The sequence below is a fragment of the Eulemur rufifrons genome, chromosome 17, assembly GCF_041146395.1.
Source record: "Eulemur rufifrons isolate Redbay chromosome 17, OSU_ERuf_1, whole genome shotgun sequence".
In the NCBI taxonomy this organism is placed as follows: Eukaryota; Metazoa; Chordata; class Mammalia; order Primates; family Lemuridae; genus Eulemur; species Eulemur rufifrons.
In genome coordinates, this window is record NC_090999.1 from 35,944,756 (window position 1) to 36,047,238 (window position 102,483).

Sequence of the window (102,483 nt, forward strand, 5' to 3'; positions counted from 1 at the left end):
AACAAAACTTCTGTGTATATAGGGGCTAGGAATGAACCCTGGGCTTCTAAACAGTGAATGAATAACCACCCTTGAAGGACAGAACTGGTTTAAGACGTTTAGAAACCTACAACATGAAAACAGCAATAACAGCAGCAGCTAACACTAACTTGAGGGAAAATAACAATTGTTTTTAATGGATTAACTATGAATAGTGGCCATAATCATGTAATCGCTGAATTCTTACATAACCCAAATAACAATTTAATTCTGCTGGAAGAATGGGGGATGTAGGGTGAGGAGGGAGGGAGGAAAGAGGACTAGGTCCTCTTCCACTCTGTGAGCAGACAGCAGAGAATGCCTGGAGTGAAATAACTGAGAAGTAGCAACGCAGCACGTTAAAAGACAAACATAAAAATAAGCAGCCCAAATTGACGACAGTGGTTTCCTCTGAAGAGTGGGGAATGTGGGAAGGGAGGCAGAAGACCACTGCTTTTCATAACAAAACCTGTGGAACTGTTTGAGGCCTTAAACTATTTGTATTGATAAAACTTTTTTAAAAGGAGAGGGAAGAAGGAGAGTTGAGATAATAAATTAGTAAACTATTGCAATAATCCAGGAACTACTGAACTCTGGTAGAAAGGATGGAAATGGGGGAAAAGTAAGAGAACTGAAAGGAGTTTCTTAGGAAACATGGGAAAGGCAGGTGCCTGAATGTGGAGGAGAGATATTGGGATGGGTGAAATCTCAAGCCAGTTTACTGGGAGAATAGGATGTACTTAGAGAAAACTAAACTAACGTTATGCACATATTGTCAACCTCATACAATTAGCATATTATTATATACTGTGTTGTTTTCTAATTATACAACTAGAATTTAGCACATTATTTGTACAAAGCTATAATTTTCATGAACATGCTTCATTATTTTAATTATACTATAAACTCCTTGGCTTTATACCACTTTTGAATGCCCACTTGGTTCCACATAGCTAGGGATATAGTAGATTTTCTATAAACAATCCATGGTTAATTAATTGATGGCTTTGGCAAAAATGCAGGCTTTAATGTTGATAGCAGATAAGTGAGAAGAAATCCACATCTATAAATTCCAAAGTTACTTTATTTATAAGTACCTCATGTATGTTACTTTATAAAGAAGTATTATAACACCTATATAGTATTTTCTGTGTTCCAGACACTATTTTTAAGTGCTTTACATACTTTAACGGATTCATTCCTTACCCTGACGCCATAAGGATAGGTACTACCATAATCCTCATTTCACAGATGAGGAAAGCAAGGCACAAGGAGGTTAAGTAATTTGTTCGAGGTTACACAGCAAATAAGTTGCAGAGTCAGGATTCAAACCCAGGCAATCTGGCTCCAGAATCTGCACTCAAATATACACAGCATATGTTCTTACGAGCATGGTATGATGCTACTATGTAATATCAGTAATTAGCACATCACATCATCATGGACATGGTGGTTCAGAGAGAATGTGAAAAGTATTACAGAAGAGAAAGGTCATTATGAATGGAAATGATGAAGCAAGAATTTCCTAAGGAGAGAGAACACGAGCAGGTAGAAGGTCAGTTTGTTATAAGTCAATTTATCAAATGATCAATTTGCAAAGTGACATGTTTGCTGAAATTTGTCAGAAAATTCACTTGCATCTGTGTCACTTCAGAGACATCACACAGCCAGGAGCAGAAAGGGACAGAGGTATCGAAACTGTGAGATTGATAGTCAAAATTGACAGTCATTTGACATGTCTAACACATCCCGAGCTATAGTGCTATAGTAAAGCTTTAAGGAAACTAAAATATGGGGAAAGTCTCCAGTAATGCAATAAATTGTTGATTCAGCAAATGGATCATTTCTGGAATTGATTTTTGGCAAACTGGCTTGTGCCAGATTCACTGTCAATGAAGTGATTTTTTGCTGCGTGGACCTGCTCCAACATCTAGAACTGGAACCCAGTGATCTTGAATCTTTTTTTGTACTGCAATGTGTAGCAAGGAACACATTTTATAGCCTAACTACACACACACACATACACCCCCCCCACACACACTAAAGATTCACACTATCCTTACTTCAGGCAATACACTTTAATAGTTTCTATTGTATTTCTTTTTCTTTTTTAAAAAATATTGTTTCAAAAAAAATAAAAAATTAAAAAAAAATACTGTTTCAACCCAATAACACAGTTTCCTATGGTTCAATTGGCTATGACCCACAGTTTAGAAAACCTTATAACAGAAAACTTGTTTAACCTTTATTATATAGTAGAAGGCTAATATTCCTACTGTTTGGGAGAAAATAATGGTTATAATTCCAACTTGGTGTTCTGGGATACAATTCTCCATTGCTGCTCTCAATTTTGCCATGGGACTTCGGGGAGATCTTGCAGCTCTAACTCTCTGGTGTGGCTGCCGTGGCCTGAAGGATTGTCAAGAAATGGATTAAGGATCTGGGAGGGACATAGGTGATTGGATCCCAAAATACCTCACTAATTGTCCCCTTCCTTTTCTACCTGTTTCACTCTGTACTGCTAGACCATGCTATCTGCCACCCATAGGCTCTTTTCCTTGCTCCACTATTAAACCAAACACCATCTTAAGCTTTTCACTTCCTCTCCTGTCCTGGAATCAAACCACAATCCTATGAGGTTTCTTAAAAGTTTTCTGCTATATTTGCCCTACCCCTTTTCTTTTCCCCTTGCACCCTGGATGAAAAGACAGAAATGCACATTGATTCTTGTGGTGGATTTTCAAGTGCAGTAAAGTTGATTCATCATTGTTTCAAGAAAAACCAGACTTGGGTTGTATTCACTGGACTTTCAGGTCATCTGGCTAAAACCATTTTGTGATGTAATTTCTAATTTAGTGCCATGTAAGTATCAGAGGAAAAATGATTTAAAAATATGCCAAGTGCTATTGTATAATATCTCTTCATTTCACCGTGCGTTTTAACAAATTGGATACTGATTATACTTCAAGTGTAAAATGCTGAGGGCCTATTCTGCCCTTTTGAGTTCAATTAAATTTTTAATTACTTGGTAAAGGGAGGCACATCGGGAAGGAGAGGTGACATTTCACCAAGGACTTTTCTAAAGTTAAGAGTTGAAGAACAATGAGATTTTTATCTGCTACTGTTCACTGATGATGAAACAATGCTCATTTTGAGCTCATTTTGTTTACATATTTTTCAGTTTTGACCATGTCCAGTGGACTCGTATCAGCTCTATTAGATGCTAATAGCAAAGATTAGCATCAAAGACGAAGAGTAAGTAAAAAAATCCCTTGTCTGTTTTCAGGTATTCACAATTTCTGGGATTATATCCTTTGCAGCTGGAGCTTTCCACATTGGAGTCAGCCCAAAATTTAATTTAGGGAGAAAGTTTGATTAACATTCCTTTGGTTACGAGAGCTTTATAAAGCAAAGTGTTTTCTTGGCACCTTTGTTAGATTTTTTTTTTTTCTTTCTTATCCATGCAAGTATTTTTAGAAGAAAGAGCTGAACTTTGAAACAACCTTACTGAGAAGGTGAATGTAAACTACTCAGTTTGCAAAGCTGAGAAAATAAAAGTGGAACTATTGTATCAGTATTTGAGCATCCTGAATGTCTACTACGCATATTGGATAATTCTAGTGAAATGGGTAAGAATCTGTGTTTGAAACTCCAGTCCCAGGTGAGGGTGTAATGCTGATGAGGGGAGATGGTAGGCGTAGTCCTTGTTTGAGTGACTCAGCATTATTCAAAGAAATTCACTTTTGCCACTGACTAACCTCAGAGAACTGCTGGGAAATTTTGTGCTACTGCTCAAAACAGGGCTGGCTGGGGCCTGCGAATGATTGCCACACTGTTGCTACTCAAAAGACCTTCAACTTCATGGTACCTCATAGGCACTTGATAAATAGTTGTTGACTGGTTAAGTCATGCTTGACTGTTACACAAAGAATACATTAATTCTTCCTGGGAGCAGCAATGAATAGTGGGAAGAATACTGAATTTAGAGTTAGAAGCCTATTCTGCCGATTTGCCAGCTAAGTGATTTGGGACAAGATAAAAAAAAAAAAAAAATCTTTCTAAGGCTCTGTTTCCAAGTCTGTGAAATGGGAAGAACCTGGAAGAAGGGATGTGAGAGAATTAAATGGGGTGACAGTGTGCCAAATGCCTGACACACAGGGCCCTCAGCAAACATTGGTAAAATTGAGTCCTAAATTACTCATTCTCAGGGAAGAGTTTGTCCCTAATTTTAGTCTTTCCACCAATAATTTTGTTCTCTGGCTTATCTAGTAGTCCTCCCTTCAAAAGTAATCAACTCATTGGGGCAAAGTACAGATGCAAGCAATAATAAAAGGAATATTAAATATTGAGATGACAATGAAAAGAATTAAAATTTTCTTTGAGATATTAATAAGCTCACAGAGCCCCCCAGGCTCCTGGGTGTACACTGCTAAGGGAAGCAGTGAATCCACTAATAACTTCCCAGGTAAGGCAACTGCAGATTTTCACAGAGAACCCTACTGATTATAATTTTATGCCATCCTCTTAGCAAGAATGGCCTCTTGACAGCACCTAAGCTAACATCATGATCACCTTTGATTAGATTAGCATGAAAAGTATGACAGGTGTTGAGATAGTTCCCTTCAAATAAAATAAAAACAGCATCCAAGGAAAAAGGAAGGGATACAAGTGAAGAGGCCAAAATTCCGCAGGGTTAGAAGGGACCACTCTAGACAGACACTCAGGCTTTCAGGAGACTGACAGCTCCTGCATGTGACAGCCCAGACAGTTTGGGAGCTGCCTCTTCCCTTCTGTCAGACCAGATGATGAACAGCAACTGACACATGAATAGGAAGGGCTGGGCCAGGGCCTGAAACGGCTGAGCGGGGCAGCGATCCCAGCCCGCAAGCCTGCGAAGCAGTTGGAGAATAGAAAAATGCAAATCTCCTGGGTCTCCTCAGCCATCAGTTCAGAATCTAAGTACCAATATGTAGTTGGCTGTCTCAGGGAGGTAAAGAATTACTTTTAGAAAAAGATGGCCATTTAAAAATCAGTTTAGAATGGTTCTTATATTTCAGGAGCTTTTTATTTCAAATGACATTCCTATATAATTTCATCCCCGAATATTTTAATACTTGAGAAATGTTTTAAACACCTAAATCTTCCTTGAATTAGCTCCCACTCATTTTGTCAATATCCTATTTCTAAAGGAGGAGGTGAATCTTTGAAACAAAATTGTGAGAACCTCAAAAGTGATTTAAAATAACATGAAAAACTGATTTCCATGGTCTTACTATGCTGAGTCCAATGTTTCTTTCCCTTAAAATGAGATGGCATTCCAATGTTTTCATGTACTCATGACCTATAACACAATACTTGTGGATTTTACACTTATCTATTTAATAAATAAAGAAGACAGTTTTGTGATTTTCCCAGCATTTGGAGCACTTGTCAAAAAAAAAAAAAAAAAAAAAGCCATTCTTAGTTTAGTTTGCCTCTCTCAGACTGGGACAGGATACCACTCGCTTTGAGGTCCCCAAGATTGAGGAGAGTAAGTGCTTCTGCCTAAGCTTCCCCATATTGTCATGTTCTGCTAGAGCTTGGTCCCGTGGATTTGCTGCCCACTAAATCATCTGAAGCAACAGATGTATCCTGCAATTGCCAATAAATATTTGTGAAAGGGGAGGCTCTCTACAGAGATTTCCTGTGTTTTAGAGCCGTTGCTGCGATGATACTTTTACTTTTTCATCTTAGAAATTATTTTTCTTTGTAATTTAATTAGATCTGGGAGTCCACGATAGGTGTCCTCTTAGAATATGCAGGGCATTATTACACTAAGTCAAAAAACCAAGATTACTTCTCCCATCTCATGAAATGTATTTTTTTTTTTTTCAGTTTGTTTTTTGAACTTGGCACCTCATGTCTTCTTGACTGACCTTTTACTTCAGCCCTGGCTGAGTTTCGTGCAGGGGCTCTCTGTGACCTGACAGCACCTCGCTCCAGATCCACCTCGTTCTCTTTCACTTGTGCCCAGGTAAGGGGTGCCTGTGGGAAGCCCTTCAGCTTTCGCACAGGCGCAAAGCTTGAAATGTGGAAGGGTAACACCTTCTGGTACAACGCTTGACCAATGAGGACAGGAGCTGGTGGGTGAATGCTCCCCTACCCTCTCTCCTTCCTCAGGTGTGAAGTTGTGAAGCGCACTCCACATAGCGCCTGAGACGGCCCTTGAGGGATAGAGCCCCAACTCCCCACAATGGTGGAAACCTGCTGGATAAGGCTCCCTTGGCCTGGGTGTCCCTCTCTCCCACTCCTGTTACCCTGTCCCAGGCTCTGCTTTCTAGGGGTGCAGATTAAACTCCTACCCATCGTAACTGTTTCTTCTTGTCTTTAGCAACACTAGACATTATCCATCTTTTTAACTGATGTCAATCAGATAGGAAATAAATCTGTCTTTTAATTTGTGATTATTAATAAGTTAAACTTAAAACACACTTTTAAAAAGCAGCAAGTAAGCCACAATCAGGAATCAGTTATTTCTCCTAAAATTAAAACCTTAGGAAAACACTTCGTAGCCTCTTTTTTTTTCCTGGATGAAAACATTACCTTCTGATTTTCACACGGTAGACAATAGCAAGAAAACAACATAACCAGAAGTCATTTCCTACTTTCTTATAGCTCTTGAAATGTTAAGGCAGGACCAGGAAATGATGGGTATTATTTGAATATGTCTGTCTATATGTGACAGACTTTCATAAACTGGTAGAGCTGGACCAGATGTTAAGTGTCACCCGGTTAAGTATCCTAACTAGAAAATGGAGACAGTAAGGCCCAGTGAAGAGAAGTGGCTGAGGGTCTCGCCCCACATGGCACAGACAGTGGGATCCCCAGCCTGGGACCCCTGACTCTTGCTTTGGTGCTTTTCCTGCTAAATCGTGCTGTCCTTTCTTCAGAAACTGACCATTTGGATTTTCTAAAACATCCGTACTCCTGGTGTCTGGTAAGATCCCATGTACTACTAAAACATAATAAGATGAAAAATGTTATATTTCTCCATAAAGACATCACAAAGAACTATTTTTAAGGGAAAATATGCAGACAGGTTACGTCTTTGTAAGAAACTTTGTAATGGTGAGCTCCTGAAAGAGCTTTCTAAAGTGTCCAAAACTGCAACTTATTACTAGAATACTGAGATCCTGGTTCAAAGGTGACATAAAATATGAGGTCAACACAAATATCTAAAATAAACAAAACAATCCCTCAAACTGAAATGAACAGGAAAAAAAGAAAAAAACAATAAAGAATAAACAAAACAAAACCAAAAGTTGATAATGCAAAATTAAGACCAATAGATGAAGGATGTCAAAGATCTTAAATTTTCTAGAAGCCTATACCTACCAGCAAAAGGGAGTGTGGAGATCTGTATCTCACAAGACTATATACCAGAGTTAACTTTGCCTCTTTGGCTCTGCTAGAGATTTACCTTTTCATCCGTATAGTTTTTATTTATTATGATAAAACTCTATGTAAAATAATGAAAGTTAAAAGTCATTGAAGGTGTTGCATATATTTAGGACAAGTGAGTTTTAAATACATGATTTTTATTCCTATTATGGTTAATGAACCTATAACTGTAGAGTTTGTTTTAGCCATTATATTATTTCAGCCTAGGGAAGAGCTAGTATTTGTAGGGCACCTACCAAGTCCTATGCACTTTAGATAATTTCAACTTTATTTATTGATATCTACTGTCCTCCTTTGAGTTCCTCCAAAAGCCGACCTTGAGATGGGATTCGAGTCCAAACAGTTGATTCGGGAGGTGAAGGAAATACTGCCAGTGGGGCACAGCAGTGAGACGGGGACGGCAGCCAATGAAGGTGTATTTCCAAGCTGGCTACCACTGCGGGTGATTGGAACTTGATTATACTGGAAAAAAAAATCTAGAAACCATTGTAGAACACACCCCTGAGTTATTTCACGCAAAGGGCAAGAAAGCTGGTATGTTGGTCAATGTTTAACAACCAGCTCTGGGAGCTGCTGGGAGAGCTCTCATGTGTAGCATTTGCCAATTTCTGTGTTGTCAATTCTCCCACCATGGCCAATTTCAAGCTACCAAAGTGGCATCACTGAACTTAGTCTCGGGAAGAGGTGTGCACTCTGGGCTCTCGTAAGTTGAGGCAAGTCCCCATCTGCAACTCCCGTCATTGGCTAAGGGCTGCTCAGGACCAGGGGTAGGACCCACCCCCAGCCTGCCATAAGTCACCAAAGCAAGCTTCAGAGGCCAGAGAGATAGAGGTGCCACTATGGCAATCTGGCTTGTGTGCACCAAAGTAATGGTCAGGGTGAGAGGAAAAGGGTGAGACTCCAACAGTGACTATGACATCCCCATATTAATGAAGACTGAAGTGTGTACAGCTTGCCAAAAGTCATGTAGTCCTGGAAGAGCTGAGATTCAAACCCAGACCTGCCTGATAGCAAAGCCCTCTTGTCTGGGTGTCAGGCTGCTTTTCCTATAGCAAGTTGTACATCTCGCAATGCATTAGTGAGCAAAGAAATTTATATTGTATTACTTAGGGTAGATTAAACTGCTCTAACAAATAGATCTAAACATGTAATGGCTCAAGACAATGGATTTTTATTCCTGCGAAGGAATTCAAGTTGCCTAGAGAGGCTTTCCTCCATCCAGTCATTCAGGGACCCTTTTATTCTGTTGCTCTGCCATCTCCTGAGCCATTGTAGTCTCTGTATCCAGCTGTGCCATCTCTTGAAAGCCATAGCTCGCATTCTGTTGCTGAGAACCATTATAGGCATGGCCATACCTAGCTGCAAGGCAGGCTGGAAAACATAGGCCCTGGCTAGGCAGTTGCTTCCCAGCTACAGCTGCATGGTAACCAGTGGAGAGAGGGATTTTGGTGGGCAGCTAACTATCTCTACCACAACCTCCTATAAACCATTTAGGCTAGGATATTATTTTCCTTTTTTTATATAATGAATTTTAAGATCTATAATAATTCAAAGGTAAATTTTCATTCCTGGTCTACAAAGAGTTTTCAAATACGAGATTTGAAACAGCAAGCTTGGTACTGCGGGTTAAAAAAAAAACAAAACACTGAGTGTAGTATCTCTTTCCCCATTCAAAGGGGTGTATCGGTGAAGACCTTCATATTAATAGCAAAATTTTCACTTGAATAGTTTAAGGCATTAGAGAATAAAAGCTGCATTGAGACAAGAACTCAGATCTCATAAGTATCTTTGTTCACTAAGAAAATAATAACAGCTAATCAAAGAAAAACAACCAAGATATTTGACACATATTAGTAATGATGGATACACACTGTAGCTTTGAGGTTAAAAGAATGGGCTGTGGGTCCAGGGTATCTAAGTTCAGATTCTGTTTCCACTGCTTCCTAGTTGAATAGCCTTGGTTAAGTTACTTAGCCTCTCTGTGCTCCAGTGTCTTCATCTGTAAACTAGAGATGATGACAGGGACTACCTCATAGGGTTATTGTGTAGATTAAACAAGTCAGTACACATGAAGCATTTATCACTGCATTGGCACATAGTAAATGTTCAATTAATGTGTATAATTATATTTACTAGTAATTTTTTGAACACCTTTTGTTCCCTACAAACTTCCAGGATCCTCTTCCCACAACCTGTCAGATTGGTCTTGTGTGTCACAGATGGTACACACACTTAGAGACATTCCTTTCTTTTGATGGGCTTCTATCCAAATGTTTGGTGCTTTTTGATTGTATGACCCCAGCACCACCTTGACCCCAGGCTCTTCTCAGGGTTCCACCTCCTGCCTCACTTTGCTAACAATCCCTTCTTCCCTGCAGAGGCCCCTGAAGTGCAGTTTTAAGGCCTGAGTTTACCACCCTCACCTTTCTTAACCTTTCCTGAGGCTTTCTTGCAAAACGTTCTGCTTCTTTTCTGCCATTCTCTTTTTCTGCTTTTCTGATTCCCACTTTCCCAGGTCTCTCTACCCTCTAGTTACCCCCAGTAAGAGACAGTTAGAATATATAGAGAAATAAATTCTCACTCTTTTCTAAAGTGAATGCACAATTAAATTCACAAATGAAGCCGTTTCATTTCAAGGAAAGGGAACTGTCTGTTAAGGAGAGAATGTTTGTGATTAAAGGTCAAATGCTAAGAACTCTTAGACAGTTGGTATTTTGTAACCACCTAAATCAACTGTTTACTGAGCATCTACTATGTGCAAGGTACTGAGCTAAGGACCCTGGGGAGGAAAGGATGATGCAGAGGGAATGGTCCCCCCAACAGAGTCTCATAGCAGGTGGAAAATGTGCACATAGGCACAAGTGTCTCTAATGTAAGGTGGGCTTTGTAAGTTCCCAGAGGAAAAGGACACTGTCTCATTCTCTCTACTCCCAGCACTTAGAACAGGGCCTGCCCCTTAGCAGGTGCTTAGCAGTACCTCTCCTAGACCTGGGCAGAAGGAGACCGCTTTTGGCTCTGCATTTTAGAATGGCACAAATTTGGAAAAAAATGAATTGACTAAAAAACACACCGCTGCCCTGGTTACTTAGATCTGTTGTGCAGTGGTGGCTCATGATAACCCACAACCATAAACATCTCCTCTGGTGACCTGTACCATTCAGCCCCAGGGAAACACTGCTTCACGCTCCTTGCCCTGGGGCCTTCAAAAGTTGAGAAGTTTTGTGGATGTTGATCCTGCTGCTGATGTTGGAGAACAACATTGCTTTGGAGGCAGGGAGGCTCTTACTGGTAGAAGCACGTAGTAGGAGAAGAGACAAATGCACTAACTTATCAAATCTGTCACCTTAGATAACAGAAATGCAATGGATTCCTGAATAACAACATATCGTGTCCTGGTCATCTGCATGTCCATGTTCTTGCTTCCTTTTGTGTCTCACTTTGTGGGTCCTGAACTACTAACTTATACAAGCAATATTCACATCATTTGTACACAAATGCTAAGGAATGATTTGTAATATTAAGCAATATGTATGACTTAGATTTATATTTATGCAGATTTAGGTAAAATGTGAAGTGTGTTGCTATTCCATATGTTGGAAACTATATAAATATTGAATACTAGAATTGCAAATGCTTTTAAAGAAATATTTGGTAACATTTAATCAAATTTTCAAGTTTTAAAATTTAGGCTTATTTAAATAATTTTTATTTAACATTTTGATATTCATCAAATTTGCATTTTAATAAAAGATCATTGGATTGCTTCAAGTGATCAAACACAAATTATGTGAAAATCTTAATTGTAATAACATAAGTAGTATTTTGTTGAAATAAAAGCTAGAAAATTAATTTCATAAAAATTATTTACGAATTATGTAATATATTTATTCCACATCCAAACATTATCAGCCCATCAATGGAACACCTAGATATGTGCGATTAAATACAATTGTCTTTGATATTTTGTCATGTCAGTCATATTAAAGCCATAACTGTACATATAGTATTCAGTTTTGTCTTTATGAAAGTATACTTATCAAGGTAGGGGCCTAGAACATATTTTATTTACTGTTGGCTTATATTTTAACTTTTAAATAATTTAAAATGTTGTATGGGGCCTCTATCTGTATTCTCACTCTGGCCCTGAAACTATTAAGAATGGGCTTGGCCCAGGGGTTGGCGGTGTGAGGGTTTTGGGAGTGAAGTGGATTTAAGGAAGTGTTTTCAGGAGAATAAGGATCACATGGGTGATTCGCATGGGTGAACCCATGGAGGAAAGAGAGCATGACATGTTCCTGACCAGAGGAACAGATATTTGTAGCTGGAGCCCAGGCCTCTGGGCAGGATGAACTATGGTAAGAACTGAACAATTGATAGTAGAAAATAGAGGGAGGTGATAGACTGGGGTTCTATGAGGGTAGGAGTTATGTCTGTTTTGATCTCTTTAGGGTATTCCTGAGTCCTGCATAGTATCCAGCACATAGGAGGTAATACACTTAATGTTTGTTGAGTGAATCAAAGAATTTGGGTTCTATACTCTATGCAATGTGAAACCATTAAAGAGTTTAAGGAGAGAGGACAGAATCAGAACTGCAGTTGAAAAAGGGAACTCTGACAATGGTGGCTAAAATATATTTGAAAGAGTAGCTACTAGAGATAAAAAGACTAATTTACTTAGTTATGTTACTACAGTCATTCATTGCTTAACGACAGGGATGTGTTCTGAGAAATGCATTATTAGGCAATTTTGTTGTGCAAACATCATAGAGTGCACTTACACAAACCCAGATGTTATCACCTACTGCATACCTAGGCTATATGGTACAGCCTATTGCTCCTAGGCTACAAACTTGTATAGCATGTTACTGCACTGAATACTGTGGGCAATTGTAACACAGTGGTAAGTATTTATGTATCTAAACACATCTAAACATCAAAAAGGTACAGTAAAAATACGGTATTATAATCTTATGGGACCACCATCGTATAAGCAGTCTGTCGTTGACAGAAATATCATTATGTGGTGTGTGACTGTAATTTATATCCATTATGTTTCTTCTCTATTTCTTGAACATATACAACATTTCCTGTATATATATATATGTATGTATGTTTTATATGGTTGGTTGTATATGTTGTATATGGTTGGTTGTATATGTTGTATATGGTTGGTTGTATATGTTGTATATGGTTGGTTCTTATACACCAATCTGACCTAATCAGGCATTTAACATTCCATAAAACTTGTAGGTCTTAGATACTATAGTTCTACAGCTGTGCAGTCCAATATACTAGCCACTAGCTACATGTGGCTTTTGAGCACTTGAAATATGGCTGGTCCGAATTAAGACGTTCTGCAAGTGTAAAATACACACAAGATTTCAAAGATCTAATTTTATAAAAGGTCAAATATCTCATTAATAATATTTTATATATTGATTGGTTACACATGGAAATAACATTTTATTTTTATTTTATTTTATTTTATTTTTTTGAGACAGAGTCTCACTCTGTTGCCCAGGCTAGAGTGAGTGCCGTGGCGTCAGCCTAGCTCACAGCAACCTCAAACTCCTGAGCTCAAGCGATCCTCCTGTCTCAGCCTCCCGAGTAGCTGGGACTACAGGCATGTGCCACCATGCCCGGCTAATTTTTTCTATATATATTTTTAGCTGTCCATATAATTTCTTTCTATTTTTAGTAGAGGTGGGGTCTTGCTCTTGCTCAGGCTGGTCTCGAACTCCTGAGCTCAAACGATCCACCCACCTCGGCCTCCCAGAGTGCTAGGATTGCAGGCGTGAGCCACCGCGCCCGGCCGGAAATAACATTTTAGATACATTATGTAAAATAAAATATATTACTGAAATTAATTTCACCTGTTTTTCAATATGGCTGCAAGAGAATTTAAAATCATATATGTGACTTGCATTGTATTTTGTTTGACAGCATTTTGTAGAGGCCAATTTTGTAGTAGTGTTTAGAAGCTCTGGCCCCAAAACAATGCAAATCAATCGCAAAGTGAAGATGCAAATGTTGCAAAAGATGCAGAAGTAAATAAAACCAAGGGAGGTTGTATTGAACTGCTCAGGTCACAAGCAAAGCCTTGCCAATGCAGAATTCAGCAGAGTTGGACCAGTGAATCACAAAGGAAGGGAATACCAACAAGGACTCTAATCCAAAGAAAGTAACCGAATATTACAGGAGGACCTTGGGAAAATGTATGAACTCTTCAAATATTTTCTGCAAAAATGATAGCCACAAAAGTCAAATGAAAAAAGAATATCTCAGCATGCATCAAAAAAATAGTACCCAACATGGCTCATTCAAAGAATTCAAAGAATCAGTGCAGGGTTGTAAAGTGAGCAGAGTTTTGCTAACTGTGAAATATATGAAATTTAATAAATTATAGTTTTATACTTAAATATAAAATCCCAATTCATTTTTCATTATTTACAAAATTTAGTTTCTAATTTTAAGTACATGCAAATACATGCAAAATATTTAGATGGTTTCTTAATAAAGAGGAATCATATGTAAAGATATATTAAATATTTTACTTTAACTTAAAACATAAATAATAACGGGGTTTTGTCTGGGTTGGTTTGGGTTTTTTGGCCAATATATTTGGCTGTTAGGCCTTAGTCTTTAGGGTGTGGGGCCACTGTTCAAGAGTTCTACTATGTCTTGCGCATTTTCTACAATTTTCAGTTTTAGTTTCTTTAAAGCAAAGTGGTAGATACTTACAAAGTAAATTCTTCTAGATTTGAATGTTTTCTTCCCAGTCTTTTATTATACAACTAATTTGACAGAGATTTTTTTCAGTGCCTCGCCTTCATTCATTCGTTCAAGCATTTAACTTCATTTTCATTGGATCACCTTTCTTTTTGCTCTCACATACTCACGTTTTATTAATTTAATAATCAAGTTGAATACGTTTTAACTAAATTCCACAAGGACAGTTATAATAGGTGTAATCAGGTTTGGGAACAAGTACAATGGTTACTCATGGGTCTCATAACCCACCTTGTGGGAACATAAGCACGCAGGTGCACACCAGCCGCTGGCCTGCGCGTTTATTGTGCTGTGGCATCCCTGTGCATGTTGCATACCACACCGACACTGGCTGGTATCTGTTACTGGATGAGTCAGCTAAATGGAGGCTGGTTAAGAAACTTTCTACTACAATGTCACCTACGGTGCCCTTCTACGGGGCCAATTATCCCATGGATGACAGGGTTTTCTGATTTAGAACATCTGGCAAGATCCAGGAAGTAGGTTGTGTGGAAAGAGCACAGAGAAACTAAGTTGTGGCCCCATGCTCTCCTGCAAGTATTCTACAGTAAATATTTATAAGCCTGACAGAACACTAGCTTTTGCCCTGTTCTCTCAAGGTTACATTCTTACTCTTTTATATCTATCTAAGACACAGATCTCACAAACAGAGCCAGGAACATGTGAACATATTCATATACTAACGGATCTGAAATTCTATCAGTTTGCCTGATAAATATAAATATTTGCAGATGGAAATATTTTGCTTATTCATTTTTGTGGAAATGAAAAACAACAAACAATATCCCCAGAGAAGGAGAAAAGTTCTTGCATGTGCACAATAGGTGCTTAATAAATATATGATGAATGACGTACAGGCTGAAATATTTCTGCCAGTGCATATTGTCTTTTCATTCTAATGCCCTGATATTTATGCACAATTAGGAAATGCTCAGTGTCAAACTGGATCTTGCATATGAATGGGGTGTAGGAGCTGAGGTGTGACATAGGGATTCCCAGGAGCACTATATGGAAGCAGTGATCTGTAAAGGACTAGCATAAAGGTTACTGAAACTGTCATGAAATTGCCTGAGTGAAATCACTGCAAGGTTTATGTCCCAGTGAGGACATAAGAGCTTGGAAATAGTAACTGCAGTTTTCAGTCTAGAAGCAACCTTGGAAGGAACACAAGTCTCCTGTATGTCACTAGAAGAAATCACATTAAGACAGTTCAGCATCTACAGTAGCTTGATATTTGACACATGCCTGCATGCAGTAATATAAAGCAGGATCCAGCAGCACCCAAACCAGGGCTAAAGTCTTAATCATGCTTGAGACTCAGAAACTTGGGTAGCAATCCCATAAATGCTGCTCAACGGAGACTTTATATTAATATAATTTATGCAGAGGGAGACCACCCTTTTCGGTCAAGCATGTCCTCTGATTATTTTTCTCTCTTAAAAAAAATCAGTGTGTCCATATGCAGATGCATAATGATATCCTGCATATTGACACAAAAGATGAAAGGAAAAATGGCTGAATGCACCAGAAAAGACCAGCACTTAGGTTCCTTGGTAGTGGTAGTGGTGGATGGAGGAAGTCAGGGAATTGCAGCTAGTTGGATAGTGTTGCATTTGGTTCCTGTCTCACTTTGATCCCTAGTTTCTATCACTACAGAGTCAAAAGTAAACGTTTTGCTGGAATCTCCTTTTTGCTCTGCTACTCTGCCCAAATTTCAAAATTGGAACAATTTGAAAGACTAAAAACTTCCACTTACTTTTCTTACTTACAGGCACCTGAATCCGTGTGTGCAAATTTAAAGGTTTTTAGATTTAAATAGGAACAAGGAAAGATTATCCCTTTCAATTTAGGATTTGGTGGGTGTGGCAATCCAGAGAGACCTGGGAAATAACTACTGTTTGGTTTGGATGATACATTTGACTACCATTAAAAGAGCATATAATTATAGCCTAAATGTAGAGTTAAATTGTCAAGATTTATGTAAACTTTCAAAATGTGTTTCAGCAGTATGCAAAACATTGAACTAATATATTAATAAAATGAAGACCTTTTTTTTAAAAAAAAAATCCCACTGATAAAACCTTGCTCTTCAGTTAACATACTATCTGGGAAGGGGCGCTCTCAGTTTACCTATATTCAAGAAGTCAAAGGAATTACTCTGCAGATAGTAAGGCTTTTGTCCAAATATACGAAGACTGACAAGACAGCTCTCTCTTTTCTCTGTGTGAGAATCCGCCTCCCGCCCCATGTCTTAATCAATGTTTCACAAAATAAATTTAGAGACGCTGCTTCTGGGTTCCGGGAGATTTTCCATCTAAACAAACCGGTTAGAGGAAAAGAAGGAAGGGGAGAAATAAACACAACACAGAAGCTCTACTCAGTTGGAGAAAAGGTCGAAAATCATTAACATGTAAATGTTGCTTTTTCCACCCCAAAGCACCTTCTCGCGGAGACTCCAGGGGCTGGGAGTTCTGAACGCCGCGTTGGACAACCCGGGCCCGCAGGGGTAACGGTGGAGGGAACCCGGCCAGTTGCCCGACCCTGCCGGGAAGAGGGACGTGCAGCAAGAGGCATCGGATTCGGGGAGGGCCACGACCTGGCCGAGGATGACAGTATCGAGCACTTCCTGGCAGAGCGCTGGTCTCCTCCCCAAACGTGCTCTATGCAGTCCTGTACACGGACGCCCTTCTCAAAGACAGCAGAAGCAAAATTAAAAATCGCCAGGGACACTCCCCGCCCCTCCCCCCGCCAACCGTTTCTCTCTAGCCGTGGGGGGAGGAGATGGGGGGAGTCCCAAATCTGCGGCTTCAGAATGTGAATTCAATAAGGTATTACGGAAAACTCTGAAGTCTTGCTATTTGTAGCACGAGGGGTGGGGGTGGGACAAAAGAGAAGGAATGGTTCCTTTTTAAAAGAAAACAAAAACAAAACTTTATCTTTCAGGTCCGCTCAACGTCTGCTGAACGTTGGCTTTCTTTCGCTTTGCAGCAGGCGGCAGTCCCGGGCGCCACCTGCGCGTCCGGTGCGGAGCGGGTGGGGGTGGGAGGTTGGTCCGCGTCCGGGTCCCCCGATGCCCACTGCAGAGGGCAGTGCGAATGACAGACTGTAAACCGTCTTGCCTGCGTCCCCTTAAAGCACCACAAACCCAACTTCCAACTAATCATTTCTTTGGGAAGCTGCAACTCCTGTTGGGAGAGCTCCCGCCGAGTCGAGGCGAGACCGCCGCGGAAAGGAAGCGGCACGATGCTGCCGCCGAGGCTCCTCCTTTCGCCGGTGCGACCGGGACTACCTGGCGGCGCCGCGGGTGCAGCGCGCAGAGTGCGGAACGCCCCTGCGCCGGCCACCTCCGAGCCCACCTCGGGTGCCCGCGCGCGGGCAGAGCGCACAGTGCACTCCCTCCCACCTGCGGCCGCCGCCCCCGCCGGCCCGCCCTCCACCTCTGCCTCCGCCTCCGCCGCGGGCCGGACCCCGCGCGCCCGCCCGTCGGTCCAGGCCGGGCGCCCGGCGGGCCGCGCTCACGCTGTTGGCGCAGGAGGCCTACGCCGGCGGCGCAGCGCCCGCCCCCTGCACTCTCCCCGCCCCCTCCCTCCCTCGCTGGGGCCGAGCGAATGTAGCCCGCGAGAGAAAATGGCGGCGGCGGCGGGGAATCGCGCCTCGTCGTCGGGATTCCCGGGCGCCCGGGCTGCGAGCCCCGAGGCAGGCGGCGGCGGAGGGGCCCTCAAGGCGAGCAGCGCGCCCGCAGCGGCCGCCGGGCTGCTGCGGGAGGCGGGCAGCGGGGGCCGCGATCGGGCGGACTGGCGGCGGCGGCAGCTGCGCAAAGTGCGGAGTGTGGAGCTGGACCAGCTGCCCGAGCCGCCGCTCTTCCTCGCCGCCTCGCCGCCGTCCTCCTCTACTTCCCCGTCACCGGAGCCCGCGGACGCGGCGGCGGGCGGGAGCGGTTTCCAGCCTGTGGCGGTGCCGCTGCCCCACGGAGCTGCGAGCCGCGGCGGCGCCCACCCTACCGAGCCAGTGGCCGTGCGGGACAGCGGCGCCTCGAGTCCCGCAGGGGCCGAGCCCGGGGAGAAGCGGGCGCCCGCCGCCGATCCGACTCCTGCAGCGGCCCCCTCCGGGTGAGCAGCGCGGCCGGGGGCGCGGCGGGGACTTGTGGGGCGGGCAGAGGGCAATGAATGAACCCCAGGCGCCGAGCGGGGCATCCCGCGGCTCGGCGCAGCGAGGCTACGCGCCACTCGCCGGGACCCGCGCCCCTGTGCACCCCTCGGCCCCTCCAGAGTCGGGCGGCGCCCCGGACCCAGCCTGGGGTACTGGACAGGGACGTGCCGGAGAGTTTGTTATTGTTTGCAGACATGTGACAGGCGTGCGAGCGGCGCTGCGGGGACCCACTGCGAAAAGATGTGGGGGCCCAGGCTGGCTTTGTGGGGCTCCCGGAATCGGGGCTCTCGGAGGAGCCCGGGGCCCGGCCGAGGGGGCGGGGCACCGCCCAGCAGCGGCGCCCCGAGACGGGTGTCCCCGGGGTGGGGACGCTGGGGGACGAGGCCCGAGCTGGTGGCGGGCGGTGGTCGGAAAAGGGGCGGGGTAGAGGACACCGAGGGTCGAGGAGAAAGCAGCAGTCCCCGCAGCCGTGACAGGCAGAGCCCCTCAGCACGTCGGGGGCTCGAGCCCCTAGGCAGGTACCGGGCCGGGGCACAGACGGCGCGCCCCCAGCGCTGGCCGCAGGGCTCCGGGTGGACGTCTCGGTAACGCCTGTCAAAGCCGTGCAGCCAGGGCTGCAAACTCGCGGGGGCTTGCAGTCTTCTAGGACGTGCGGTTTTTCTAATTGCGTCCCCCAAGGGGCTCCGAGTGTTCTTGGGAATGAGAACTGCACCACTAAGATTTGAGTGACTTCTGTTTGGAGTTTGAATTTGGCCTTTGAAGTTTGCATTTGGCGGAGTGGTGTAAGAGCCAGGACCGGATGTGTCAGCCATTCAGTTCCAAAGCAGTGGCGACTGCTCCCCGCAGTCCCTCCGGCGTGGCTCCGGACCGCGGCGCCGGTGCGGTGTTCCTGCGCGGTGCAGCTGCGCGGGCCGCCAGCCGAATTCCAGGGCCACGGTGCGGTGGGCCCGGGCTCAGATACGACTTCCTGGTGCATGTGAAGTACAGTATGTGTAAGGTAATTTAGACCGGCAAGCGGTTCATTGACCTCGCCCTTTTTTGGCTTCTGGAAATTTTTATATTAAAGGAAATTCTTCTAAGTGTGAGAGCCATAATTCCTGTTTTTTAAAAAAATGCGACTAATGTATGCAAAGCACAAAGTCTTGATGGGTATTTTGAGTTGCTGGAAATGTTTTTGTTATAGTCACTCGTTACCCTGTAGAATTCCCTGACCTTTATTATAGGAATAAAGTGTGTCTTATTGTGAGACGAATTTGACAGTAGGAGTCCTTGATTATCTAAAGCGATTTGTCACTTTTTTGTGCACTTGATTATTTGTTTAAAATCATGACCCGTTTATTATTTAGAAGTTACCCCTCCCCCTAAAAAAACCCTAAAGCTTGTGCTTCTGCACCGAACCATGGCAATATTGAGACGAAAGGAGATTTCTGACTGTTAACAGTTTTCTGTGTGCACTTGCACATGTAACTTAGTCTTACAAGAGTTAAGCTCCTCTGCAGTTTCCTGTTTCTGTGTAGATTGGATTGAAATTTAACTAGAATAATTCTTTGAAGGCAATTGTTAGTACAAATGAACTCTAGATAAAATTTTTTAATCCTAAATTTAAGAAATTAATTTTATCTACTCTTATTAAGATGTAACTTTTTGGATGCAATAAATAATTGGCAAACCTAAGCATTCTAGTCATCTTAATGAGCTGTGAATATAGTATAAAAACAACCACTGTAAAAAGAATATGTATAATGAAAGTTGTTTAATTTTTTGTCATCTGTTGACAAAAAATAAGAGGACTAAGATAGAGGCAGATAGAATTCAGGGACTGAGTAAGCCATGCTTAATATTTGCGTTTTATAACCTAGTTTTTTTTGCCCCCTTTGCTTAAGGGGTGGATTATAATTGCACAGTATGTGAAATAATGGACTAATTAGCATAATCTTTTTTAAAAAATTAATTTTATTAGCCAGAATGGTGTTGGTTCATTCCAAATGTTATACGTAAAGATTTCATTTATAGTAAAATGTTGATTTCTTATCCTTTTGAATTACAATGGGGTTTTTTCCAGTTTCTTTGACAGTGGGGTTGAAATTCATTTCAATCTGTTAGTGTAAAAGTTTGATTATGGGGAAAAGGTTTGTATTGTTTTTGCATTTTGTGTTGCATGTTATGATACTTGATTATTTACCATTTAAATTAAAATCTTTGAGAAAATTGATTATAAGCAGTTCAATAAATTCCAAGTTGACCTTTACATTTTACTTTTTTGACAAGAGTTAATTCATATTTCCAAAAGAAAAATCTAACACTGATTTTTGAAATATTTTTATGTGCCAGTAGTAGTAGAGGTCTGAAGACCCCTTGTATCTAAAGACCTGGGTTTTTTTTTTTAAGAGAATTCTATGATTTTTGATTTTAGAATTTTTTTTTCAATTTCTGATCTTTGGTTGTAAAAAGTGTAGAGAACACACTTGTGAGGTGTAAGTTAATATAAGTAATATGCATATTAAAATAGGAGTTTTTGTATGTCCCTCTTCTTTAGGGTATAGCCGAAATGAGTGAAAGTTTTGTGCCTGTAAGTGGCGCCCAAGGGTTTGGAATTTTTCCTTACATTATAGAATTAAGGGCTTTTTCTTCCTATTTACTGTCTTTGAAGAAAAATTACAGTGTTACTCTCCATTGAACAGGCTATTGTAAGTTTGGTAGATATAATTACTCGATCCTATTTTTGTAACTTAAAAAAACCAAACTATCAATTTGCTGGCCCCATGAAAGAACAAGATATGCTGTACTTGTTAATGTTAGTTTTTGTTTAAAACTAAAGATATTTCATAGGCTGCTTTTATATCCTCATATAGCCCTCAGATTTCACTTCCTTTTAGAGGCTGTTAGGCTACAAATATAATTTAGTGACCTTTTACTAGAGAGGAGATAAAAGAACATAATTACCTAAAAGTAAGTCTTTTAAAAAATTAAGTTGGTGATTTTATAAGACAACAGAGGTGGTCGCATAAGTTAGTAGTCCATGAATTTGTAAATTTTGTGGTTATGAATTGTCTCCAAGTTCCATTTTAAATCAGGTAAGAAAATTAATGCATTCTTCAAAGATTAACCTTATTAAATATAATTCTGGAAGAGAAATATCAGAGCTAGAATTGTTGCCAACTTTTGTTTTCTTTTCATATCTGATTTTGGCAAGGGTGACTGGTTAACCAACATTCCTTAATATATGATTTCCAATACACTATAATAACTCCATTTTGTTAGATACGAAAAACAGGAAGTAGCCCTGTTCATTGATATTCTTTCATATCTTCTATAGCACCTCAAGCATAATATGTTGCATGTTTGATAAATGGTCACTGACTTGTCAACTTGAAAATTTTAAAATGTGCAAGGGGTGTTCTTTTGCTTTCAACAAGAGAAAACAAAACAAAACGAAACAAAAAACAGCTACAGCTTGCCTAGGCTGAGTCTGCTAATCAGTCCTTGACACTGGCTGTGTGCATTCCAAAGGAAGAAATGATGGGGTGGCAAGATTGTTAATGGGGAATGGATTGTCCTGAGGAAAAATATGGGGCACTGAGAAGTGCTCTGAGTTAGAAAGCACCACTTTGGCTCTTTGCATCCCATTCATCTTCCTGAGTTGAGGAGTATCTCTTGGTACAGAAAGCAATGGGAAAACATCGTGGAAAGTAATAGTCTCTGGAGGCTGCATATGAATTGCATGTATATTGCACCTCTAACCTTAAAACGCTTTGCTTATATCAGATATACCAAGTATATTCCTTAGGCTTGCTTGTTTTCCTTAGTCCTGGCCTCTTTTTATATCCTAAGTCAAAAGTTAGAGCAACTTAAAAATGTAAATGGGTGGAATATTAATGTGAGGAAATGTGCACTATTAGGAATAACCCAAAATTGTCTTTAATAAGAAATAATTTTAAGAACATTTTTAATCATGAAAGAAATAATCAGGACTGAAATTAAAATAAATGGTTCTTTGCAAAGCAGTAAGATTAGTCAGGTGCTCTTTTCAGATTGCAAAAATATGAGGATTTTACTTGTGGCTTAAAATATGTTCATTGAGCATATAGATATACTTAAATACCTTTTGTATAGTCGCCTTCCTTGCCTTCTATGTGTCAGGCAAGTTATATATATATTCTCATTTAATCATCACTGCAGCCTTCTAAGGTGTTGTAATTCCTGTTTGTGGGAGATGATAACTCGTCTGAGATGGTAAAGCCCCATGATCACACAACTAGAAGACAGACCTAGGACTCAACCCCAAGTTAGCCTGACTCCACGGTCCATTTCTTTCTACTATTCTATGCTTCTTCCATTTTCTTTTTCACTTTAACAGTCTAAGTAATTGATAGTTTTTAAGGAGGAAGTTGTTCTGCAGGAGTTCTAGTATGCTGCTGGCTAGGTCTCTATGCAGTGCTATGTTTGTCTAATGATGTGTATATAATACATATCTTTCTGTAACCTGGCCTTGTACATGTGATGCAGGGAAACTGTTTTTAGATCACCTTATCATGTCAGGCAGAGAAGATAAATGATTAGTTTTTAATATTTTTAGATTTATTGATTTGTGGTGTATTAAATCGTAATTGAAAGGAGATTAAAAAAAACTGGAATTAACATTACTCAACTTAATCATCACACAAGAAGAGAAACTTAGACAATATGGCTGGACCCTGCCCCTTGTTACTGTTTTAGATTTCAGTCATGCAGTATTTATGAACCCCTGCATGATGGTCTGGTGGTAAAGAAAAATCTCTGCACAGCCTCTGTTTCTGTGGGTAGATTGTAGTATGAACGTGTTCCACAATACCATGTTAAGTGCTGTAAGAGAGATGGAAACACAGAGGGACACCCAGATTACAACTAGTGCTCTCAGTCTCCTCTGCAACACTCCACACTATTCCTGTGATGAATCCGGCGATACCTCCTTAACTTTCTGAGGAATTAATTCACCTTCCAGGTTAGTAGTTACGAGTGGTAGGTTTGTCCTACCTTCTGCTTTTACATTTGGCCTGCTAGTTGTTGCCCCTTTTCTTTGGTTTCTTTCCCTTCTCTTGGGACACATACATGCTGTAGTTTTGGGTCACAATAATGGAAAAAGGAATCTGGATAGGCATTAGTTTCAAACTATTTCTGCCTACAGTCTTAAGAGGAATATGTACAGAACTGCAAGTTCAGGCGTGATTTTTTTTTTTTTTTCTTACAAGAGAAAATTAAAATGAGGGTATGGGGAGCAAGAAATTCAATATCTGCCAATACTAGTTCTAAAATTCAGTCTTTATTATTAGTAACAGCAACTCTGCTAGTTAAGAAAACAACGTAGGGAAATGTAAAATAGGCTCTAGGGCGTAAGATGATCAAGAAGATAGCCTTGTCTTTATTTACTCTATGGCATGTCACAGTTGATTTAGGTATGTTTGGAATGGAAGGGAGTTTTATATCGTTAGTGATTGAGTCCTTAGGAATACCAGGCCGATTAGTTTGATTAAGATGTTGTAGGATGCCAAAGAGAATTGTTAAAACTCACCAAGTGTATATTTCTGAAAGTATACATCTGTCACCTGAGCATTATTATTGAGACCATCAGACATCTTGAAGCCTGAAGGAAGGAAGTCTGTGGAGCCACATGGTATAGCTTACACAGCACTGTAGTTAATCACATTAACTAAGTTTATAAAGTGTAGGCACAATGATGGTGGGTGTATGTGTAGTGAGGAGAGAGTAGATACTGGACTGTAAGTGGAAGCTCTGCTCTTGACAAATAAATGTTATCATTGCCCTTCCTTCCATTCTGTCCTTCCATCACACAGGGTCTTGCTATGTTGCCTAGGCTGGATTCGAACTCCTGGGCACAAGTGATACTCCTGCTTCAGCCTCCCGAGTAGCTGGGACTGCAGGTGCTCACCACTGTGCCCAGCTTTACTTTTCTTTATTGCCTAAACAATCATTTAAGTGATATGCCATCAAATAATCTTCAGACTGGCCTTATAGCATTCTGAATACTAAATACCAGTTGTTAACAGATTAGGAATTTTATCTCATTCTTTGTACCATCTCCCAGCAGCTAGACCAGTGTCTGACACCCATAAATATTAGGTGCCCAGGAATGTTACCATGACTTAGTTTTCCTAAAGTGGTTATTTTTAAATTAGTGTATCAGAGGAGTACAATAACTTACTGTAGCATTGTTTTAATCATGATCTAGCTAAATGCAAGTTTTGAAGGCAAGAACTGCTCATCAGTTTTTATACATTTCTTGGTACTTAGTAGCAGTAATTGGTATTTAACAAGCATTGATAATGTTGACCAATTTTATATAATGTAAAACTTATATAATGTAAAACCCCAAGATCCTCAGGGTTGTCCTAGGCCTTTTCTCATTCTGTCTCCTCCTCCCCGACTCCAGTCTCATTAATGCCCTTAGATCAGTTACTGGCCATTCACAAATGATTACAGAATTTCTTTTCCTAGCCATGACCTCTCCTAAACTCCAGACCTGTACCTGACTACATGACACTTCCACGTTCAGATGTCTAAAACTAAATTCATGATCTTCCCTAAACCTTTTCCTAACGTGTTCCCTGCTTGTTAAATAGCAGAACAGAACCTAGGAGTCATCCTTGACACCTATTCCTCTCACCTCCTCAGATTCAGTCCATCCTCAGTGCTGGCCATCTGACCTGTCACCACACCCCAAGTCCAGGTGCACATCCCCCCTCATTTACACTAACAGGGTCCCTGCCTCAATTGCTCCGCGTGCCCTACTTTCTCCCTTCCAATCTGCAGTCCATACTGTGCGGTCAGAGCGATCATTTCAGAATGTAAATCTGATCATAACTTCCTCCCTCCAGAAAAGTAAGCAAAATTAAATTAAATTTTAAAACTTTCAAGTGCTTGCTACTTGGATAAAGACCAGAGAATCCTTAACATGCCTTACCAGGTCTTTGCCTGTTCGGGCCCCTGCCTGCCTCTCCAGGCCGGTCTCAGCTCACACTTGCCCTTGTCGTCTGCAGGATTGCCTCCTTCAGTTTCCTCAAACTCAGCTCACTGCCTCCTGCCATAGAGCTTTTGTGTGCTCTCTCTGCCAGGAACCTCTTTCTCTAGTCCCCACATCAGCTCCTCATTGTTGAGATCTTAATTCGTTGACACTTCCGCAGGGAAGCCTTCCTCAGGGAAGATTGGCTTTGTAGCAGTGTCCCTACTGTCAGTGTTGTGATTTTACGTCTGCTATTTCATTTGATGAGTGAGTGGCCTTCTTCAGAAGACCATAAGACTGAGTGGGCAGGGTCTGTGGCTGGGTAGGGACCCAGCACCTAGCAAAATGCCTGGCACAGAGTAGATACTCACTTGGTTAATATTTGTATAGTAAATGAATGAGAGGAATAATGGCATGGCATGTTCAAACTAGTGGGTCATCTGTTCTTCCCCTTTGGTCAGACATAGTTTAGGACCTAGCCAAGATGGGGTTAAATGGCAAAATATTTAGACTATTGGTGTCTCCAAATTGTAGGTTTGCAATAGACTCATTGGGAGATACCTGGACTTGTAGACACACTTCGTGCCTTGAGTGAAGTAGGATGGCTTAATGTATAGAGCAAATATCTATACTGCATGATAATTTTATAGGTAAGAAGAGTTTGCTATGTGTACATAATTCTTAAGTACTTACTAAGGAGTTGAAAGTGTATGTATATATGAATAGACATATAAAGGTGTCATGCATTAATATAATTATTCCTGTTTTTCAACTTCTCAGAATGTTATCTCAATTTAAGATACTACTTTTAGGATTCTTGTCTTGATAACCTTAGTTCATCCAAAACTCATTTTATCGTAATTCACCTTGGGATAGATAGAGATTCCCATTTGCATTAAAGGAAAGATTTGCTAGGCAAGTTCTACCTGAGATTGCAGGAGCCAAGAACCCATGTAACAGAAAACGTTTTAAAGTTTACCAGTGGTAACTAAACCCAGTAGCCTCCCTTATCTAGAACATGGTTTAGCACTAAGAAGTAAAAAAAAAAAAAAAAAAAAAATGCTCTGAGCAGCCAAAGGACTTGTAACAATATCTGTGCTTTGAAGTTCTTTGATTTTTACACTTAGAAGAGTTCCAAGAGCATTAGCTCAGGATCGACACTTAAGATGCTCTTGCAGTCTGGTTCACTTGGTGTTGCTAACTTGGAGCAGTTAGGGGGGATGGCAGCGTGAGTCCTGCAAGATGCAGGTTACCTGAAGGCAGCAGTGTTGGCAGACCTGGCAGCGAGATAGGAGAGGGAGAAGAGGACGTTGAAACATTGCAATTGGGAGCCACCTGGTGTTGGTACAATTAGTTCTACCTAGGTAACCTCTACAATTAAAATTTATTGAATCACAGCACTATTGAACATTACTTTCCCAGCATCAACTTCCTGATTTGTAAAATGAGTGTTACCAAGACTATACATGATTGTTTTTATTTATAAGGATGACTCTGTCTCATTATTAAGAAATTGTCATGTTATTATATACTCAGTGAATTAAAGTTAGAAAGCTTGTAATATATATCAAGGAAAATTTTTATCGAAGATAGTTGTAGAAAGTATTTTGATCCTTGAAGTGGTAAACCTCTAAATTATCTGGAAGATGTATTTTGTAGCCTTGATGATACTGAATAAATAAGACCTGCTTTAGAGTTACATAAAATTGGATGCTGCACATTAGAAATGTCTTGTGGATTGTCTGTGTGGGAAAGTCTTTTTGTTTTATTTATTGGCCTGAGTTAATTTTATACCCTGCAATTTCTTTAAAATACCAGATAATCACCACCACCGGTATATACTAACCTGTTTCCTGTTCGGTTGTGAGGAGTCAGACACTAAGTCCCAGTTTTGTAGCATTGACCAAGTTATTTAATTACTGCAAGGTTTTTGGTTTAATGAGATAGTTACTTGCAAAAGCATTCTTAATGTCTACATGTTCTAAAGGCGATACTCATGTTTTGAAACAGGCATTTCACAGTTTATTCTTTGTTTTTTTCTCAAAAAAAATATCATTATCAGTTGGCTATGTGTGTTATTTATTTTCTGGATTTCTATTGTGACTCTTAAATTCTTTTTGGATAATAAGCCAGATTATTTTCATGAAACCTTAGATTTTAAAAAAGATAAAATATATTAATGTAGATACTAATATTCCTGAAAAAGTTTTAGTGTTTAATCTTATGTATTTTGAATTTTGAAAAATATGTTTCAAGCATTCCAGTACACTGGCACCTCTATGCTGTTAGACTGCATTGTTACAAGGTCCTAATGGTATTTCTGGGATTCAGAATTTATAAGATTTAACTTTATTAATAAAATGATTGGTCTTTTTGAAACAACAGAACTATTTTTTTTAAATTTTATCTCTGTCATTTAACAACCAGGACCATACTGTGCATGCTGCTATACAGTCTGCTTTTTTCCTTAACAGTATTTCATTATCTTGGTGAACAAACAGCTATCTTTTTAATGACTGCATAGTATTCCATCAAGTGGATGTCTTATTAACCAATGTTCTATTTGTAGACATTTACATTGTTTGCATTTTGGTTGTTGTATTAAGCTTCAGTGACTACCCTGGTACATGCATTTTCATGTAGTTGTGCATTTAGTTCTGTAAAATAAATATTCGGAAGGGAAATTGCTGAGTCAGAGAGCATGCATATTTTAAAATTTGATCACATAGCTAAATTTCCCTGTAAAATATTATGCCAGTTTACATTTACCTCACAGTATATGAGAGTGCCCATTGCCCACATTCTTGCCAGCATTGTGTGTCATCGGTCTTCCATTTTTGCCAGTCTGGTAGATGAAAGATGGTTTCTCATTTTAATTTTAAATTCTTAGCTTTTTAGCATCCTTGTGCATCTTATATTAGTTGGCAATTCCATACTTCTTTTGTGTATTTCTTTTCACACGTGGAAGAGCACTGTTTATTTTTTTCTTATTGATTTATATGCACTCTTTGTATATAAGAAATAAGCTGTGACACTTGTTGCAATTGTTCTCCTCTGCTTTTGTGTCATGAATTAAGACTTTGATTATGGTATTTTTCCATTAAGAAGTTTTACGTTGTGCTTTCCAATTTTAATTCTTTCTCTTAGGACTTCTGTGTTTAGGTCATATAGAAAGGCCTTCCAGAGAGGCAATGCTGGGTAGTGATTAAGAAAACCAGAGAGTTTCCCCACTGTCAAGCAGTCTTAGAAGTTACTTAACTTTTTTATACTCCGGTTTCTTTGACTGTAAAATGAAGATGATAGTAGTGTCTACTTCAGAGTTGTTGTGAAGGCTACAAGGATTCATGTTTGTATAGCTCTTAAAACATTGTTTGGTAAATTGTGAACACCATGGAAGAATAGCTATTGTTATTCCTTACTGCAAAATTTCTAACAGTATTTTTATGGGTTTTTAAAAATACTTTCGTCTCGATCCATTTGAAGTTTAAGGAGTGACTTATGGCTCTAACTTTATTTTCTTCAAATGGTTGACTAGGTGTTCCAGCACTATTTATTGACTAAAAATACTTTTCCTTTTTTCCTGAATTAATTCTAAAGCACATTTATTTTAGATCTTTTTCTTGCTTCAAAGTTCTATGTTCCTAAATAACCAAGTTTTATAGAAAGATTAAAGGGAAGCCAGTTGTTGACCAGAAACAAAAGTACATGTATTAGCTTCTGTGACGGAATCCTGCATGCAACTGTCTCTGGGCTAATGCCTCTAAGAGGGACAGCTCTGCCAGGCACTGCAGCTGTGATGTGTCCAAACTGAACCCCTGTCCTTCTGCCTCTTCCTCCTTGCACTCAGCTCTCCTTGTTGTTCTGGGTGCCCATCTGGGTGAACACTGTCACCATTTCCCTAATTGCTCTGCTCTTACTCCTCCAACTTTCTCACCTCCAGCTTCCAATCTGTGTCCAGTTTTGTTGTTGCCTCTCTCCTGCTAGCCTTAGAATCTGCCCACCCTTCTCCACTGCCATGGCTGCTAACCCAGGGTCAGGCCATGTCAGTCTTTTCTCCATCCTGAGAATGAAGTCCAGATTCCTTAATGTGGCTCGGAAGCTCCTGGCCATCAGGCTCTGCCCACCTTTCGGCAGCCCCTTCCAGAGCCCCCTGGTCTAGACATTTGGTATCACACTCATATCTTTATTCCTCCAGCCGACCCTTTCTCAATGTGCCGAATGCTCTTTCCTCTATCTAGAATGCTCATTTTGTCTCCTCTGTGAGATTTTTAAAATGTTTTTATTCCCTTTGCAATAAAGAATTATTGGTATTGCACTAAAAATATATGTGGCTATTTGTAGAAGTCAGTACTATACTGTGAATTCTGCATTCTTAAAGTTTCTCAATATTTGAGTTAGATTTGCCACTTTTAAGCAAAGTTTTTTCTCTGTCATTGCACATGTAGTCATATCTCTCTGACCAACAATGTTTACAAAGAGGTGTTTGTAAAGCATACTTTATTATCAAGTAAATCAAATTTTCTTACTAATTTGTGTTAAAATTTCAGAGGTGTAATCTCAAGGGGAAAAATTTGGTGCCAGGCCACATGTTGCTGTCTTTGAGAATAATCCAAGCCATCATGGCATGGGCACCACAGGTTTATGTTAGCTACAAGGCCTCCATGGACAAAGTCCCAGCAAGCTGACAGGTTGTAGGTAAACACACACATCAGATGTGGGGTCACTCAGATCCCTTTTTGTCTGGCCTATGGGTGTTGTTTCTCAAGAAATGAAAGAGCAGAGTAAGCATGCCTGGGTGAGTATCTTGTTGGCAGTCTTGCTGTCACTCCTGACAAATGTCATGCCTTCAGGAAACACTCCCAGTGACTGCTGTGAGCCAGGCACCAAGATGCTGGGGACCCAGCAGGGAGGAAATCTCCATCCTGCAGCCACTTAGTCTGTGGAGGAATTTAGCTGTCATCAAAGGTGGTGCGGGCCTCAGTCAGCTGGGCATGGGGAAGGTGTATGGGGGCAGGGAGGGGAGATTTGTGGGAACCGAGAGGTGGAGCACTGCATCCAAAAAAACATGGAGCAGTGAAACAGGTGAAAGGACCCTGCAACCTTGCCGGGAGGTGTTGTGGCCTAGGAGTGGGTGAAGGACCCATAAGCCTGGAAATCAGCAGTTGTAGGACCATGTGGAGAGTTGCAGGTATAGCTCAGGTTGCTCCATCTGGATGGAGATGGTATAGACCAGGCTCAGGGACCCAGCTGGGGACAGAGAGAGAACCAGGCAGAGCCTTGTATTGCTCCCACTGGCCAATCCTTAGATCTCAGTGCTTAGAACAAAATAAAAAGCCTTTGTAGTTAGATAGGTAACCACAGTGCACTAGGAAGTGGGTCAGGAGGCCCAAAGAAGTAGTTACATCAGAGCTGGCAAGACAGTCTGAGGCCCCACGTCTGGGAGCCATGGGTCTTGCCCTTCCAGTAGGTCCCCATAGCTTCAGAGGTTCACAGATTGGGAAGTGTTCTCATGCAAAACAAATTCCATCCACCTTGGTCCTTAAACTTGGCTTTGTAACTGCATGTTTCCAATTTCAGAGACAGCACAGTGTAGTGACTAATAGGAGTCAAACCTGTTAGCTACTTAGTACCATTGGACTCTAGGGAAGTCACTTCTCTGAACCTTGAATTTCTCATCTCTTAAATGGGTTTAGTGCTGGTAATTAGATGAGATAATGAAGCACGATTCTTGACCCAGAAAACTATTGTTAATATTAACTGTGGATAGTACTACTGCAAGGAACTATGAAAACTCACTACTTAAACCTTTAACCATACAGAAGAGGAAGAGGTTAAGAGACTTACTCAAGGTTGCCATGCTACTTACCATTAGTTTAGCAAAGGCAGCGTGTGTAAATTATGCATCATCTTGATAACAATTCATTTTTCCCTATTATTTTGAAATGATTTACTAGAAAAATAGAAAACTGCATCTTTCAAAATTCTGTGATGTGGAATAAAGCATCTCATCAGTCATAGATAGATCAGGGTTCTCATCTCTTTGTGACCTAAGGCAGGTCTCCTGGGTCTTGTTTCTCATCTGTGAAAAGAAGAGTTTGGCTTCCATAATCTCTTAGCTCTCTTCAAGCTCTAGCAACTTGCCAAAAATTTAACTTGAAAATTATTTCCTGTGACTAAATTTAGCTGTAATTATTGAAACAACAATTAGTTTTTTGAACTTAATACACTGTTGGAATCTTACACGTGGGTACTAACTATCCAGAGATACACAGATGAAGGGCAAGAAAGGCTCAGAACAAAAAGAAATCAAATTTGTTAAACAACATTAAGTGATGAGAAAAATATTTTTTAAAAGCTTATAACTACACTGGAGAAAAATTAGCACAAAGTAACTAGCATGTTTGTGTTTAGCAAATACTGCCTATTTAGGGACTAGTTTTGAAAATAACTTTAAATCTAGTTTTTGGTAACTTTACTGTTAAAAGCTACCTTTTTCCTCTCAACTTTGTTTAAAGAAAGGACATTCACCAAGGATAACCTCTGATAAGCACAGCAATCCTTTGACTTTCTTCCTGTGTTTGTAAAGACCTTTTCATAAATACACATATGTACACATCCTTTTTTTTTAGTTGAAATTATAAAAAGGCATTGCTCAGTGACATTTAGTTACATATTTTCTTAATTGTGAAAATTCGTGTTTATTTATATTTTGGGGATTCTTTTCACATAATTTGGACAGAGTTGGCACATAGTGGAAAATGTAAATTTTTCTGTGAATCCTTTTATTTTTCTTACTAATCTAGTAAGTTGGGGCTCAAGTTCTAGAAAATTATGACTTTTAAGTAGATTTGAAAGAAGACTGTTCGACTGATCTAATCATTGTGATTGCACCAACTTGAAGCATATTCACACAAATGTTCTTGCCCATTGCTGTTTTCATACACAGAACTGAAGCTGCCCATAATTCATTGCTGAGCACACGAACGTTCAGCAGTAATTACTTTTTCTCTTATATTCCTGGTAGTGCAGAATACCTGCCCTTTCCTGCTTCCGTCACAACCTATGCAGTTCCCTTGTTCTTATTGTTGTGATCGATCAGTTACGCTGTTATTCGTTTGGGGCACATACTATTCTATGCACGTGTTTCCAGATGAGGCCGTGGTAAGGAATAAAGTGTTTCTGAATTTTGGTCACTTTAGCACCATTCTCTAGCTCAGTGGTCCCCAACCTTTTTGGTACCAGGGACCGTTTTCATGGAAGACAATTTTTCCACGTATTGGGGCACAAGGTGGGGAGATGGTTTCCGGATGATTCAAGTGCATTACATTTATTGTGTGCTTTATTTCTATTATTATTACATTGTAATCTATAATGAAATAATTATACAACTCACCATAGGTTGAGGACCCCTGCTTTAGCTGTTGTGACTATTTTTGATAATTGGTTATAGGTTTTGTCACCAATAAATAAGGCAGCTAGACTGTCACCTGCACAATGCAAACTGAAATCATCCTGCAGTTTTATAAGTGGATAGTAGAACATTCTCTCCACTGCAAGAGGATTTGCTAGGAGAGTTTTAAATACTGCCAAAGACACATGAGAACAAAGCCTTCCCTTTTTGGGCTCAGGTCCATAAAGGCAGTTTTGGCATTAAAGAGAAAAAGTTTATGCTCAAGAACTCCTTGCTTTCTCTTCTCCTTCTTACTCCTTGGGCCAAGTTTTGGTGATAAGATATAAAACCATTAGTGTCTAAAGTCAGCTTATCTCTGAATCCAGCAACTTGCTAAAGAAAAGTGTTCAGAATTACACTGTGTAATGTAATGCTTTATTCTTGGCGAATGTTCCCCCAAAACACTGAATGTCACAGATTTTAATTACTAAAAACAAATTAGTAGAAATTTCTTATCCAAGTAGAGAAAATGGTTGGCCACACCCTGAGCCAAAATGAAAATTTTTCCAAGTTCTGTCTCTATTTCTTTTTTCTCTCTCCCTTTTCTCTCGCTTAAACACATACACACACCACCTCCCCCCAGCACCCACACATGTACAGGTCTTGCTGAGGTCCCGCCTTTTCACTCCATGCCGCCAAGTTGTCCTGGGACTTGATGTTCCAGGATCTTGGGTGAGCCAAGCCACTTACACTGAATTCAGTGCTGTAGCAAGGCTGCTATTGTGCCGGCGTACTCACACTTTTTCCTGTAAATTCCTCAGTGCTTTATTAAAAATAAATCTCATTTTATAAATCATTTATTGAACATTGATAGGGCTTGCATTTGTAATCAAATGTTACCCAGCTGCTTCACACTTTGGATTACCTATACTATACCTATACTCCTGGGCTGACTGACTGTCCTCATCCTATTGGGTTACCTCTGCCCCCGCTCTATCATTTTGTGTGTATTTAGGGCACAAGAGCTAAATTTTATGTTGGCCAAAGAATTTTTAAATTTGTCACAAAATTTAGCCCAAAGACATAAAAAATTTTATGCTGTCCATTACTGATTTTTTTTAATACCTAATCTAGGATTGATTTTTTTTTTAATGTACTATGGGATATTGCCTACATTAAAGCATTGGTAACAGCACTTACAAGTTTTGTAAAAAGTTTCTGCTTAGGGAATATAATATATTTAAAATGTAGATTCATTCTTTCCCATATGCTTAGGTAGCCATGTGTGTCAATATTTTCAGATACAATATTCTCTAAATCATTAAACTATCCTGGGAATGTCATCGTTTTGGCATTCCAGCTCTGTCTTCCACAACTCTTTTACCCATGAAAATGGGTTTAAAATTTTGGGTTTTTTAGAATGATGTGTTTGAATTTGAAGTTCAGAGACTGCAGTCAGTGCTGAGACCTGAGAACCATTGCCGACTGTGCTCCAGGATTTTGTGTGTCACCTGCAGTTCCCACCTGAGGCATCAGGAATGGGATGGAGAGCAGGAAGAGGGAAGGAAGCTGGACTCAATCCCTGGGATCAGTGAAATACAAAACCTACTGGAGCTTCTTTCTAGGTTAGTAGACTCTGAGAGAGGAAGATAGACCACAAAAGACCTTTTTTAATTCCTAATTTCTAATTAATGTTTTCCTGTTTGTTCATTTTGTAATTCAATGTTAATCAGACCAGCTGTCAGGCAGGCATTTAGTTTGCTGTTTCAAAAATTGATAGCAGGTTAACTTCTGCATTTATTAAGTGATGTTCAGAATCATGGACTGTTTCTTTTAGAGCTTCAAATATTACAAAAACCTTTTGAACATTCTAGTTTATTTCAAGATGTTTATGATTGCTTATGGGGGATTAATGCAAAAAATAGAAACAGCCAAATTCCATGATAATTCTTTGACCTCTCAAGAGTCAAGCAGCCCTGCTTTATGTGAAGATGAGACAATGTAGGTATTATAATTCTTTGAGAACCAAAATTATTCTGATACTAAACTCCAGTTTCCTTCACTGTTTCTGTTAAAATGAAAAGCCTAATCAAATTGCAGTTAAGCATCCCTTGTGGACATATTTGATTTCCTCTTTCCCCTTTTAGCTATCAGACAGGGATTGCCAGCTGTCTTTAGTAGGAAGATATTTAACCTGCTGTCTGACTCTTGTTGTGGTAGACTAAGTGTAGCATTGGCTCAGGCTTGTGAGACCTGTCCCCATTACTGTCTTACCACTTCTGCAGGATTTTGAATAAAGTTACTTCAACCTTTGAGTTTGACTGTCCTCGTCTGCAAAATAGAAATGATACCTTTCCTACTTATAGAATTTGGAAAGAGCAAATGAGATGATGGATATGAAATCAGGAGTATTAAAATAAAATACTAGGACTTATGATCACAGCACTTTAGAATTCAAAAGGACAACGTCTTGATTCCAAGTAACAGAGGTGGTATTGAGAGGTTCAGACATTGTCAGTGGGGAGATTTCCTCCTTCGGTGCAGTGCTCGGTCTGTGACCAAGTCTAGTTCATCCTAGTTCATTGTCATTTTCCTACTGTACTTGGGTTGTTTGGAAGAGCAGTGATAGTTAACTTCCTCTGTGCTTGGTACACTGGATGCATTCCGCAGATTATCTCATTTAAGCCTTACACCATCCTTGTGAAGTAAGTGCAATTTTGATTCCCTTCTTACAAATGAGAAGCATCTGAGAGGTGAGGTATCTTGCTTGGCAAGGCGGCCACACAGCTAGTGGGCAGTGGAGCCTGAACGTGTCCCCAGCAGTTTGACTCCAAGCCTTCTCTCTTAACCTTTATAATTACCTTTTATGCATGTTTTTCTTTTTAAATCAGGAGATAAGTTTGAGTTACATCAGAGCACAAAGTTTCATTATCTTGTCTTGGAAATTATTCATTTGTTTGTCTTTGCTTTTGTCCATTCTTCACATAGTATATAATGAGGTCAAGTCATATCTAATGTTGACTTTATCTGTTTAGGCCTTCCAAAAATCAGAAAGCATCAGTGAGACATTTTAACAGTTTTGGTTATGTGAAGTTCTTATAAAATATGGCAAATTATAAACAGCAATAAATTTAGACTTCAGTGTTTTTACCGTACCAGAAAGGAAACAAATCTCCAGGCTAGCAATAGGGTTGAACTTCGTTAATGCATATGTTCTTTCCAGCAAAATTGGAGATACCCTTGGTGCAAAATCGGAGATACGCTTGGTGTGCATGTGCATTAAAAGTGATAATGGTTAACACTTTTGGAGTGCTTTACAGAGTGCTTGCCCAGACTTTGCCTCACATGGGTGTCATTTCCGTTTCACAGTTAGTGGGAACACGCGGGTAAGTGAGGTGGCCTTCCCAGCCTTGCAAAGTAGTAACAGGGAGAGTGAAAACTCCTTACCCAACACTGTGTATTCCACACACACTCCCTTCTCTCCCCCTTCTCAGCTCACACCTGAGTATACTTGTCATACTCCCAGGGAGCTTTCCTGAGTACTTTAGGCATTTTGAAATTTATTTCTTTGCAACTAGACATAGCTGTTAGATCTCTTTACAAATGGGGGGTGGGTGGTGGTTAGTTTTTATTTCCAGTGATTTTAAATTTAAGCTCATTTCAGATTTCAGCATTCTTTTAATTGATGTGTTTTAATTGTTGGTAATGCCTATTTATTAATTTGAGTAAAGAAAATAATATCTACCAGCCAGCATCTAGTATTAATTTGTGCCTAAATGGACTTCAGTTCATTAATTCTCTTATTGATGTTTGTTCTCTACTAGTGAAATAAGTTAACAAATGTCTGCCTATCAAGTATGGAGCCTTTATTTTGTGTTCGATGCACTTTCCGTGATAATTAAAAGAGCTTAGTGGCTCTGAGACAGTGCAGTAATCTGCCTGACCCCTGTGCCTTCCCAACAAAGGAGATTATCTTTTAGTTTATAGAAAGGTAAAACTGAAATCTCCTTCAAGGCAAGATAAATATCTTTGCACTTAGCTGTGTCTTTGACACTCCATTATTTTGTTTTCTTCAATAATAATAGTTTGCTGTGCCATAAATCTTTTATATTAATATGAGCTGCTTATGGAAACTTATACTATCACTTCAACTCAATATGTATTTATTGACATACTTTACTATGTGTACACTACTGTGCAAGGAATTGAGACTGAGATATGCCCAGGTAAACACTGGAGTTGAGAGGGAAGGAGAGTTTAATTCCTGTGTTCTCTAGCTAGTTATTGGTCACTTGTAGCCAGTTTCATGAGAAACTCTTGGAAAAAACTGAGGTTCTACCTGGATTTGACAGTATTCATGTGTATGCCAAATATGAGGACAGCTTAATGAATGCTGCCTAATAATCATGCTTTTAGGGTACAAATGATGTAGGCGATGAAGAAAAAAGACAATGAAAGAAATACTGTTGTGCTTAAGAAACCTCTTTTAATTAAAATATGAGTTGATACTCCCCCAAAATATAAAGGACGATTCAGCATGAGACTCTTGAAAATGATTTTATTATGTATACTTTGTTTACATACAGCTTTTAAGAAATTAACTTGTGCAAAGTAAGATATGCTTTATTTTATATCTTACTGCATTAATAGTAATCCACCTTCAGGATTGAAGCTTTATGGCCTCTGATGTTTCTCTCTAATGATCTTTGGTCAGTTGAACCGTAGGTTGCTCAGAATCTGGCACAAGAGCTGAGGATTGAGAAATTAATGGATAGTTCCTGTGGGCAATCTTAATTCCTTGGTAAGTAGGCCCAGGCTCAACCTTTGAAAGGGTAGCGGGGAATTTTAGCTCAGATTCCTCCCTGAGGAGTGCCAGTATTTCCTGGAAGAGAGCAGAGAGGATCCTGTGGAAGAGCTCGAGACGCTGCAGAATGGGAGACACAGGCAAGGCTGGGAAGAGGACTTTTTCCAGGGAGCAGATGGTCAGCAGGAGCAGTGCCACTGGGCGAGGGCTGCAGGGGGCATCAGCTGCTCTCCAGACAAAGCAGTTTGATGGAGTGGTGGGAGTGGGAAAGAAGTGACCGTACTCCAGTGAGGCATGAAAGGGGGTGCAGGAGCACAGGCTGCTCTGGAGAAACCTGGGGGAGGAGAGACATGGGAGAGAAGTGGAAGCCAGAGGGTTGCAGAGACAGAGCAGTTGGGGTTTGGTTGTTTTTTAAGACAGGAAGAGGGGGAAATGTTGACAGGTTGAAGAGATGGACCAAAGAGAGGAGGGTGTTTTATTTGAAGTTTTATTTGTTGTTCAGATATTGAGCATGCTTTTCTGAAACACTGACGTTTCCCAAGGAGGAGGAGGCTTAGAGGTGGTTGACTGATGGTTAATAGGAAGTCAGTCTGTGATGAAGAGCTTACCATGGTTTATGAAGTAGGAAGTCTGTAGATATAAGTCTCCCCTTTGTTTAAATTATTGTAGCTCGTGGTATGACAAAACATTCATTCACTGAACAGATTTATTAAGAATCGGCTGTGTGCAAGCGCTAGGAATATAGCAGTGATGAAACACAAAAATTTCTGCTCTCGTAAAGATCACGTTCTAACAAAAACATGGTTGTAAGTGTGCCGAGAACCTATTACATGATTTCTATGTGAGTTTCTCTGCCCTCTTCCTAGCTGTTGCTTTTAGATACCTCACAGAAACACTATCCCTCTCCACGTTTTAGCTTGGTCAGCATGTGTACCTGACGGGTGGCCAGCCAGATTTTGCCGTTGAAGGGATAGGTGTGGTAACGCACATGGGGAGGTAGTCCAGGACTACTTTCTTGGCATTAATAAAATATCAAAGTTTTAAAATGATTAGTTTTTATAAAAATAATTTAGGACTATTCAGAAATACTCCTATAGCTATTACTTATTCTCTTGCATACGGATGGGCTTTCTTGGATGGAAGGTGGTAGGGGTGTGGCTGACACTTTGGCGCTTGTGCAGTTTATCTTTCCTCTGCCTCAGGTAGAGAATGGCTTGAGGCAGATGCATAGCTACTTGGCGTGCTAGTCCCTAAACAGCTTTTTGGCTAGTTGTTGTGGTACTCCCTGAAGAGTTTTTTGAAATTTTGCCATATCTTGTGTATTTGAATGTCATATTGTGATGGCAGGGTTGTTGAGAACAGCGGCTTCAGCTTACTGTTGAGCATTTTGGCCATCCATTCAGCAAACTTCTTTCGAAGGACTGAAGAGGCAAAGGGACCCAGGAGTATCCTCTGCAGCTGGCTGTGCTAGTAATGCTTACTCAGAACAATGAATAAAACTGATTCAAGTCTTACGGTTTACCATAATTCATTTCAGTTTTATGTTTTAGCTCTGTTTGTATTTTTAACATAAAACCATCACAGGGCACCCATCTCACAAATCTTGGGATAAAATTGACACTCTAGAAAACAGATGCTCTATTTTTCATGCTTATGCTGTGGTTTCAAGTGCATCCTGCCAGCTGTATCCCCCCCACCCAGGCAAGGAGAATCCAGATTTGAGGAACCTGGATTCAGGGTCGCAGCACTGCCCCTTCATGGACAACATCTGCCCATAGACCCCTAAGCTCATTTCCCGATAGGATGCAGCTCATAGCTTCTGCCTCTCTCCTCCCAGGCATAAAATCTTTGGGGTTTTCTTCAAGGCATTTTATTCCTACTAGCCACAGAAAAATCAACAGCCATTAGCAAAATTACAGACATGGGTAAGTTCTAAAGTTATGGGATAGCTTGTTTTCAGTGAAATATAAATGAATCTCATGGTTCTTAGCTTTCTTTTACTGACCTTCTCTTAGTGTTTTCCTGGGGTTGAAATCCTTTTTCCCCAAGAGCAGTGTTGGAGCTCTCTCTCTTTGCACAGTGCCCCTAGGACTAATGGAGGGCACTTGGCCTACACAAAGCTCTCAGTGAAGCTTGTTTACATCTTAGGGATCTTTCTGCTATGGGGGCTCATACTGGAAAGACATTGCTTCCTCACAGCTTGCCACGTACAAATACTGGGCATTTGGGAGTCAGTACTGCAGGAATAAAGTAAGACAAAGGCCTTCCTGCAAGTAAAACACAGTGCAAGGGGAAAGAGCAGTCTATTCCTTTATTCAGCACGTCTGTTGCCTACCTCCCTGTGCCAAGCTTTCTGCTAGAGCAGGAGACATAAGTTGAGACCCATTTCTGTCCTCAAGGGTCTCACAGTCAAGTGTGGGAAACATCAGTAAGAGGCCATTATAACAGTGTTATTTGCTGAATGAGGACTGAGTGAAGATGTCTTCACACTGAGTTATAGGGGCTGTGGCCAGTGGGGGAGGCTGAAGGGACAGTTTCTCCAAGGAAGGGGGTGACCCTAGAGCTTGAATAATGAGGTGGAACCTATAGGATATTGAGACTAAGGTATGTACTTAACGAAAACTAGATAAATTTGGGGGTTTATTTTTATTTTTTGCTTCTTCTGTATGCTAGGTACACTCACATTTTATTAGCTGTCAGCCTTGTTTTCATTTTTTAATTTAAAAGTTTTGAGGTTAATTTTGGTCCAGTAACAGCCAGAATGATAATCAATTGAATACAGTTACTCTAATTAAAAAGAATATGCATATGCATGCTTATGAAAAAGAATTGCTGTCATGTTTTAAAACAGGAATAATATATTAAATAATTTCTATATTACAAGTACAGTTCTTTGTCCCATTTCCATTCAGATTGTTCTTTTATATCTGAAAGCATTAAAGTTAAAAAAATGGTATGATGAATGTCTTTAGAAGCATATACCAGGCAAAGTCATAAGTCAAAACCTGCCAGTTCAAAGTAAATGCAATTACTTGGTTTTACTAAATTGTAGCTTGTGCTGTAGTGAAAAGAAATTGGCATATTTATGAACAACTCCAGGATCCCATTGAAATGAGGAAGACATTATTTAGGAAGGCAGACAGTAATGATTCAGACTATATTTAGGACAGGATGTTGGAGTTAATGTGCCTTCTCTTTCAAGTGATTAGTGGGCAGATGACATCTTTGATATTAATAGTTGCCTCAGTTACATTTTTAGGGAAAGAGTGCCACCTACCGAATAAAGATTTTTTTCTTCCATCCCATTCAGTTCCTAGAATCTTCTGTTTCACTTTGAATCCTTAGTGTCTCCAACTGTGCTACAGTTAACTTCCATAAATAGATAGCTTTTGCCAGACAGTGATCCCATCTTCCAATGGATTCACAAGGGTACCTTGGATTTTTAGAGGGAGTATGTTCCTCTAAAATCAGATATAGAAATAAAACCTAAACATAAGCATGATTCAGCACTTGGCAAGTCTCAGAACCTTCTCATCACGTTAATGTACGTACTGGCCCAGAAGTTTTTTTGTTTGTTTTAGGCTGAGTACACAGATATTCAGTGAGTAGGAATAGATGAACAAATGGCTAGGAAGAAATGAACTATTCTAAAAAATAAGTGAAGGGGACATTGGTCATGATCTACTGAAGAGATCTGATTCTCCTAGGGTATAATGTTAGTACAAAGATCATTTGATCACAACTTGGCAGTAAGTCACTGGAGGGATTCCTGAGGTCAAGTTGCAAATCCAAAAACCTACTTTAGAGTAATCTATATGGTGCTTTTTTGGTAATTCCTGACAGAATGTAGTATCTCATCAGTGAAAGGTTGAGAACATGAACACCAGCAAACACTCAGTATCAGAATTAAAGGACATTATTTAAGAATTTTACGGTCATTATTTTTAGTATATTGGAACGTTTTTGATGTTGTGGCTTAATTTATTGCTAGACATCAGTCATCTCCAGCTTTTTCACTTGTTGATTGGATTGTGGAAGTAGAAAGTGATCTTTAAGGGAGGTGGACTGTATGCTTAATTGATTTATGTTAATACGTATACAGATGAATCATACAATCTGTGAGGGATGAGATTGTATTAAGATCCTGAAGTGAAAAACAAAAATACATAGATATTTGAATTCTTTCCACATAAAACATTTATGCTAAGCTAAATAAGTTAAATTTGTGTCCTAAACACCAGACGTTAACCAAAGGTGAGTCAGCTTTTTTTATGTTCAGGTTATAAATTACAGCAGGTCCTCAGATAACATGGTTTCATTCAACACCATTTTGTTGATCAGGGCCACTGTCTGTGTGGAGTTTGCGCATCCCCCCCCATCCCCCGCCCCGGTCTCTGTGGGTTCTCTCCAGGCACTCTGGTTTCCGCCCACATTCCAGAGACGTGCCTGTTAGGTTCATTGGTGTGTCTGCATGGTCCCAGTCTGAGGGAGTGGGGGTGTGAGTGCGCCCTGTGATGGAATGGTGTCCTGGTCAGGGCTGGTTGCTGACTTGCACCCTTACCTGCAAGGTGCCAGGATAGTCTCTGGCCACCCCTGACCCTGAACTGGAATAGTTGGATGAATGATTATCTTACTTGTTAACCTTTTTTAAGTGTATGTATAGCTCACATTTATTTTAATAATGTTTAATAGTAGAAGTGTTTGGGGTCTTTAGAAGTTTGGTGATGTTTTTGTGACCAGAAATATGCCATGGAACTTAACTCTTATTTATATCAATTAGCCTAGGGTCAAATTGGTTTCGATATATTTCCTTTCGCTTAAAGTTGTGGTTTCGAAGAACCTATAGACGACATTAAGTGAGGACTTATTGTGTAACTTGCCATTGACATCTACTCCTGTCACTTAAATAGTAATAACTGCTGGTCAGCAAGTAAGCACGTATTCTCTGAAAACATTATAGCTTTTAATAATACAAAGGCAAAACTATTTCAGCAGTAATTGTGCTTTCAGATTAGCACTCAGAAAACTAGTTTGACCCTTAGAGTTGTGTCCCAGCTTTTTTCCTTTAAAAAAAAAAGCAAACCATAACTTCTGTAATTTGAGACAGATTAAACATTTCTGATATTATTAGTACATACAGTATGTATGTCTGCAGATTCTTGTAGCTGCCACATAGATGGTGACGATACCTTTAGAAAGGATCTCCACATTTGAAGGGATCCCCACATTTGAAAACCTTGGGAGCCACTGGATTATAGGAATGGCAAGAATATTTCACACACACAAAAAAAATGTTGGGAGGTACTCTTCAGATTTAACAATTAAAGGGAGTTTGTGGTTCCTATTGAGCTTTATATTTTCTGGTGGTGTGTCTACTGGTAGGAACATAGCGTTGTGGTAATAAACGAATCATAATGTTCATCCTGAACAGCCCTAGGCTCTGTAGTCTGGTCTGATTTTGTAGGTCCATGAGTTCTAAAAAGGTTGTCAATTATTTCAGAGCCTGTCACTGGTTAATGGCATAACCAGGACTTGACTACGAATTTCCAGACTCCCGAATCCTGTTATTTTCCTTTGGTTCCATGAAGCCTCCCACAGTATAGCGTAGTAGTTCAGTGGTACGTGTTTATTTTTAAGGAAATATGTGAAGCATAAAGAAAAATATAGAGGGAGTATATTACAGAATAGTATAGTGAACAGTCATAAAACCTTCACCATGTTTGCTGCAGTTGGGTGTGTATTGTTTTTAAAGAAATTAATATTAATAAAACAAGTGAAGCCTCCTTTGTCTTCTGGCTGGACTCTCTTCCCTCCCTCCTTTCCCCCAGAAGCAGCCTTGTACAGCAGTCTTCACATTCCAGATGTCTCCTGTCAACTTTATTACCTTCTGAAACCAGAAAAAGTAGTTTTATTTTGCTAATTTCATCTGTTTTTCAAATAACGTATTGTTAAAAGAAATTATGAAGCAGCATAGTGGAGGAAGGAGGAGGACAGGGCTTTGAAGCCAGAGAGACCTGGTTTTGAAACCCAGAGTTCCCGCTTACTATGGAAAGTTAATCAAGTTCCTTAATCTTTCTGTAAGAGCTTCTTTACACAATGAAGATGACGAGTCTTACCTTGTAGCCTTGGTGGCTACATAGATGGACAGTACTTAGCATAGTACATAGACCAGAGGAGGTGCTCCATGGCAGCTTTACTGATAATAATAGTAGCAGTAGTAATTATATTTATCGTGTGCTTACCACGTATTTGGTGCTGTTGTAAGTGCTTTATCCATGTTCATTCATTTTAAAACTGAGGTGAGAACTATATGTGAAGGACTTGGAACAGGGCATGGCACATAGATGGTGAGTCGTGACTATTAGCTATTAACTATCATCCCCATTTTACAGAAGAAATTAATGGGAGGAAATCTGGGAAATTAACTTTCTTGTAAGTACTTTACATATATGAGGGCTGTCTGGAAAGTATCCAGCCATTGTTAATATAACCAGAACGGTTTACGTGACATCCATGTAACCTGGCAGCCAAGGAGAAAGGACTGTAATCCACATGCATGAACAATGATGACTTCACTGTACTAGTCAGTGGGGCGATGGACACCTTGAGTGAGCATGTGTACTGTGTGGCCGTCGCATTCAAAATGACTGAGCAAGTAGAGCAACTAATCTGTATCAGATTTCGTGTTAAGCTTGAACATTCCTCTGCAGAAACTATTCGAGTGATTGAGAAGGCTTTTGGGGACGATGCAATGAGTGCAGTGTAAATAAAAGTGTGGCACAAACGCTTCAAAGATGGTCAAGAATCTGTTGAAAGGGATCCACATTCTGAAAGGCCTGCAACAAAGACACCTGAGAATGTTGAACATGTATGGGTTAGGTTAAGAGATGCTGGGAGGATTGTGTGAGGTCCCAGGGTGCCTACTCTGAAGGAGACTGAGGTGTCATTGTCCTATGTACAGTGTTTCTTTTATTTTGTGTCATCTTCAACAAATGTCTCTATTTTTCATATTACATGGGTGGATACTTTCTGGATAGCCCTTGTATATTAACACTGGTAATACTGATAGCCACTTAATATGGTAGCTACTATTATCCTCATTTTATAGTGAGTTAAGAAATTGAAGCACAGAGAGGATAAGTAACTTTGGCCAAGGTCACATAGCTTGTAAGTGTTCAGACCTTGGATTTAACCCAGACAATCAGTGCTTCAGAGATCATGCTCCTGATCACGGTACCATCCTTCTTGGTTATGTATGTGGTATGACTTCTTACCTTCTCTGCCCTATCCTAGGAACATACCTTTCAGATTGTGTAATATTTGTTGACTAAGAAGCCCTTCTGGTTTTATTTGTAGATACTACCCAACTTTCTTCATGTGACCCCAGCCTGTTAAAATGGAGTCACTTTGATGGAAGCTACCCAGATTTACTGGTTTGGGTGGCTATTCCCCCCACCTCCCAGTTTTTCGTGAAGTCCCCAGTGTGGGTCTTACTTGTGCTGCTGAATGGTTTTGGTCAGTTGCCTATAGCTTTCTATGGACAACATTGCTTCCACAGCCATTGGCATCACCACCTTCAGCCATGTTGGTCTCGTGGCCTCTGCTAGGCGCTGGTGCTGCTCCCGCTCTGCCCTGCGTTACCCACCAGTCACTGCCAGCACCACCCCCATCCGTGCTGAGAACACACAGTGTTCCTGCTATGCAGAGCTCCAGGGTCTGCTGCAATGACATGAGAACCATTCCCTGGGCCCCTTTATTTTATTTCATGTTCTGGGGCTTTCTTGTAGCCATATAGGGATTTTTAGAGAAAATAGTATATCGGGGTTCTTTTGTTCATGGTTTCTTTGTCTTCACCCCAGACCTAAGACCTTGGCATAGAGTAAGTGGACTCGGCCAGGGGCAAATCTTTGTAACAGACTCTGGCCTCTGCTAGTGGTTGGATTGGGCCGGGCTTGAATGTCCGATGGCCACTTCCCTCAGGATTGGTTCACACCAGAAGACTTTACCCGTCTGGTTGTGAAATAATCTTTTTCCTCCATATTTTTCATTTTGAATTCTTGGAGCCACAGTGACACTAAAGATATGCTGAATTTTGTAATAACTTAAGAAAAATTATATTGAGACATAAGACAGCCAGTGTTCCTTTCTTCTCTGGATTTTTCTTCATGGAAGTACTGACTTCCTAGAGCCAGAGGTCTATAGCGATGACTCAGTACAGATTTATTGCAGTGTATTCCAAGGGCCACTGCTCTGTCAGGGGACTCTGCTGTGAGGGACTTCCATGCCAAATAAGCATGAGGAGTGCTACATACTTCTTTTTCCCTGGGAGAATTGGGATGCACACAGGTCTTTATTAGAGGCTCTGAGATGTCCTACAATAAAGAACGCCAACTAACTTCATTTTATCTAGTGTTTCCTAATCTGCGGAATCATAAGGTGTTTAGTATTGTAGAGCGTTATTTTTGCCAAAACTATGTCTTCTGTCTAGAATATCTTCATTCACCCTTCACCAGCTCCGTGCCTGCCAGTTCTGTTCTTTAAAATTATTCAAGCATCACCTCCTCTGTGGATCTTTCCAGGACTCCTGTAGATGAAATTAAGGAAGGAGACCACTCCATCCTTACAACTATTTATGGGATGTTAAACACTTTTATTATAGCAGAGATGACATTATGTTTTCTCCTGCTAGACTAAGTGTCTAGAGGAATAGAGACCCTGTTTTATTTAATGTTTTGTTTCCTTATTTTTATTCACTGTTGCCTGGCCAGTGCTTACATAAGGGAGGTGTACCAGAGTGGTTTGCTAGTGTTAAAAGCACAGAGGAGAAAAACTGAATTTGTCAGGAAGTTGTTCTTCCTCATTCTGAGCACCCCAGTTAACAGGCCTTTCCACCAGCTAGAAGGAAGTAGCACACTGCTAGCTGTTGCATGGGATTTTGAAAGAAACCATTGTCCTAGCAAAGGGTATAAGAAGGCTTTGTGTTCTAATTCATCATTATCCCTGCCTCTCCATTAATCTCAGACCATTAAAAACAATTAAGGGTTTTTTAATTAAAATAGAAGGTACTCAGAATATACATATTTATCATTAAATTTATTTTCTTAAAATATGGGAGAGAAATATATACAGTAACAGACCACTTTCCTAAGTACATACTAACCCTGTTCACTTGACCTCTTAGAACAATACTCAGACTGGACTGTCACATTTCTTCAAAGATAACTGACTTAGTAAAAATGTAGTCACACACTCATTTGGAGAAGTTCCCAAAGAAAAACGTACACCAGAGCCTCCACATAGCACTGACTTGCGATTTTTTTTTTTTTTTTTTTGATGAAAACTAAAATAGCGAAGGAGCAGCTGTGTTCCGATGCCTGCTGTGTGCCGTGCCCTCTGTACCAGTGCTGTCAGATGGAGCAGAGGGTGCACTGCCTTGCTGGGGACACCCCACAACAGCGGGGTGGGGACTTCCGACCTGCTTCTCTGGTGCAGTGTAAGCTCTCGCTAGGTGCACACATCATTTGTCTTGTAGACGTTCCCAGCCCTACATTTGTCAAGTAGCACAGAAGGGGAATTCTTGAAAGGAAATACACACTTAGGCAAATACTGGGGTTTTTTGTGTTGTGTGTTTTTTTTTTTTTTTTTTAAGAGCATCCTTTTCCTTGCTTACTGATGTGTGTGTAACAGTTAGGGAAGAGGATGCGCACAATGTCCCATTTTTTCCTAAGGGTTTCTAAAAGTCCTTCAAGTACCAAAGACACAACAAAGGAAGGAATAAACAGTGGAATTTTTAGCACAGAATATCAAAAGAATACAAGCTTTCATGGGTTTTTGTTGGGAAGGAACAAGTGGAAAATGGGACTATATTGATCCTAAACTCCCTAGAAAACATCGGCTCATAGAAAATAGTTTACATTAAGCCTCACAGGTTTTCCCAGTTCCTGGAGTAGAGGAGAAGAGTAGTGTGCATCCCTCACCCTGGGAACCTAGGTTAGAAGTAGTAGCTCAGAAGTACTTACAGAGGTGATTGCTTTGATGAGTGGGAAATGTGTTATTTAGTCTAAGTAGCAGCACATATTCCCGAGCCAGCCAGAACTTTACAGTCCATTTGTCTTATCTGTCATACATAGTGGAACAGCCTTGTTCTTCTGTCACTGGGTTTTCACATAGATTCTGAGGTGAGGATTCATATAGAATCACCAAACTCGTATTTCCATCCAGTTCTGATCATTTTTACAATTTTCACTTGTCTATGTGAATACTACTAACAAATTTTTGTTTATAATTTGTGGCAAGTCAGTGGATTTCATTGAACTTGAGCCTCAGGTCACTCTAGAACAGATAACATGTTGGCTTCACTTTGGCCTTATTTGTTTTCTTTTATGCCCATGCACAAGGCGTGTTAACTTAAAGAAATGTGTGCCCTCACCTCCTGCTTTTTCTTCTCAGCTGCTTTTTTAAAAATAATCTTACCTGATCTTAAATTGCTAGTCTTCCTGGATTTTCATTTCCTTACCAGGCTAACTTGATTACTAACTTGATTTGTCTCATCCCTTTTAGTTTTCTTTAAAATTCTTATCAATTTTAATAGTCATTGCATATTCTTGATTGTTTCTGCATAGCTACCTCTCGGCTCCCTTCCCCGCCGCCCCCCCCCCCCGAATTCTGTTGTGTATTTGACTTGTCTGAATTATCCTTTCCTCCTGGAAACTTTTAACTTCTTTGGCAATTTAAGGTTTTCTCAGACCTGTCAATGCACATGATGGTTTCCATGGCTTTACAAAATATATATAGTTAGTTTCATTCTTTTATAAATTTGTTGGTTTTTATATTCATCTACTAACACATTTAGAAGGAAGAACTGTTGTTTTTCCAGATTTGAATAGAACATTTCAGTTCTACTATTAAGTGATGTCATCAGTAATGCATATTAGACTGATCTGTTGTGGTACGTTAATAACTTGAATGTGGTGACTTTTAATGGAATCCGCTAGCTACGTTTCTGAGAGACATAGGTGTACCAAGGAAACTCCCTAACCAAGCTTTTGCACCGTTGCTTTATTTTCTTTCTGGGACTAGGCAGGTGTATAGTGGTGATTTAGAAAATCTGTTTGTGGTTAGCTTCTTGACCTAGGGGTATGATTCTCACTTCGGGTGCCAGAAAATCTTTTTGTGTTTTTTCTTTTTCTTGGTTTAGTTAGGTTTCAGCCACAGAGAATATAGCCCCTTTAGTTTGATGATATTTAGTCATATAGAAGCATGTCCACCTGAAGGTCTAGCCTTGTCGTTTTTGCCTAAATGTGTCAATAACTTTAGAGGCTGTTGAAGTATATCCAAAATGTGTGTGTTAATTTTACAAGATTTACTTTTCATGCAAGGCAGTTTTCTCAAAATTGTGTTTGAATATTTGTGTGTTTGAATATTTCTATGATTACTTGTGCCTAAGAAAGATGCCTTTTAATGGTAAAGTAGTCTTAATAGAGTTCAACAAAAATGCACTTCATAAAAGAAGACAAACTAGAATCTTTTTCCCAATTAATAATATATCATCTACTCATTTTAGTAGTGTCCTAGTCTATAGTTGTCAATATTTTATGCATACATTATTTTATATGTTTTAGTGTCTGAAATTTTTGTAGCACACAGTTTGTTACCAATAATTTACTTCGAAATCCCTTAGAGTTTATTCAATACTCTGTAGAATATCAGTTGCTTTAAATATATTCATATATTTCTAACATATAAGAATATATAGTGTAGGAGAACTATATAGTTAATACACAGTTTTCTTTTTGATTCACCTGTCTTCTCTATAGGGAGACTTGGGCATGTAGTTTACTCCATAGACTTGGTCAAAGGTAATTGCCTATCCAAAAAAAGAAAGAAAGAAATCCAACTCTATGGAGTTGCTACTTTTAAGCACGGTTTGATACTGACTAGTAGCTTTCTGCCTTTTATAAATTCCCTGTTATTATATTTGCATGGTGATTGTTAAACTAATCGTTTACAAATTACTAATTTAGAAGCAGGAAAAGCTTTTGAATATTCTTCCTTTTCTCTTTGAATTGTTTACATGTCCGCAAAGGTACTAATTTGTGGTAGAAGTTATGGGTTGTTAAGGGCTGTGTGTGTCCATTATGAGTGATAATACAACATCTGCACAGTGCTGTTTCGTAGATCTTTGTTGATTAGAAGTGATAACCAGCTAGTCTGACTCTGAGTCAGTGTTTAGCAAGCCTGAGACATCTGTTGCTCTGGGTGCTTTGTTGTAGCTGCAGGGAAAAGGCCCTGCCCGCAAAGAACTTACCCTTTCCATGCCTGGGGCTAATGAGTGGACATTTGCAGTATGATTATCCATTAATAGATTGTTTTGTTTTAATTTTGGTTAATTTCATATATATTCTTTATGTTTCTATGCCATGTCCTACTTTTCAAAATCCTGTAATTTGTGCTGAAGAATACTTTTTTAATTTTAAACTCAAATGGTGTGATATTCTAATAGAAACTACTCTACGATTTAAGTCAGATAAATGGATTTATAGTATGTGCATGACATAATATTTTATAAATATGAGTCAATCAGAATCACTAAGGTGGTATTATTAAACTGCTTGTATTCATTGTTTATATTATTCTTTTTAGTTTGGCTTCCATATTAATTAACTTTTTATTTAATCAAAACATGAGCTTTTTGAGGGTGAATTCTGTTCCTATATTCCTCAAAGGGCTAAATAAGGAGGTTTCCACACAATACTAGAAATAGTCCCCACCATAAAGCTTTCTGGTAGAGATTCAATATATTATGAAACTCATTATATCATGGCCACAGCCATATTAAGAAATCATCAATTGGTTCTTTGTTGTGCTAATGGAGGCAGTTTAGTCTATATGGGGATAAAAGTAGTACCTGTTTCTTGTTATAAATAAGTAGAAATTATGCCTTGTGTTTCAAGGTCAAACATTACTGAATATAATCTGTAATAAAATCTTTTGGAAACTAATTTTCATAATGTGAGCCATTTTTATTCAGTTATTTCTTATGTAAACCTAGATATGTTATAAATCCTGTATTATATAAAGATGGAAAGGTTGCCCGTACCAATGGTTGTATTTAATCCTGCTTGCTCAGAAGAGGGAATAGGCCAACAGTTGCCAATAACAGTATATCTCTGGAGAAACTATTCCTGCTGAGAAACAGAATTGTCCCAGTATTGGGATACAGATTTTTCATTTTTGTATGCAGATGCCTTAGGTCTAGGTCAGTAAGCACTTGTAAATATTCCTTTTCCTTTTGTTCTTTAGAAGACACAGACTGTGAAGTCATTCATATCTGAGTTTAGATCATGTTTTTTTTTTATATATATAGACTTTATCACTTTGAGCATGTAACTTAACCTTCCTTGCCTTTTTTCTCATCTGTCAAGTGGGATAATAAGAGTCTCATCTCATGAGATTTGACAGCCATAACCCATGTGGAGCTGTTAGCACAGTGCCCTGTCCATGGGAAGGGATTGTTAGCCTTTCTGTTTCATCACACTCTCCCCATTCTTACTTAAATCATTCCTTCTCTTGCCTTTTACCTGGAAACTTTGAAAGGTCCCCCAATGGACTAGTATTGTTTTAGAAGGCAGTTCCTCCCTTGCTCTCCTCTTCCCTTGGTAACAAGGCTTGTGAGTTTTGGTAGCATGTGAATTTCTGTTGGTATGAGGACTTCCCAAGTGGACCTCAGTTGGGTGGCTCTGAATGGTGCCTGTCCTAAATAATCCGGTGTATTCCCGGGTTCCTGGAACACCAAGAGAATCAAGATTCTCTTTATATAGAGTTATCCATAATCTAAACTGTTATGGAAATCTTTATTTATACTAAGGTTAAATCTCATTAATTTCCAGAAAGGATTTATATGATCATTATAGTCTTGGTTGCTCCTATGACAGTCAAATGCTTAATAATGAAGAAAATTAATGTGTTTCTTTGACTCTTGTAATAAAATAGTCACCATTGTAAAAACTTATAAAATTTGTATTATCATCAAATAGACATCAGCACAGATAGATCTGAGTGTTGACTTGTAAAAATAAAATCAGATGTGGCAGTGACCAACTGTAGCAGTGAAGAGAATAGGCTCTAGCGTCAGACCTATGGGGGTTTGAATCCTGGTCCTGCTAGTCACAAACTGTGTGACCCTGAGCATGTAACCAAGCCTCTGCAGGCCTCAGATGGCAGTGACCTCCTAGGGTTGTAGGGAGGGCGAAGTAAGTTAATGCATGTAAAGCACCTAACACCTTGTCCGGCATGTAACATAACTTTTCTATTATGACACAGTCTGACAGTTATTTCTCCATATCACTGATCTTTGACAAATATAATATTTCCATGCTAACAATGAACCATTTAATAAATAACTTTTAAAAATTATAGTGGACTTGGTAGGATTCTATCTTTGAGTGTTTATTGAATGTCCTCTGTGTAACAGGCATTGTGCAGAACTAGTATTTTAGTCAGGCTCTTTGGGGTTTCAGGGAGTCGAGATGTGTTGGGGTTTATTTCACTTCCAAGTAAAGAATCCATGAAGAAGTTTCCTCCATCACAGCACATATACACGGCCCCTGCAGAACTAGTCATTCATCGCCCAGGGTGGGGTAGAACTGGCTCTCATCGTCTAACAGCTTATCAAGGGACCCAGGTGCAACTCTTACATTTACTTTTATTGCTTCTCCATCTCTACAGCTTCCTTCTGACTAATTTCTTCCCCTTCTTCCTTATTTCTGTTTCATTGCTTGTACTTACTACCTTGCACTGTTTCTCTATTTAGTGCCATTCTTCCTGCAATGACTGTATCCATGTATCTTGCCTCAAACTCAGAGAGATCTAAGACGTGTAACACCATCCAGTATTTGAGGGTCTTTGGACCAAAGCACATTCTTGGAGCAACCAGCTGGAGACTGCGGGATGGGTTCAAATGTGTAGTGCACCCTAAGCGTCAGCACCACTGTCAGTCAGAAGTGGCTGGGCTGGCCTTCTGACTCCCAGAAGTGGCCATTGTGTTAGGTACCTTTTGTGGTCTGTCCTGGACATTTGGCAATGATAGAAAAATAAGTAAGATGTAACCTGTCCTGGAACAGCTTGCAATGTGATGAGGGAGGCAGATACTTAAGCATAGACTTAATTTTATGGTATATATATTATCATTAATATTTAGCATGCCAAGAAAGAGAATAGAATGAGGGCAGAAAAATTTTTACTGAAGGAATATGAGATGGCAACGAAAGGCCAAAAAAGAGGAAAAAATATCTGCAAAAGACAGGTATGAAATACCTTGGTATACTTAGGAAGTTTTTTGGTGCTGTGAGAAGAGAGCAGTGGTTGGCATTTCAGGAGCTCCAGGAAAAGGGTCTAGTTTATGGTACTGATGAAGTTAGTAAGATTATTAGATGCAGAACTAGAAAAAAAGATACTGTAGAAGAAGGGAGGAAAGATCTGTAAGAGAGACACTACCATTGGCAATGGCTGGCCCCACAGTAGGTCAGATAAAGGGAAGACCAACTGGTTTCCCTGAGAAGGGACCATTGAAGCATCTCAGGTTTTAGCAGTTGAGTTCTGCAGTTCTAGAAAGACTCCAGCACTAGAAACCATACTGAGGGGAGAAAGGGTCCTTCTAGTCCTCTGTCAGTAACAAATTCATTCTGAGGAATGTTTAGAAACTAAAAAAAGAAAAGAAAAGAAACCTATGTTTCCTAAATATATAGGAAAGAAAGATAAAGCCTCATCTGTAACAATGTTTAAATTTCTCATATATATCCGGCTAAAATTTTATTTGTGTGTTAAATCTTCAAGGTCGTTTTTCAGAACACATTGTTTGTCTTGCTAAAATCTGTTATCTTTAAAAGTCAGAAATATATCAAGCTGTTATTTAATTAAAATAACAGGCGTGTTTCCAGGTAATAGATACGGCAAAAATAACTCCCCAAAACATTCATGCTTAACCAACGTGAATTAGAGCTGGCTCTCATCTCTCAGTGACTTTGAAGCTGTTCAGATTAGCTTTGGTTTAAAAAAAATTTTTGTTCTGTTATAGCTGTGATATTAATTGGATGACAAATGCTATATATACACACACATAATCATTTGGTATTAATAAGAATAAAAAGCTTATATATATGTGTGTGTATATATATGGTCTATGAAGATATGTTAAGATTATAGCAAAATGATAAAAGTATGTGAGAAAAACTTGTTTTTCTTCCTAGTTTGCTTTCCTTTTCAGAGACAAAAGAAACTCAGTAGGTATGGTTTCTTCAGGCAAGTAGAATCAGATTTACTATATATGTCATTGATTCTGAGATCCAAGTGGTTGTAAATTGTACCATTATTTTATATACCATGAAGAAAGGGGTAAAAACCCTGCCAATTAAATTACAACAACATTTGATGGTAAGGGGCATTGAGATTTCAGATAATAAGATGTAGAAAAATACACATTTTAGAATTAACGATATGTATATAATTATTACTTATAAAGAGACTTTGGTTTATATTTGCAGGTTAATTTAGGAACAGTGGAAATTATTCCACTGAATAACATAAATTTCACATTTAGTCTCAAATACACAACTATAAAAAGTTAATAGAAATAGTTATTAAATTTTAGGACTTCCAAAAGATGTTAATAAATGATCATTCCTTTAAAATACGTGTTAATACTTACTATGAGCCAGATGTGGTTGTGTGTTAGGTATATAGATGGAAAAAATGGGTGGTCCCTGCACTCACGGGGCTTCCAGTTCATGAGGGAGGGAGAGATAGTTTGCAGACTGCCATGGCCACATTGAAGGAAAAATACAAGTGCTGTGAAATAATGGAACCGGGAGTTCCTGAGATTGGGAAGGTCTCTGAGGAGTTGAGGAAAACCTAAAGAGTGGCTAGAAATTAACTCAGTGAAAAGTAGGCAGGGTAGGAAGCAGGCTGTGCAGAAGCCCTGAGTAGGAAAGATCTTTTTTTTTTTTTTTCCTGAAACCTACACGTCTTTTTTTATTATTATTGTTATTTCAGCACATTGTGGGAGTACAAAAGTTTAGGTTACATATAAGATCTTGAAGTAATTGAGGCAGTGAAAGAAGCAGAAGGATGGGGTGCAGGTCTGGGTGACATGAGTTGGATTTTAGTCTAAGCCCAGGGGAAACCACTGGAGGATTTTAGTGGAGGGAGTGCCCCTGGCTGCTCTGTGAAGCCTGGATTGGATAGCAGTAAGATTCAGAGTGAAGAAGCCCCTTCAGGAGCCTGTTATGGGTTCCAACCAGTATGAATTAGCAGCTGGAACTAGGGGTTGTGAATGGGAGATATGTTTTCTTGAAGATTATTTGCCAGTATTATCAAAAATCTTAATTTGTATACATTTTGACCTAGCAATTCCATTTCCAGGAGTTTATTCTGAAGAAATAATCTCAGATATGTGCAAAAATTCAGGTACTACTATGCTCATCCCAATTACTTATAGCAAGATATTTAGATAATAGTGTTTTCAGTCAAGTAGAAAGGAAAGAAACAAATCATGCAGCCTTTAAGGAGGCCGCATCTTCCAGGAAGATTTGCTTAGACAGGGAAGTTCTCTGTGTGTTTGGGTGGGTGCCAGGAACAAAGACACTGAAAATGCAGAACAGAGAACAGATACTCCTGAAACAGATTTCAGGGAAGAGAGACATATAGGACCAGAGGGAAGAAGATGAGCACTTTTGTCAGGGAGTGGAGAACTTCTGGTGTAAGAATGCACTGCAGTTCCACTGTGAGACTTATTTTTGGAGAATTAGCCTGGGAACCAAGCCACACCTTGCAGCATTGTTACTGGAGGGGAAAGTGTTTGCTTTTCATACTAGAGTCTTGTAAGTGAATTTTTGGTATGCAGTCAGCCCATAAATTCAGTTGCTTATAAATCTGAGCTCCCTAGATTAAGAATTAACCGAACAGGGTGGATTTTTTGGGAAAATATTTCTCTCTAGCCCATGTTCTTCACCCCTCACCTCTCTTCTCCCTTTCTCCTTTCTTCTCTGCCTTCTTCCCTTTCCTCCCACGTCTCACACTCTTCCTCTTTCCCTCTCTATCCTTCCTTCTCCTCCCTCCCTCTTACTCTTTCTCCTACACATACCCCTAACATTTGTATTTTATAATACAATCAGAACATGAAAAGCAGCCAAACACTTCTAAGTAAATGAGATAATAATCCTTTTTAAAAAAAACTTTAAATCTCATATTGCTTCTTTCTGTGTGATGGTTTTCATACCTGTGTGGTGGACGTTATTACTATATGGTCTTAATTTCCATTTGCAAGTTTCAAATCAAATGTTATGTGCTCTTTGTATTCCTGAAAATATCTAGGCCAGCCTGTTACAGGGGTGTTTAATATGTTAATTTCCACTTCCCTCACAGTATTGATACTTCAGTGAAGCCAATTAGCCATTTCCTTTCTAGTGCATATTTGGTTTTAAGTAAATTTTTTCCCTTTTATACATATATATTAATTATATATATATGTGTGTATATATATATATTTTGGTGGCTCTCTGAAGATACTGCTTCATAGTTTTGATTAGCTGGAAAATTCCTAGAGGAGTTTGAATGTGACTTTTTAGTAAGCTTGAGGTTATCATCTCTGGTATTTCCTTGAGTACTTCCTTTTCTGTCAGTGTAGAAAAATCACTTCTCTAGCTTTATAGACTTTTCAAAATAGTTATTGAAGTTACCTTAGTATTTTTAAAATTGTTATTTCTTACAGAGTGCAGTTGCTTTAACTGCTTCCTCATGAGAATGATTTTTTAAGATCTGCATATGGTGTGTGTGTATGTGTACATCTATATATGCACACATGGATATTACTTATTTTAATTGATTTATTAGTTTATTTTAAGTGATTTTTGTGAGCTTGATACTTTACCTATTAGGCTTTGTAGAGTTAATTCTCAAAAGTTCCTAGTTCAGAGATTTTTTATTCTGGCAAATCCACACCATTTTATGAATTAAAGGTCAAAACATTTGTACCAGGTAATTTTTACTCTTTAGATATTGAGTACCCCAAATGTTTTGTCATGGAATTACATGAAAATACAAATTTAATCATTTAGGCTTTGAAAAATTATTTCAGGATCATAGAAGATGTAGTTTAGTTTCACCTAGTTTATTAAATATTTATATAGTTTACTTCAGAAAAAGAGCATATCTGTTAGATTCTGTCTGTATTGACTTAAATTACTGGAAATCCTGAGATTCCAGTAAGATACCCTTCTAAATATTTGTTACATACTTGAGTATGTTAGGGTGGTAGAATTAGAAACAATGCAGTCTTCATGAATGTATTTGTTGTTAGCGTAATGCTTAATATCTTAGGATCCATTTGGTTAACTACCTGGGAACAAAGCTCTGCATTAATATTAGTAAGTTTACACCTTCTAAATAGAGCCTTTCTTCTTAAAGGTATTATTAAACTTAATAAGTTGAACAATACAGTAGTATATAATTCACAATATGTACATATTTTGCTTAAATCATTTGTTTTTTAGCAGCTATATTTTTGGTTACATGTCCATTGGAAGTATAAAATAGGACCATCCTGCTCTGTTAGTTCTTGGAAATTATTTCTCATATATAAATTTCTCATTCTCCTTGTCTCTCCCTCCATTTTAGTCGCGAGATGGAGAATAAAGAAACTCTCAAAGGGTTGCACAAAATGGATGATCGCCCAGAGGAACGAATGATCAGGGAGAAGCTGAAGGCGACCTGCATGCCAGCCTGGAAGCACGAGTGGTTGGAAAGGAGAAATAGGCGAGGCCCTGTGGTAAGTGGCCGTGGGTTACCTGCTTTAAGGAAGAAAGGGTAGGGGGAAATGGAAAATTCAACATAAATAGATCCTCTCGTAAACTTTCTTCTTCATTTTAAATGCAGTGGTTTTGTTTGCTTGATATTCTGGGTTCTTGGAACAAATCATAATTAAAACTATGCTCATTAAGCAACTTAAACTGCCTGGGAACTTAACTGTGTTTGGTGGAAGGCTAAATGCCTAAAGCAACACTGCCCTCTAATGTCAGTATCTAAAATCCTTTTATTAGAGTTTTCTACTGTACTTTCTAACTTAAACACATTGACTGCCGTAGGAGTTGTATTCAACTCAGGCTAGTTTTGAGCCCAGGGCCTCGTGGAGCAAACCCTGCACTTGGTTCATGAAAATCTTACTTGTTGATATTCTTACTGTTACAATTACTATTGACAATTTAATTCTAAAAACGTGGATTGCATTGCATATAACTCACACACAGAAAAGAAGAAAAAATAACAAATTAGAAAGGATCGTTTGTTTTAATAGAACACCATGGCCCCAAGGAAAAAATTTTTTATAGTGTGGCAGTCAATGTGTTAAAAAAGCAATTTTCCCAATTTATTTTAGATGTTTTATCTCTAAAATAGGATCTAAGGACCTTAATTCCAGAATCCTTCTAGGAAAGAAAAAATTTAATAGGCCCATTGGGATTAAGATAAATTAAAAATTTATAGAGTTTGGCAAAAGAAAACCTAGATTCCTAGATCAGGAAAGGCAACGATACTCCATCCTTTGCTATGGTTATTCTCTTTTAAAGTATAATAATACCATAGTAAATGTGTGTCTTCATTCTTACAAAGGAAGAGGTAGATCCAGTTGTTAGAGTGTCCTAGCACCAATCTGTACCAGCTAGTTTTTGTTTGTTTTGTTCTTTTTAAACAGATATGGCAACTTAAGACTTATCTAAACTTCAGCAGAGGTCCAAACCACAATCTTGCCAAATGATCATCTAGCCCTACATTCATCCCACATGCCTGCTTAAGTTTAAATTCAAATTAATTAGACATAAATGAAAACTAGTCTCTGACTTAAATATCTCAGTGACCCCTGAGGCGTTGGATACCCCTCATCACTGAGCTGCAGTGTGTCTTGCGTGTGCTGCCCACTGGTTCTCATTCTAACCCGTGGAGCTATACAGAATAAATCCACTTCTTGTTCTACATATCAGGTTTTTTAGCCACTGTGGGGCCCATGAGTTCTTTCCTTTCCAGCTAAGCTTCTACATTTCTTCCATTTATTACTCACATGAGGTAGTATGGTGAGAACCCCATACCATTTTAGTTATTCACATCAGAGGATGAAGGTGAAGAAATCAAGGATTTATCTTGGAAAAGAAAAAGTTGTATTGAAACATCTTGTAGAAGGTGACAGAGGGGCATATTTCTACTCCATCAATATAAAGAACTTTTGAACAGTTAAAGCCATCTGAAGTTTAAATGTGCTGCTTTTTGAGCGCCTTGAGCTGGAGATGTTCAAACATACCTTAAATCCTTTAAGAATACGCTAGGGAATAAATCACAGCTTTTTAAAAAGCCAGCCATTTGTCCTTTATTACACACAAACTAAGAATATCTATTTTTCTAAGACCAGAGTTTGTTTTTTCTCCCTGTCCACTTTCTAGCAAATACCTAAGTACCTTGTTTGTATATAGGACAGGAGTGAAGAGGGAAGAGATGTGTAGGATAAGATGCAGAACACATAGTCCTTAAGCTTAATTACACTACCCTACATTTTATGGTTTGCAGATTTCATATTATCTTTCAGAAGTTTACTGTCTACTTGGGAGATCTGATTTTGTTTATATGTTTTATGTAAGTTGTGCCAAATTCTTCTTGAAATGTAAGTAAGGTGTAAATATCACCAAATAGGAAAATAAGACTTATACACAGTCAATAAGAATAGAGTAATAAATGAAATATCACAAAGCAGTTTGTGACTAGGTGCCAAATGTGGGGGAGAGGCAGAAAAGCAGTAAGGGCTTAGGAAAGAGAAAGAATGTCAGACTGTTAGACTTAAGGGAGATTTCATAAAAGGTCGGATTTTAACTGAGCATCAAGAGATGGGTGAGTTTTCCCCAGGTGAAGGTATGCTGCCCGCGGCGCTGTGGCTGGAGATGAGGAGTAGGAGGCAGAATGTGAGTGAAAGCACAGGTGGAGGAAAGGTTACACTAGTTTGGTGGGCGCAGCGACTGGCCATGGAACGGGAGCAGTGGAAGAAAGGCAGCAAAGGTCTGCAGAGCTTCCGCTGTACTGAGGCTGTAGTTTGGCCTCTTGGTCATGGCTGGATTAGATCTGAGAGCCCTAATATTAAAAAAAAAAAAAAAAAAAAACAGGTCTCGTAAACTGCATTTCTGCTTGAGAGATTGGTCTTTAAACTTCCAGCCACTTTGGTTTTCTGAGATATATGTCTCTAACCCATTGTAATGTAATGTTTTTGAAAATCAAAGCAAAATGGTTTATTATTTATCAGTCAGACTGTTTGAGCTTATAAAATTATGCCCAGTATTGTTTTCAAACAAATAAAAAACATCTAGATCTCCAATCTAGTTGAATAAACTATAACTATAGAAGTTGTAAGTGCTTATTTTTCACATTTATTCCAAGCCTTTGATTGTTGTTTGGGAATGTTAAATGAATTGGGGCCTATGATAGCAGATACTACCATTTCTAAAATTTTGTACAATAATATTTTAACTAGTGCTAAATCCTAAAAGACTGAAATTTGTGTAGATAAAAATGATCTTTTACATTAATGGCTTAAAATAGTACTAAATAAAGTTGACATGTTGTCTGGTATATTGGTTTAATATTTCATAATAAAAACTCATTAAGTTAATTTCCTAGTCTATGATGTTTAAATTTACTAACTTTTTGTATTTTTAAGTAATCAAAATAATGGAATACTTTTGATTCAGGTGGTAAAACCAATCCCTATTAAAGGAGATGGATCTGAAATGAATAACTTGGCAGCTGAGTCTCTGGGGGAGGGCCAGGCGAGCACCACTTCACCAGCCCCCAAAGGCCGACGCAGTCCTTCTCCTGGAAGCTCCCCATCAGGTCGCACGGTGAAATCAGAATCCCCAGGAGTAAGGAGGAAACGAGTTTCCCCTGTGCCTGTAAGTTAATGTTTCAACAAAGATGTTAGTTTCTATAATTTTTAGACTCATTTATAACGTAGAAAACACTGGCCAGCCATCTGTTAAAACATCAATTTTCAGAATATAATCTAGAGACTCCTGAGGGGAAGATGGTTCCTGAGACCCTTCCTGGGGTCCATTAGGTCAAAACTAATTCTGTAATAAAACTGAGGTGTTGTCTGCCTGTTTCAGTGCATTGGTAATTGCAGTGGTGCATAAAGCTGCTGGTGCCTTTGCCCAGTTTAAAGCTAATGACTCTAGAAATTGTATTCTTCATGGTCGTGTATCAGCCGTTAAGGAAAAAAATGCCAGTTTCACTTAAGAGTGCCTTTGATGAAGAAATATAATTTAATTTTATTAAATCTCAACTCTTACTAAATACACACTTTTTTAATATCCTATGTGATAAATGAGTATTTGGCAGACATTTTCCTTAAGATGAATTGAGACTGTCACTTCGAGGAAAACAGCTAACATGTTTTTCACTTTAGTCGAAGTTGAGATTTCAAAGCAAAAATTACAATTTTAGAAAACTTAAATCCACCACTGACTTTTCTAATGAGATTGGTGATATCAACTGTGATTTTTTATATATATATTGTATAATGAAATAATGTGAACATTTGGAAGACAGCCATAACTTAGTGAACCAATATTTTCCAAATGACCAGTGCATGATAACAAAATCATTCATAGGTTAAAGATCCATTCAAAGTGTTAGATATACCATTTGGATTTTTAACGTACCAGTAGGAAACATTTGTTGATGTGGTTTCAGATTACATATTACAACTGCTTTTAAGAAACCACTTTTTGAGCTTTGGTCTAGTAGCAAAGAAGAATATTCAGAATAATTTTAAAAGGCTATTAAAATACTGTTCTCTTTTACTGCTGCCTGTCTGTGTGAGGCCAGGTTTTCTTTTGTATATTTTAATCAAAGCATCATATCACAGCAGATTGAATGCAGAAGCAGCAATGAGAATCCAGCTGTCTTCTATGTTAAGCCAGACATCAAGGACATTTGCAAAAAAAAAAAAAAAAAGGTGGTAAATTCATGGGAGAGACTTCTAGTGGTGGAAATGCATGTTAAAACTTATTTCTAACTTTAAAGAGCAAATTGAGTGAATGGAAAAATGGTTGAGAGAGTGACCACAAGGGGAAGTTTTGGTTTTCTTCAGATCTGGAGTTGTTAAAGTGCACAAATCCTTCAAAAAGCACATTTAAAGTAAAAGTTTTTACAGCAAAAGCCAAGATACCCAAAAATATTTGCTGAGTCTATGTTGAAACACCTTTAAATTAGCTATTAATTTTTTTTATTTAAAACACTAATCATTTATTAGTTCATGAATCTGCAAAGTAGGCAGGGCCCAGCAGGGGTGGTTTATATCTGCTCCCGTGGCATCTCCTTGAAGCTGTGATGTCCCAGACTGCTGCTTTACTCTCATGCCTGTTGGTTCAGCTGCGATGCCAGGACAGTTGGGGGCTCTTGTCATCTCTTCCTCATAGCATGGTGGCTGGGTTTCAGGAAGGCAAGTCCCAACATGCAGGCTCTCTCTCAAGCCTCCACTTGCATCATGTTTGCTAATGTCTTACTGCCCAAAGGTGATTATATGCCCAAACTCAGAATGGATGCAGTAGGGGACCACATAGGAATGTAAATACTGGGAGGGATGTGGATGGTTCATGGGGGCCGTCAAAGTAAAAGTCTACTACAAGGTTAAACAGAATTACATCTTCCCTCCCCCGGCCCCACCCTACTTTGGGCATATATGCTAGACAAAGTTACCGCTTCATTCTTTTTAACAGCTACATAACCTTTCATTATCTGGATAAATCATAGTTTATTTAACGAATTACATACTAATGGACATTTATAGTCCTAACCTTTTGTTACTAACAGTGCTCCAAAAATACTTTCCTGCGTCATCTTACAGATCTGTGAGCGTATGCATAGGCTCAGTACCTAACAGGTCAAAATGACATGTGCATGTATATTTGGTTTTTTTACTTCTTAGTAACTGCCTTTAAAAAAATAATGGCTTTATTGATATTAACACATATTCATATACTATACATTCACCTGTTTTAGATTGTACAATTCAGTGTTTGCTAGTATATTCACAGGGTTGTGTAGCCATCACTACAGTCAATTTTTTAAACATCTTTATCACCCCCCAGAAGAAACTCCAGACCTATTAGCAGTATTAAAGCAAAATAAGCAGGAGGCCATTAGCCTGAGATTGTTTCTGTACCCAGAAACCAAACCAAGCTTTAGCCAATCACAAACCACCAACCAGCCTGTTGGTTACTACAACTAGGGGACCTCTGAAGACACCATTCCCAAATAAGGGGAACACCTGGCTGGAGCCAGTCATGCAATTTCTTTGCTCCTTGTTCAGCCTATAAAAGCTGGCTGTTCTACATGCTAGATCAAAGCACTCTGAACTCTTGTGGTTTTGAGTGCTGCCTGGTTCATGAATCATTATTTGCTCAAATAAACTCTTGAATTTATTTTGTCTGAAGTTTTCCGTTTAACAGCAGGTTCTCTCCAGCCCTAGGCAATCACTAATCTATTTTCTGTCTCTATATAATTTGCCTAGTCTGGACAATCATGTTTTCAGCATTCATCCATGTTATAGCATGCATTAGTACTCCATTTTTAATTGCAAAGTAATATTCTGTTGTATAGGTATACCACATTTTGTTTATCTGTTCAGCAGTTGATGAATATTTGAGTCATTTCCACTTTTTGGCCATTGTGAATAATGCTGCTGTGAACATTTGTGTTCCCACACAAGTTTTTGTGGGGACATATGTTTTCTTTTCTCTTTGGTTTATACCTAGAAGTGGAATTGCTGGGTCATATGTTTAACATTTTGAGGAACCGCTACACTGTTTTCCAAAGCAGCTACATATTTTACATTCCATCAGCATTGTATGTATGAGTGTCCCAGTTGCTTCATGTTCTTACCAACATTTATTATCTTTAAGTATTTAATTAGGCATCCAAAACAACTGGAATCTCCACTGGACATTGATGGAAAGATCAAGTTCTAAGAAAATTAGTAGAGTGTAGTGAGAGTGACATATATTACTCTCACATACCACAGGAGAGTTTTTGTCAGCTTCCAGTAAGATATTTTAATTGAGGAAGAGTCTCTACAAAGTGTACCTTGGGAGGAATTCCAAAGCAGTGTTTGTAAATTACCAGTTATAGAAGAGCATTTAATAAAGCCTCACATAGATGCTAGGAGGTGGGATGTGTAATTTTTACCACTAGACATTTTGTCTGCTTATGGTGTGTAATTTTTATGCTTTTTATTTTGGTTTACATAATACTTTTCAAAGAACTCAAATGTTTATAGAATAATTTGTAAAATTACCACGTGGTTGTCTCTCTCAGCCAAATATTTATCATTGATTACAGGAATGACTGAGATTTTAAAAGTTCACTTGAGATGAGTATGTCAGACAAATGCATTTTGCCTCACTTTGTTTCATTATATTTTATATTTTGAGGCATTTTTCCAGAATATAATCTGCCACATGACTGTCTGGTATGACCTTTTTTGGATAATAGTTTCTTATCAAGAAGTGAGAAACTTATCCAATACAAAATAATGTTGTGAAGTTTCAGAGTGGCAGAATCACACCACCCCGAAGAGCCCCATCACCAGATGGCTTCTCACCATACAGCCCTGAGGAAACAAACCGCCGCGTGAACAAAGTGATGCGGGCCAGGCTGTATCTACTACAGCAAATAGGACCCAACTCTTTCCTGATTGGAGGAGACAGCCCAGACAATAAATACCGGGTGTTTATAGGGCCTCAGGTAGGATTTGTCACCATTTTACATTTCATTAGTATCTGGTACTAACTCAAATTTATATACTATAATGTTCATAAATTTTAATGTTAATTCCCTTTAGTAAACTAAAGCAAGTTTAAAATGTATTTGAGGCTAATATTTTTCTTTAATGTATTTATGAGGTTTTCATTATGACTTATAACTTAGAATACAAAGTGGATCTATTTAATAAATTCAGTGAAAACTAAGAGATTAATTCATGGAGATAGCTGTAGACTGTTCTTACATGTGAGGATAATGAAGAACATGAATTAATAGAAACTTTAGTATAATAAACTTGGAAATATTTTTTCAAAGTGATAAACTTAGAAGTTCTGGTAGAACCACAGATTTATTAACCCATAAGTTTTCTTCTAACTCTTCAGAACTGTAGCTGTGGGCGTGGAACATTTTGTATTCATCTGCTATTCGTTATGCTCCGGGTATTTCAACTAGAACCTTCAGACCCGATGTTATGGAGAAAGACTTTAAAGAATTTTGAGGTAATTTTTTAGAAATACTTTAGAATAAAATTGTCAAATTTTTGTGGTATATTCCTGAAAATTTTTCTTGCACTACATTTGAATAGACAGTGATCATTTTGAAGGTGTGAAGGTATATAAGAATTATTTGATGCTTGTAAATAGTTCTCTTATGAGCTGTTGACTAATAAGTTTTTTCTTCTAGACTGAAAAACAATAAACACCTACTGTAAAAAAATGTCCTTAGTAAACTATGTGTTTCTATTCTTACCCTCTTAAATCAACTTTATGAAAAACTTATTCAAGTAAAAGATGAATAATTCAAACTCTAACAGTCTTCATATGTATATTTATGGCACAGATATCATTGTTACTGTCTCTTTCCAATGTTAGGTTGAGAGTTTGTTCCAGAAATATCACAGTAGGCGTAGCTCAAGGATCAAAGCTCCATCTCGTAACACCATCCAGAAGTTTGTTTCACGCATGTCAAATTCTCATACATTGTCATCATCTAGTACTTCTACATCTAGTTCAGAAAACAGGTCAGTACTTTCTAAGGAATTAAAAGCATTAATCCAGTGTTACTCTTCATTTTAGGGGTAATGTTTTTATATCTACTTGTTAAGTTGCTCTAAAATGATTTAATCATTCCAATGTCCATTTCAAAAGAAAAATCAGATGGCAGGTATAAAATATAAGTGGCTGCTGTTTATCAATCATTACTTTGTGCTAAGTACTTGGTATGTTATCTAATTTTTTCTTACAACAACCTCATTAGGTAGGTTTTAATTACCATTTTATAGATAATGAAGCTGTGAAGCACTGTGTAATGGAAGGAAATGTCTGTAGTTCTTTTATAAATAAATTATATACAAGCCAAGATGGTTTTCCAAAATTACTTTCAAATACAGGATTTTACATTTTATAACTTTACTACTTTATATATTTTTTCAGGGAATCCTCATTACAGGTTATTTTATTTGTGAGAACATAAGCATGTTCTTCTAAATAAATAGACTAAGTTGCAATTAAGAGGAATGGTAGCTGTTAAATCACGGTTATTACTTAAAATCTACAGTGCTTCTCAAACTTTGCCATTGCCTAATTGCTGATAAGAATGAACTCACAGGCCTAAAGGATCTGAAATGTAGCCCAAAATGACAGATGGGAATTTTTTTTCAAGTCTCAAGTATTATCATAGTAATTCATGTGAATTTTCTTTCTAGTCCATGATATTGCTATATTAATTTAATTGTAAAAATGAGGTTTTTTTTAGTTATTCCACAAAGGAGGGCTGCTGCTTTTATGAGAGTACCTCCTATGTGTTCCCAAAGCACCCCAGTTTGAGAAGCACTGGTCCGAGTAAAGTCCCATCTTCATCCCGTCAATCCTTTAAGTATTGTAACTGCCTCAGAGTTCATGAAAAATGGAGAAGTGATAATATCATAACAAGGGCCCAGTGAAGAAGAGAGGTTTTTTTCATCCATGGAAAAAGTAAATGTTTGAATTTTTTAAATTTTGGTTAAATGAATTGATTTTAGGACCTTAGAGTTTTACAAGTTGTTTGGGACATTGCAGACTTCTACTTTACACAGTTCAGTAATAAGTGAAGCCAAAAAAAGGTCATACAGCTCATTTGAGCAAAGGCATCACCAGAACCTAGGTATCTTGACTTCTAGTCCAAAGCTCTCCTTGTACTCCTCATCTCTTCTAAATAAAATGAAAAAATTGAGCTTTATTTCTCAAACTTCCTGACCCAAACTTACTGTAGAGCCTTTTTGCTTTTGATTGACATTTCTGTAGCTTTTTATTTTGGAGAAAAATAACAAATGCTTAAAACTAGCTAGTGAAAGTTAAAATAGAAAGTTTTTCACTAAGATGAAAAAAGACACTTCCAGATATGGGCTGGCCATAATTTGGAGGTTCTGTTGATTTATTTGGATTTGTATATCCATGGGGAGAAGTCATGAAAATTATAATCTTGATACACTGAGATTGTACTATGAAGATAGGTAGTTTTCATTTTGTATAATTGCATATTTTTATTTCTAAAGGCTAAATCGATAAAAAGAAAACAAAAGGAAATTATCTGGAGATCTGATAAGATAAAATTTTAAATGGTATATCAGAAACAATAAAAAACCAATTAGGACAAATTGAAAATATTTACAAAAACTAATTAACAAAACCTTGCCAAAAAAATAAAACTGCTAATAGGAACCTAGAATCTCAGTACATAAATGGATAAAGGGCGTAAAGAGAATATTCACAAAAGAAGAATTTCAAGAGGCTAACAAACATGAGAAAACTGTTTAGTTGACCTAATGACTAAAGAAATGCTTACTTTAAAAGAAAAGATAAGTTTTTATTTACAGAATTAGTAGAGACTTTTGTAATGAAACTGTTCAGTTCATGTAAGGACGTGCTTCACTCTATGTAAAGTGTCATCGCTTTCTGGAAAGAAAAATGTAATGTGGCTTTTATAAACATTTATATTCATTGATCCAATAAATGTACTTTTTTTTTTTTTTTTTTGAGACAGAGTCTCACTCTGTTGCCCAGGCTAGAGTGAGTGCCGTGGCGTCAGCCTAGCTCACAGCAACCTCAAACTCCTGAGCTCAAGCGATCCTCCTGTCTCAGCCTCCCGAGTAGCTGGGACTACAGGCATGAGCCACCATGCCCGGCTAATTTTTTCTATATATATTTTTAGCTGTCCATATAATTTCTTTCTATTTTTAGTAGAGATGGGGTCTCGCTCTTGCTCAGGCTGGTCTCGAACTCCTGAGCTCAAACGATCCGCCCACCTCGGCCTCCCAGAGTGCTAGGATTACAGGCGTGAGCCACCACACCCGGCCCAATAAATGTACTTTAAGAAAAAAATTTAATCTGAGAAATGCACAAACCTTACATATATGGGTGTTTTTCATAGCATTATGGTGAAAAAATTGGGAACAACATAAAATATCCGTTAGCCAAGTGGATGGACTAAATTAAAGTATGTCCATGTTATGAATTTCAGGTAGGCATTAAAATTATGCTTTTGAAGAACATTGAATGGTCTGGAAAACTGTTGATAAGTGAAATCAAATCTAGGTTATGATACTATATTATACATGAACCAAGTTTTTATATATAAAAAATATAGGTATATAAAAATTGGAAGGAATAAAAATTTTAATGTTCATTAATAGGTGTTACTATAGATGACTTATTTTTAATACTTTAAATACTTTGTGGGCCATCAGGTATCTGTTGAAACTACTTAGCTCTGCCCTTATAACCTGAAAGTAGCTGTATATAATATATAGATGAACAGGCATGGCTGTGTTCTAATAAAACTTTATTTACAAAAGTAGAGCACAGGCTTGTTACCCTTGTGGTTTGTTACTCCCTGCTCTACACTCATGTGATTTTACTTCTGAAAAACCTATGCTAAAAAGAAAATAATCTGAAATGCGAAAAAATGGGCACAAAGATGTTTGTTTGTAATGGTTTCTTAAAATGTAAAAATATGGAAACAGCTCAAATGTCCACAATAAGTGGATACTTAAACAATTAGGATTTATTTAGTGAGTGGAAAATGATGCCACCATTAAAAATTATATCTGTGTGGAAGCAACCCAAGTGTCTATTGACACGTGAATGGATAAACAAAATGTGGTATATATACACAATAGAAAATTCAGCTTTGAAAAGGAGGAGAATTCTGGCAGGTACTGCAACATGGATGAACCTTCAGGACGTTATGCTGGGTGAAATAAGCCAGTCACAAAAAGACAAATACTGTGTAATTTCACTGATACGAGGTACTTAGTCAAAATTATAGAGATCAAAAATGGAATGGTGGTTGCCAGAGGCTGGGTGAGGGAGAGAATGGGGAGTTACTGTTGAACGGGTATAGAGTTCTAGTTTTACAAGATGAATAGAATTCTAGAGATGGTTGGTGGTGATGGTTGCACAACATGAATGTGTTTAATACCACTGAACTATACACTTAAAAATGGTTAAGATGGTAAATCTTATTTGTATTTTACCACAACAAAAAAATGAAGAAAAAAATTATGTATATGAAGTTTAATGACAAGTAAAATTTTATGATAAAATTTTTAATAATATGAAATAGGGCACATATATAAAAATAAATGATCTGAACAATGTTTATAAACTATGTACTCGGAAAAAAGATGGGCAGAAAGTGCCCCAGAATGGTATTTTTTTTTAGTCAGAAAAACATTTAAGTAATAAGTTGCACTCACAGTTTAACTAAATTGTGAAACTCTGTTTCCTCTTTTGAATAAGCTAATTGTGATGTAATTATTTGAAAAGTTAGTTGACTTTGTATTATTTTTGCCATTAATACTTTTATTAGAGATTGTTCTATAAATCATTTCTATAATGTTGCTGTTAATTTTCTGTCACTAGTTCATGCATATTTTGACAGCTTCCCCCCACTCTAAGTAGCTCCATAATTATGAAAAGAGACGAGGCAGACAAATGGGGAGGGAAAGAGACTAGTAAGTGTGCCTTCATCTTAGGAATCACACATTGTGACTTTGCTGACCCATTTGTTCAGCTGTTTAGAAAGGTTTTCGTGCACTTGGGAAACTGGTTATTTTGCAGTTTTCAAGAATTATAGCTTACGATAGTAGAAGTACAACATTGGGCCCAGAGGAAAGCCTGAACTTAGCAGACTCTGGAATTTGTAGAGGTAGGTAGGTTATGGCATATTCTTCTCAGATAAAAGTCTAATGGTAAGTCTGCCACAAACCAATTTTATGATTCGGGGCACCTTATTTAACATCCCAGAGCCTTGTCCTTATGTTGTAATGGAAGTATTGTTACTGATTTTAAAAACCATTCATCACATCATGAAGGTTTAAACAAAGACATTTATAAAAGAGCAAACAAAAGCCCTCTTTCCAGCCTGGCTTCATGCAGCATTATTTGAGAATAACTGCTGTTAACCATTTAAGACAACTTTTAAGAATTATATAAAGCAAAGAAGTAAAACTCTTCTTTGCATTCTTTATAAAGCAGACACATACGTGCATACGTGCACATACGTGCACACATACACACACGCATACCCCCAGTGCTTTTCTTTCTTATTGTTTTTAAACAAATATAAAGTTATGGCCAGGCGCGGTGGCTCGCGCCTGTAATCCTAGCACTCTGGGAGGCCGAGGTGGGCGGATCGTTTGAGCTCAGGAGTTCGAGACCAGCCTGAGCAAGAGCGAGACCCCACCTCTACTAAAAATAGAAAGAAATTATATGGACAGCTAAAAATATATATTGAAAAAATAAGCCGGGCATGGTGGCGCATGCCTGTAGTCCCAGCTACTCGGGAGGCTGAGACAGGAGGATCGCTTGAGCTCAGGAGTTTGAGGTTGCTGTGAGCTAGGCTGACGCCACGGCACTCACTCTAGCCTGGGCAACAGAGTGAGACTCTGTCTCAAAAAAAAAAAAAAAACAAATATAAAGTTATGCCATATATTTTGGTCTGCAATTCGCTTTTATTTTTACTTTATGGATCAAGAACATTCTCCCAAGTCAGTACAAAAATACACATTTTTTTCATATCTGTATAAGATAATGTTAACATTATAATTTATTTAGCCATTGCCTTAATTAATGGACATTAAGTACACCTCTAGTTTTTTGTTGGCCTATTAAATGCAACAAATTTTTCTGTTTTTTTGTTTACATACTTAAAATATTTCAGTAGGACAGCATCATAGAAAATAGGATTTTTTAGATCATGAATATATGCATTTAGTATTTTAAGAAATACTAACAAAATTTCCTTCCAGAGATTTCAGTTTTTACTCTCACCAGCAGTATATATGAGAACCTATTTTTCTATGCCATTATCAGAGCCAGATGTTACCAATCTATTTAGTTTTTGTCAATCAGACTATCCAAAAAAAAAAAAAAGTAAATAAGGTATGGCTTCATTAATTTAATATATATTTTGTATTTTTCTTTTCATGTTTATTCACTGTTTTTTTAATTCCAATATCCTTTTTATCTCATACTTTGTCCATTTTTCTTTTTTGTCTCTTTTGTCCATTTTACTATTGATTTATTATTACAGTATTTTTCTTAACTAATTTTTAAAAGCACTTTGTATATTAGAAATATTTTAAATATATATAATATAATTGTCTATTATATGTTGCAGTTTTGCCATATTTTTCCATAAATGGAATCATCCTGTATATGTTATGGAATTGTATCATGCATCTGCTTTTCTTTTTCACCCTATAGTATGGACATCTTTCTTTGTTATTTGTTGATCTTTTTGTTCCTTTTTAAAAGGCTTCATAGTGTCTTGGTGTGCTATAATTTTTTTAACCTCTTTTTGATGTTCATTTGGTTGTTTTGATTTTTTCATTATGCTAAATAATACTTCAGTGGGCCTTTTCATCCATTTATCTCTATAAATTGATCTTCCTAGAAGTCTAGGTGAATGGTTATAAACATTTAAAAGTGGCATATGTTTGTAGATTTGTTTCTAGGAAAGTTGGAGCAGTTTATATTATTGCTACCAGAAGTGTCTGGATGAGCATTTAAATTTATTATGTGGTATAGATGAACTCTGAGGTTCTCCAGTACTTGAAAACTTGAAACTGGTACCATGTAGTGTCTTCTTGTACATAGTCAAACCTGATAGTTTGTTTATTCAGAAGGCATAGTAGCAGAATTTGGGGGACACACATGTTTTTTCTAAGATTGCAGTTTATATATTGAATTGTTTTTGTAGCAAGGATAGGTTAACTCATACCGACAATCTATAAATGCACAGATATGTGAATCTGATTTAAAGTTACTATATATTAATAGCAGAAATAAGTTTGTCTCTCAAATAGTTATATAAGATGTTCCTAAACAAGAATTTCTAATTAATGTGTTCCTACTCTAAAGAAGTAGAAATTGCTTTTAGCATGACATTAATTCTATGTTACATTCTTTTGTTCTTAATACTTTGGCTTCCCCTTACTTGCAGCATAAAAGATGAAGAGGAACAGATGTGTCCTATTTGCTTATTGGGCATGCTTGATGAAGAAAGTCTCACAGTGTGTGAAGACGGCTGCAGGAACAAGCTGCACCACCACTGCATGTCAATTTGTATGTGGCTCCTTTTCTCCCTGTGCTACTAAACAAAATTGCTCTATGTGCTAACTATATTATTGAAGATTGTGACATGGCTTGTGGAGAGATTGGTGAGAGAAGAAAAAAATGTATGTCTAGGTCCTTTGTGAAGTTTTCAACAAATTGGAGACCAGGATCTGTTAGGAGTTGAGCATTATGAGCAAAGAAATGCAATATAGTATGATACATGTGGTAAACAGTTCCAGCCTAGAAGGTGTACGTGAAGGGAAGGAGGTGGAAGAGCCCCCCGGTCAGGTGCTCCAGAGAGGCTGGCATCAAAGCAGGGCGTAGAGGGACCTTCCCAGGTAATCAAATGGAGCAGAACATTTTGGAAAACAGTAAGCATGTTGTCATAACTAGTAAAACAGCATTTGCAAAAGGTACAAGCATTAGAATAGTTTAACCTGCCATTTGCCTGCTTTCAGATGAATATTCAGATTATTTTTTGAGTTCTTTTTTTTTTTTTTTTTTTTTTTTTTTTTTGAGACAGAGTCTCACTCTGTTGCCCAGGCTAGAGTGAGTGCCGTGGCGTCAGCCTAGCTCACAGCAACCTCAAACTCCTGAGCTCAAGGGATCCTCCTGTCTCAGCCTCCCGAGTAGCTGGGACTACAGGCATGAGCCACCATGCCCGGCTAATTTTTTCTATATATATTTTTAGCTGTCCATATAATTTCTTTCTATTTTTAGTAGAGATGGGGTCTCGCTCTTGCTCAGGCTGGTCTCGAACTCCTGAGCTCAAACGATCCGCCCACCTCGGCCTCCCAGAGTGCTAGGATTACAGGCGTGAGCCACCACGCCCGGCCTATTTTTTGAGTTCTTTTCGTATAAATCCTATACTAATTATTATGAACAGTTATGACATTTCTATGTTAAGCATTTACATTTTTGTAAGATTCGGTTTTTTTTTATTTTTCAGGGGCAGAAGAATGTAGAAGAAATAGAGAACCTTTAATATGTCCCCTTTGTAGGTCTAAGTGGAGATCCCATGATTTCTACAGGTAATAATTTTGAATTAATGATTTATGTATTTAATAGGAAAAATACAAATATGTTCTTAAAGTATGACTTAAATCTGTTAATTTTTTTTAGCAAGTTTTATTTCTCATTTTAGCCATGAGTTGTCAAGCCCTGTGGATTCCCCGTCTTCCCTGAGAGCTGCACAGCAGCAAACCGTACAGCAGCAGCCTGTGGCTGGACCACAACGAAGGAGTCAAGAGAGCAATTTTAATCTTACTCATTATGGAACTCAGCAAATCCCTCCTGCTTACAAAGATTTAGCTGAACCGTGGATTCAGGTAAGTACTTCTTTGTTCTTCAGTTCTGTAAGAAACATTTATAGATCAATTAATGTATTTGTCCCCTTTCCCCAGTTGTTTATGATTTAAGAAGACCCTTTTGCTTGCCTCCATCATGACTCCAATTCCACTGAAAATTTTAATTTTACTTTTGGCATTAATATTATGCTGCTTACTTTACAGCTTAAACTTCAAAAATTGTTTGTCGTTCACTTCCCATATCTAGAAACATCTCTTCCTGAACTAACAGACATACAAGGTTATCTAAGGATAGAAACCAGAACCCTTCAATGCTAACTTTTTCTGATGTTTAATCCCCACTGCTGCCAAGAATTTTCATTATGTTTCTTATTTGCTGCCATTTTAATTCAGTTTCACTTTGCCATATCCTAATGGCTTATAATAGGTGCTTAATAATCACTGAGCAGATGAATAAGAAAAAATATGTGATATTTACCTTGGATTAGTCACTATTATTTGTAAGGACAGCTTCTGTTCCTTTACCTTCTCTTCTGATTGAATGCTTTTCCATTCTTAATAAGTAGGATTTTTGGTTGGTTGGTTGCTTTGTAATGATTTTCTTGGTTGTTGAATGCTTATTCTATTATTTTAAAAATATAAAATCTAAAACCAGGTAGGTCTTCAGTAGACGATAGTGAAGTAAAATAATTATTTTTGATAATCTTGTTAAATTCTGTTGAATGCTATTAAATTTGTGAATGGATGCATGAACTCATCAAGCTTGTATATCATTAGGATTTGTTTCCTTTTTCTTTTGTAACCTTTACAGTCCTGTAGCTTGGGAATTCTCTTTTCTGAGCCTGTTAGCAATCCATTATGCAGCTAATCAAATCTGCAGAATTAATAAACACATCTTAATTTTTTTATCCATAATAGTTCATTAGTGATATTTAGCATAGGCCCTCCCTTGGTCCTTCATGAGCCCTCAAGTTGATTCAGAGCTATTGGATGCCCTTCGTCCAAGGCAGTGATCTGGTTTGTCTTGCTTAAGCTTTAGGTTGGACTGGGCTATATAGTCCTAGTTTTTTTATTATTAAGAATATTGTGTAAGACAGAATTAAAACTTCATGGTATGCTATTTAACAGTGCCAGCAGTTCACTATATTCTTGTTCCTTACTATCCCGTTATAATAGAATACATGTAAGTAAGTAGGTCATGATTTGTTTTCTCCAAAATTGTGTTTGTTTATTCATCTCTAATATTTGGAAATTTTTCACACGATGAATTATCTTAGGTATTAAGTTTACCTTTAGTTAATTGGCGCAGATTGTCAAGACCATTTATCCCCTTTCTTTCTCTGAGGACTCTGTGGCTCTGCGGGTAATGATAACTGTGACAATATACACGTTAATTCTGGGTCTGTCATTATCCTTTGATGATTTGAACACAAGCATCTTTCTTTAGTTGGTCAATTTTCAACTCTATTCCTCTTAGCCCCACCTATTTTGTCTAGTTTTTTTAAACATTTTTGTACGAGACAAAATCCAATAAATTATAAAATAAAATAAATTATTATTACTTATTGCTGTCATCTGTAAGAGAAGTACTCTGTATCTCTTGAAACCCATTCCGGTCCCTTTCTTGATTTGGCTTTTTTAAAAATCTTGTTCTAGTTTTTTCTCTGTACACTACCTTAATATAAATGCAAAGGTAGGGTTCTTCAGAGATTTTTTGTTTTTTGGGGATTTTTTGATAAGCATGGGGGCTACAGGCTTAGAAATATATGTATATCCATTTAATTACTTAATGGAGTTTACTGTTAATTTTACTTGAGCTAATAAATGTTAATGACTTTTGTTAATTACCAGTTAAACTTGAATATAAAATTCTTCCTGATGATTTTTAAATGGCTGGGCATATTTGAAATTATGTAGTATGGTGAAGATTTAAGAAATGTCCAGAGGTGGCTCGTGCCTATAATTGCAGCACTTTGGGAGGCCAAGGCAGGAGGATTTCTTGAGGCCAGGAGTTCAAGACCAGCCAGAGCAACATAGTGAGACCCTGTCTCTACAGAAAAATAGAAAAATTAGCCAGGTATGGTGGCATGTGCCTGTAGTGCCAGCTACTCAGGAGGCTGAGGCAGGAGGATCACTTGAGCCCAAGAGTTCAAGGCTGCAGTGACCTATGATGGTGCCACTGCACTCAGCCTAAGTGACAGAGCAAGACCTTGTCAAAAAAAAAAAAAAATGTCCAATTTTTATTTAGTAATCAAAATTCATGCTTAACTCAAAATACTGTGGGTTCATTAGTTTTTCTTCACATGGAATCCATTGTGTTTGTTTGATACAGGTGTTTGGAATGGAACTCGTTGGCTGCTTATTTTCTAGAAACTGGAATGTAAGAGAGATGGCCCTCAGGCGTCTTTCCCACGATGTTAGTGGGGCCCTGCTGTTGGCGAATGGGGAGAGCACTGGAAATTCTGGGGGCAGCGGTGGAAGCAGTCCGAGTGCTGGAGCTGCCAGTGGGTCGTCCCAGACCAGTGTCTCGGGAGACGTGGTGGAGGCGTGCTGCAGCGTCTTGTCAATGGTCTGTGCTGACCCTGTCTACAAAGTGTACGTTGCTGCTTTAGTAAGTAGCTTTATTCCATAACCATATCATCATGGGTTTGGATTTTTTTGGTGGTTTGTAGATACTGTTTTTAAGATACAATAAAGCTACTTTACCTAGTTTTGGACAATCCAAATTTTCTTTTTATTTCATAATCCCAGGAAATTGCAATTTTCCATTTAATCTGTTCATTTGAATTTTACTATTTTAATCTGTTCAGGTTTTCCTATATACTGTTTGCTTTTCTGTTTTAATGTTTTAAAAACTTTAATGTTTAAAGACTGTTTTAACGTCTTGCTCTTCATATCTTTACATTTTCCTGAGCAGGTACCTTGTACATGACAAAATTCAAAATGCTTAATGGGATGGCAAAGTGATCAAAGTTACTTTGATTTTTTTTTTAATCTGATATCAGTAGATATTAAGGGGAAATTATTTTTAATAAACAATTCACTTGATTTTTATTATAATCAACATAATTACGTGGAAATTCAGGAGACTTTTCAAAGAAAAGAGTTCTATAACGTAGATCAGTGCAGTTTAACCTGTTAGAAGTTGTCTTTCATGAGTAGGATGGTGAAGAGGAGGTAATTTTGGAGACTAATTTGACTTTCTCCATTTCGAGTATGTATCTCCCTAGAACAGCATTTTTCTCAACCTCAGCGCTGTTGACATTGGTCAGAGAAATGTTTACTGGGAAATGGGGGCCACCAGGGGTGTCGTCCTGTGCACTGTAGGATGATTAGCAGCATCCTGGCTTCTGCCCGTTAGATACCAGTAGCAAACCCACCCCCACCCTTTATGCCCATAGTCATAACAGCCAGGAATGTCTACAAGCAGTGCCACATGTCACCTGAGGCTCAAAATCTCCCCTAGTTCAGAACTACTGCTTTAGAAAAATTCTTATCTAGTCTGTTTTTAAAACTCATTAGTCTCTAAACTTCCTCTCTCAATATTTTTCTAATTCATCCTCTAATGACTGTGCCTAATGAATCTTCTTTTTGAGGCAGTTTAGCATGATGGTTATGAACATCGGTTTGGGGTCAGAATTGAGTGACGTAATAATTAATTCATTATCCCAACTGGAATGCTTGAATGATGTGCTGGTCTGTTCACTGAAAGGCTTCTAGGAACCTTTAGTAAGCTAATATATATGTTGTGCATCCATCAGATCTAAGGGGTAGGGTGCATTGTTTCCCAGATTTATTTGACTATGGCCTATTTTTTTATGTAGCAGCTGGAAGAACTAACATTCTATAGAAGAAAGACCAATGTTCTTGGCCCAACTTTTTACCACTTCTTAGTATTTTCCAACACATACCTTCAGGCATACTTGACTGTTCTATATAGTCATCTTTTTCCCAGTTCCTTTTCTGCAAAGCCTTCCCTGATCTTCCCAGCCAGTGGTGCCCTCTTCTTTCTACCATATTGCTCCTTTTGCACACACCGTGTACTACCTTACTGTCTGGTTGTTTCTTAAGTTTCCAACTGGCCTATGAGCTCCTATAGCACAGGACCATATAAAGCTGTGGTCCCCAATCCCCGGGCTGAGGACCAGTACCAGTCCTTGACCTGTTAGGAACCGGGCCACACAGCAGGAGGTGAGCAGTGGGCAAGTGAAGCTTTATACTTACAGCCGCTCCCCATCGCTTGCATCACCATGTAAGTTCCACCCTCTATCAGTTCAGCAGTGGCATCAGATTCTCATGGGAGCAGGAACCCTACTGTAAACTGTGCATGTGTGGGAACTGGGTTGCTCACTCCTTATGAGAATCTAAGGCCTGATGATCTGACGTGGAGCTAAGGCAGTGTTGTAGCGCTGGGGAGCGGCTGCAAATATAGATTATTAGCAGAGAGGTTTGACTGCACAGTAAATGTAATGTGCTTGAATCATCCCAAAACCATCCCCCCGCTACCACCCAGTCCATGGAAAAATTGTTTTCCAGGAAAACAGTCCCTGGTGCCAAAAAGGTTGGGGACCACTGGTATAAAGGATACCCTATCCTGGTTCCTCTGCAATTATTTAGTGTGCCAGGTTCAGAGGAGACAGATACGGCTCCTGCTCTTAAAATTCCCCCTTCCCTTTTCTTCCACCTTCCTCCCCATATATAATTTTTTGCTGAACTATTTGAGAGTTCTTTGCAGGCATCATGACACTTTCTCCTCAAATACTTCAACATATGTCTTGTAAGACCAGAAACACTGTTCTATACAACCACAGTGCAGTCGGCACACTCAGAAAACTTAACATCAATAACCATACTGTTGCGTACTAGATGTCATATTCAAATCCTTCCAGGTATCCCAATAGTGTCCTTTATAGCTAAACTGCAGACTTCGTTCAGATTTTATCACTAATGTCCTTTCCATTCTAGGATCCCACATTACATTTAGTCATCATCTCCCCTTAATCTCATCTGTGACAATTCCTAAGTCTTTCCTTGTCTTTCATGACCTTGACACTTTTGAAGTATGCTGGCCAGTTATTTTGTAGGCTGTCCGTCAGTTTGGGTTTTTCTGATGTTTTCTCATGATTAGTTTAGAGTTCGACGTTTTTCACGAGACTGCCACCGAGGTGATGTGCCCCTTCTCAGTGCGTCATATCAGTGGGTGCATATGTCCACGTGTCTTACTGTTGGTGATGCTGTTGGGTAGGGTAATGTCTACTGAGTTTCTCTGTTGTAAAGTTATTATTACTAGGCATCGTAGTAGAGACACTTTGAGATTATACAAATATCCTGTTTTCTTCTCAAAATTTTGTCCACTGATTTTAGCATTTGTAAGTGGATCTTGCCTGCAGCAGTTACTACTACACCATTAAAAAATGGTGTTTGAAATGGTGATTTTCTGTTTTCCTCATCCCTTCCACATTAATTAGCTGAGCTGTCTCTGCCTCACTGGTATACCTGGCCAGTGTTTAATTCACATCAGTGCAGGCACACGGGTCCCTGCGTTGCTCTGTGGGTTATGTCCAGTGCCACCATCGTTTATTTAGTTGCTCTGCTTATTGCAGCTTTGGCCATTGGGTCTCTCAGGTTGGCTCCTGTTCTCATTTTCTTCTTAAAAATAATTTTTTTAAGTTTTCATTTTGAAATGAATTCAGACTTGTAAAAATTCAGGAAGAGTTCAGAGAATTTGTTTCTACTCCATTTATAGATTTATTCAGTTATTACTATTTGCATCATTACAGAGTCGTAGATTTTAATTTAATTCTATGGGTTATACTCCATTTCTATTGTTACTTATTTTGTTGCTCAAATTGTCTCAAATTAGGCCATTGTTTCTGATGCTTTTTAAATATAGTTAAACTGACTTTCAGTTATTTTTCGTCAGAAAACATTGAGAGCCATGCTGGTATATACTCCTTGCCACAGTTTGGCAGAAAGAATCAGACTTCAGAGACTTCTCCGGCCAGTTGTAGACACCATCCTAGTCAAGTGTGCAGATGCCAATAGGTAAGCCCTTATTGGTGAACCATCTTGTCTTAAAAGTGCTTAGCACTAAGCCTCACACCTAGTGAGTATTTCATATGTATGTATTAAATGAGTCTTTGAGTATGGTTTTTTAATGTGATATTTGGAATTAAAATGTAGGTCTTAAAGCTCTTAAGGACCAGGGAAAAGAACGAATGGCAAGTAAAAGCCAAGCTAACAAACTTCACGGACCTCCACATTATTGTGTCGTGATTGATTCTCTTTACATTCTTAATCTGAAGTCCAGTTAAAAAGAACAGTAGCTGACATTTATATCCATGAAGTATAATCTCATTTTATAGAATGAGTTACACAGTATAGGAACCAGTGAGATTATTACACCTGCTTATGCTTTATTATCAGGATAAAAAAATAATAAACCCATTTCATTATTTTCAGTGTAATGTTATGTTACTCTAATGACAGTGTCAATTTTTTAAAAAACTTTATATATTCCTGCAGTATCCTTGAAAATTGAAAATGAACAAGAATAACCCTAACTAGGGAGAAAAATATGAGGTAGAGAAGTGAGGTATGGTGACAGTAAAAATGAATACAAGCCATGCTTTTTTAGACCAATGGTGCTCTTATTTTCCCCTTCCATAAAGCAGGAGGGAAAGATTGCTTTTCATTAACAAGCACAGTGACAGTAAACAGTTGTTTGGCATTTCCCATCTCTCTCCATCCCAGCAGATCTTGGTCAGCATGAAGCGTTGATGCTCCCTGTTCTGCCCCCACCTTTACACCCACTGTGAGCTCTCAGTCCGATCTTTATTTTCCTCCCCCAGTCTGATGAACTAGTTTGCAGGCTTCAAAAATGAGCTACCTACCTTTGACTAGTTTCTTATTTCATGAGGTGAGGTCTATCTCTTGCTTCCATTGTTTTCTCTACATAAACCTATGGATTGAAAGTATTGGAGATTTACTTGTTGCTTAGAGAAAACATTATGTATCTGAAAAATGTTGGCAAAGTAACAAATACTTTGCAAAATGCATAGGAAAATCATGTTTCTCAATATTAGACTAGGTATTTTTCTGAAAACTTCATTGTTTTCATGACATCTTTCATGTTGTTTACTTTCTGAAATTCTAAAATTAGGTTGTTTACCTGGTAGCTTGAGTGACTGAAACCAGAAAAAATAGTGTAAAATTTTCTGATATTTGGAACTCATTCTGGCTATATGAAAGAATATAAGGGTTTTGGTTTTGTTTTTAATTCAAGAGATTCTTTTTTTTTTTTTTTTTTTGAGACAGAGTCTCACTCTGTTGCCCGGGCTAGAGAGCCGTGGTGTCAGTCTAGCTCACAGCAACCTCAAACTCCTGGCTCAAGCGATCCTACTGCTTCAGCCTCCCAAGTAGCTGGGACTACAGGCATGCACCACCATGGCTGGCTAATTTTTTCTATATATTTTAAGTTGTTCAGCTAATTTCTTTCTAGTTTTTTAGTAGAGATGGAGTCTCACTCTTGCTCAGGCTGGTCTGGAACTCCTGAGCTCAAACGATCCTCCCGCCTCTGCCTCCCAGAGTGCTAGGATTACAGGTGTGAGCCACCACGCCCGGCCTTAATTCAAGAGATTCTTAATGAAAGTTTAGAAATCAAAATGTCAGGGTCTTCGTTCTTTTTATTTTAACAAAATATAGTAAACCTTTTATCTGGTTTGATATTTAAATCAATACTTGCTGTCTAAGAGCCAGTACTAAAGATTCTATGCTTAACACAGAGGATAAGTTAAATTTAAGAAACTAGACCTAATAATATTATTATAGTGACATTGTTAATGTGATTTTATTGGTGGAAAAGTAAGCACTTGCAAAAATGTTATTTTTTCCACTTTTTCACAAGACTTTTCATTACTACTCTAATATTGATGTGTATTTTATCCAAGAACTGGGGTTGATGTTGCTTTCCTTTCATTCTTAGCCGCACAAGTCAGCTGTCCATATCGACACTGCTGGAGTTGTGCAAAGGCCAAGCAGGAGAGTTGGCAGTTGGAAGAGAAATACTAAAAGCTGGTAATAACTTTTTACTTTAAGATTAATATAGCATGTTTTATCCTTAGCGTTCTGTCTGATCTCATACTCTCATGGGGCAGTTACAGGATTTTGAAATAATTTTATAAATCGATTTACTCTGCTAAGGTTAGAAATATGACTTAATCCAAGAGAGAAATTCTGTAAACTAATATAATTCAGAGTATTTTTCTTGGCTATTTAATCATGTTTTGTTTTAGATTTTAATATCACTATTTTTCAATCATTTATTTTTACTTTCTTTTTTGTAGGCTCCATTGGTATTGGTGGTGTTGATTATGTCTTAAATTGTATTCTTGGAAACCAAACTGAATCAAACAACTGGCAAGAGCTCCTGGGCCGCCTTTGTCTTATAGATAGACTATTGTTGGAATTTCCTGCTGAATTTTATCCTCATATTGTCAGTACTGATGTTTCACAAGCTGAGCCTGTTGAAATCAGGTAACTTCTCTTCTGAAAATGTATTGCTTGCATCTTCCTACCCACCCCACATTCTCCCCAAGAATGACACATTTTAGATTTATGAAAGACTAAAATTACAGAGCATAGATATATTACTAATACCTTAATATCTGATTGACATAAAAACCTGAAGTCTAGGCTGTATAATTAAAAAGTTATAGATCCTTTATACTAAAATGCTTTTTGAAATGTACAAGCTATAAATTACTACCATTTTTTAAATTTACTATGTTTTTCAGTAATCTGAACTTTGTCTCATAATTGTGGTGTTTTTTTTTGTTTGTTTCAGGTATAAGAAGCTGCTGTCCCTCTTGACCTTTGCTTTGCAGTCCATAGATAATTCCCACTCAATGGTCGGTAAACTTTCCCGAAGGATCTATTTGAGTTCTGCAAGAATGGTTACCACAGTACCCCATGTGTTTTCGAAACTGTTAGAAATGCTGAGCGTTTCCAGTTCCACTCACTTCACCAGGATGCGTCGCCGTTTGATGGCTATTGCGGATGAGGTGGAAATCGCCGAGGCCATCCAGCTGGGCATAGAAGACACTTTGGGTGGTCGACAGGACAGCTTTTTGCAGGTGTCTGTCCCTAACAGCTGTCCAGAAACCACAGAGAACAGTTCTCTTGAACGCACAGTCCATTTAGAGAAAACTGGAAAAGGATTATATGCTGCAAAATTGAGTGCCAGTTCAGAGGACATTTCTGACAGACTGGCCAGCATTTCAGTAGGACTTCCTAGTTTAGCAGCAACAACAGAGCAACCAAAGCCAATGGTTCAAACAAAAGGCAGGCCCCACAGTCAGTGTTTGAACTCCTCTCCCTTATCGCATCATTCCCAGTTAATATTCCCAGCCAAGTCAGCCTCCTGTACAGCGGCCCCACCTTTGCCAGCCAGCACTGTAACAGATGTGTCTAAACAGAGACCTCAGGGATTCGTTCCCTGCAAAATACCTTCTGCATCTCCTCAAACGCAGCGCAAGTTTTCTCTACAATTCCAGAGAAACTGTTGTGAAAACAAAGACTCGGGTAAACTTTCCCCAATCTTTACTCAGTCAAGACCCCTGCCCTCCAGTAATATACACAGGCCAAAGCCATCTCGACCTACCCCAGGCAGTACAAGTAAACAGGGAGATGCCTCAAAAAACAGCATGACACTTGATCTGAACAGTACCAAATGTGATGACAGCTTTGGCAGTAGCAATAGTAGTAGTAATGCTGTTATACCCAGTGACGAGACAGTGTTCACCCCAGTAGAGGAGAAATGCAGATTAGATGTCAATACGGAGCTCAACTCCAGTATTGAGGACCTTCTTGAAGCATCCATGCCTTCAAGTGATACAACGGTAACTTTTAAGTCAGAAGTTGCTGTGCTCTCTCCTGAAAAGGCTGAAAATGATGATACTTACAAAGATGATGTGAATCACAATCAGAAGTGTAAAGAAAAGATGGAAGCTGAAGAGGAAGAAGCTTTAGCAATTGCCATGGCAATGTCAGCGTCTCAGGATGCCCTCCCCGTAGTCCCTCAGCTGCAGGTTGAGAATGGAGAAGATATCATCATCATTCAACAGGATGTAAGTACAGATTCTTTAGGAGGTTAGACAGTTTCCTTGGACCATGCTGGAATGAATCTAATTCAGAAATGCTGCTTTTAACATGAGTTAATCATTACAAGCAGGTTTTTCACATAGAATCATTAATGATATGGCAATAATGTTTGTGTCATTTAAACAGCAATATTTCTTGCCTATTTCAAAGGTGTTTCTGGTTGATTCTATAATGGTGATTACTTCTCCATTTGATGTTGGTCACCAACAGCATCCACTCAGAGGTCTACAGGTAGTTTAGGAAGCCAGACTGAACTAAAGTAATATTTTGCCAGGCTAATTTCACAAAATCTTACTCTTTTAACTGAATAATAAAAAGATTGCTTTCTTTTAATATGTAGACACCAGAGACTCTCCCAGGACATACCAAAGCAAAACAACCTTACAGAGAAGACACTGAATGGCTGAAAGGTCAGCAGATAGGCCTTGGAGCATTTTCTTCTTGTTATCAGGCTCAAGATGTGGGAACTGGAACATTAATGGCTGTTAAACAGGTAAATATCTAGTGAGCATATAAATGAAATGATTCAAATTGTAAAATGAAGCATGGGAAAGTAAAAAGAATAAAGGATATGTCCATATGTGTGTAGTTTTTTAAGCTTTAAGAAACCTAAATTTCAAAGTAGACATTGCCAAAGCACCAGTTAACATCATGAATTCTATTATTATTGTTATTAAAAGTTGAAGCATAATTATTGTAAAATACAGTATCAAGATGAGTCTTGTAAAAATGTTTTTGGTTTTTTGTTTGTTTGGGTTCTTACAGTTAGTAAAGCTATAGTTTCATACTTTCCACAGTGTACTGGCGCAGTGCCATCTCGGGGTTCCTGTGGTTTACTTTTTATAATGAACATGTTTATCAGGATGTTCATTAGGAAAAATTATTTCATTTTTAATCATGTTGATTCTTCTCCCATGATTGGGCTTTTCTCATTTGTACTCTGTCATCAGACAGTTGTAATATTGGCTGTATCCCAACTTTTTGTCATTTTTCTGATATTTCACTGCTACTGATGCTAGATTCTTGTTTAAAAGAGTCTGACTTGGGTTTTTTTTTTTTAAGTACACTGCATCCATGAGCATAAATGCTGTCTGCTACTAACGTAAAAGCTAATTTGGATTTGTCCATTTTATTTTATTTTATTTTTTTTTAAGGCTGGTCAAGTGGAGCAGTGGGAAATTTGTCCATTTTAGATCAGATTGTTAGTGAAAGCTTACAAAACTTTGTGAACATGTTTATTTGAAATAGGTGACATATGTCAGAAACACATCTTCTGAGCAAGAAGAAGTCGTGGAAGCATTGAGAGAAGAGATAAGAATGATGAGCCATCTGAATCATCCGAACATCATTAGGATGTTGGGGGCCACGTGTGAGAAGAGCAATTATAATCTCTTCATTGAATGGATGGCAGGTGTGTTCATGTTTTAAATTACAAATAATAGTACATGGATTTAACTTCTTGCTTTTAAATTTAGGAAAAACAGTTTAATGAACATTTATTTTTATTAAATAGTTTGGGTTTCTAAAAACAAATTGTCCCTAATATACTAGTATGAACTACAAATACTTTGTTTTGTCTTTCATTTAATATAAGTAAAATTTTCACTACCTCTACCTTTTAAATTTTTCCAGTGTGTTTTCATTTTTTTATTTTTTGGATTTCAAAATGAATACTTCTTTACTATTTACATTAGAGGAAAAAATAGGTAATTAATGAGATTATTTGATTTAGACAATACAGAGAAGAGACTATGAAGGGAAAAGGGATCAGTCTGTATCCTATTTTTCAATCTCATTCTCTTTCTTCTATTTCAAAATTTCCCTGTTTTTGATATGTCTCTTTTTTAATGCTTTTACTAAATCTGCATGATCAGCTTCCAGTTTGGGATTTTTCGCTGGTACTTCTACAGCCTCCAGGGCCTCTTTTCTCTCTTGCCATTTTTTTTCCTCAATTTTGTCATAAAAGTCTTTGGGAAATTTGGAAAGAATGTCTACTGCTTCCAAAAGCTCATAGGCATCTGTCTATGGCACCTCATCACTATCATCACCACCTCCCTCAGCATCTCCACCAGCGGACTGTTGCTGTTCCAATTTAGCTTCTAGCTCTTCTTGGGAACAAAGAAACCGGCTAGGTTTAGGAGCACCTGTTGGCAGTCTGACCCATTCTTCTAGTTCTTTCAGCTGGACAGAGTTTATATTTTGTAATGGGAGTCTCAGAGCATCCCAAATCCATCTGTACATCTCCACAGCAATTAGTTTGGCTTCATCTCAAATAGCTTTCTCTTGAGACTCAAAGAGCTTTGGCATCACTTTGAGAATTGGCTTAATAAGCAAGATGATTTTGGAACCAAATTCACTTAAGGCTTTCCTCAGTATCTCTGTACAGGCTACTACGATCTTGGGGTTCTTATTGTCCAGGCCTTTCAGGAGCTCTTCTTACACAGCCTCTCCTTTCTCAATCTCTAGGTACATGAGACAAATCTCTATGCTTAGCTCCTTGGCTTTGGCTTTAGGTTGGTTGAACACTTTACTTACAACACCTGACACAACTTCGCCTGTGGTTTTTCCTGCTCTGTTGGCATTTTTAACATAAACAAGTACAGCTTCTAATCCTTTCAATTGAACCACTACATTGGAATCAGTGACAAATTTTCTGATCAGTCCCCAAAAATTGGACCATTCTGGGTTCTTTTCATCCTTTATTTTCTAGATCTTCTGGGCCTCTTCATACCCATTTAACCTTGCTTTCCACAGCTTATGTTCACATTTCTGATTGACCAGCAGTTTCATCCACCCACTGTCATCTTCCATTGCGCTTCCAGTTTTTTCTTAGAATTAAGAGTAATTCCTCCACTGGGTCAGAACCGAAGGACCTGCCTGCAGTGTGTTTTTAAATGATTGGGTAGCTTTGTTTTATAAGTGATTTTTCTTTTTATGCCTGGTATGTATAAGATCCATATTTTTCCAGGTGGTCATTAATTAGACAGATTAGGAAGTGTTTTAACATAACAATAAAAAAATAAAATCAACATATAACTTAAACCTATTACAAGTAAACCAGCACTGAAGTATAAAGTTGAATCTTGTCATCTGCTCAAACAGATACAGACTGAGTTTTATTTTGTACTGTACAATATATACAATAAAATAAATGACTTGAGATATGGTGAAGATTGTTTGCTTTAACTTCCTAGATTTGTGTGTGTTTTAAGAGTGCATTTCTATTTACCAGTCAGTTCTTAAGTACATTATCTGTTGTTGGTCTTCATAAGGATGTACAGAGTAGATAGGCTGACTTTTATAAACACTTTCTTTTTTTTTTTTTTAGGGTTTTTTTTTTTTTATTTTTTTATTTTTTTTTATTATTTCTTTTTTTATCATTAATAACAATTTAATTTTACAGAATCAAAGAGTCTAACAGTATATCTTGTTAGATACAGTATGTCCTCATAATGTATACATTATTTCTTGTACAATGATATGAAATAATATGGGAAATATTCATGATAAATTATTAAGTGAACAATGCAAGTTAAAAACAACAGTTTCATATTTTTTTCCCCACCCCCCCTTTCCCGAGTCAGCACCTTCAAGTGTTACCACTCCCCAAACGGTGCGCAATGCACTCATTGTGTAGGCATATCCCCATCTCCTCCCCCACCCCCCACCTCAGTCTGATGTCCAATTGGTGTCATTCCCAGATTTGTATTTAGGTGATTATCAGGGAAACCAATAAACACTTTCAAATGAGGCTTATTGCATTTGTGACTTGTCCCAGGTCAGAGGTAGGAAGTGGTAGGAAATGAAGCCAGCTCCAGATCTTGTGGCAGCTCCACCTGTTCTCTTTGCCATCTGCTAAACATGTTAGCATTGTTCATACTTAAGTCACTAATAAAGGCATTATGTATATTTTGGTTAAGAAGACAGAAGTGAATTGTACAATTCAGAAATAGTTGCATCCAAACTTTTAAAGCTTTCTGAAATCTTGGTCCTCCAGTAAACCAGTTCCGTGAAGGATCCGTAAAAATGTCTTCTAATTAATAGAGTTTTAAGATGATACAGGAATCTGTTTTTAAATCAGTTTTACTTCTGATACAGGGTATAAATTTAATATTTCAGATATGAATGTGAATTCATGCAGTGCAAGCTTTAGGAACCAAAGTGTAATAAACAATTTTAATTCTTAAGTTTATGATAATTGTTTCTGTTTTGTATTTTTCTGATAGGGGGATCTGTGGCTCATTTGCTGAGTAAATATGGAGCCTTCAAAGAATCAGTAGTTATTAACTATACTGAACAATTACTTCGTGGCCTTTCATATCTCCATGAAAACCAGATCATTCACAGAGATGTCAAAGGTAGGGAGTCTTTTAATTATTTTCTAAGAAAATAATGTGATTTTAAAATTTGGACCTTTGTTGATAGTTTCTAACCTAAGTTTCTAAGTATGGGATTATTTCTCCTGAATAACTGAGATGACTAGAATATTAGAACTGAAAGGAGCCTCATGGGTCATTTAATCTGCCTTCCTCATTTTATAGAAAAGTATATTCAATACAAGAGAGGCTGTGACTATTCCACAGTTTTACTGCTAGTTGATGGCAGAAAGTAGAGAATCCAGGTCTCCTGGTTCCCTGTCTTGGCCTCATGATATATTGACTCCTAGAAAGCTCTGTTCCTAGTTTTATTTAGGGTAATTAGGATATCATAAACTTCTTTTAAGAAAAATTCTTTCAAATCTTTTGCAGTTCAGTTTATTAAGAGCAACTATGATTTTCTGTCATGAATCTCTATAGATAGCACTTGACATAATGTATTGAAGTAATTTTATGACATTAGCTTTTTATTAAGCTGTATTTATGAAATTACAGCATATAGTTTGAATTGATCCAGATCAGTATGTTTCAACAAAACTTTGTCTTAAAATGTAAATTACACTAAAATTTGAATTTTGGAGAAAGATTTTGTTGGAAATCATATTAAAGATTTTCAGTACTTTTTAAGGTTTCACTAAATCTCTGTCTTGACTTCTTATGCCTTACTACTTTGTTTTTCAGACTTTCCCTCTGAGGCTTTAGATTTTATATATACTAGAGAGACCTGTGTGTATTTAGCAGGAATAAAGTTAAAGGAGAAGAGAGAGTAGCTTTTTCTAAACCTCTGACATGTAGCCCCCTTCTTTCTCTTGTCATTGTCCTATTTCATTAGTAATATTTTACTGGGTTTTTAATCTGTCCTTTTATTTTTAACATATAAGGTCATTTGCTGTGTTTGACAGGTGCCAATTTGCTAATTGACAGCACAGGTCAGAGACTAAGAATTGCAGATTTTGGAGCTGCCGCCAGGTTGGCGTCAAAAGGAACTGGTGCAGGAGAGTTTCAGGGGCAGTTGTTGGGGACAATTGCATTTATGGCACCTGAGGTGAGAAGCAGCTTTGAGTGTGATAAAAATCTTTCTGCGTGACAGCATTATAGCGAATGATTTTGCAGTGCTATCCAGTATGTGCTTACCAGTTAGATGTCCACAAGCCCTAAACATAAAGCTTTAATAATCTCTTTCCTTTTAGACCCTAGTGCCAACCTTTCCATCTTTGTCTTCACAAAATTCAAAAAGACAGATTTTAATAGATTTGCTTAAAGGCTATTTCTAACAAAGAATTGTTGAGTAATTTATAGTAATTGTTTTGTAGTAAACCCAAGTGCACATAATAGAAATTTTTAAAAAAATCATTACTTCTTTATTCCAAAGGGAGATGAGCACATACAGTCAGGACTTATCAGTAGTGGAAGAAGTTTAAACATTGATTGCTCTTCTGACTCAGCTTCTTCCATTGTGCTCATAACTCTTCATGTTCATATGTAGTGATTATTTGTTGTCCTTTTGCCCAATAATTTAGTAAGAGCAAAATTCTGTGATATGTCTCTTCCTCAGAATCTCACAATTCTCCAAAATACTTTTGTGCTACACAAAAAATTAAGCTTGTTAATGAAATAAGTGATATATCAGTGAATCTGTGTAATTGCTGTTTGTACCATTATTTTGCCCTGAAGTAAAAAACTAGAACCTATAACTACAAAATGCCTTTCTCTTTTTTAAATGAGTCATATTTCCAACTTAACTCTGATTTATTTTAGGTACTAAGAGGTCAACAATATGGTAGGAGCTGTGATGTGTGGAGTGTTGGCTGTGCCATTATAGAAATGGCTTGTGCAAAACCACCTTGGAATGCAGAGAAACACTCCAATCATCTTGCTTTGATATTTAAGGTATTGTGAGATAAAAATTACTTCTTTATGCTAAAATAGGCAGGAGGCAAATTCTCATGGGTTCTCCCTAACTGTCAATCTAACATGAAGGTGTATCTTCCTTAAAATAAACATACAGATGATCTCCTTCTGTGCATTTTTTTTTTTTTTTTTTTTTTTGAGACAGAGTCTCGCTTTGTTGCCCAGGCTAGAGAGTGCCGTCAGCCTAGCTCACAGCAACTTCAAACTCCTGGGCTTAAGCGATCCTACCGCCTCAGCCTCCTGAGTAGCTGGGACTACAGGCATGCCCCACCATGCCCGGCTAATTTTTTCTATATATATTTTAGTTGGCCAGATAATTTCTTTCTATTTTTAGTAGAGATGGGGTCTCGCTTTTGCTCAGGCTGGTCTCGAACTCCTGACCTTGAGCGATCCACCTGCCTCAGCCTCCCAGAGTGCTAGGATTACAGGCGTGAGCCACCACGCCCGGCCTCCTTCTGTGCATTTAAGGCAGATTTTGACTTAACAATTTTCTTTACTTTAAGATAGTGCAAAAGTGTTAGAAATTCAGTAAAATTATAGTACTTCAGATTTTGAATTTTGATCTTTTCCCGGGCTGGTGATACGTGGTTAAGATATATTCTTGCGATGCTGGGCAGCGGCAGAAAGACACAGCTCCCAGTCAGCCACACAGTCACGAGGGGTAAACAGCCAGTACTCTACAGTGTACTCTGTCGTCCAATGATTTTGCCCAACTATAGGCTAATGTAAGTGTTCTGAGCACGTTTGAGGTAGGTAGGCTAAGCTGTGATGTTCAGTAGGTTAGGTGTATTAAATGCATTGTCAACTTAATGGTATTTTAACTTACAGTGAGTTTAGCAGGATGTAACCCCAGCATAAGTTGAGAAGCATCTCTGTGTGTATATATTTTCAGGAATTTATATGGTGTCAGTGTTGGTGGCGTGTATAGTCAGTTTTCATTATTTGAGGTAGTTATGTTCTATAAAGTTGCTGCAAACACTGAATCAGCAAATACCAAAGCATTGCCTCAAGGAGAACTATGTACACATATATACCCATCACTTTAAAACTGTGAAGTTCTTCATGCATTTTATATAATTCAAAAAGTTTTTTAAATCTAATTTGCTATTTTCTATATTAAAATAATTCATACCCAAGACAATGGCCAAATCCAGTTCTACTTTCTTACAACTCTCAGACCTATTCTCTCCATTTCTACCATAGAATAGTGTAATGGTTGAGATTCTTAGCTTTTGTAGACATGTGATAGTTAAAAGCATGGGCTTTGGAGTCATATAGACCTGGTTTCAAACCCTGGCTCTACCCCTTACTGGCCATGTTATCGTAAGAAAATTACTTTTTGTATCTACCCTCCATTTTCTTATTTGTAACATGGGTACAATAATAGCACCTACATTATGGGATTATTATGAAGATAAAATTATCTCTGGGCCTTAGGCAAGCACTTAGCCCACACAGTCACTCCCACCTGCCCTAAGTTCCCCCAGTCCTCCCTGAACTATGTAAGTTCCTCAGTCACCTCTAACAATACCTAGTTTGTGTTATTGCCCTTTTCCTGTGTTCTTCCATCCTTCCCATGTCCCTGCTCCACGTGGTTCTGGTTCTCATTAAGGTTCACGTCCAGCGCTCCTCCTGCTCAGGCATTCCTTCACGTCCCCATCTGTTCCTTCTCCAGACTTCATAACACTTCAGTATGTCCCTGTGTCTGATACTTTCTTTGTTGGTCTCATAGTTATTTATGTTCCTGTCTTACCTCCTTTTTTCAAACTAAGTCTCATTGAAGGCCGTTCATGTCTGATTCATTTTTATTCCTTCCACAGAGTCTTATACGGAAGTCGCTCAATAAATATCCATGACCAGGATCAATTTGAAAGTTTGATGTTATTTCCAGAGTTTTGGTGAAACCCTAGAAATAAATGAAAATGATTTTCAAATTGGCACAGTCCATATTTGGGGGAAGGTTTTCTTGTGATTAGGAGTGAGTAGGTGGATTTAAATTATTTGAACTTAAAACCTGTTTATCAAAAAGTTCTTAAAGCTGGGTGTGGTGGCTCACCCCTGTAATCCTAGCATTCTGGGAAACCAAGGTGGGAGGATTGCTTGAGATCAGGAGTTTGAGACCAGCCTGAGCAAGAGCGAGACCACATCCCTACCAGAAATAGAAAAAATTAGCCAGACATGGTGGCGCATGCCTGTAGGCCCAGCTACTTGGTAGGAGGATCACTTGAGCCCAGGAGTTTGAGGTTGCAGTAAGCTATTATGACACCACTGCACTCTAGCATAGGTGACAGAGTAAGACTCTGTCTCAAAAAAAAAAAAAAAAAAAGTTCTCATAGTGTATTTGATGCTAAGAATTAGACTTTGTCCAACACTGAAGAAAAAAAGTAATGCAGTTGTGTTTTCTATGTACTAAATTGGCTAGGTTTAGTCTTTCTCACTCTAAATAGCTCTCTGTGCTGAAAACATACAAAACATGCAAATAAGGACAAACCATCTCAGAGACTGAATAGGAGGAAAGCAAAATTCATTTGAGTGAATGCTTTCCTTACCTAATCTTAGCCTTGTTCATTTAGACAATAAGGAAAACTGTAGATCCATCCAAATAGGATTGATTTGATCAAATTGTAAAATCCTAAAATTTGGAGGATTCTTAGAGGAAACCTCCTATCCATCCAGTGGGCGAGTTTTCCATAGACTTCTTGATAGCAGAAAGTCCTGCCACTTGTGCTCCAATTCCTCTGTGTTCAGGATGCGCTATAGAGGTTATTAAGTAGATGCGCATGTATTTCTATATCAGACGTTCCAATTGTGGAAAGTACCAATGCTCTGGCTCTTTGTCCTACAGATTGCTAGTGCAACTACTGCTCCATCAATCCCTTCACATCTGTCTCCGGGTTTACGAGATGTGGCTCTTCGTTGTTTAGAACTTCAACCTCAGGACAGACCTCCTTCAAGAGAGCTACTGAAGCATCCAGTCTTCCGTACTACATGGTAGCCAAGTATACAAATAAACTGCAGTAGAGACAGGATGCTCAACAAGAGAAAAAAAACTTTTGTGGGGAACCACACCAATAATCTACTGGCCTTCATGCCACTGAACAGCTATGAACGAGGCCAGTGGGGAACCCTTACCTAAGTATGTGATTGACAAATCATGATCTGTACCTAAGCTCAGTATGCAAAAGTCCACAATTTGTGCAGGAACTGTAAACTGTGCCTTTCCAAGAACTGGCCCTAGGTGAACAGCAAAATAATGAAGTTTGCATGAGTAAATAGCAAAAACATAATTTTATTTTTTTGGAGCACTTTTTCAGCAATATTAGCAGCTGAGGGGCTCAGGATCTATTTTAATATTGCAATTATTCTTCCATTTCATATAGTGATCACAAGCAGGGGGTTCTGCAATTCCGTTCAGTTTTTTTGTCACTGGCTATAAAATCAGTATCTGCCTCTTTTAGGTCAGAGTATGCTATGAGTAGGAGTAAATACATATATTTTTAAAAGTTGATAACTTCTTTATGACCCACAGTTGACCTTTATTTTTTTTTAAATGCCTGGGCAATTGTGATTCATTGTGCATTTTACTGTTGGCCCATTCATTTCGTTTTTGGAAGTTATGGTTCTGTATTTTCTTTTCACCTTCATTTTTGTTTAATATTCAGGGAGAGGTGATCTTTTCAAACCAGAAAAAAAAAAATAGAACTAGGTGTGAACTAGAGTTTATTAAATATCTTGCTATTGCAAGAGTTTTTTTAAATACAGATTTAACTTTGTTTTTTAAATTGGAATATAATAAAATACTACCTACATTTGAGTCAGTCACTGCTCTTATTGTGCAGGTTAAATATAAATTAACTGAAAATCAACTGTTCTCTGTGATGCAGCTCACAACCAAGATCAAGATTACCTTGAAATTTATTTGAATTTTTTTAATGTTTTGGTTTCTTTTGTCAGCTGTAGGAAACTTCACATCAGTTAGGTCTTACTCTGTATGTAACAACCGTCATTCACTGTCACCACTGATGATAACATGGAACTGCTATTTTCCTTCTCCCATGCACCATCTCTTCACAGTAGGCCTGGCTGATAGATAATTAAAAGAAAATTAACTTAGTTTAGCTTAATTACTCAACTACCAATTAATAATGTTGTTTTTAAACAATAAATTTGCTTCAAACTTGGAAAATGTGTTCAGAAAGAAAAGTGATTGAATTTCATTTATTCACTAATTCCTTGGATTTTGCACAATTATCTAATGGTTTTAGTCTAGGGTTGAATTCAGATGCATGGAATCCTGAAGGAAAATGGCAGCTCTTTTATCCTTTTTTGTGAGTCTTTTAAATCAAGTACTGATTATTAAACGCAACTTTGAGATTTTATAATAGTTTTAACTCTTCAGAAGCCAGTGTGAAATAGAATTGGTTATTCTCAAAGACTCAGGATAAACTAAATAAGCTATATAGAGTACATTTAAAATGTACAACACAAATTGGAAGTAAAATAAGTTACAAGATAAGTTTACAGGGATATATTGCTTATAATTTTTAAAAGGCAGTTTGTTTTTTATGTGTATGTTTCTTAGTGAAATTTTACATTCCTTTGTTTTGGAAGATTGGCAATATTTGAAGAGTTAAAAATAGTACAGAAATGTGAAGTTTGGTAGCTCTAAATGTGTTGTACTTGACTTTCTGTTTATTTTTTTTTTCTGTTCTTTTTTTTTTTTGACTACTTAGAATTTTCACAATTCTAATAAGATTGTTTCCAAGTCTCTCATGTGCAAGCTTTAAAGGATGCACTCTTGCCATTTTATGTACTGGAAGATCATTGGTCAGATTAATACTGTGTCTGACAGAAATGTAAACTGTATAAACTGAGGAACCTCAGCTAATCAGTATTACTTTGTAGATCACCATGCCCACCACCACATTTCAAACTCAAACTATCTATAGATGTCAAAATCCATTGTGTTTGAGTTTGTTTGCATTTCCCTCAGCTTGCTGGTAATTGTGGTGTTTTGTTTTTTGTTTTGTTTTGTTTTCAATGCAAATGTGATGTAATATTCTTATTTTCTTTGGATCAAAGCTGGACTGAAAATTGTATTATGTAATTATTTTTGTGTTCTTAATGTTATTTGGTACTCAAGTTGTAAATAACGTCTACTGCTGTTTATTCCAGTTTCTACTACCTCAGGTGTCCTATAGATTTTTCTTCTACCAAAGTTCACTTTCACAATGAAATTATATTTGCTGTGTGACTATGATTCCTAAGACTTCCAGGGCTTAAGGGCTAACTTCTATTAGCACCTTACTGTGTAAGCAAATGTTACAAAAAAAGAAAATCTCTGGGTTAAGAAAATTTGGCTTAAATGTATCCTTTGTTATTTTAAATATATCGAGATATTTTAATTAAAATTTTTACCCCATTGAACCGATTTTATAGTATTTGTACCTATTTTGGTGTTTTTGTCTTTATAGTAAATAAAAGTTTTTGAACAAAAGTTGTTACTTTTATTTATTTGAAATAATTTGATACTTGCATAAAAGTTAGCAAGAATAGGGCAAAGAACTCCTATATACCCTTCACCCAAAGACTCCAGTCAAGTATTGTCGGCTTCCCAGTTTTGTCCTTTAAAGCAAGAGGATCCAAACCAAGATCACATGTTGCTCTTAGTTGTCATGTTTCTTCAGTCTCATTCAAATCCAGAAGCATTCCTTGGTTCTTCCTTGACCTTCATGGCCTTAATTTCTTTTGAAGATTTTAGATTATTGTTTTATAGAAGCCCCTAAATTTGAGTTTGTTTGATGCTTCTTCATGATTAGATTCAGAATATGCATTTCTGGCGGGAAAATCACAGAGGGCTGTGTTCTCTCAGTGCATGAATACATACCAGGAAGCGTAGAGGTTGATTTATCCCATCATTTAACTGTGATTGACACTTTAAAGTTACTCTTTCCCTTTATAATTAATATCCACATTTATATTAAGTATTCGGGGGGGTAATACTTTGAGACTACATAAATATGCTGTTTCTCACCCAATATTAGCTCTCTGCTCTTAGCTTTCTTGCCTGAATTATTTCTCTGATGGTTGCCAAATGGTGATCTTCCAGTTCCTTCATTTCTTCTATTAATATATTGTATTAATGAGCATTTTGCTACTGGCTCACATTGGCCAGTGGGAACTTCTGAGAGCTAGCTTCTTTGTCCTTGGCAAGGCACCATTCTTGAACACTTCCATACTTTCAGCTCCATCTTGTGCCCTGTCTGCTGTGGCTCTGGGGGTCAGCCATCTTCCCAAAGAGCCCTAATTCCTTTGATGGAGAATGGTATTTAGAAACCAAGATCTGGGTGCTAGATACGCTCACTGCTATTGGGTGTCACTGCTCCCAGGCCCTCTTGGTAGAGCTGGAATATATGTATGAATGTACACAGTTTTGACATATCCAGAATACTCATATCTAGATGCATATACACATAAAAACCATGAGTTCACAGCAGTCCTCCAGTTCTGATCTGACACCAACAGGGTTCATTCAAACTTTCCAAATCTGTAACTGCCTTCTTGAGCAGTGAGAACGCTGGCTCCAATTATTCTCCATACATTGACTTACTTGCTTGATTCCTCCTCACTTCCTTCCCCCATGTAGCCAATCCCTTGGATCCCCACCCATGTCAGCTGCCTTTCTTTTGTGGGCCCCAACCCCTGCTGGACTGCCCTCGCTACAGCCGAAGAGCTTTTTAAATTGACTTTATTTCTGGCTTGAGCAATGCAAAGGCAATATATGTAACCAAAATGTTTGTACCCCCATAGTCTGAAATTTTTTTAAAAAAGGAAATAAATTGAAAAAAATCAACAATGCAGTGCTTTGCTTATGCTTAAACATTATATATATTATACATAAAAGGAAAAGCTTTTTCAAAAAATTAAGTTTTTAAAAATCTTTTTAGCTATCTTATGACTCATATGATTAACAATCCATCATATGTATCATATGACATGTTATATAATTTCATATAAATACTGCTACTGTTTCCACATGGCATAGATTAAACTTAATTGAGTCTGTTCACACAGCTCTCTTTAGATCATGTGGTATAAAAAAGCACAAAAACTGTCTTCTAAGATTGCACTGTTGGGAAGAGAAAGATTTATTCACCAGCTACTATTAATATTTGTCAGGCATGCTTTGGAGCACAGTGATACTCCATTTTACAAATGAGGGAAATGGGGCAATTTCAATCATTCTGCAATTCAAACTACACCAAAGAACACACTTGGTCTAGCCCACAGGTTTAATCTCTGATTGTGCCTTGTGGTCATGTGTTGCTGTTTCCCACTTTTTATCCTTCATGTTTCTGCTCTGTAGTCATTTCTCACATGCTCAAACTTAATGAGAAGCTTGATCCCACCCTGGGAGAAAGTTAATGTCACTGGGTTCAAAAGCCATTTTCTAGCTCTCAGTTTGTTTTAAAGTGTCTGTATAATTTGATTTAAAATGTGCATCTTCTAAATTAAGTTTTGGATATTTTTGTGAAAGGGTACACTTCTGTCACTTCAGAAAAATATTAACTTTGAGAAAAGCTTTTTACTTCAAAGTAAGAATCATTTCTATTGCTCCTCGATTCTATTTAAATGATAGTAATAATTTTATAAAGTGACCAAATCTGCAGGTTGGATAGAATCTAGAAAAATGTTGGGGTATTGTGCTCTTATGGAAATGCCACTTACTGTATTTAGGAACTGATGTAATTCATTTGTTACAAAATAAAATGTATGAAATACAGTCATTGGAGAAAACCGTGACTAATGGAAACTTAAACAAATGGCCATTGATTGTATGTCATGATGTTTTTAGGTTTGTCGATTTTAAGTTCTGCTGTAAGCAAATATCTCAGGTTGAGATGGCGTAAGGGAGGAAAAGATGAGCCTTTTAAAGTAAGTGATGATGATAGACCCAGTGACTACAGAACCTGAGATAATAACCTGGGTTAAGTCTGGTTCTGCCAATTACTGGCCATGTAATCTCCGTTTTGACTTTCTGAACCTCCATTTTTGCATCTTTAAAATGAAAGCAACAGTGTTGTTATAAGTAAGAGAACCTTTGTAAATGGCCTACAACAGTACCTGGCACAAAGTGGATGTACAATGTATGTGTATATGAATAAATGACCCAAAGATCACAGACTGAAATACCTGTGGAACTAGAAAATGTCCCTAGCAAGACTTGGGGCAGACCTGAGAGTTCACGTCAAGTTCATGTCCCGGGGAGCCATGGTTACCATATCAGAATGAAAGCCCAGTATTGCCAAAGCCTCTAAATTTCCAAGAGAAGCTGGAAATTTGGATTTTAGGTGCAATTTCCTTATGTTTAAACACTGGAAACTAATTTAAATTTTTTATTAAGAACTGTAAGCTAGACGAAACTCATTTTTGGACTGGCCACTTTTTGACCTCTGACCTGGGTCTAGGCTTATAAAACAAAAGCAGGAAAGCAGAAAATTGGAGGGGAATCTCAGCTTTGGGAAATTGGATCTAAGACTTCTAAGATATGAGATGAACAAAATTGGAGATGCTGATTATAGATGTTGGAGAGCTAACCTCTGAAGAGAAAACCATTGTCTAATTAGACACACTGATGTGAAATGCTTACCACTACAGCCCAATTATCATATAACAAAATATACATATGTAGCATTCCCACACACCAAATTTGGCACACTTTGAACATCAAATGAAATAATAATGCTAACGCACTGATCTAAAAAGATCCATGAGTCCACCATGATTACTAGAGGGCAGGAGTGGGAAAAGGAAAGCTGTTCTTTACAGAATACCAGCTAAGAAACTACTGAATAAATATACACAGGGTGATGGAATTAGAAATGCATCATTTTGCGAACCTCAGTGTAACAACTGACTCAGGCAAGCATCCTCACTGATGCTGAAATCATTTAGTAATACGTTATTGGGAAACAGGATATTGACATAGCCATAGAGTCTCACTCCACATATTACTATTAAGTGCAAAAGGAAACTGGTATCTTCCAATGGAGGTCTGTTAGTTGCCACTTTTTCAAAGTGGCCCCATTTAGCATTAGCAATAGTGGGACAGCCTGAAATTATGTGACTCCTGATGTAGTAAGTACACGTGTGTGTGAATGTGTGTGTGTGTGTGCACACCAAAACTGTGTAAGTTCAGTTGAATTATGATGAAATAATCAAAAAAATGCTGAACATAGAACATTATACAAAACAACAAACCTGATCTCTTCATAAAAGTTTTATGTCAAATAAAAGCAGGGGTAGATTAAATTAAATTAGATTAACATAGACTAAATGCAATGTGTGAACTTTGATCCATATTTTTAAAACAAGTTACTAAATAACAAACATCTATAAAAACAACTTTGGTACAATTAGAGAAATTTGAATATGGGCTGTATAGTTGTGATATTGAATCAATGTTTATTTTAAAAGGTCTGATCATGGTATTGGGATTATGTAGAAAAAAGTCATTGGGAAGCTAATGTAAAATGTACATTCAAACAGAAAGAACAAATTCATATACACATATGCATATGTGTACGTGAGAGAAAAAGGGGGCTGGAGTTGCAAAATGTTAGCAATTGGTGTAGGTTAGAAATTTTCAAAATTAAAAGTTGGAAAAATATTTCTAAGTTTGCATATTTTTGGTTTAATTTCTTTTTGTATTTTACCTTGATTTCCTTTTTTCTTTTTTTGAAGCTGAGTCCCTATTTTTCAGTGACAATTCAGCCCACACTAATTGAACACCGTGGAAGAATTATTTAGACAATTATGCAATATCCAGAAGAGGGCAGCACAGTAAAACTTTTCTTTAATTTAAGGTTGTTCTTAACAGCCTGTTGACTTTGCCAGCTATCTGAAAATCAAATGTTACCCCATACCTTTCTCAGGAATAGAGCAGAAATCTCAGCATTCCTCTTAGAAAACTGAAAAGACTCAAGGCAATCACTAAGAATTGCATTTTTCTGGTCTAAAACCTAGATTTGATGGTTACCTATTTTCTAACAGGATGATCACATTCCTCCCACCCCTTTCAAACAGTCTACAACAAAAGAAAGACTGTATCAAGATACGTGATGCCATCTTTCCTGATCTCCTGTTCTCAGGACCACTCTGCTCTCAGCTGGCCGGCCATCCATCCATCCATCCATCCATATCCATGCTGCCAACCACAGTTCCTCTGAGCTTCTCAAACTCTATTTTCAGCAAGCATTCTGCTTAAGAACTTTCAGTGATTATCTACTGTATACTACCTCAAACGTCAAGGTTTTCCAATGCTCTCACCTTACTCTGCCTAAAACTTTATTTTTTATTCCTAACACAAAGTTTCTGTTCTGCTCCTGTCATTATTATATTCTTGCTCTCTGAATCCATTGTGCTCTATCCCACCTCTATACCTTTGCTCATGCCAGTGGGTCTCAGAGCAGTTGAGAACTGCTGCCACAGAATCCTTCCAGCTGACATTCAAGGCTGCCACAACCAGCTGTGTAGTACACAACTATATGGGGCATCTTGCACACTAGAGTCCTAGTACATTTGTATATGTTACTTTTTTTTTTTTTTTTTTTTTTTTGCAGTAGATGGCAGTAAAGTGGCTGGAGGAAGAGGTGGCTTTTGCTAATTCACACAAAGACTAACAGAGACGGGCTGGGCGCGGTGGCTCACGCCTGTAATCCTAGCACTCTGGGAGGCCGAGGCGGGTGGATCATTTGAGCTCAGGAGACCAGCCTGAGCAAGAGCGAGATCCCGTCTCTACTAAAAATAGAACGAAATTAGCTGGACAACTAAAAATATATATAGAAAAAAATAGCTGGGCATGGTGGCGCATGCCTGTAGTACTAGCTACTCAGGAGGCTGAGGCAGGAGGATCGCTTGAGCCCAGGAGTTTGAGGTTGCTGTGAGCTAGGCTGACACCATGGCACTCTAGCCTGGGCAACGGAGTGAGACTCTGTCTCAAAAAAAAAAAAAAAAAAAAGACTAACAGAGACCATTTTTTCTCCTTTTTATGCAATATTTTAGGCCCTACAGCACAAAATGACTTAAAAATACTTTGTTCTAATTTCATCAATATGCAACATCCTACTGTAATCCACAGAATTGGTATTAACTTCAACACTTGAAGAAATGCCTTGTCACATACTTTCCTTCTCAAAATTTTGAATCACAATATATGGTTCTAACACTCAGTTTCCCAGACATTTTTGTCTTCAGACCCCATTACACTTTTTAAAATGATCAAGAGCCCCCCAACAGCTTTTGTTTATGTGGCTCATAGCTATGGATATTTACTGTATCAATATTAAAACTGATAAATATTTACATATTTATTAATTCATTAGAAATAATGAAAAACCAATTACATGTTAAATTGGATAGCATACCTTTATGAAATATAGCTATGTCTCCCCCTTAAAAAAGTGAGGAGAGTGGTATTTTTTATATTTTTGCAAGTCTTTCTAATTTCTGACTTAATAAAAGACGGCTAGATTCCCATATCTGCTTCTGTGTTCCATTTGTTGTCTGACCACACAGCATGTAACTGCTGGAAAACTCCCCACTATACTCCTATGAAAGAAAGGGAGTAAAGACAAATAATGTCTTTATTATTAAGAAAATTTCGACCTTGTGGACCCCAGAAAAGATCCTAGCGACTCCCAGGGTCCCCCGGCCACATTTTGAGAAGTGGTGGCTTCTGCTATGCCTGTCCTTCCATTTCTACTTCCACTTACTTCTCTTTGAAGCACTCCCCATCTCCAGTAACTCACACTAAAACCCATGGTAATTAATATTTAGTTTTTATGAATTATATGTTGTCCCAGCTAGACTGTAATCTTCTGAAGCTGTACCTAGGCATACAGTTCTCAGTGAATAAATATTTGCCAGTTATGTTACCCACATTAGATGACACAGCTATTCAAATAGCCTACAGAATATCTACGGTCTCTAAATATTCTCTCTCTTCCAGCAAAGAATCGTGAAATCAAAGTTCTGCCTTCTACTTCCTCTGTCCCCTTGACTCCTAACACGCGCACTCACACACACACACAAACACACACACACGTCTTTCTCTTTGTTGGATTGTTCCTGTCAGTATAGAAATATGCCATAGCATTTTAGCTTACTAAATTCCTCTCTGCCTTTGACTCCATTTCTCTGTCTACCCTTCAGAAAAATTTATTGAAACAAATGTGTATGCTTATTTCCCCTTCCTCACCTCACATTTTCTCCTCAACACACTCAGACACACTCACACCCATCACCAAAGCTGCTTTTGACCAAGTCGTCACGGGCGGGCCTGCATTTGGTGAGATCCGTGGTCACTGTCAATCTATGTTCTTTGCCATCTCCTTTTTCTTCCTAGGTGATCTCATCCACTCCTCCAGCTGAAGACTCTATCTCCAGCTAAGCCTTCAGAGCTCCAGATGTAAACGTTCAACCAGTTACTTGACATTGCTCATAGGCATTTCAAAACTTCACCCTCCCACATCCAAATCCATCAGCAAATCCTGTCAGTTCCTCCTCCAAAATATAATCCCGATCCATCCACCCTCTCCATCTCCACGTTACCACCCTAGTCTAAGCTCCCACCAGCTCTGCCTGAACTACTGTATTAGCCTCCTATTTAGCCTCCTGGTGTGGTGATTGCCCACC

General features: G+C 38.2%; 1 protein-coding gene and 1 pseudogene across 1 annotated transcript; one reads left to right on the plus strand and one right to left on the minus strand.

Annotated features, from left to right (window-relative positions):
- Positions 1-17,849: 17,849 nt before the first annotated feature.
- MAP3K1 (mitogen-activated protein kinase kinase kinase 1) lies at positions 17,850-95,283 on the plus strand. Its single transcript, XM_069492874.1, has 20 exons — positions 17,850-18,356; positions 57,259-57,409; positions 60,363-60,563; positions 64,216-64,416; positions 64,818-64,934; positions 65,307-65,455; positions 71,920-72,041; positions 72,982-73,063; positions 73,177-73,360; positions 75,672-75,950; positions 79,263-79,384; positions 81,324-81,415; positions 81,685-81,874; positions 82,185-83,466; positions 83,841-83,993; positions 84,749-84,911; positions 87,727-87,858; positions 88,779-88,921; positions 89,635-89,766; positions 92,633-95,283. The coding sequence occupies exons 1-20, from the start codon at positions 17,875-17,877 to the stop codon at positions 92,780-92,782; spliced, it is 4,527 nt and encodes a 1,508-aa protein (XP_069348975.1). The 5' UTR covers positions 17,850-17,874; the 3' UTR covers positions 92,783-95,283.
- LOC138398365 (cytoskeleton-associated protein 5 pseudogene) lies at positions 85,307-86,311 on the minus strand (annotated as a pseudogene).
- Positions 95,284-102,483: the final 7,200 nt, after the last annotated feature.

Excerpts from the sequence above, each read along its gene's own strand:
- MAP3K1 (XM_069492874.1), top strand. The coding sequence starts at position 17,875 with ATGGCGGCGGCGGCGGGGAATCGCGCCTCGTCGTCGGGATTCCCGGGC. Across the intron at positions 72,042-72,981 it reads CCACCACTGCATGTCAATTT|GGGCAGAAGAATGTAGAAGA; the intron begins GTATGTGGCTCC and ends TTTATTTTTCAG. Across the intron at positions 81,416-81,684 it reads AAGAGAAATACTAAAAGCTG|GCTCCATTGGTATTGGTGGT; the intron begins GTAATAACTTTT and ends TCTTTTTTGTAG.